Genomic DNA, 144,179 nt, shown 5'->3' on the forward strand with positions numbered 1-144,179 from the left:
GTGCAAGAGTCATGACTGCCACTTTTATTATAATTTTATGATAATTTTGCACCCTTTTTGAAACTTGAGAGCTGCAGTCTCCATTCATTGTAAACACACGGGAAAGAGTGACCTTTAATGTTCCATGGAAAAAAATGCCATGCAGATTTGTAACAACTGTTCCTTTAACATGCAGTGACTCCCTTAATAAAGAACACATTTATCAGTATGAATCTTACATTTTAATTATCATTAGAAATTGTGTTTATTTTTTAAACTGCATTTGTCTTGCTATAGAAGTAAATAAGTTGTCTGTGTTTGTTTTTGTGGTCAAGCTCAGGTGGCTGATCATTTAGAAGCAGGTAACTAAAGCAGACATGGGGCAGTCGGGGGCACCAGAGATGCACTAATGTTTTCAGACAGCTGGGTGAGGGCTGGCCAGCCAGACTACATCCCCAGGGTGGGCCAGGACAGAAAAAGTGCTGGACTGGGACAAATAAACCCACATTAAAACATATAAATTAGACAGATAAATCATTATTATTATTATGTAATCACTCATGCTCATGTAATTATATTTTCATCAGCCTGACTGTATGGTACTTCCCAAGCCACAGAAAAGCACAGTGGTGTGTGTGTGTGTGTGTGTGTGTGTGTGTGTGTGTGTGTGTGTGTATTTATCACTTTGTGGGGACCAAATGTCCCCATAAGGATAGTAAAACCCGAAATTTTTGACCTTGTGGGGACATTTTGTCGGTCCACATGAGGAAAACAGCTTATAAATCATACTAAATTATGTTTTTTGAAAATGTAAAAATGCAGAAAGTTTTCTGTGAGGGTTAGGTTTAGGGGTAGGGTTAGGTTTAGGGGATAGAATATAAAGTTTGTACAGTATAAAAACCATTATGTCTATGGAAAGTCCCCATAAAACATGGAAACACAACGTGTGTGTGTGTGTGTGTGCGTTTTCGCTCTTCCATGACAATAAGAATCTCTGTACTGATATCTATTCTCATTCTCCAGAGGTCATCCACATAGTAATATAATTTCTTCATCTGACATTTAATCCATGCAAACAAATAACCTGAGTGGTTGAATCTATCCCTACATGTCTTCATGTGCATGTCCCACTAAAACACACAGACACAAACACACATGACATATTACCCACATCTGAAATGAGTCCTGGGAGGCACTAATGAACCTTGATAAACACAAACCTTATTTATCATCTCCCTCACATTCTATCTGTGGGGAGAATTAATCCATGCACACATAGAGACACACACACAATGTCCACAAAGCTCACAAAGAATCTGCATTTATTCCAGGGCAGTATCATTAGAAGGTTGATGTTGTAGGATTTTATTACATGCTGGGTGGAATGGATGCCTGTAGCATGTGTTTATATCATATATGGACTATTCAGTCTATAGGGAGAGGATGATACATCTGTCACAAAGATAAATCTGTGTCCATTAATATGTGTGACTTGGGGATGTATGAATTGTTTGTTTTCTTTTTCTTCATAGATTGAGCACACCTAATGGTAGGCAATCACGTCTTCATAAGCCTTGAAAGATTCCCATTGCAAATATGAAGATGCAAACCCTGCGTAGGCTATCAAAACAAGAGCATTTTAATGAAGATTTATAGTGCTTTACTTTGCAGTCGACAGAAGGCAATGCACTACATAATCTTAAGAAACTGATCTCAAGAGGCCCATGTATAGTCGGAAATGGTTTCAAAGAACTTTACTTTTAATGCATCACTGAACTTCATTAGCTTGTAATGTGGAGCCGAAGTATACCCAGATATTTGATGATCTATGTTTTTAAACAGCCTTTGAAAACACATTGCCCCAAATACTAAATATGGAAAACAATTATTTGGATAAGCCGAGCTCCAGCTTTTAGATGTAAAGTGGGCTTTGAGTCCATCAGGGTGTACTAACAAATGTTGGCATTACTAAAAAGGAACTATGATATCACCCTGTTTTTTGGACATACCATGGCAATTCAATTGTATTGTTGTATTGTATTAAAATTACTTTGGATTACCATGTTACATAAATAGTTTAGAGAAACACCAGCTTTATGTAGATGATGCGGCTTGAACACATCATCAGTGATGAACCCAGGGTAGTCAGGTGTTTCGGGTCTAATCATCAGACACTCTCACCTGGGTGACCCAACCGGGGATGATCAGTACCCAGCATGTGTCCAAGCAGCACGCTACACCATGGATCCCCCCTCTTGATCCACAACCACCTTGAAGCTTTTTCCACAGCTTCAATTATGTTCCTGGTGTCTTTTCTTTCCTGAAACCCTCTGATGCCAAGGAGCCTGAGTACCCGGTGCAGAGACTGCCCTGGAAATCCCCTGCAGCCCACCTCGATAGGCTCACAGTGGGCCTTCCATCCATTCCCTCTACAGGCCTCTAGCAGCTCAAGGTATTTGGCCCTCTTCCGCTCATGGGCTCCCTCTATGCGGACTTCCCAGGGGACTGTAAGTTCCAAGATGACTACTTGCTTTGAGGAGTCAGATGTTAAGACCACATCTGGCCTTAGTCTTGTTTTCGCAATGTGCTCTGGGAACTTTAGCTGTCTCCCAAGGTCCACTTTCAGCTGCCAGAGGATCCTTAGACCTCTCAAGTTCTTACAGATCTTGCTTCATAAACAGGTCACGCTCGTCGTCGATAATCCATTGCTCATTATCTTTGCCATAAAATCTGTCTGTGTGGGGTGCTCATCCTCCCCCCCTCTCGGGCACCCTTGGGGGTATCTTTCCAAGGGATTTTCTGTAGCTTAGTATGGCTGCTCCCTCACGGGAACTGCAGTTCGGGGTGCTAACCCTCATTGCCCCGGTTGCCGTCTCTCCGCCTTGTCCACTGTCTCTCCCGTCATCACCACCCTCTTCACGGTTGTCATCCAGCCTTCACCGTTTACAACGCCGGAGCAGGAAAGACTTCACAGACTTTGTCCGGTCTGTGCCCTTCAGACTTATGTCCTCCGCACTAGCCAGTGGTGTAAGTCAGGGCAAAATTCTTTGCCATGGGGGCCGCAACAGGGGGGCGGCCGCCACCAAGCAGACTGTGTCGCATTGGGTGTGGGAAGCTTCTGCCCTGGCCTGCGAGGCGCACAGTCTCCCATGGCAAAGAATTGTTGCCCTGACTTACACCAAAAGCTAGTGTGGTGGAAATAAGTCTGAAGGGCACAGACCAGACAAAGTCTGTGAAGTATTTCCTGCTCCGGCGTTGTAAACGGCGGGGAGCAGCAGGCTTCAAGAGTGACCGGGTTTAAGGTCGAGAAAGGCACCTTAGGCAGGTACTCAGGATGAGGGTGAAACCTTTATCTGGTCATTCCTGGGGAAAACTCTAAACAGGCTGCCAAAACAGACAGAGCCTGTAGGTCCCCAATTCTCTCTAGAGAGGAAATCTCCATAAGAAATCATCTTGAGAGTCAGAAGTCTGCCAGACGCTGACTCTAGAGTTTAGAAGGTGGTCTCAACCAGACCCTCAAGGACTATTGCTAAGTCCCATGAAGAGGTCCTAATCCTAGCAGGAGGCCACAGTCGCTTGGCTCCACGAATGAAGCGAGCGAGTAGAGGATGCCTCCCGAAGGTCATCCTGTCCATCAAGGTGTGGCAAGCCAAAATGGCAGCCACATAGACCCTGAGAGTTGCGGGGCATATGCCTGCTGACAGTTTTTCCCTGCAGAAAGTCCAGAACTGAAATAACCTGGCAGTTAACTGGATCTGCATTACGTGCACTGCACCATCTTTCAAAGACACCCCATTTATTGGCGTAGCTCCTAGTAAAGGGAAACATATACAGGCGCATTCTGGGCCATGTATGCGCCAGGAGGGGGGTTGGGTGACTCAGAGAGGAGTAGGTGAGACATTGTGCTGTTTGTTGAGGTGAAGAGGTCCACTTCTGCCCTGAAAAATCTCACCCAGATTTGTTCCACTACCTCGGGGTGGAGTTTCCACTCCCCCATCGGTATTTCCTGTCTGGACAGTAAATCTGCTCCCACATTCAGGCATCCAGGGATATAAACTGCCCTGAGTGACAGGAGCTTGCCCTGGGCACCAAGGAGAGTCCGACGAGCCAGAAAATTCAGCTGACGTGAACGTGGACCTCCTTGACGGTTTATGTAAGAGACTACTGCTGTATTGTCCACCCGCACCAAGAGAAGGCAGCCTCTGGAGGAAGTATTTCAGGGCCAGAAAATCAGCCATCAGCTCGAGACATTTAATGTGACAATCGAGCTGACGACCCTCCTTCCCCTGAGCTGGACGACCACTTAAGACCGCTACCCAGCCCGTCAGGGAGGCGTCTGTCGTAAGCAAACTGCGATGACAAGACGCACCTAGTGTGGGACCCAAAGTGAGGAATCGGGGTCTGATCCACATAGAAAGGGAACGTAGCACATAGCGCGTAACCCTTATCAGCCAAGGGGATTGGCCCTTGGATGAAATCCCCTGGCTTTGAGCCACAACTGAAACGGTCTCATGTGCAAAAGGTCCAAAGGGATCACCGAGGACACAGTTGCAATGAGACCTAATAGTCGTTGATACTGACGAACAGTGCAACCTTGGCCTAACCTGACTTTGCTCAGGGTGTTCTGAATGGACTCGATTCGAGCTGGAGACAATTGTGCCTGCATTGTGATCGAATTCCATACGATCCCCAGATAGGTAGATTTCTGAGTGGGAGAGAGGACTCTTTTCTTGGTGTTGAGCCTCAACCTCAGAGAAACCAGATGAGCAAAGATGATATGTGCTGTAAAGCCAGTTCTTGTGACTGTGCTAGTATCAGCCAGTCGTCTATGTAATTCAGAATGAGGATGCCACGGAGTCGCAAAGGAGCCAGTGCTGCATCCATGCATTTCGTGAATGTGCAGGTTAATAGGGCTAGGCCGAATGGAAGAATACTGGAAGGCTTCGCCCCCGAAAGCGAACCTCAGGAACTTCCTGAGCTGTGGCAGAATTTCTATATGAAGATTTGCATCCATAAGATAAATCGTGACCAGCCAAACGTGATGTTGGGCTTGTGACATGATCGTCTTGATAGTTAGCATCTTGGACTTGAACACCCTAACTGAGCAGTTCAAGCCTTGAAGATCTAAGGTCGGAAGCAACCCCCCCCCCCCCAGGAAGTATTTGCTGTAATAACCTGACTCTTTGTCTGGAAGGGAAATACGTTCTATGGCCCCTTAGACCGAGAGTTCACAGTTTCTTTCCACAGTAGACATGCTTGCTCCGGATTACGGTAGTGGGGACCACACTGTTGAAAAATGGAGGGTGGTGAACGAATTTAATTCTGTAGCCCTTTTCTAATGTTCTTAGGACCCACATAGAAAGATCTGGCAGAAATTTCCACGCTGCCAGGTTCTCTGAGATGGGTATTAATTTTGACACTTCCTGTTGAGGGGATGTCGGGTGTTCCACTTCCTGGACTAAGTCAGGAAACAGCGGTACACCCAACTTTTCATTGGAAGCCTCTAACTCCCGAAATACCAGAGGCGGCTGGAATGGAGAGGTTTCATAGGGGTACCGGGAGGGGCGAAGTGGATGATACACACGCCCCATCCCGAGTGGAGCTACCCCCATAAGGCTGGGCGCAAGACCTTCAGGGTTTTTTCTCTTAGAAATTACTTCCCTGAGGTCTTGCTTTGGGGGCTTTTGAGGGCGACGAGCCTGTCCCCAGTCTTTACGAGGGGGAGCACGACTCGCCGCGCTTTGTTTCTGAGCCTCCTTTCTAGCAGGATCGGGACGGGTCTGGGAGGCAGACGGGCCCACCCCTGAGTGCGGCGAGGAAAAAACTTCCCAAATGCTTCCTCGTGGCTTTTCTCCTCCTGGAACCTGGAGATAACTCTATTCATAGCGTCCCCGAATAGGCCGGAGGGCGAAACTGGGGCATCAAGAAGGAAAACTTTGTCCTTATCTTTGATGCCCGATAGGCTGAGCCATAAGTGTCTTTCTGTGCTGACCAAAGCAGACATGGACCGGCCAATGGCACATTCAAACTTCTGCCAGGTATTTCTCTGTGGGTTCTAAGAACAGTAGAAAAAGGCTACAGAATTAAATTAGCTCGCCGCCCTCCGTATTTCAGCGGCGTGGTCCCCACTACTGTAAAACCGGAGCAGGCATGTCTACTGTGGGAAGAACTGGTCAAAGGAGCCATAGAATGTGTTCCCCTTCCAGAGAAAGAGTCAGGTTATTACAGAAAATACTTCCTGGTTCCCAAGAAGGGTGGGGGGTTGTGTAAGATCTTAAATCTTCGAGGCTTGAACCACTCAGTCAGAGTGTTTAAGCTCAAGAGACTAACTATCATGACGGTCATGTCACAAGCCCAACATCATGATTGGCTGGTCACGATCGATCACATGGAAGCCTATTATTATATAGAAATTTTGCCACAGCACAGGAAGTTCATGAGGTTCGCTTTTGTGGGTGAAGCTTTCCAATATCAGGTTCTTCCATTCGGTCTAGCCTTATCACCCCGCACATACACAAAATATATGGATGCGGCACTGGCTCCTTTTGCGACTCCGGGGCATCTGCATTCTGAATTACATAGGCGACTGGCTGATCCTAGTGCAGTTCCAAGAACTGGCAGTTCAGCACAGGGATATCATCTTAGCTCATCTGGTTTCTCTGGGATTGAGGCTCAACGCCAAGAAAAGTGTCCTCTTTCCCACTCAGAAAACTACCTATCTGGGGATCATATGGAATTCAATCACAATGCAGGGACAATTGTCTCCCGCTCGAATCGAGTCCATTCAGAACACCCTGAGCAAAGTCAGGCTAGGCCAAGGCTGCTTGGTCTCAGGGCAACTGCGTCCTCGGTGATCCCTTTGGACCTTCTGCACATGAGACCGTTTCAATTGTGGCTCAAAGCCAGGGGATTTCATCCAAGGGCCAATCCCCTAGGCTGATAAGGGTTATGTGCTACATACCCTTTCTATGTGGTTCAGACCCCGGTTCCTCACTTTGGGTCCCACTCTAGGTGCGTCTTGTCGTCTTAGTTTGTTAACGACAGACGCCTCCCTGACGGGCTGGGTAGCGGTCTTAAGTTGTTGTCCAGCTCAAGGGAAATGGGAGGGTCATCAGCTCGATTGTCACATTAACTTTCTCGAATTGATGGCTGTATTTCTGGCCCTGAAATACTTCCTCCACAGGCTGCCTTGTCTTGGTGCGGGTGTACAATACAGTGGTAGTCTCTTACATAACCATCAAGGAGGCCCACGTTCACGTCAGCTGAATTTTCTGGCACGTCGGGTTTTCCTTTGGGCCCAGGGCATGTTCCTGTCACTCAGGGTGGTTTATATCCCTGGATGCCTGAATGTGGGAGCAGATTTACTGTCCAGACAGAAGATAACTGGAACAAATCTGTGTGAGGTTTTACAGGGCAGAAGTGGACATCTTCACCTCTTAACAGACAGTGCAATGTCCCCCCTACTTCTCTCTGAGTCACCATGCCTTGAGTGCCCTTTTGGAAGCATCCTCTACTCGCTCGCTTCATTCGTGGAGCCATGCGACTTTGGCATCCTACTAGGACCAGGACCTCTCCATGGGACTTAGCAATAGCCCTTGAGGGTCTGGTTGAGACCCCCTTCGAACCTCTAGAGTCAGCATCTGGCAGACTTCTGAATCTCAAGATGGTTTCTTATGGCGATTACCTTTCTAAAGAGAATTGGGGACCTACAGGCTCTGTCTGTTTTGTCAGCCCATTTAGAGTTTGCCCCTGGAATGACCAAAAGCAATTTTGCACCCTCACCCTGACTACCTGCCTAAGGTACCTTTCTCGGCCTTACATCCGGTCTTTTAAATTATAATTTGGATCTTCTTGCCACTCTGGGCTCTTATGTCCTTGAGTCGACATCTCAAGCTCATGTCTGGGACCTCTCACGCTCTTGTGAGCACACTACACAACCATAGGGGGTCCGGACAGCCTCAGTGCGGTGGCGTGGGTATTCTCGTTCCCAAAGCACTCTCAGCACAGCATCAGAAGTGTAGCTTTTTGTAAATGAACATCTCGGGTTACTTAAGTGTAACCCTTGTTCCCTGAAAAAAGCGGAACGAGATGTTGCGTTTATTGCTGCACTGGGTTGCCCCAGGACTTCTCTTCAGACAAAATACCTGACGACGCACCCGTGACACGTCTATTTATAGCCACGCTGCATGTGCATCCAATTATTACACCGGCAGAGGTTATAAATTCACACATATTCACAGCTGCTCACACCTAAAGGGTGTTCCCAAAGCGCTCTCAGCGCAGCATCTCATTCCGCTTTTTTCAGGGAACAAGGGTTACACTTAAGTAACCCGAGACGTTTCCTGGAAAGAACTCAAAAGCATATTATTTACGAACTCATAATTTAGTGGGAGGTTTTTATTATTTAATTTGGGTAATGGATATATTTGTTCCTTTTGAAGAAAACATTTCTGGTAATAAGAAAATTAGTTAATGTCTCGAGGAACTTTATTTATTATCCTCCAGTGAACAGCAACGTTTGTTTGCACAATTCGTCAATCGCTGAATGACTATTAAACTTCGTCAAATTATATGATTAACTATATAAACATTAAGTAATTTGTTCACATGTCTATAGTCATTTATAATTGCTTTGGCAAAAAATGCATTGAGTAAGCCTTGCAGATCAAAATAGTTTGCATTCATTTGCTATTGAATGATATTACTCTCAAATGCATTTACACACATGTTCATTGTGTAAATACCTACATGCTAAATAGAATAACCAACAATCACAATAACCTGTCACACATATATTAGATACGTGATAGTAATTAGGTATTGTTGTAATAGTTGTCAGATGGACAGACTTAGGCTAGATGGGGAACAATTATATTTCATTACAATTTAGATTAACCAAACACAAATGCTGTCCAATTTAGCTGACAGGTGACACTCTTAACCTGTCAGTTCTCAAAAACATTTATACTGCAAGGATAAGACTCAATTTCACTGCATTGTAATATGGAGCTGGCAGGAGACAGACACAGACAATGGTCTGCTCGTGCAAGAGGAAAGGGCATTAGAGCGTGGGGTGATATGGTGAAGAAGAGGACCTTCTACAGCACCTTTGGGAGAGGAAGAGGGAGAGGGGGCACAGAGGACAAGGAAGATCCAGAGATAGGCAAAGGCACAGAGAAATCTCAAATGAGATCCGGGCAACAATTATAGACCATGTCATCAACCAAGGCCTAAGTATGACAAAGGCTGGTCGGAGAGTGCAGCCTAATCTGGGCCGGTTCACGTCAAGAGTCCAGACATTCAGGAGAGAAAACAGCAGTGTAATCAAATATTGTACGGAAATATTCCTTCACACTGTTATTCCTGTAAACTTAGCCAATGCATGTCTCAGAATTTATGTAGAATACATTGACATTACTGTGCTGTCCTGTCTAGGATTGCTCCATAATGATGGCAGAAGATTAGTTTTCACTGCTCAACAAGAGCTTGAAATTTGTACTATTGTCATAGCAAACAATGCTATTATACAAAAAATTATTAAAAGTGCAGTCATACAAGATGACGACATCTTTCAAAATGTCAACATCGTCAGCCACTCCACAACTGATAGAGTGCTGAAGAGAAATCAGATTGCAATGAAGCAACCCTACAAGGTTCCTTTTTAGAGGAATGGTGAGAGAGTGAATGAGCTGAGGTATCAGTATACAGGTAAGAATTCATCATCGTACACTACACAGTGTTGTAATCTCCTTGTCTTTCAGTATTAAATGTTTTCTCAGTCGATTTTATAAATTTCTCCAAACTATAATCAGTGATCTCAAAACAATTCACACAGCATAATGAAGCAATATTTTCTTTTCTGATAATGCAATAATTAAAACTAAATACTAACATCAAAACTATAGATGTGTTCTCTACTGAATTCATAACATGTCAGCTATAGATGCACAAGTCTATGATTGAAATAACACATTTATTATAAAAATCCTTAATAAAGACCTTTTTCCATCTGTTTTCATAAAATGCATCCAAATTTCTAGTTGTTCTTGCTCTTTCTCTGGAAAGATGAGGATGTTTACTGAATTTTCATACTTGACCCCTTTTATAGATCTCAAAGTCATGACAGTTGTGTGAAAAATTTAGTAAATTGCATTTTCTTTGCTGTGTGCATTACTAACAAAGCAGATATAAAATGTGAAGGCATTTGACAACCTGACGTGTATTTGAGAGTATGACTTTAATTTAGTTGTTTGTGTTAACTGTTTTAAAAGCATGAATTTTAGATCAGAGAAATTTGTATGTAGTGTTTCGAGAAAATGACGAAAATCAAGGACAATCTGTTTAGGACAATTACAAAGCTTTCATGTGGCTGTGTTAATTTTATTGAGAACAGTGACCTGAGTTTAGAGAAATGCGTAAAATCGATTGAGAAAAACTGTAACAAGTACAACATTTATATGCAGTATATGTTACACAATGTGGGATATGTGTAACTGTATGATTAACAATGTCTACTGTAAATTATTTGCTAAATTGCTTTACTATTGTGGCATGGGGGGCGTGGTCATGTGTCGGTCTGCGGCAGAGAGAGTTCGGTAAGGCTTGTCACCTGGTTAGTTATTACCTCTAACACCTGTGTCTTGTTATAGTGATACGGAGAGAGACATTTAAGGGACGCCAAATGTCGAGAGCGGGGGAGAGAATTGCCAGAAAGCACGACAGACAGGAGAGTGCTGCCTCATTGTCTCCTGACTCCTCCAAACCCGGGTTCTCGGCACCACTGTAAACTGGTCTGATTGGAGCGATGGAGGAGTCAGGAGACAACGAGGCAGGTTCAAGTTTAGACCTTTTATTGATCGTGCTTTCCCACACACAGAATCGATGTGACCGTCGATCACAATTACACCTCCCACAAAGACATATAAGTGTATATAAATTTATAGAGCACGATCGAGACACACTCTCCCGTCTGTCGTGCTTTCTGGCAATTCTCTCCCCCGCTCTCGACATTTGGCGTCCCTTAAATGTCTCTCTCCGTATCACTATAACAAGACACAGGTGTTAGAGGTAATTACAAACCAGGTGACAAGCCTTACCGCTCTCTCTCTCCCGCAGACTGACACATGACCACGCCCCCCATGCCACAACTATATTTTATAGATAGTGATTGAGCTCGAGGCAGATGAAACCCCACACATTTTGTGTATGTTGATGGCAGGATTCAACTTGACCAAGGTCAGGAGACATGGCCATAATATTATTGGACACCGAGCCACTGTTAATGTGCCAGGCCACTGTGGAGGGAACATTACAATGTGTGCTGCCATATGTGGGAATGGTGTACTCGGCCACATTCCCATCATTGGGCCCTATAACACACAACATCACCAGCAGCTTGTGAGGCAGGGAATGCAGGGAAAATTCACTTCCACCACCTGTACCATCAGCACTGGTGCCCCCCAGGGATCTGTGCTCTCCCCACTACTCTTCTCCCTCTACACAAATGACTGCACCACCAAGGATCCCTCTGTCAAGCTCCTGAAGTTTGCAAATGACACCACTGTCATCGGCCTCATAGAGATGATGATATGTCTGCATATAGAAAGGAGGTTGAACGGCTGGCTGTCTGGTGCAGTCAGAACAACCTGGAGCTGAACACGCTGAAAACGGTGGAGATGATTATGGACTTTAGGAGGAACACCCCAACATTGTCCCCCCTCACCATTCTAAACAGCACTGTGGCAGCAGTGGAGTCATTCTGGTTCCTGGGCACTACCATCTCACAGGACCTGAAGTGGGAGATACACATCGACTCCATTGTGAAAAAGGCCCAGCAGAGGTTGTACTTCCTTTGCCAGCTGAGGAAGTTCAACCTGCCACAGGTGCTGCTGAAACCGTTCTACTCGCAGTCATTGAGTCTGTCTGGTTTGGTGCAGCTATGAAATCAGACATAAGAAGACTACAAAGGGCAGTACGGTCTGCTGAGAGGATTATTGGTCTCATAAACTCCACAAGAGGTACACAACATCTCGTTCCCTCCATCAGGGAACAGAAGTTATGACAGTAACCGAGACGTTCCCCTTCAGTCACTCACTCTATGTTGTGTCGATGTAGTGACACTAAGGGTCCCTATAGAAAAATGCCACAACAGCTGAACCATGTTTCGTGAACTGCCGATGCAGGTGCAAGCAAGCTGCTGCGTGCGTATTAGCAGGTGCATCAGACTGCACGTAACAATGCCCAAAAAGATGTCATGTAGTTCTCCACATCCCTGAGGCAGGGTATGCAATGCAACTAGCATGGGAACATGCCGCACCAGCCGCGGCCTTTTCTCTCTATGTTTTCTCTCCACAGAGTATTAGATTCAGCTGGGCCCATCTAACACTATTATTTGCATTGGGGAAAGTGTTCTTTTCCTTTCCTATTCTTTCAGGGGAAAAAGAACCCAGGAGACCACATCCTGCCCAAAAGGGGAGGTCAACATGTGGCAATACAACACATGGGTTCAACAGCTGCACATGGAAAAGGTGCGGTGGTAGGTCCTGCCTCGAAGGGGAGGACCTCTACAAACACAGCGACCAGGGGCAGAGAGAGCTCTGCCCAAGGGAGATGCAGGTCTGCCGACAGGGAGACCGTACCATGGAAAATACATCACAGGGGCTTAACGGAGTAATCGGCAACTTTGAAGCACCTATCCCAGCACAGGGCATATTAGTACCCTTAGTGGGTCTGGCTGCGGACTCCTCTGCAGAATTTGCGAGCCACAGGGCTATGGAGGAAGGAAATCCAGGGTCCACGACTTTGTGAACTCGACTGGGTTAATAGCACATGTTTTCACCTCAGGGGAGGGTAAAGGCACTATACGCAAGTGATACACCTGGCCAGCTGTTCCGTATTACCAAACTCTACCTGTCCGTACCTGAAAGAACACGGGACGAAACCGGCTTAACCCGGAGATTGTAAAATCTCACAAAGGTGTTGGTGTTGCCCAGCCAACTGCTCTGCAGATGTCTGCTAGAGAGGTGCTATTGGCCAGTGCCCACGAGAATGCCACACACCTTGTAGTGTGTGCTTAAACCTGCAAGGGGCGCGCATGGCCTGGGTCTGTTAGGCCAATGCGATGGCGTCCACAATCCAGTGGGCAAGCCTCTGTTTGGAGATAGCATTCCCTTTCCACTGTCCATCAATGCAAATAAAGAGCTGCTCGGAGCATCTAAAGCTCTGCGTACAATCCAAGTAGATCTGCACTGGACACAACAACGAAAAGGCTGGGCCTGCGTCCTCCTGGGGCAGCGCTTGCAGGCTCAACACCTGATCCCTAAAAGGGATCGTGGGAACCTTGGGCACATAGCCCTGTCAGGGTCTCAGGATCAAGTGAGAGTCTTCCGGACCGAACTTCAGGCAAGTTTCGATGAGAGAGAACGCATGCAGGTCTCCGACCCTCTTGATGGAAATGAGCGCAGTCAGGAGGCCGGTCTTTAATGAGACGGCCTTTAACTAGTGGCACAAACGGTGTTCTCCAAAAGCCCAGCAGGACCACAGAGAGGTCCCACGAGGGAAAGAGGTGCGGCTTAGGAGGGTTCAGCCTCCTGGCACCTCTCAAGAACCTGATGATCAGGTCGTGCTTACCAAGGGACTTACCTTCAACTGCGTCATGGTGTGCTGCTATAGCAGCTACCAACACCTTCAGGGTGGAAGGGGACAGCCACCCTTCCAGCTACTCCTGCAGGAAGGAAAGCACTGACCTGACTGCACATCTCTGGGGGTCCTTGCAGAGATGGCGGGCGAGTTGCAACATGTAAGGAGAATGCCTTGGCCTGGTGTACTTGCAGGAGGGGCCATGGCGAGGGGGCCTGTCCAGTAGCACTGTAGGCTTTGGTCACCTGAGACGACATAGTCCTACAGGCCCTGGAAGGAAGTGTCAGACGATCCGGCCAGGTGGTGGCATTTTGCGGGCATAGGTGCACTGCAACCACCTTATCCACCTGAGGGATCTCTGTGTATCCGTGGGCTGCCCCGCAGTTGATGGTAGTGAGAGCGGACGAACCTGGAAGTTTGTTTCGGGCCGCAAAAGGTGACCTCCACGGCTTTGTCAGTTTGTCGTGCACTTCTGGGAAGAAAGGGACTGGGGCGGCGTAGCCGTGAGTGCCGCCCTGAACCGATGAACCAATCATCATTCTCGCAATGAGAACATGAACCATCCACAAATGCTACCACGTTATGATCGCTGTCCAGACACGTGAGGCAGCGCCCGTGGCAATCTGAGGCAGAGAGATATTGAACGCATACAGGAATCACAATAAAGATGCTTCTTTAAAAAGACGTTCACGTCAATGTGTTTGCTCTTAAAGAGGAAATATACTCTTTTAGCAGAAATATACTCTCTTAGTAACGCTGTCGAAACGCCCAGGGGCATAATCTGCACTAATCGTGCAGAAGGAGAGAATGCAGCTGGAATGTGCCGTATATCCAAAAGCATATGCTTCTTTCAGGGGTGAATGGAACCGCAGTAGTATTCAGCTCGCTGATACATAACCGCTCGGCTGCAAAGAAAAAATCTGAATGAGAGTGGACATTCCTTCTCCTTTAATACCTGTATGTCCGGGGAAGAGTCATGCAAATTCCACTCGCCAATTCCCATTGGCCTTTTCTCAAAGATTTGAAGATGTTTTGGGGCTTCAAAGAGCGACCCTTAGTGTCACTATATAAACACAACGTTGAGTGAGTGACAGAAGGGGAATCACAGTTGGTGAAGCATGGTGCATGAACACTGGAAATTATCTTTGAGGTCTCCTTACACATGGTAAAACCATACTGTAGATTCATAGGGAAGTATAGTTTTTGTTTATGCTATTGTTTATGCTATTTGAATGCACCACATCCCACAGCTGGGGCAGCTGTAGCTCAGGTGGTAGAGCGGGTTGGCCACTAATTGCAGGGTTGGCGGTTCAATTCCTGGCCCACATGACTCCACATGCCGACGTGTCCTTGGGCAAGACACTGAACCCCTAGTTGCTCCCAATGGCAGGCTAGCACCTTGCATGGCAGGTCTGCCGTCATTGGTGTGTGAGTGTGTGTGTGAATGGTGAATGAGTCACAGTGTAAAGCACTTTGAAAACCGCTAAGGTTAAGAAAGCACTATATAAGTGCAGACCATAATATTTTATTTAGCTATAAACAACCTGACAGGTGTAGCACTTTAACTGTTATCTTTAAATTGTAATGCTGCAATACATAAAACTCTTTAAGTGAGTGACATTCATTTTTATTTATTTATTTATTTTTGTTTATTGTCATCTGATTCTCACATGGACTGTGCATGTGTGTGTGTGTATACAGTATGTGTGGTATGACAAAAGAACACCACTATACACCATCAACAGCGATAAACAATAATGCCAAATAAATAATGCAATGGCTGCAGTATTTACTACTTCACTGGATACATGAGCTTGCAAATACACAAATCAAAACTGCCTTTGGCTTCAACATGATAAAGCATTTAATAAAGCAATAAACTTGAGGTCACTGTAGATGGACATTCATTTTGAACATTAACAGCTCTGGTGTGGCAGGGCGGAGGGCGGTGCTGGGTTGTGATCCTACACACGTATTAGGCTAATTAAGCCTCCGTGAGGGATAAAGGTCGACTGCAGAGGATCGTGCGGGAGAGAGAGGTCCTTTACAGACATGTCTGTCATATGTGTGTGTTTGCCTTTTGTTTCAGTTTATTATTAAAATATTATTTATGTTGAAAAGCCGGTTCTCGCCTCCTCCTTTCCATTGATCTCTTTACACTGGTGCCGAAACCCGGGAAGGAGGAGGGATACGCCGTAGTAGAGTTCTCGCCACTACCGTCCACCCAAACAGAGCAGCCGCGGCCATCTGCCAGGGGACGAGGAGCCCAGCCGCCTGAAAGAGGACTATGGCCGCCGACTGCGAGGGGAGAAGGGGCTCCTAACCGACCGCCTGGAGCAGTCAGGGCCGCTGCTAGGGGCGCAGGAGTAGCCTACCGGCCGCTGAAACACGGCGGGGTTTAAGACCGCCGACCGCGAGCGGGGAGGGGCTCACTGCCGACCGCCTGGAGCGGGGGAGACCCCTTCTGTTCCGCCAGGAGAGGCGCGGCTGTCGTCCGATAGAGGGTGGATGAGTGGCCGAGGAACAAGCTGCGGCGTAATGGAGAACTGGCGAGTAAGGGTTTTTTCTTTTCAAAATAAATAATAGTTTAATGATAAACTTAAAAGACAACATAAACACACACATGACGGACATGTCCGTAAACGATCTCTCTCTCTCGCACGATCCTCTGCAGTCGACCTTTATCCCTCTAGGGAGGCTTGATTAGCCTAATAGGGGACTGGGTGTGTATAATCACGACCCGGCCCCGCCCTCCACCCTGCCACATCTGGAAAAAGAGACCAATCAATTTTTTGACCACAGCAAAATTTCATATCAGTTTCAATTATCATGAGTGCAGGGAAATGTGTTTTAAATGCATGTGTTCTTTAAGGTTTTTTTTTTTTCAACTATTTGAATTAATTTTTTGCTTTTGTAGTTAACCTATAGCACTTCTTTTTGTCTGCTGAAGACAAAAGGAGATATTTTTTTCAAATGTCACAATTGCAATTTTCATAGAATGGAAGTTAAAGGTGACTCACTTTAAAGATCACAAACGCAACCAAAAACCACTTGTGTATCATATTCCAAGTCTTCTGAAGGCATACAATCACTCTGTATGTTGAACAGAATAATTAAGTAATTATTCACTCTCAAATTAAACCAAATAAAAATGTAAAAAACATCCAAACTACACAATGGCATGCATTTGAAACTACACTGAGGAAAATGAATAGTACAATTTATGTCATTTTTATTTCACAAGTTTCTGCACACAGTTTTTCTAAGTACAACTAAATTGTATAAAATTAAGTAGAATCTACTTGTCATTACATTGAACTTTTTAGTAAATACAGTAATTTTTGCTTATAAATATGATATACATGCTATTTAAATAAACATTGTAAAATTTAAATGAACATATTATTACAACATATCATATTTAAAATTTCCTTACAAACACATGCTTAATCATTTACCACATGACATATGGAAGCCTCCCACAGGGTTGCATAATGCATGCTATGTAGTCTATGAGACAATATAACCTTGCATTTCTGGCTTTACATGTGGCAAAACAATTGCAAAATATTTAGAAAAGGGTGTTTTAAATAGTTATTTTGGTAGCATTTCATACCGCAATACACTGCTGTCACTGAAATGACATGTCATGTCAACTACCCACACACATACAGAAAATGGACGACTATTTTGCAGGTGCTCGGTGAGTATGTGGGTTTTTCCAAATGGGTCTAAGACAACAAGATCAGAATGTGTTAATGTCAGAGCCGAGTGCAATGTGTGTGTATGAACTCCCATGAATTCAAGCATGACATATACATGTTCTTACTTAATGCTGGAATAATTGGGTGAATCGCATTCACATATATGCAGACACAAACACACACACACATTCATACACGTGCACACACACACACAAAAACACAAACCCTAAGGCTGATGAAATGTCAGGGTGATGTGAATCACTATGCGAGAGATGCGGTGTAAGATAGTAAGGAAATGGAACATAAAGGAGCAATTGATCATGGGTTAGTCACCCTGCTGCTCTTTGCATACTGACATGACACACACACACACACACACACAATACCAAAATATTCTTGTTTAAGAGTGCAGATTCTCTATCTACAACTTGGATTTATCTTTTCCCATTGACTTGCAAATTACATGAATAAAAAAAATGATGAACAACAAAATTTTGGAAAGATCTCTATTTTGAGGAACAGTACACAGTATGTTGTCAAATGGTTGAGACTGGACCTAATGTTCACAATTGACGAGATGGGACAACAAATTTTACAAATGTAATTACTTGCTAATAAATGCATTTACTGAAGCATGTTATGCACATAATATGATATAATGTCAGACTTTACAAATATCTAATTTGAAAAGTCCCATCTCGTCAGCTGATGTGATTTACATCCCATCTTCCAAAAAGAAACTCAACTATAGCAATTACTTTTTTCACAGTTCCAGTAAATGGGTGTCTGAATTTGGAAAGTCAGCTTCAGAGTGTCCTCAACTATTGTTGATTGACCAGTGGGGTAATTTGGATGGTTGGATGGATGGATGTAGTCTCAACCTCAAATGGCATTTCCATGGGCACACAAAACTGGAAAGCACTTTCTCAATCTGGAAACCTCTAATTGGCTTAGTGCAACTTCAGGGAGTGAGGGCACAGTGTAAGGTTGCCAACATTCTTGTTGGGTTTTTGCATGGTGTCGGGTCCCATTCTGTCTGTTGGTCACTGACTTGTGATTGTTTTTTCAGACTTGGTTTGTCAGAGCTTTCTGTTATTTTCCCCTAGTTTTTCTTTTGTCTTTGCCTTGCTTCCATTTGTTTTCTCTCTTGTTTTGCCCCACCACTGGTCGGTTAATTTGTTCCAGCATTTGCTGTTTTCCTGGGCATTTTGAGTTTTGTTTTAGCCCAGCTTTTGTATTTTTGTTTACGTTTTGGAGTCACACTGATCTACATTTGCATTCTGTTCGCAATAGCTGATACACAGGGGACAAAAATAGTGAAAGTATGTATAGTATGGATAAAATGGTTTTGCCAAAGTTTGTCTGGTTGGTGGCATAAAATCTTTAAAAGAAAATTAAGAGTTTCGTTTGAGGCATTTAGTTAGAAACCAGTGAGCAAAACTGTATATGTTGCTGTGTGTGTTCTGCTCACAAAGTCAATACACATTTTTCATAATTTTTCCTATGTATTCTGTACAACACTTTCCGTAGAGACTGCCATGCCATTATTATGTTGGCTTGACAAATATATTGAGAAACTGACCAACATATTGTCATTCTACAGATCAGTTTTTTGTTTTCACAATCCCATAGCCAAGACCAAAACGTATTACTGTAACTTGTCCTAGAGATTTTAATCTACATCCACCAGATTCTGCAAAAACATTTAGACAGTTTTGACTTGGGTTGATATGTCTTTACCAACTAATCTGACTTCCAATTAGTTATCTACAGTATCTATAACCTTCAAACAAACAACAAAATTGCAGTTGGTTGCTTTGCAGTACATGTCTGTACATTGTGCTGTAGGCTGTTAGTGGGCTGTTCCCTTTCATGGCAGTCACTCAAACGTTGGCTAGAATAAACTGGAATGTGGATCAGACTAGAGATGCAACTAAATATTCAAGATTGAGGGTGACCAATGATACATTTTCAGAATCGGTCATTGAAATTCCCATATTGACTGACGACTAATCCAAATATCTGTGGTATGTGGTACCTTGGATGGATGGATGAATTGATGGATGGATGATCAATTAGCTGTTAAAGCTTCCGAAATGTGAAGGCCACCAGTGGTCTTTAAAAATAGAGCAAAGGGTGAGAGAATTGTCAGGCAGAATCATGACCCTGTCTGCAGGGACTGAAGAAGTTGTTGCTCTTTGTAGTGAAGCAGAAGAGTGATCACGGAGATGAATGAGTGTGCAGATGCACGGATTAGAAAATGCATTACAGATCGCACAATTATTTGTTGTTGTGAGGAGCAGCTGCTGTTTCTAACTGATCAATGGTGATCTTGCAGTACACAATCCTCTTAGCTCATTCTCGTGTGGAGGCTTGACAGTAAGGCTTTACTCTATCGCCCCCGTGTGACAGCAGCCGGAACTGCATGGCTGACAGATTGGAGCAAGATAGGGTTAGAGAGAACAGGTAGTGGAAAATGATTATTATTATTTTTTTTTTAAATTAAAATAATAATATATATATTCTAAAAAGTAAAACTTTTTGGATCCAATGTGGTGAAACAAGTGATATGTACATGCATCAAAGGAGAATTAAGTGTTTTTTTGTCATTTTCTTTTCTGAAAGTCACCACATCTCAATTCTGGATTGTGTTTAATGGAATTTCATGGTGAATGGAAATACCATTTTAAAAGTTTTAAGATATTTTGAAATAAAATAACGGACTTCTTTGACTTACTAAGGCAAATTTGAGTGTATACAGCATTTTATATATTCTAAATGCACAGAAGGCAATAATATTTTCACACTTTTTGTGCATAAATTGGCAAAATTACAGCTGGATTAGAGAAGACCCCCAGTTAAAACAGTCTGCACTCAAGTGATATTTATATTGATTTTCTTCAAACATCAGTTTTCTCATATCTCAAGCATAATCTTCACTGACACATATGTATATATATATATTAGGGCCAAAATGGTTTGGTATATATGAGATATATTTTTTAGATATAAAAAAAAATTCACACAATAAGTATTGAAATGGATTGTTTATTTGGTCACACTTTATATTAGGTGGACTTAACTTCTATATACTAACATTAAATACAAGACTATGTATTTACTGTGTAAATACGTGTTGTTCTGCAAAATTCCCACATTTGCTGCTACTGAGGTTGAGGTTTGGGTAGGTTTAGGAGTAAAGGTAAGGTTAGTGTTAGGGTTTAGAATTAGGTTTTGGGGGTAAAAATTGGGTTAGGGTTAGGATTAGGGTTTAGAGTTAGGTAATGGTTAGGTAAAACTATTTGTATTTTTATAATATATTTTCATAGTTTAATATTTAAAGTATGTAGAAGTAAAGTATTTGAAAAGTAGGCTGCATATAATATTTAAGGGTCTATTGTTGATTTAAAAATTAGATAGCTCTGTCTTCTTGTTATGTATACCTTGTCTTGTCTTTCTGTTGCCCTTCGTTGTCATTTTTGTCACTTTTGTAGTTCCTTAGTTTTCACTTTTGTCACCCTTATAGCCCCATAGTAGTCTTGTTAGCCCTCGTGTTCGCTGTTCATTGTTTTCACCTGCCCTCGTTAGTTTCCCATTGGTTTCTGTTCATCACCTTGTCATCTTGTTTGAGTTCTGTTTGTTCATTGGCTCCCGTTTTCCCATGTTCATGTATTTTAACCCGGTTGTTTTCAGTCCCCTCTGTCAAAGGTTGAATGTTGTTAAGCCTGGTATGTGTTCCCTGCCCGAGTCCTCCATTTTGTTTCATCGTGTTTAAGTTTCCTGTTTTCCCATTGTGGTTGTTTCTTTTGTGTTTATTCGTTCGTTTGTTTATTTAATAAAGTTAAGTTGCATTTGGATCCACTCTCCTCGTCTGCCTTCGCTGCCTCATTCGTTACACTTCTATACTGTAAATCATGCTCACAGGACCCATATACATATCAGCAGAGACATATTTAAGTAAACATGAATATGTATTTACTATTGGCTTATCAATTTAGTATTCCCCAAAATGTCCTGATAGAAAAAAACATTTTACTTTCATTTTTTTATATTTAAAGTATGGGTCTGGGACAAGGCTAAACAGTAAAGTATTTCAAAATTAACAAACATAAAAGATGAAGGTCCGGTAAAATATTTCCATGTAAGTTTTACTGTGACCTTAATAAAGAACTTGATCTGTTCGATCTTAAAAAAAACAACAACAACAAAAAACAACCTTAGGACATGGAAGTCTATATTGTGATTTTTAGAGATGATCTTGACTATGACCATGTTAAAATTAACTACTACATATATATATATATATATATATACATACATACACACACACACACAGTATACTGTATGCACTGTATATATATAGTAGTTCCTTTTTAATATGGTCATAGTCAACATCATTACTAAACACCACTATATGTCTGTCAGCAGATGTTAAAATGGTTGATGTGATTTTTTTAGTGATGCATGGCAGTACTAACAAAGCTGTACACCTTTAGACTATGTGCATAAACTGGTTTGTACACCACCAATCCCCTGTTGTAATGGCATTTTGCCCATTTATTTGGTTGTACCAGGCAGTTGTCCAAAAATGGCTGGGATGTGTGTTCATTCAAGTGTGTGTGTGTGTGTGTGTGTGTGTGTGTGCAGTGTTGGCCTAGTGCCATGGTCTTGGCACTCGGTCCGGGTTCACCAGCTTCAACTTATTCACACACACACACACACACACGCGCGCACACACACATGCACACACACACACACACACACACGCACACACAAGTTATTTGAGCTGGGCTGCCTCTGATATGGGATCCCTGGCGGTGCCAACACAGGCAAACACACACACAAGTGTTGCTGACTGTAATACACAAACATAATTCAAAATGAAACTTGATATAATTGTGTGGGTGAAGCAACATTTCTTCCACAGCAATCTCTCTCCGACTCTCTCTCCTTCTTACTGTATTCTCATATTTTCAGGGAGGGCTCTGTATGCGGTTTGGGGTATTAACGGAGTAATACAATCATCCTTGTGGAATAGATCAATCACTCTGCCCCTAGATGCCTCCTTCAAATGCCAAAAACTTTCCCACTCTGGCATGCACACACACTCAAACACAAGCAGCACTCTGTGTGTTTGATTTTGAATGTCTACTGTTGTTTTATTGACTGGCTTCTTTGTTTAAAACAGCTCTGGATTGAGACCTGTTCATTGATCAAAATTCAACCTTTTTCAGGATGAGAAAGAGCAGGATCCCCCAGTTACAAATTGTATAAAATTGATTGTACTCCATTTTGAGCCTGGCCAGTAATACCATGTGTATAGTCACCCAAAAATGTAAGTTCTGTCATAATTTACATACCCATAGATTGTTCCAAACACTTATGATTTTTTTCATTTATTTATTTTTTTAACACAAAATTAGATGTTAGGGAGAATGGCAGCCTCTGTCACCATTCGTTTTCAGTGTTTAGAAATAAAGATTACATGAAAATGAATGGTGATTCTGACTAACATCGCCTTTAGTGTTTCACAGAAGAAAGTCATACAGGTTTGAAACAACATTAGGGAAAGTGCTTAAATTATCACAGGATTTAAGTGATCATTTTTGGGTAAACTACGCTTTGTATTTATTTATGGTACATACTTTGCTATGATGCTTATGAGGCATTCAAATAATAAGTATTTATATTTAAATTATTTATATTATTAGTAGTACATTACATTCAAATTTTTGTGAATTAATTTTAATGTGGCAGACAATGAAACTTTAAGATTAATTTTAGATTATTTTTAAAATCTGGCCTTGTTCATATTCATTTAAAATAGTATTTTTGTTTGATCTTAAAAAATACTTTGCAGAACCCATGTAGAACTGCCACGGATGCCCTAGAGACCACTTACCCCTGTTGAAAACTAACAGTGGGACACAAGAATGATTTTCCTGCTTTCAGTCTTAAATGTCATGTATTTATGGTCCATTATTCTACAAAACCATCTAAGCTACCAAATAGGGTTGTGCCAGAGCATGGTCCAGATTACAACGTAAATGAGTTCTTCTGACCCAGACTGAGAGTGGGATTGGAACATACTTTGTGGAGAAGAAATTAACTGCTCAGACATTCTGACTTTCATAGGAATTGAAAAAGACTTAGTGAAGGTCATTTGTGGATATGACTGTGATTAATCTGCAATTAATCTGTAATCACTGTGATACGGGTTGAGTTTTTTTATAACGTGGCCACATCCAGGGAATTAAATCAACTAATTATGTAAACTTGAAAAAGTCATAAAAAAAAAATTTCGAGATAAAGGCGAAGGAAAATCGTAATTGTAAGTAGGTTTAATAAATTTGGTAGATTTGGTCATACAAAGTTTACTCATATTTTTACAAAAGTTGTTTTCTAGTAGTCAATATAGTTTATAAAACTAATTGTACAAAAATAACTTTTTCTAAAACAGTCATAAAAATATAACACAATAATAATATAAATAATTATTATTGATAACTTTCTAAATGTCTCTAAATGAGTCATTTTACCATCAGCTTCATCAACATCAACATAATACTGATTTAATTAAACCCATACATTATAAAGTAGGCTGGTGTCCTATCAGCAAATGGGTGATTCAATATTATAACATGCCCACAATGTTGCTGTACAAAATCATTACTGACAATTCATGAAATATGTAAATGCTTCACGCTGCAACCCCCCTCCCCCTCCAATGTTCAAGCCAAATCTATGCCCTTGCAGACAGACACACACACACACACACACTGAGGGTCAGTGCTCAGCAGGTACCACCTCTAAAATGATCTGTAGTGATCTGTTCATAAATTCTGGAAAACAGAGGAGAAATAAATATAAAAAATTTGTTTTATTATTATTATTATTTCAATTATATGATATGACTATTATTTGTATTTCTTAAAACTTTAAGCTGTATATATTTAAAATTATTCCATTGGTCACATAATCAAAAATTGCTTGGTATATTGTCTCTTGCTGCACCATGATACTCATAAATGTGTTACTTCATACAAAGTAACACAAACATTTTGAAATGAATATTTAAAAGCTTTAAGGAGTCTGCTTTTGTTATTTTGATGTACTGCATATAATGACTGACCTGAGAATCTCTGGAAGAATTTGGGTTTTTTGTCAAAGTGGATGAAAATGTAGTATGCTGGGATGCCAGTGAGAGAGATGGCGAAGCCAATCCCTGTATTTACCGGATCCGAATAAAGAGAAAGGAAGACCATGAAAAAACAAGTGAAGGAGAAAACAGCAGGGATGAAAATAGGGACCTGAGAAAGAAAGAACATTTTTAGATAAAGAGGGGCTTTATTAAACAAAACAGGAATGTTTAGTGAAACTGAAAACACAATTTTTGCAATTCTTTTTGGTGACATAAACAGTGCTAAAATTACAGACTTAACTAATTACATTACATGAGAGATGTATTAGATATTAGATGTCAGCTGTCAGGACACCACAGTGGGTCACCTTAAAAGGTCGTGGCATATCAGGGCGTGTGTGGCGCATGTAGATGAGGCCGACCACAGCCACCCCGATGAAGAGCCAGCGTAGGAAGCTCATGAAGTTTAGCAGGCTGTAGATATCCCCTAAGAAGAGGATCAGCATTGTGACTGGATACTGACAGAGAACAAAGACAAGTTTTATATTAGCAGAAACACTGATTTTAATGTCTGTAGAAAATAAAAAGATCTGCAGACTGCACAAACAGTTCACTGAAATGCTCTGTAAATTTAAAGTTATAAATGCAGACTTCTCTACAATTTGCTTGATGGGTTTTATGAAACTAATCTAATCTACAAGCTCACATTGGCATATACACTGATGAGACAAAACATTATGACCACTGACAGGTGAAGCAAATAATGTTGATCATCTCCTAACAAGGCCACATGTCAATATCTGGGTAGATTAGATGGTAAGCAAACAGTCAGTTCTCGTAGTAAACATGTTGAATTCATGAGAAATGGGCAGGTGTAAAGACTTGAACAATTTTGACAAGGGCTAAATCGTTATGGTTAGAGGACTGGGTCAGAGAGTCAATGAAACAGCAAGGCTTGTAGGGTGCTCCCTGTCTGCAGTGGTGAGTACCTACGGACAGTGGTCCAAGGAGGGACAAACCACAAAACGGCAACAGGGTGTTGAGCACCCAAGTTTCATCAATAGGTGAGAAAGGCTATCCCGTCTGGTCCGAACTGACAGAAGGCACAAGTCATAGAACATTTTAACGATGGTTATGGGAGGAATGTGTCACAACACACAGTGCATCGCATGTGTATGGGGCTGAGTAGCTGCAGACCGGTCAGAGTGCCCATGATGACACCTGTCCACCATCTAAACACCTACAATGGGCACACTAGCATCAGAACTCAACCATGGAGCAGTGGAAGAAGCTCGCCTGGTTAGATGAGTCCCATTTTCTTTTTCATCATGTGGTCGGCCGTGTACTTGTGTACCATTTACCTGGAAAAGTGTTGGAACCAGGATGCACTGTGAGAAGATGACAAGACAGTGGAGGGAGTGTGATGTTCTGGGCAATGTTCTGCTCAGAAATCCATTCATGTGGACATCAATGTGACACTTGCCACCTACCTAAACATTGTTGCACACCAGTTACACTCCTTCATGGCAATGGTATTCCCTGATAGCAGTGGCCTCTTTCAGCTGGATAATGGGCCCTGCCACACTTCAAACAATTCGGGAATGATTTGAGGAACATGATGAAACGCTCAAGTTGTTGCTCTGGCCTTCAAATTCCCCAGATCTCAATCCAATTGAGCATCTGTGGGATGTGCTGGACCAACAAGTTCCTCCTTGCAATTTTCAGGACTTGAAGGATCTGCTGCTTTTTTGTTGGTGCGCAGAGGACCAATAGCATATTAGGCAGGTGGTTTTGACTCATCAGTGTATGAACTTTTTTACTAAATGGTATCTCTTCTTGTACACAAATACGTCAGAACAACAATGGTACTGTTAGAGCATAATAATTAAAAGCCATATTTGTCTGATTACTTAAGAATTTTGACATTTTGAATATAAGGTTATATTTAGAATAGTTGTTGAATATTTAAGATTGCATATTTTTGAATATTTGGAATGTGTAAATAAATATCTTATTTATTGGTATGAGAAATAATTTGACATATATTTCAGTTAGGGACATATTTCGATAGTCAACTCCTTATGTAATACAGTATGTACTAAATTACGTGAATGGCCGTTCATTTTAGAATCCTTTAGAAGTGGATGGTTCTAGATAAACTCATGAGCTCATGTTTGTTTTGAATCTTGAAGAGTAAAAACTGTTTCTTTGCAAGATTGTGGTTTCACATGTTGAATTCTAACATGGAAATTGTGGAGTTCGGAAAAATAAGCTTAGATTAACATTTCACGTACATACTGTACACATTTCTGAAAAGAATCATTGAGTGGGACGTTTGTGCATTTATGACTCACCAGGACAATCACTGCAGGTAATGGTGTGTGTCGGCGGATGTGAATCATGGAGAGGACTTCAGGAAGCTGACCTTCTCGAGAGGCCACATAGAACATTCTGTGCATGAGAAACCTCCACTGAGTCAATGCAGAAATAAAACACCAAGGACTACAATACTTATTTAATTGCAACCTCATTTGTTGGCTTGAAAACTTGAAAGGTATCCCTTCAATATAAATATTAAATTAATCTAGTATAATTGAATAACTAGAATAAAACTGTCACCCAATACCCAATGACTTATAATAGGCCTATATATATATATATATATATATATATATATAAAACGTCATATGGACCACTTTTAAGGTGCTTATTTGTGTATTTTTTAATCCTGATAGCTCCAGTCCCTTTTGATTGTAATTGCATAGGAAAGAGTAAGCAGTACGTTCTTCAAAATGTATCTTTTTGTGTTTCCACAGAAGAATATCATTGGTTTGGAACAACATAAGGTGTCATAAATGGTGACAGAATTTTCAATTTTCGTTAAACTATTCAATTAACAAAATTGAAAAACTTATGGTGAATGTAATTTTATGCAAAAGTTATCTAAAAAATATTTAATTGAAGTTGTACAAAATTGTGTTTGTGACCAGTAAAAAAAAAAAAAAAAAGAAAGAAAGGGGCAGTCTCTGGAGTCTCAATTTGCATACCTTGAGATAGCAAAGAGGCATCCGTTCATGGAACCAAAGCAAGACAGAGCCACAAAAATGGGAACTGCAAATGAGAAGTTTCCCATCAGCTTCTCTGCAAAAGTCTGTTGGGGAGGGGAAAAGAGATGGGTAGAGAGAAGGAAGAGATAGAGAGAAAAAGAGAGGAAAAAAGTAAAACTCATTTCTGAAATAGGTAAACAACATTGATTTTCCATTTTGCGGCTTGTTGGTGTTTATAAATAATCAGTGCAGTGAAAAGGCTTTATATTTTCCATAAGATTGAGTTTGTAGAGGGACACGCAATGTGAAACAGGCAATAAATGAATGCATTAAAGACGTCTAACAAGATGAGAAAGCTTTTAGGCTATTTCAGAGCCTAGCAGGAGACCTCTGCACACAGACTATGGTGCTGTCAGTTAGTTGTGAGAAATATATGATTGTTCCAGCAGAGAAACAGACAGACATTTAGAGCCAGCGGCTTTATGTAATCACATTTACTTTACTGTGGAGGAAGGTGTTGACTGTTACAGTCAATACTGCAGATTGCTAGATCTCATTTATTAAGCTGGTATCACTTTCTATTGTCTCTAGTTGTTTCAGTCTTAGTTTTGGTCTCTCTCTCTCTCTCTCTCTCTCTCTCTCTCTCTCTCTGTGTCTCTTTCAGTCTTTCTAGCTTACATGATCCAATTACTGCTGCTACACGGAAAACCATTAAAAAGTGTGAGAAGGAGATATCTTAATTTGTCATCTAGATAAGTGGTTCTCAACTGGTTCTGCTCCAGGACACCGGTTTTACATTGCACATAAATTGGCGACCCAAAAGTTGGTTCCAATCATACCGATGTATCCATCATAGAGTTCAAACATAATCGTCTCGGTTACTGACGTAAACTCCATTCCCTGATGGAGGGAACGAGACGTTGTGTCGCTGAGTTGACACTAGGGGTCGCTCCTGCAGAGCCCGGACATCTCTGATTTTGAGAAATGTCAATGAGAATTGGCGTGTGGAATTTGCATGCCACTCCCCCGGACATACGGGTATAAAAGGAGTGACGCTGCAAATACACATCAGGTATCGCACTGAGGAGCCGAGCCAAGCTTTCAGCGGATGGTTCAGTATTGTGGCTAGCGGGGACACAACGTCTCGTTCCCTCCATCAGGGAACGGAGGTTACGTACCGGGCGGCAGCGAGCCTCTCCGAAGACTCGATGGCCGCTAGGCTAGGGAGGAAGAACGTCCAGGGTTCACACTTCCTGCGAACACATCTGGGAAAAGAGCGCACGTCTTCACCTCAAGGGAGGGGAAAGGCGCTATGCACAAGCGATACACCCATCCAGCTGACCCGAACTTACCTGTTTGTGTCACCTGATAATACACGGGTCGAAACTGGCTCAACCCTGAGGTTATAGAACCTTGCAAAGGTGTTAGGTGTTGCCCAACCCGCGGCTCCACATATGTCTGCTAGAGAGGAACCATGGGACAAAGCCCATGAAGCCGCAACGCCCCTGGTAGAATGGGCTCGTAGGCCAGCAGGGGGCGGCATGTGTTGGGCGTGGTATGCCATCGTGATGGCATCGACGACCCAGTGGGCGATCCTCTGTTTGGAGACAGCGCTTCCCTTCCGCCGAAGCAAACAAAGAGCTTCTGGAGCTTCTAAAGCTCTGCGTGCAGTCCAAGTAGATGCGAAGAGCGTGCACCGGACACAGCGCTTGCAGGTTCACCACTTGATCCCTAAAAGGGGTCGTGGTAACCTTGGGCACGTAGCCCGGTCGGGGTCTCAGGATGACGTGAGAGTAAGCCAGACCGAACACTAGCCACAGTTCGCTAACAGAGAACGCCTGCAGGTCCCCTACCCTCTTGATGGAAGTGAGCGCCGTCAGGAGAGCGGTCTTCAGAGAGAGCGCCTTTAGCTCTGCTGACTCAAGGGGCTCGAAGGGAGCTCCCCGAAGGCCCCAAAGGACCACGGAGAGGTCCCACGAGGGAACGAGGCGCGGCCTGGGGGGGTTTAACCTCCTCACGTCTCTCAGGAACCTGATGATCAAATCGTGCTTCCCTAAATACTTACCTTCCACTGCATCGTGATGTGCCGATATAGTGGCTACATACACCTTTGACGCATCTATTTATAGCCCAGCCCTAGGTGCATCCAATGATTACACTGGCAGAGGCTATAAATTCTGGTCAATGTTCATTGACGTGTTTCACACATATTCACAGCTGGTCACACACATGAAGGTGTTCCCAAAGCGCTTCCAGCACAGCATCTCATCCGCTTTTATCTGGGAACAAGGGTTACATCCAAGTAACCCGAGATGTTTTGATTGCAATTTGTGAAATTAATATGATAGTAAACTGGCTAATTTTCATGAATTGTCTCAATACTCTCCCCATTTTAGGAAATAAATTTGGGACATCTGGGAGGTGAATTAGCGATAAACAAACATTTCTGAATGGAAACGGCTTCAGGGCAGATTTCTTTTGCGCTAAACCAAAACTTACGTAACAATGTGGTTTTTTTATCGATAAAAGGCCATTTGAATGGAAACGGGCAGAAGGCGGCAAATGTCGCAATTTTATTTTCCTTTTCCTTTTTTCAGCATTTTCACTTTGTTGATAACAAAACAGCATGAAAGGTGGATGAAAACTAGGCTAATGACTTTGTCTACAATGGATTTGTCCACATGGTGTTGTGACGCAACATCGCTCGTATCCATTGTACATCGTTTGTAAAATGGATTTATATGCACTGATGTATTGCAGAACTGATTAAAAAATGTATACTTAAAAACTGAGATCAACAGAGCGCTTAGGTACCGAATCACACTGAAATTATTATTATCGTAACAAACAAGCCTGCATTATCATTATCACCACAACTTACCGCAACGTGTTTTCTAATTTGAATCCGTAATTCTGTATGCTGAAATTCCCACTTGTTTTGGTGATGAATGAAGGCATCGTATAAACGTTACTCTTAATTTTTACTGAGTAAAATAATAAAAGTGTTTGTTTTGAGCATTTACTGCTATTACTGCAGTGATGAACTAGAGTGGAGTGACAGTAATGTTCCAGTGCCGTAAATGTCCCATTCAAAAATCTCTCAATAAATTGTGCATTTTCTTTTCTCCCTTTTTCTCCCCAATTTGGATTGCCCGAATCCCAATACGCTCTAAGTCCTCGTGGTAGCGTACTGACTTGCCTCAATCCTGGTGGTGGAGGACTAATCTCAGTTGCCTCTGTGTCTGAGACCATCAATCCGTGAATTTTATTCTGTGGCTTGTTGAGCGAATTTCCGCGGAGATGTAGCATGTGTGGAGGCCCACTATTCTCCATGGCAGCCAAGCACAACTCACCACGTGCCCCACTGAGAGTGAAAACCACACACTATAGTGACTACGAGAAGGTTACAACATGTGACTCTACCCTCCCGGACCAATTTGTTTGCTTAGGAGACCTGGCTGGAGTCACTCAGCACACCCTGGATTCAAACTTGTGACTCCAGGTGTGAATTATGTCCCCCATTGTAACAAAGTAAGAGTGTATTTTTTCATTCGAATTGTACCCAGAAAAAAATCTACTCTTAAAAGTACATTTTCTCCAAAAAGTTACTCAAGTAAATGTTACGGAGAAAATGTAGCACGTACCACCTCTGTTGAAATGTATTAACAATTAAACAATTAATTAATATGACACAAGACACATCTTTTGAATTTTTATGGTTTCATGCTCTCTGCAGCCCATTATTCACTGTGGTTATTCATTGTGGTTGGCACAAACCATGTTTATCCTTGTTGCCCTTGTTGTCTGGGTTGTATTTTATTTTAACTTATGTAGTTTTGTTCATGGTTTTCGAGATTGAGGGCATGTCACGCAGCCTGTCCATGTCCAACAGTCCAACCTGTCCAACCTGCCAAAAGCTAGCTTCAAGTGGAAAATATATTTGCACCAAAATAGCAAAGTTTGATTGAGTACATGGCCTTTGATATCAATAACAAAGGATATAAAAAGTATCTGCTTCCCTTTGATATCAATAACAAAGGATATGAAAAGTATCTGCTTCCCTTTGAAAAGTCAAAATCATATTTATTTTGCTATTCTAAATTTGCACAATTATATGGTTCGTTTTTATTTAAATTTAGCATTGTTTTTTCACCGCTGTCCATAACCCTTTCAAAACAGACATCAGACCCATTTTTGGGTTGCGACCCACCAATTAAGAACCACTTTTCTAGATTATGCAAGATTTACCATGACATAAATAATGGAAATTCTCTCAAATCTACTCATGTATGGACAATCCTAATGATTTTGACAGTACTGTTACAAAAATAAAATATTGGGATAGGTAGAAATAGAAGGACTCACCACAGCTACTGCACTGGAGGCTAAAAGCTCGTCTGCTGACATCACAGTGAAATATGCCACGTTTGTCAGTGTGTAACAGACCGTCACTATTGCCATAGAGATGCAGATGGCAAGGGGCACTGTCCTGGGGAAAACAAATTAACAACCAAGTCATCACTGCAGCTTCACCATGCTATAAATAGCAAAAGGACAGAGTCTTTGCAGAATAAGTATTTACAGGATTTGCCTACTGCACTGAGATTCCCTATTTTCATTGCAGAGTTGAAAAATGCCCATCCTGGTCTGGAAATTCCCACTGATAACTACATTGAGATTCCCTTCTTTCATTGGATAGTTAAAAAGTGCCCATTCCATGTTAAAAGCGGCCACAGATTGGGAAATACCCATTATTGTTCTACAGAGACATTTACGTTGAGTTAAACCATCAAACATCAATGCAGATTATATTTGTTGAGCTTCAATATTTTTCCTAATCTCTAATCACTAACCTCTCAGGATTCTCCACCTCCTCTGTCACGAAATTCAAGTAAAACCTGTAGAGACAAACAATGCATTTAGACATGAACCACAATACGTTATGAAAATGATTATTTAAAAAAAAATATATATATATATTAGAAGATGGGCTCACCAGCCAGCATATGCATACATCCCTGAGTAGAAGGCTAAAGGAAGCCCTGTCAGATGTATAGTGTTGACCTCAAATGCATTCTTAAAGTTTTTGGTTTCTCCTGCAGATGCAACCAGAGGCAAATGATTAGCATTATGCCTAATGACAATAATTAGCTTCATGTAGCAACATCTAAATGAACTGGTTTTATTGAAGTCAAAAATATTATTTTACATAAATTAATGAACCTGAACTTATCAGGTTACCTTTGAAGAGCAGGTATATCCCAGGAATAATGATAATGGCAATGGCGAGCAGCTTGGTAAAAGTGAGGAAGATCTGGAGTCTGGCAGTCCAGCTTACACTCATGCTGTTTATATACATTACTGTAGCTGTAATGGAGAGAAATATAGAATAACTCATAATTAATATTACACACACAGACCAGACCATACAGAAAAAGGAATATACACATTTTAATAAAGAAGTGTGTCTACTTAGAAGACATGCATTATTAATAGTACATATCTAGTTAAATTAGTTAAAGCTTACTGATCCCGATCGCTGTCGCCAGTTTGATGGCAGATTCAGGGACTCCACATGGCATGAAGATGGGCTCTAAAATATAGCGGCCAAATGCCAGAGCAATCACAGCCAAACCGGCAGGTCTTCAAGACAAAAGAAAAATACATTTCAGACTGTTGATGAGCATCATCGCACAACGTATATTGACAGCACAAAGAAATCATAAACACATTGTAATCATTTAAAATAGAAATGTCAGGTAGAAGCTTTTGAATATTTTTTCATAGATCATCATAATTGTATATTTTATTTTAAATGTTTCCAGTTAAAATTACTGTCCCACATATTCGAACATTATCATATAAGAATATTTCGACAAATTGCTACTGAATGTTCCAGTAACGTGACATCTTGACAGTTTTGGACATATTTGCATCAATTCAGATTTTTATTTTTTTTTCAGCGGTGCTACTGATAGTATGTTGCTTTAGCAGCTTCCATAACTCAGGTTCTGGTCCCATTGAAAAAATTAATTAATTACATTCACTTAATTACTGATAAGCATGATTCAAAGGTTGTATTCTTGCTCTAAAATTAAATTACTTCACTGATGTTTAGGATTATGTTAGCGTTTGGGTTAGGGTTTATAGTTCAAATGAAATATATTAATTAAATATAACATACTGTATATATATACTCTCAGCCAAAAGTTTGGAATAATGTACAGATTTTGCTCTTCTGAACCGAAATTGGTACTTTAATTCACCAGAGTTGCAATCAACTGACCACAATATATAGTCAGGACATTTATAACATGAAAAAATATAAATTCAATTATTTAAAAGAGTTCTCATCAAAAGGGTTTGCAGTTTTGCAGACCCATGGCATTCTAGCTGTCAGTATGTCCAGATGTTCAGGTGATATTTCACCCCACACTTCCTGTAGCCGTCTTGTTGGGCACTTCTCACGCACCTTACAGTCTAGCTGATCCGACAAACGATCAAAGGGTTTAAGACTTTTAGTTTTTCTGTTTCAAAGGTGGCTTTTTCTTTGTAATTCTTCCTAAGGCCTGCTCCCGGAGTCTTCTCTTTACTGTTGTACATGAAACTGGTGTTGAGCGAGTAGAATTCAATGAAGCTGTCAGCTGAGGACATGTGAGGCATCTATTTTTCAAACAAGAGACTCTGGTGTACTTATCCTCTTCTTTATTTGTACATCTGACATACCACATCTCTTCCAGTCCTTGTTAGAACCAGTTGCCCTTTGTCTTTGAATACAGTAGTGTATACCTTTGTATGAATCCTTACATTTTTTTTGACAATATCAACATATTATAACCTTTATTCCTCAAAACAATGATTGACTGAAAAGTGTCTATAGAAAGCTTTTTTATTTTTTGACATTTTTGACCTAATATTGACCTTAAGACATGCACATACAAAAACAAAATGTAATCTAGGGGCAGCTGTGGGTCAGGTGGTAGAGCGGGTTGTCCACTAATCAGAGGGTTGGTGGTTTGATTCCCGGCCCACATGACTCCACATGCCGAAGTATCCTTGGGCAAGACACTGAACCCCAAGTTCCCCTTCTGTTGCTCTCTCCACGTTGTGTCAGAGAAGCGACACTAGGGGTCTCTCTTGAGCACCGATATCCACCTCTGATCTATGAAAAAAGGCCAATGAGAAGTTGGCAGCCGGTATTTGCATATCCCGCCCCCGGACATACGGGTATTTAAGCGGCGCAAATACGGGAGTTCATTCAGAAAATTTCTTCTGAGCTGATGGTCATGTCTGCAGTTTTTGCATGTTACACACCGAGTTCCTGTCATTCCTCTGCTGCATGCTGTTGGATTCTACAGCGCACAACAGTGGCTTTCTCCTGTTTGCACGGCTGTGCATTCCTGCCCCTGGGCGCTTCAACAGTTGCAGATCATAAAAAGAACTCTCACGAGTCCTTTTTTCATAAAAGAGTGATTTTATTTAAATGAGTAATTTCCTCTAAAAGAGCAAAACACAGCGTCTTTATAAAGATGCCTTTCCGCCCCTGTGTTGTTCCTGGATGCGGTAGATTGCTCTCCGCTTCAGACTGCCACAGGCTTTGTCTCGTGTGTCTGGGTAGCGATCACACCGAGGCTGCGTTTGTGGATGGTTCATGTTCTCACTGCGGTCGCGGCTCGCTTACAACCGTAAGCAAGCCACTCCAGCTTTTTTCTGTACTCCCTTCCTGGACCTGTAGAGCAACATCCTTGCTGACCGCAAAGGCCTACAGCGCCACCGGACGCGCCGCTTCCGCCCTGCATGCCATGGCTGTCCTGCAGGTTCATCAAGCCAAGGCACTAAGAAACATGCACAGGGTGGCCCTGATCCCGACACGCTGCAGGAACTGCGCTCAGCGACCTACCTCGCCCTGAGAGCGACGAAGGTCACAGTGTAGGCGCTCGGTCAGGCAATGGCCACGCTTGTGGTCCAGGAGCGTCAACAATGGCTAAACATGGTCGAGATACGTGAAGCAGACAAGACTCGCTTCCTCAACGCTCCTGTCTCCCAGTTTGGCCTCTTCGGCGACACCATCGAGGACATTGCCCAGCAGTTGTCCATGGTGAAGAAACAGACGGAGGCCATCTCTCATATCATGCCTCGCCGCAAACCTGCCACTACGGCTCATGCCCCGTCTGCTCGCCGAGGGCGTCCTACCGCGGCCAGGAAACCTTCTTCTTCGCCTCAACCCGGGCCCAGCTCTCAGCCCCAGCGTCAAGCCAATCGCGGGAAGCGCACGCCCCCTGTCTCACAGACCCCCTCGAGGACCCGGAAGGCTCCCAGGCGCTCCTCAGACAGCCCACCCAGAGTCCAAGATGTTAGCTCCGGAGGTGGTAAGACCGCTCCGTCCCCCGGTGGAGGGCCGGGAGGAGAATTTTGTGTTTATTCATTTGCCCCCTAACAGGGGCTGCGGTACCCAAATTCTTAATAAAAGAGCTATTTCCTTTGTCTCTGGGTCACATGGCCCGCAAATGCTGTTCTCACAGCACTCTGCTTTCAGGCCTCAACAGTCCCGGCTTCCTGGATGTGGTGTCCCCGCCTTCAGCCCCACGACTGTTCCCCGGCCGGCCGGTTCAGACGAGTCCAGAGGACGCCAACATCAGACCTCCTCCTCAGTCACGAACCCACCCCCTGCTGGGTGTGCGGAGCAAAGTAAGTGCTAAATATATGTCCAAAATACTCATCCCCTTGGTGCCCCTAGCACGGAGTTTAGAGGTGTGGCTTTCACTGCCCAGCCCGTCACGCTGGCTGCACCGGACCATTCGACTCGGTTACGCAATTCAGTTTGCCAGACCTCCGCCCCCCTTCGTGGGCGTTCATTTTTCCACAGTACACGGTGAACATGCCCAGTCCCTGCGTGAAGAAATCGCCTCCCTTCTAATCAAGGACGCGATAGAGCCTGTCCCTCCAACCGAAACGAAGAAGGGTTTCTACAGCCCTTACTTCGTTGTACCCAAGAAAGGCGGCGGCTTACAACCGATCTTGGACCTGCGTGTTTTCAATCAGACCCTGTCCAAACTCCTGTTCAAAATGCTCACCCAGAAACAAATTCTATCTGGCGTCCGGCATCTAGACTGGTTTGCAGCGGTAGAACTGAAAGACGCGTACTTCCACGTCTCGATTCGCCCTCGACATCGACCCTTTCTACAGTTCGCGTTCGACGGCCAGGCATATCAGTACAAAGTCCTCTCCTTCGGCCTGTCTCTGTCCCCTCGCGTCTTCACGAAAGTCGCAGAGGCAGCTCTTGCCCCGCTCTGAGAAGCCGGCATACGCATACTCAATTACCTCGACGACTGGCTCTTCCAGGCCCCCTCGCGAGAGTTACTATGCCCGCACAGAGACCAGGTGCTCAGGCACCTCAGCCGTTTGGGGCTTCAGGTCAACTGGGAAAAGAGCAAGCTCACCCCAGTCCAGAGCATCTCTTTTCTCGGTTTGGAGTTAGACTCAGCCTCAATGACAGCACGTCTCTCCAACGAGCGTGCTCAGTCGGTGCTGAAATGCCTCGCTTTCCTCAAGCCAGGTACCGTGGTCACTCTAAAACGATTCCAACAGCTCCTGGGGCATATGGCATCCTCCGTGGCGGCCACGACGCTGGGGTTGATGCATATGAGACCACTTCAGCACTGGCTCCAGACTCGAGTCCCGAGACGAGCATGGCGCCGCGGCACGCACAATGTGAAAGTTACCACCGCCTGCCGCCAAACCCTCAAACCCTGGACAGACCTCTGCTTTTTACCAGGCAGGGTTACCCTTGCAGCAGGTGTCCCGACGCGTTCTGGTCACAACCGATGCCTCCAAATTGGGTTGGGGCGCCGTGTGCAATGGGCACGCAGCCGCAGGCCGTTGGAACCGGGCCCCGCTGCGTTGGCACATCAACTGCCTAGAGCTGCTGGCTGTTTTCTTTGCCCTGAGGAAGTTTCTCCCATTAATTCGAGACAAACACATCCTAGTCAGGACAGACAGCACCACAGTGGTAACCTACATAAATCGCCAAGGCGGAGTACGCTCCCTCCACATGTCACAGCTCGCCTGTCGTCTCCTCCTTTGGAGACAGCAGCGACTCAAGTCACTGCGCGCCACTCACATCCCCGGCAACCTCAATGTGATAGCGGACGTGCTGTCACAAGGACCAACCCCAGTCAGTCCAGCTGATCTGGGACCGGTTCGGCAAGGCCCAGGTAGACCTGTTTGCCTCCCAAGAAACCTCCCACTGCCCACTCTGGTATGCCCCGACAGAGGCTCCCCTCAGGGCAGATGCTTTGGCACACAGCTGGCCCGCGGGGCTGCGCAAGTACGCATTTCCCCCAGTGAGCCTTCTTGCACAGGTGCTATGTTAGGTCAGTGCTCGTGTTTCTACAGGAGAGGCTGGAGAGGAGGCTGTCCCCCTCCACCCTCAAGGTGTATGTCGCCGCCATCGCGGCTCACCATGACACGATAGACGGCAAGTCTCTTGGTAAGCACGACTTAATTGTCAGGTTCCTCAAAGGTGCCCGGAGGCTAACCGCCTCCCGGCCTAACCTATTCCCCTCCTGGGATCTCTCGATCGTCCTCACGGGCCTCCAGAGACCCCCCTTCGAGCCGCTAGATTCAGCTAGACTCAGGGCCCTCTCTCTCAAGACTGCCCTGCTGATCGCGCTTGCCTCCATCAAGAGGGTTGAGGACCTGCAAGCGTTCTCTGTTAGCGACACTTGCCTGGAGTACGGTCCTGCAGACACATATGTGATCTTAAGACCACGACCGGGCTATGTGTCCAAGGTTCCTACCACACCCTTCAGAGATCAGTTAGCGAACCTGCAAGCGCTGCCCCGGGAGGAGGCAGACCCAGCCCTTTCGTTGCTGTGTCCAGTACGTGGTTTGCGTATTTATCTGGACCGCACACAGAGCACTAGACGCTCTGACCAGCTCTTTGTCTGCTTTGGGGGACAGTGGAAAGGGAACGCTGTCTCCAAACAGAGGCTTTCCCACTGGGTTGTCGACGCCATTTCATTGGCTTATCACACCCAGGCCATGCCCCCCCCGGGTCCGATCTCACTCCACCAGGGGTGTTGCGTCCTCATGGGCACTGGCCAGGGGCACCTCCCTAGCAGACATCTGCAGAGCAGCAGAGTGGGCAACAGCTAACACTTTCTCAAGGTTTTACAATATCCAAGTTGAGTCAGTATCGTCCCGTGTTTTCTCAGGTCCAAGCCCGTAGAACTCGGTAACACGCTGACGATCTGGCCAGGTGAATCGCTTGCGCCTAGCGCCCTTTCCCTCAGCCGAGGTAAAATAGTGCGCCTCCGTTCCCAGGAGACTCCTGGTTGACTCCTCCCTAGCCCTTTTGGGTCCGCAGTTTTTTTTGGGTACGCAGAAAAGTACCTTTTCGGGTACCCAAACTACCCTGTACTGGAATAGTTGCTCCACAGGTAAGGCCTCCTGCTCGGACTTCCCCTGTGTGTAATTCCGTGGTACTGTCCCCTCACGAGCGGACCCCCGTGTCTCCCTTAGGCAGTTACAGCTGCCTCGGTCGCCGTGCTGTATGCTTCCCCCCTCTACGAGGCTTGATCTACCACCGCACCAACTTTTCCACATAGGTCCTAACAGGCCATGTGATGTATTTGCCACTCTTTGCCTCCCCTGCAGGGTGGGTGTAGCCTCCGCAGGGTCTTCTCCCCCTGATGGCTTTAATGGGGCATTGGGTAAGGGTACGTGCAGTCTGATACAGTTGGTCGCCTTTGCACGTAGGAATACCTGCTCACTCCTGTATCAGCAGTTCACGTATACGGCTCAGCGCATGGCACTTTTATAAGTGGACCCCTAGTGGCGCTTCTCTGACACAACGTGGAGAGAGCGACAGAAGGGGAACGTCTAGGTTATGTATGTAATCTCCGTTCCCCGATGGAGGGAACGAGACGTTGTGTCTTCCCCGCCACGTCGCTGAGCCGAGCCACTGTTGTGGCCGGACCATTTCCGTCTCCTCAGAAAAATCCTGAATGAACTCCCGTATTTGCGCCGCTTAAATACCCGTATGTCCGGGGGCAGGATATACAAATATATACCAACTGCCAACTTCTCATTGGCCTTTTTTCATAGATCAGAGGTGGATATCGGCGCTCAAGAGAGACCCCTAGTGTTGCTTCTCTGACACAACGTCTCATTCCCTCCATCAGGGAACGGAGGTTATACGTAACCTAGACGTTTCTCCCAATGGCAGGCTAGCTTCTTGCATAGCAGCTCTGCCCTGAATGCGTGTGTGAATAGGTGAATGAGAGGCATTGTAAAGCGCTTTGTATACTGCTAAGGTTAAAAAGGCGCCAAGTGCAGACCATAATTGTTACGTTGGCAGATGAGGGCAGACGAGGGCAGATGAGGAGTGGGGATCTAGATGCAGCTTTATTGAAAATGATCAAGACAAACGACTGGAACAAACAAAATATCCACGATGGGAGAACAAAACATAAACACGAAAACATCCAGAACACAGGCAGGAGAAACATCCACGGAGAGCAGGAGAACACAGGCAATCATAGAACATTAACATTAACATTAACATTAACATTAACATTTACATTTACATTTACATTAACATTTACATTTACATTTACATTTACATTTGACTACCGACAAAGACTGAACAAACAACAGGGCTTAAGTACACAGGGATAATGATGATCAAACGAGACACAGGTGAGAACAATGAATGACTGGCAATGATGAGGGCAGGGAATTATGGGAAGTGTAGTTTAAGACAGGTGACAAGTGAGATCACGGGGCAGACAACAGGGGATCGTGACAATAATCTTCATTTAACGAACCAAATAGCTTTCAACAGTGTTTGATATAATGGCAAGTGATTTTCTAGTACCAAATTAGCAATTTAGCATGATTACTCAAGGATAAGGTGTTGGAGTGATGGCTGCTGGAAATGGGACCTGTCTAGATTTGATAAAAAAAAAACTTTTTTCAAATAGTGATGGCGCTGCTTTTTACATCAGTAATGTCCTATAGTAATGATTATAATTTATGATCAGTTAAATGCCACTTTGGAGAATTAAAGTACCAATTTCCTAACAACAAAATCTGTTCATTATGCCAAACATTTGGTCATCAGACTTACAGACGCATTTTGCGGGACAGTCCCGAAATTGGAAGCTTTGTCCCACGTCCCGCAAGTCATAAGCAGTGTCCCGTCAGTATAACTTTTTATCTTTATTATTATTTCGGCATTATTTATTTAATCGTCCTTTAATTAAAAAATCACTATAAAAAAGTTAATAAGAAAACACTGAACAAGCTCCGCACAGCCCAGCAAAGCACAGTTAAATTAACATTTAACATCACTGCAAAAATACATATAATATAAAATCAATATTTATTCACCTAGTACAATAATAGTAAGTTACCCTCATGTCCCGCATTGTCCCGCAAAATCAGGTCTGCTGACCTGCAACAGAGCAATAGCCAGGTGGTCACCCTATCGTTTGGTCTTTACCTCACAAATATTTAATTACCGGCTAAGGAGGTGTCCTTTAAACTGTTACACTGTTTTTACCCAGTCAATCTTTATTTAAGAAGCATGCTCTCTGAAATAGATACACTTTGCTCCTTCTGTAATGCTGTAGATAAATCTGCCCCTCACTTTTTGGGGGAATGTGCCCACGCAGTAGTATTTTGGAGAATTTCTTTTTATATATTATTTAAATACTCTTTGTACCTCCAACAACTCAAAAGCATTGAAAACCATTGTACTATGTAATGAATATAATGTCTTGGCATTATTGTAAAATATATCTGTAGTATTTTGTATTATGTATACTCCAGGCTTGTTTCTAAAAAAAAATAAAACATATCTGACGCAGTTGTTCATTGACTGGTCCTTAAACAAGCCCTCATATTAAATCTCCAATTGATTGACAAATTCACTTGTGAAATGGATTGCTGTGAACTGTGTGCCAATGATTGGCTTACGTTCAATAATATGGTAGTAAACAATACTAAATATTCTAAAGCCACTTTTATATTGTTTTATCAATGATTAACTCTTATGCTGCAAGAATGTAATGCATTTTAATTATCTGAATATTTTTTTATTTTATATATATATAATTTTTTTAGATTTAAAGATAACTATGTATAATTATTTTATCATTATGTATTGAATTATTGTTATATGAGGGGCTTTCTCAGCAAATATTTGTATATGTGATTAATCGCGATTAATTAATCAGGACTGTAATTAATTCGATTAAAAATTTTTATCGATTGACAGCCCTAATATATATATATATATATATATATATATATATATATATATATATATATATATATATATATATATATGCATTCCTGTTGACTGTTATTCACTATTTACAACTAAAATACAACTCACTTTTGGTGCCACTCTGTAAACATTTAACCCCAAAACTGGAGCTCACACAAGCCCATATGTTCAACAACACTTCCAGTTTTGGACACTGGGTGCAGTAGTTCGAATTTTGGTAAGGACAGACAGATTTCAGCAGGAGGATTTTCATCCTACTGGTGCCAAACTGTATCACAGTGAGATCAGTCTGCGTATACAAAAGTTCTCTGAGTTTAGTTTTATGCTTTTGCTTGAAGATTTTCACAATAACATTGTTTTGTGGTCTAAAGCTTGCTTGCTTTCAACCTAAATCAAAGGATTCACATATGTTACTCTAGTACATATTACATATTGACGTAGGCTTAATCCAGTCCCTGATCCTTTGCGTGAGAGACTCAGACAAACAGGGATGACTTTGTCATAAGTCACTTTATCTGTGCATTTTATTCTCATGACTGCCAGAACCTGCCAACAATATTGAGTGCTAACCTTCATCTGAGAGGGTTTTCTTTTGTTTATTTGGGGTGGTGGAGGGATTGTGTATGTTTATTCTGGTTGCATCTCAGAGACCTGACGATGAAGACAGAGGATGAAGGACGCTTTACTGACCTTATGGCAATCATGTCTACCCACAACCGCACAAAAGCCATTTGTGGACCAAACGCCTCCATAATGTACGTGTAATGGCCGCCAGACTTCTTAATGCAGGTTCCCAGCTCAGCGTAGGACAGAGCACCTGTGAAAGAGGAACAATAATAAGAAGAACAAAAGAATAGAATGAAATATGAAGGCATACTAACTTTATGCTTTGGTAGGATTGAAGAGATAGTGACTGGACAAAGGCCATCAAGATCCAATCATCAAGTGGTCACAAGATCTACACATCTCTAAAGGAACATGGTTAAGTCAGGTCAATAGACCATCTGCTCACCTTCTGAAATGGCAGTTAGACAAGCTCTTCAACAGATCTGTATATTTTAATGCCGTAATGAATACTATGTTAAAATATGATGACTGCTTCACTCACAGCCCTTGACTTTTGAGCTTCAAAATGTAAATGTACAAAACGTTTTAAAATACAGGCATCTGCACAAGCAGAATAAGTGGCAAAAGAGTTAAGAATTAAGATTCATGGTCTCTCCGAGAGAAATTGTGGATGAATGGGCAGAGTTTTTTTAAATGGCGGCTCCACTCTTCCTCAAAGCCTGCAGGCAACAGCACACAAAAGAGAGCTGACAAGTGTGAAATGATTCCTGACATACACATGAATACACACACTATCAAACAATGCTCGTCTTATACACAAACTAATTCTTCCTCGACACATACACAAAGCCATCAGCCTCCACAGTGTCAGACCAAACACTCTGCGTAGACAAAGTACGGCATATGACAATATCAGGCACTATATTGCACAGACACATAACACACCTGCACACATTTATTGGCCCCTGTGCATTAGAGAGGCATTCATGTTCTTAGTTCATATCCTTAAATTCTTGCTAAATGAATATCCAGTAAAAACTGAACGTTTTACAGGTAGGAAGATCTTTATCAAAGTAACGTTTAATACTATACCAGCGCTTCAGAGGTTGCTGTGGGTCTTGTACAATTTAGCAATATTATATGTAGAAAAAAGTATTTAGAGACATAAATATATTCAGTATGCAGCCTGATCTCATTAAAATTCCGTGACTAGAAACATATTTGTAAAGTGGTATAATGTGGTTCACTACACATATCGCGTCAGTTCTAAGCCGAAATGTCCAATGTGTGGCACTAAAAGCAAGTTACATTTTTCTTCCAAACAGATGATGTTAGTAAGATAAATGCTCTATCGATTTTTAAACAGTCAAAATCTACCTCCCTATCCAGAGGTGGGTAGTAACATGTTACATTTACTCCGTTACATTTACTTGAGTAACATTTTGTGGAAAATTTCACTTTTAGAGTATGTTTAAAAGTGGGTACTTTTTACTCTCACTCAAGTAAATGTCTAATGTTTTACTTTTACTTCTTTACAATGTGTGACGTTACTGTTATTAAATTACTGGGTTTATTTGAATTAATGTGTAATTTATTGAGTGATTATTGAATGGGACTTTTACGAGAGCGGAAGATTACAGCTGCGCGCGATGAGATGCTCCCACTTGAGTGACGAGTGATTAGAGTTTTCAGGGTGATTCTGTAACTGGGCTCTTATGAGATCAGTTTTTAAAAGTACATCTTTAAATCAGTGCAGCAATATATCAGTGTGCTTTGTCCCGCATGTCATAAGCAGTATTTATGCATTTACTCCGCACCCTCGCGGGGGTACTGGAAACTATCGCAGCTACTTCAGGCGGATTAACTGTATAAATGCATGTAAAAATCCAAGTTCAGCATAAATTACTGGCATTCGCGTGATCGACAAATGGAGCGTGAACAGACAGCATTTCTGGGCGTGCACAGCGAGGTGAGACGTGCAGACGCAAGCAGTGTTGCCAACTATTTTCAATGGAAAGTAGCTAAAGCCTGCTCGAAAAGTAGCTAAATGTCGCCAGATGACGTCATGCCACATTAGCATATTAATGACGTCATCGCGTCGTATTTGCATTCTGCCTAATTTGTCGGTAGCCTACTTCAGTTTATCCGGTTATCTCCCCTAAACCGTGCTCATACTGTTTTTATATAAGTATATAGCCGAATGTCCAGTAAAACGGTTCTCAATTACATATTTTCTGTTAGACAACGGAACGGAACTTAGCTAACGTTACATGTTTATGAGTTTGAAGAAGGTTTATTGTTGTGTTTGGATAAGTAAAATGTATAGAGTCTGTAAATATACGATCTGAAGTCGGAGAGTTCAGAAACCGAACCGGAATGAACTAAAACTCTGATTAGTAGTGAATATAAGCGCATGCCAAGAAAAAACGGTCAAATTAAATGTTTTGAATTAAAACAAAGGAGAAGGCAGCTGCTATGTGATCACTGATTGGTTCCTGCTAACACAGCGTGCACATGCGCAGCTCATTCATGTCTATGTCCGCTGGCGTGCAGTCAACGGAATGTGCTGCTCCTCTCAGCCGCTCACTGAACAGAGCAGACGCAGCGGGGAAGTAAGACCTCACGCTTGCAGTACTGGCGATATTTGGAATTTGGAAAGTTGCTAAGGTTTGTCCAAAAAGTCGCTAGATTTGTCGCTAGTCGCTTTATTGAAAAAATGTCGCTAAAGAGGTCTGAAAAGTCGCTAAAAATAGCGACAAAGTCGCTAAGTTGGCAACAATGGACACAAGGCAGTAGTCGCAATGAGAGTGGCTGTGTTCGCAATCGTTCACTCATTCACTATTTCCTATTTAGTGAATGGCAGTTAGTGCACTATATCTCAGCAGTAAGTGAACGAAAGGAGTGAATTCGGATGAGAGTTTCAGAGCTCTGGGGTTGGTGCAGAAACGTCACATATGACATTTTAAAATACTTGGGCCTTATTTGTTATTCTTATTAAATAATATATTAATACAATAAATCTTCATTCTGTTTGTCATTTTTAATATAGACTGTGTGTTAATATAAAGAGTAAACACATTTGATCAAATAAAGAGTACATTTTAAAATGTATGTTTTGTCTCTCTGTTAGGAATTCCTTGTCTTGTTTCACTGTTGCCCTCTGTCTGCCATTATTGTCACCTTTGCATTCCATAGTTTTCACTTTTGTCCCTTGTTTAGCTCCACTGTCTCACTTGTCATTGTTTAGAACTACACTTCCCAGAATCCACCTGCCATCATCACTGCCATTTTGTTCATTATTTTCACCTGTGTCTCATTCTGTCATCACTCACTGTGTATTTAAGCCCTGCTTTTTGTTCACTCCTTGTCGTTCATTGAATGTTTTTAGCCTGGTGTGTGTTCCCTGCCTGTGTTTTCTAGTTTTATGTTTATTTCCCCATTGAGGGTTTTCCTTTGTGTTTTTTCTTGCTTGTTTACTTAATAAAGTTGAACTGCGATTGGATCCGCATCTCCTCGTCTGCTTCGCTGCCTCCATTCGTAACAGAACGAACGACCAAACATGGATCCAGCGGTTCGAAAAGCGAGCTGTCAGCTGCTCAGCCTTAGTCAGGGAAATCATCCGGTGGAGGACCACATCCGCGATTTCCTCGCGATTGCGAGTGCCACCGAATTCCCTGACTCCGACCTGGTGGGGTTTTTCCGGGCGAGCCTGAACAGTGCGCTCAAGGAGCGGTTGCCAAAGGCAACGCGCGGCTGGACGCTCCACGCGTTCGTGGAGGAGACTCTGCTGGCCTGCGGTTCACCGTTTACTGTGGGCGTCATCGAGGAGAACCCTGCCACTCCTAGCACAGTGGTAACTCTCCCTTCGCCCGTGGTTCGTCCCTTCACGCCTACCACGGCCAACGAGCCAGCGTTGCCAGCTTCGTCTGCCCGGCGGAGGAGGAGAAGAGGAAAGGCTTCTGCTCCCCAGTCTCCGCCTGCCACGGTCAGCGAGCCACAGCCCACGCCTGCCCCGGTCTGCGAGCCAGAGCCCTCGTCAGCTACGGTCAGCGAGCCAGAGCCCTCGCCTGCCCCGGTCTGCGAGCCAGAGCCCTCGTCAGCCACGGTCAGCGAACCCAAGCCAGCGCATACCACAGTCACCCAGCCAGTGCCTGTTGCCTCAGAGGTCAGTGAGCCAGTACCTGTCGCCTCAGAGGTCAGTGAGCCAGTACCTGTCGCCTCAGAGGTCAGTGAGCCAGTACCTGTCGCCTCAGAGGTCAGTGAGCCAGTGCCTGTCACCTCAGAGGTCAGTGAGCCAGTGCCTGTCACCTCAGAGGTCAGTGAGCCAGTGCCTGTAGCCTCGACCGTCCCTGAGCCAGCGCCTGTAGCCTCGACCGTCCCTGAGCCAGCGCCTGTAGCCTCGACCGTCCCTGAGCCAGCGCCTGTAGCCTCGACCGTCCCTGAGCCAGCGCCTGTAGCCTCGACCGTCCCTGAGCCAGCGCCTGTAGCCTCGACCGTTCCCGGGCTAATGCCAATAGCCTGGACTGACCAAAAGCCAGCGCCAATGGTCATGCCCGTCCTAGAGCCTGCGCCTTCCAAGCCTCCCGAGCTTTCCAGAGCTCCGCCTCCCGAGCTTTCCAGAGCTCCGCCTCCCGAGCTTTCCAGAGCTCCGCCTTCCGAGCCTCCCGAGCTTTCCAGAGCTCCGCCTTCCGAGCCTCCCAAGCTTTCCAGAGCTCCGCCTTCCGAGCCTCCCAAGCTTTCCAGAGCTCCGCCTCCCGAGCTTTCCAGAGCTCCGCCTCCCAGGGCTCCGCCTCTCGAGCCTCCCAGGGCTCCGCCTCTCAAGCCTCCCAGGGCTCCGCCTCTCAAGCCTCCCAGGACTCCGCCTCTCAAGCCTCTCGAGCCTCTCGAGCCTCCCAGGGCTCCGCCTCTCGAGTCTTCCAGGGCTCCTCTTGAGCCTTCCAGGGCTCCGCCTCAAGTCTCCCGAGCCTCCCAGGGCTCCTCTCGAACCTCCCAGTGCTCCGCCTCTCAAGCCTCTCGAGCCTCCCAGGGCTCCACCCCTCAAGTCTCTTGAGCCTCCCAGGGCTCCACCCCTCAAGTCTCTTGAGCCTTCCAGGGCTCCGCCTCTCAAGTCTCCCGAGCCACCCAGGGCTCCTCCTCCCAAGCCTCCTAGGGCTCCGCCTCCCAGGGCTCCATCTCTCTAGTCTCTCGAGTCTGCCAGGGCTCCTCCTCCCGAGATTCCCAGGGCTCCACCTCTCGAGCCTCCCTCTGCTCTGCCTCCTGAGCCTCCCACGGCTCTGCCCCCTGAGCCTCCCGAGCTTTCCATGGTTCCTCCTCCCTCGGCTCTGCCTCCTGAGGCCTCTCAGCCTCCCTCAGCTCCGCCTCCAGAGCCTCCTATGGCTCCGCCTCCCGAGCCTCCTGCGGCTCCGCCCCCTGAGCCTCCCAAGCTTTCCATGGTTCCTCCTCCCTCGGCTCTGCCTCCTGAGCCTCCCACGGCTCCGCCCCCTGAGGCCTCTGAGCCTCCAGAGCCTCCCTCAGCTGAGCCTCCCGAGCCTCCTGCTCCGCCTCCCGAGCCTCCTGCGGCTCCGCCTCCCGAGCCTCCTGCGGCTCCGTCTCCCGAGCCTCCTACGGCTTCACCGCCAGAGCCTTCCAGGTCACCACCTTTGTGGCCTCCTCCCAGGCCTCCTGACCCTGTTCCCGTCCTGTGGCCTTCCCCCAGGCCTCCTGACCCGGTCTCTGTCCTGTGGCCTCCTCCCAGGCCTCCTGACCCTGTTCCCGTCCTGTGGCCTCTTCCAAGGCCCCCTGACCCAGTCCCTGTCCTGTGGCCTCCTCCCAGACCTCCTGACCCAGTCCCTGTCCTGTGGCCTCTTCCCAGGCCCCCTGACCCAGTCCCTGTCCTGTGGCCTCCTCCCAGGCCTCCTGACCCTGTTCCCGTCCTGTGGCCTCCTCCCAGGCCCCCAGACCCAGTCCCTGTCCTGTGGCCTCCTCCCAGGCCTCCTGACCCAGTCCCTGTCCAGTGGCCTCCTCCCAGGTTCCCCAAACCTGTCCTTGCCCGGTGGCCAGCTCCCAGACCACCTGAACCTGTCCTTGCCCTTTGTGCCCCCTTGAACTTCCTGCCTGCCATCTGTGCCCCCTTGAACTTCCTGCCTGCCATCTGTGCCCCCTTGGACTTCCTGCCTGCCCTTTGTGCCCCCTTGGACTTCCTGCCTGCCCTTTGTGCCCCCTTGGACTTCCTGCCTTCCCTTTGTGCCCCCTTGGACTTCCTGTCTACCCTTCGTTGCCCCCTGGACTGCCTGTCTGCCCGTCGTTGCCCCCTTGGTCTGTCTGCCCACCACAAGCTCCCCCCCCAGTCAATGGACATTTTTTGTTTTATGTTGATCGTCTGGAATCCGATCCTTGAGGGGGGGCTATGTTAGGAATTCCTTGTCTTGTTTCACTGTTGCCCTCTGTCTGCCATTTTTGTCACCTTTGCATTCCATAGTTTTCACTTTTGTCCCTTGTTTAGCTCCACTGTCTCACTTGTCATTGTTTAGAACTACACTTCCCAGAATCCACCTGCCATCATCACTGCCATTTTGTTCATTGTTTTCACCTGTGTCTCATTCTGTCATCACTCACTGTGTATTTAAGCCCTGCTTTTTGTTCACTCCTTGTCGTTCGTTGAATGTTGTTAGCCTGGTGTGTGTTCCCTGCCTGTGTTTTCTAGTTTTATGTTTATTTCCCCATTGAGGGTTTTCCTTTGTTTTTTCTTGCTTGTTTACTTAAAGTTGAACTGCGATTGGATCCGCATCTCCTCGTCTGCTTCGCTACCTCCATTCGTAACACTCTCTATATGTTATTATGTTATTTTAATCTAGTAGTGATTTGTCAAAAAGTAATTTACTACATTCAGCATGAAATAAAACATTGCAGGAGTGAATGAAGCTGTAAACTCCTAGCTTGCATGTCTTACCCATGGTGGATTGTGGGAAATTAACCATCATCGAGTGTACTTGAAATGTACACTTGAAATTAGAGTGCATTTTGGGTAAGAATGAGTGAACAAAAGTAGGGAACGAGTGGCTCACTCAGAATTCAGACACTCCTACAAAATAGCGAAAACTCGAAATAGTGCACTATATAGTGGATAGGGGGTGGTTTCAGACACATTGAGTGTTCCACATTCAGGGATGGTGCCCTACGTATGCTGAGTTCTCTGCATTTAGAGAGCGGCAGTACTGCTGTATAGAACTAATGATCTTAATACTTACGACACTGAAAACTGTAACAATACTGAAATAAGATTTTTTAGAAGAATTTCTCAGCTCTGTAGGTCCATACAATGCAAGTTAATGGGTGGCAACATTTTAAAGTTAAACAAACAAACAAACACTATTCAGCATAAAAATAATCCATAAGTCTCTATTGGTTAAATCAGTATCTTCAGAAGTGATGTGATGTGATAGGTGTGGAAGAGAAACAGATCACTTTCACATACTTCTTGTGTTTTTGGTGATTCACATTCTTCTCTGCATATCGCCCCCTGCTGTCTAGAAAAAAATAATAAATATTTATCTGTGTCTCACCCACACCTATCATATCACTTCTGAAGATATGGATTTAACCACTGGAGTCTTATGGATTACTTTTATACTGCCTTTATGTGCTTTTTGGAGTTCATGTCAGTGTTGACTCATAAGAGTTGCCAAACTTGCCTAAATAATTTGGCAATGTCTATTATAATGTGCACAGTAAGCAACTTAAGCAAGACGGTTATTTCCAACAACTATTTGAACAAGTGGTTTAGTGCCCAACAGTAAAAATACTCTTTTAAACGTAATTACATGCATCCAGATCTCTCTCTTTCACTTTTTGTCTATGACTTAAACTAAAGTACTCTTCTAGTCCTTCATGAAAAAGGGTGGTTATTTAAATAAACAGAAGTGAAAGCAGGTGTGAGTGTGGATATCAGCCTGCCCCTTTAATAACACGTGCTTCTTACCATCAGAAGTGTAAAGCGGTGTGTCCTGAGCCTTATGAATGACTGAAATGTCAAAATAGCTGAGAGTTGATAAGCCATGTGAGTTTCGTCACCACCAACAAATGCTTAAGCCAGCTTCTGTAAAGTATTTTTCTTTCTTATTAAAATGCATTCTGTCACAAACTAGTTGATTGTTCCAAATGAGCAGGTGAAGTATGTAAGTTATTGAGACGTCTTTGACAGGAACTGAACAATGTGTGGTTCTATTTGCATCAGGAAATATAGGAAAAAGTGTGTGAGAGTATAAGCACATGTTAGCACATTCATGTTTGCATATGTTCAGGTACTGTATGTGTTGTGTTTTAAATTATGTGAAACTCACCGAAAAGAGAGAGAATCCCGCAGGCAACCCATACTACCAGTGACATTCCCACACTGCCAGAGTTTTGCAGAATTCCCTTTGGAGAGATGAATATTCCTGCTCCAATAATTGTCCCAATGATTATCGAGATTCCTCGGAGCAGGGTCACCTTCTTGCGCAGTTCCACCTTCTCCTTGGGGGCTCCATTGCTGTCTCCATTTGTGTTGAGAGGGTCTTTCTCTCCAAAATTACATTGAGTTGGACCCTCCTTGGCAAGGGGAACTGGCACTGTCCTCCTGGGCATCTTGTTAACTAACTCCTTCACAAACACACTCAAACTCACTCTTTTACACTCATCGGCACACAATTTGATAGAACTGATACTCTTCTAACACAATAGTGTGCCTCCCCTTGGCACATGTGAGGCCTGATCTAGGTGTTCTCAAAGCACAAAGTAAAGCAAACTTCTTATACGCTGTGACGAGTCTAAACTAATAAAATGTTAAATAGCCTCTCCCTCCACTTGCTCTCTCTCTCTCTCTCTCTCTCTCGCTCTCTCTCACCATTCTACTCTCTCAAACACTCCCCTTTTTCACTCCTTTACTGTTTGTCTTTCCCTTTTTTCCTCTTGTCCTGTAATCATGCGTTTATTGCATGTGTGAGTAAGGAGGTGTCATGTTGTAGAAACAATATTTAGTGGTGTCATTGTAGTCCTGAGTCATGATGTTTCAGCAGAAGTCTCCAATTCTCACCATTCTTCATGTGACATAAAAGGCATCTGTTGCTTCTTCCATTACACAAGTTGTTAGGTTTACTTTACACAACTCAGTCCTTCAGTGTATTCTCACTCCTTGCTTCCATGACCCATTTCACTGCACTTGTTGTAAACATGTTCTGATTACCAAGTGACTTGGCTTTAGACTGATGATAAACTCCTATTTCCCGCATCAGGTACTGAAGTTTGATCTTTTTGTCAATCAATGCTTATTATGTTGAAATAGGGAGTGAAAGTAAATCTAGGTCAAACCACACGTTTCTGTTTTTTTTTTTTATTGTATTTCTTTCATATGTGTGTTTAAGAAAGTGTGTGTGAGTGTGTGTAAAGCCTGATACAGTGTTCTGTAAATAAGAATGAAGACAGAGGGAGGCTGATGTAACATTACATCAGATCAGCCCAGACACACAGCAAGGACATTCACTTTTGTGAAATAATTTTGTGTGAAAGCATCTCGTGTGATTATGTGCAAGATTTTCATAGTAAATCTGAATAGTAAAGGAAGAAATATCACATAAATAGCACGTAAAACCCACAAAATTTCACATAAACGTGTATGGCTCTGTATTTACTCTTTGGATCACTTTTGACTATGAATAAATTCATATTAGTTGTGTGTACACTTGTAATTTTTCCTCTGTAATCTCACTTCCCTTATGTTCACATGCATGCTTCACTCTCTAAAAAGTATTTATTTTTCTTATTTATTATAAAAAAAAATGTAAAGCCTGGTGCCATAGGATAACTTTTTACATTCTACAAAAAACATTTTTTTTCTCAAGCATTAAGAAAAAAAAAAAAATAATAAAATAAAATAAAATCTACCCACCCATGTTGTTCCAAACCATTTGACTTTATTTCTTCTGTGGAACACACAAGAAGAAATTTTACAGAACATCACAATCGCTGATTCCCCTACATTAGCAGGTGATAGTGACTCACGTTAATGCACCCCAAAGTGTCAAAATTATTCCATTTGACTTTTAAGTCTTCTTAAGAAATACTATCTCTTTTTATGTCAAATAGACCACAATTTAAGTCACTCTAAAATCAAATCATTGATCAATTCCATGTATAGAGCACCCAAATAAAATATGGTTATACATTAATAACATCAAGCCTCATTGGTTCGTGCACGTCATATGGGTTTGGAACGACATGAGAGTGATTACATGATGATATAATTTAAATATTTTGGTGAAATTACTAAAGATCAGCCATGTAACTATATGTGGTGCAAGCTGATAGGTTCTTTGACTTGTTATCTTTTATCCAAAACGGTTATATTGGACTTTACTGTTACTGTTGACTGCGTAATCTGCGTATAGAGAGTGGTGGAACAGCAACTTTGTACATATCATTAATGGGTCATTCCTACAATTCTGTGACATAACGACTTTGAAAAGTTTGAAAAATAAAAGTTTCTTCATGTTTCATCATTACAGGGACATATTAAATATTGTATTAGTCATACTGGTCAAGCTATATTTCTAAAAACTTCAGATGTCCATCCAGTTCAATGGGCAGCATCAGGGTGGACAATAACAGGGTTGAAATTCAGTGGATAAATTAGCCAATACATGGTCTGTGATTGATATCTAGGAAACATATTTGTAAACCAATATTTACGATTCCCATATATCTTCTCATAACAGGGTGGACGTGTTATGCTTGACCACATATGACTAACGCCACAAAATAAAGGAAAACATAAATAAAACAACAGAGTTATAAACTTCATATAATTCAAAGTAATTTTGCTGAATGGGTAATGTACACCTCCTGAGTGTGTGATGTAATTTCCTAACATACAGTATATCTTCAATGAAAGATCATAATATCATGACATAACAGTGTGCACAAGAAATCAATGGACACACAAACAAACTGTAAGTGAGAGAATGTAACACTAAACTCTTAACTGTATTTGGGGGAAATATAGAAATCCAATGATTTAGCATTTATTTTTGTCATAGATGTTTGACGTGCAGTTTTGGGGACATGAGAAAATGACACAGTGCAATAGAAAAGGATTTCAGTTTGTAAGGAGGTTTAGATGGGCAAGGAGGAGGCGAGAACCGGCTTAACAATATAAATTATATTTGATTAAATAAAAAGACACTCACAAACAAATACAGGGCAATTCTCTCTCTCGAACTGTCATCACCGGCCGCCTTTATCCCTCACTTGCCCCATCAGGCTGATTGGGGACCGGGCGTGCATCATTCCAGCCCGGCCCTGCCCTCATCCGCTCTACACTCCTTCCGCTGTTGCCTCAGGCTGGGGAGTCCCCGGAAATTATGTATGCCCCCCCCCCAGCTCACTCACCGGTTCTCTGATGCACCGTCCCGTGGTCCCTGATCACTCCTCCACACTCTCAGGCGGACGACAGCTGCTCCTCCCCGGGCGGACCGGAGTCAAACCTCCGACCCCCAGTGGACAGAACGTCCGTCTGCTTTAATGTCACCATGTGGGGACACTCCTCCACCCATGGCAGCGGCTCCATCGCTCCAGACACTTGGGGAGTCCAGTCCCCACTCATCCCGCGGACAGTGGCCGTTCGCAGTTAGGCTAGTCCGTCACCCGGACGGATGGCAGCGGCGCTCCCTGGGTGGACGGCAGTGTCAAGGACTCTGCGACGGGCATCCCTCCTCCTTCCCGGGATTCGGCACCAGTGTAAGGGGGTTTAGATGGGCAAGGAGAAGGCGAGAACTGGCTTAACAATATAAATAATATTTAATTAAATAAAAAGAAACACAACACATTCAGGGCAGCTGCCCATAATTCTCTCTCTCACAAACTGTCGTCACCGGCCGCCTTTATCCCTCATGCACCCCATCAGGCTGATTGGGGACCGGGCGTGCATCATTCCAGCCTGGCCCTGCCCTCCTCCACTCTACACAGTTATTTAAATTTGTACTTTTATGCCCACAGAAGTGTGTAACATTATACAAAGTCTTTATGTTTTTTAACCAATCGGGTGAAATAAAACAAAATAAATACCACACACATTTGTAATTTGGTCTTAAATGACACAGAAGGAATGACCCATATTTACAGGAGTTTGTGTGCAAGACGCTGCTTTACATTGAAAAACAGCTCAGACGGATGCAAAAATGTGTTTAGTGCGAACGTCCCCTACTAAACTTCAAATGGAAATGCTTTAATATAATGACCAGGAAGAAGAAAGAAAGGGAGAGAAAAGGCTTAACATGAAAATAATGCATTTCTATGTTTTGGCAGTAAATAGTGTTTATCATAAGGGAAATGTAAGAAAATCACATTATGTTTTAACTATCCCTGTACTACTGTACTTTTATTTTGAATTATGCAGTAATGCAGTGTTTCTTACCTCTCTCACTCTCTCTCTCTCTCTCTCTCTCTCTCTCTCTCTGAGTTCTGACATGTGCAATAAAATGAAATGGCATGTCATGAATAGGTGTGTTTACTGGTGTTTTAAAATCCCAATGGTGGGAAACAATTAGAATGCACTTGAATCCTTAATCACTTTGTCAAAATTATCTTCTGACACAAAACTCTCACTGATTGTCACTGATCAACTGTGTAAACAACAGCCGATATCCCACACAACTCATGCGAAAGGTGTGAGCATTTCTGGTAAATTTCTCTTGATTTGTGAAACATTCCCAGCAGTTTGGGTGTATGACGCTAAAATACGGGACAAACGGCATTGTGTATGTATTTCATACGTAACACAATTTTTTACTTCAATTTTGGGACGATTCCTTATTTTACAGGACGTTTGGCATATTTTGTTAATTAATTTGACCTGATACTGCTTCAGCGTGAGGGTACTCTCTCTCTCCACATACTGTCATATATTCTCTCAGTCGATGATGACGGTGACATCAGTTGTCAGGGCTGGGGAATGGCAGAATTCAAGTGATAATGCACCAATTACAACAAAGAATCTCCAGTTTCACAAAACAACATCCAATACAATTAAATGGAAACTAACGACATTAGATTATGCACTTCTGAAGCAGCAAAACAAGTGGGTATACCAAGGGTATACACAAATACTGATCCTTAGAAGTCGTTATACACAAACAGCCCAGGGAAAAAAGTAAGCATATGGTACATGAGTATGGCCCAGACTACACCACTGGTATGTATGTGTATTTTATAGAAGTATAAAGAGTCTATAGTTGCACTTCAGCAACAGCAGCAGCAGCAGTAGCAGCAGCAGCAGCAGCGTAGCAGATCTAGTCCGCCATGACCAATATCCATCAATATGTCTGTGGCAGCGGGGGCGTGGTCAAGCGCCCGTCCGGGAGAGAAGAGCGGTAAGGGCGCTCACACCTGAGCTAAATTATGCCTAACACCTGTCTCTAATTGCAGTAGAGCGAGGAGAGCGGATTAAAAGCCAGCAGCCACAGAGCAGAGGGAAGCCCGACCTACAGCAACCCAGTGTTTCCTGTACGGATATATGTGTGTATACACAGTATAGAGTGTGAATAATAAAAAAGGCTTACCTTGTGCCAGAGACCTGTTCCCTGTCCTCTTTCAAGAAAGGTGTCACACTGGTGCCGAAACCCGGGACATTAACAATGGAACAATGTCGCCCCATAGAGTCCTCCCAGCTGGCGGAAGTCCTCCAATCCCTCGCGACACTCCATCAGAGCCACCAACAATCCCTGCTTGAGCTCCGGCAAGACCAGGATCGGCGGTTCTTCGAAATCATGCGGGCTCAAGCAGAGGACCGACACGCTATCCGGAGCCTACTCAGCCAGGAGGCCGCTCCAGCCGCAGCCGCGACCCCGACACCAGCGCCACGCTGTTCCCCACCCGCGCTGCAGAAGATGGGGCCGGCAGATGACCCTGAGGCGTTCGTCGACCTCTTCGAGCGGACAGCAGAAATTTGGGGTGGCCCCAAGACCAATGGGCGCCCGCCTAGTCCCTCTTCTGTCCGGGAAGCACAACTCGCGGCCCAACAACTGCCGGCAACAAGCCTCCTGGCCTACCACGACCTGAGGAAAGCCATCCTGCAACGGGTTGGTCGGAGCCCGGAGGAAAGTCGCCAGCTCTTCCGGCCCTGAAGCTCGAAAAGTCCGACCGCCCGCTTGCGCTCGGCCAGCTGCTCCGTGATGCCTGTCGGAGGTGGCTGCTCGCGGACCGCGGCGCCGAGGAATTAATCGACCAGGTGGTACTGGAGCAGTTTGTTCAGCGCCTGCCCCGAAGACGGCCGAGTGGGTCCAGTGCCACCGCCCGGCGCCGCTGGAGGAGGCCGCTCAACTCGCTGGAGGACCACATGGCGGCGATTCCCAGGGCGGATGAGCCCTCTCTGTCTGTCTCCCCTTCCCCTGTGTCTTCCCCTGTTTTTTTCCCTCCCCTCTTCCCTCTCGCTCTGCTCTCTCCCCAGGGTCCGCTCCTGCCCTCGCAGGCGCTGAGCGCTTGCGCCTCAACTCCCCGCCTTGGGAACACCCGCCAAGCCCTTCCCCATCTTTCAGCCGCCTCCTCCTCAGGTGGGGGCACCCGCCAGCACGGGTGCGGCCGCAGCGCCTGGGCCGGTCTGCTGGAGGTGCGGAGACCCGACCACTTCCGGATCAGTGTCCGCTGATGGAAGTAGGGGCAGTGGTGCGGTCTCCGATGTTCCACAGGCTGCCCCCGATCGGGTTGGAGCCGCACCGGATTCGGTAAGAATCTAGGGGTACATACCAAGCTTTGTTGGATACCGGCTGTAACCAGACCACCATCCACCAACGCTTGGTTCAACCCGGGCTTTGGGCTCAGCTAAACTGGTGAGGGTAAGGTGTGTGCACGGGATGTTCACAAATATCCCGTGGTGACTCTGGCGATCAAATTCAGGGGAGAAAAGCATAGTGTAGAGGCAGCGGTTAGCCTCGCCTCACCCATCCGCTAATTTTGGGTACGGATTGGCCGAATTTTAGAAAATTATTGGAGGGGGTTTGTGCGGATGGGTCCTGCATGAAAGTGAAGGGTGTGTGATGTGCGATGCTTTGGCGGGGAGGCGGAGCCGGGCCATCCTCGGCCGCTCGAATGACGGGAAGGGGCGAGGTGGACGCTCCTCCTCTCAGGGAATTCTCGGAGGGGACTTCCCTTGGAGCAGTCGCGAGATGAAACCCTTAAGCACGCTTTTGACCAAGTGAGAGTAATCGATGGTCAACAACTCCGCCGGTGTCGCCGTTTCATATCCGTGATTTTTCGCTTATTAAAGATCGCTATACAGGGTGACGAGGACGCCCAAACAAAGGAGGAAGTAACGCAATTATTGATTCCACGGAGCCGCCGGAAATGGTTTTCCAGGCGGCTCACTATAATCCTATGGCCGGTCACCTAGGGGAACGGAAAACACTTCTCCGCCTAATAGCCCGCTTCTATTGGCCGGGCATTGGCGGTGACGCCCGCAGGTGGTGTGCGGCGTGCCGTGAATGTCAGCTGGTAAACCCACCGCCACCCCAAAAGCGCCATTGCGCTCTCTACCATTAATCGAGGTCCCCTTCGAAAGAATTGGGATGGACCTCGCCGGGCCATTAGAACGGTCAGCACGCCGGACATCGCTTCGTGTTAGTCCTAGTGGATTACGCGACGCTGATATCCGAAGCAGTGCCTCTGAGCAACATCTCCGCGACGCAGTGTTGCAGGGGCACTCTTCAAGATAATCTCCCGGTGGGGATCCCGAGCGAAATCCTCACCGATCAAGGCACAACTTTTATGTCACGTAACACTTCGCTAACTTTACGAGCTCTTGGGCATCAAATCGACTCACGACTAGCTGCTACCATCCTCAGACAGATGGCCTAGTGGAACGGTTTAATAGAACGCTCAAGAACATGATTCGTGAATTGCATACACGATGACGCTTAGAAATTGGGATAAGTGGCTAGACCCCTGTTGTTTGCGGTACGAGAGGTCCCGCAAGCCTCCACCGGTTCTCCCCGCTTGAGCTGTTGTACGGGCGACGCCCGCGGTGTCCTTGACGCCATCCGCGAAGCATGGGAGGAGGGACCTTCTAACAGTAAAAATGAAATTCAATTCGCTCTTGATCTTAGAGCAAAACTCCACACACTGGGGCTTACTAACACAGGAGAATTTGCTCCAAGCTCAAGAACGCCAACGCCGGCTGTATGACAGGGGTGCTCGGCTACGGAATTTGCACCGGAGACAAGGTACTCAGATTACTCCCAACATCGAAGCTCTAAATTACTCGCCAAGTGGCAAGGACCCTTTGAGGTCACACGACGAGTGGGGGATCTCGATTATGAGGTTGTACGCACTCGACAGAGGGGCGCTGCCAAATTTATCACCTCAACCTCCTGAAATTATGGAGGGAGGAGGCGGCCTCTGTGACGCTGGCCACGGTAGTTCCGGAGGGGCGGAGCTCGGACCGGAGATAAACAAAGACTACAATCTCAACACTCCGGTCACTTGTGGAGACCAACTCTCACCGCTGCAGCTCACAGAGGTTTCTGAGTTACAAAAAGAGTTTGCGGACGTGTTTTCCCTCTCCGGCCGCATAAACCTCATACAGCACCACATCGAGACCGAGCCGGGCGCTGTGGTGCGTTGTCGCCTCTATCGCTACTCCGAACATAGAAAGAAAATCGCTCGGAAGAATTAGATGCAATGCTTGATATGGGCGTAATAGAGGAATCCCACAGTGATTGGTCCAGCCCGGTTGTTCTTGTTCCCAAGAGTGATGGGTCTGTTCGGTTCTGTGTGGATTACAGAAAAGTCAACGCGGTGTCTAAATTTGACGCTGCACTCCAATGCCCCGTGTTGATGAACTGCTCGATCGGTTAGGTACTGCTCGATTTTACTCGACCCTGGATTTAACAAAGGGTTATTGGCAGATCCCCTTGACACCAATGTCCCGCGAGAAAACAGCCTTCACCACGCCGCTTGGATTACACCAATTTGTAACACTTCCTTTCGGTTTGTTTGGGGCACCAGCCACGCTTCAGCTGCTCATGGATCGAATCCTCAGACCGCACACCGCGCACGCCGCTGCCTATTTAGATGACATCATCATTTATAGCAATGATTGGCAGCGGCACATGCAACATCTGAGGGCCGCCCTGAGATCGCTGCGGCGAGCGGGCTCACAGCAAACCCTAAGAAGTGCGCGGTTGGGCGCGTGGAGGTACGGTATCTGGGGTTCCACTTGGGTCATGGCCAGGTGCGCCCCCAAATTGATAAGACCGCGGGCGACATGCGACTTGCCCTAGACCCAAGACCAAAAAGGGGGTGAGGCAGTTCCTGGGGCTGGCTGGCTATTACAGAAGATTTGTACCTAATTATTCGGACGCCACCAGCCCGCTGACTGACCTCACTAAAAAGGGGGCTCCAGATCCGTCCAATGGTCGGAGCAGTGCCAACAGGCGCTTACGCAGATTAAAGCTGCACTTTGTGGGGGCCGCTTTTGCATGCACCTGACTTCTCTCTCCTTTCTATTACAGACGGACGCTTCAGACAGAGGGCTGGGGGCCGACTCTCACAGCTGGTGGAGGGGAGGAGCCTCGTGCTGTACATTAGCCGGAAGCTCTCCTTAAGGGAGACTAAGTACAGCACCGTGGAGAAGGAGTGTCTGGCCATCAAGTGGGCGGTCCTCACCCTCCGATACTACCTGCTGGGGCGGGCCTTCACCCTCTGCTCGGATCATGCCCCACTCCAGTGGCTCCATCGCGATGAAAGATACCAACGCCCGGATCACCCGCTGGTATCTAGCCCTCCAGCCTTTTAAGTTCAAGGTGGTCCACAGACCGGGGTGCAGATGGCTGCCGCCACTTCCTCTCCAGAAATGGGGAGTGGTAGGCAGGCCGGATGACGCCTCGCCTGAGTCGGGCGGTGGGGGTATGTGGCAGCGGGGCGTGGTCAAGCTCCCGTCCGGGAGAGAAGAGCTGTAAGGGCGCCACACCTGAGCTAAATTATGTCTAACACCTGTCTCTAATTGCAGTAGAGCGAGGAGAGCGGATTAAAAGCCAGCAGCCACAGAGCAGAGGGAAGCCCGACCTACAGCAACCCAGTGTTTCCTGTATGGATATATGTGTGTATACACAGTATAGAGTGTGAATAATAAAAAAGGCTTACCTTGTGCCAGAGACCTGTTCCCTGTCCTCTTTCAAGAAAGGTGTCACACTGTCATACCCACATTCACATTCTATATCTTTCCGAGAGTTGTCATGACTGAACTATACCTTTAAAGTGTCCAGAAATCAATATGCCATTCTGAGGAACCTATAATGAAAGCTCAAAAGAACCATTTTCAGCAGAACAAGATCCCTACAGCATAAAATGGTTCTACAAGATAAGAGAAGTGTTATTTGTTGAACATAAGGTGCTGCAAAAGAAAAAATATTGTGCACCTTATGGCACATTGTGTGAAGAGGATACAAGTATGCATTGAATGGAGGATAATGCCTAAATAGTGCCTAAATAGTTTTCACCTATCAATTAAAGGGGTCATGAAATGCTCTTATTTTATATATTTTTATTAACTCTCCTAAGGTCCAGTGATAATGTTAGTAATATTATTTTGTATTTGTATTTGTTTTTTTGTTTTTTTTGGCAAAAGCAATGTTTGGGAGTCTAACATGTTTAGTGTATTTCCTATTGACACACTAAAGATAAAGATATAAATAGCTTAATCTTAAGATAAATATCTTATAAGATAAAATGTTTTAAAATATCTTATTTGTCTAAGACTTTTGCACAGTAGTGTATGGATGTGTTTATAAGTGTGTGAGTGTGTATGTGCACATCTTTAGAGAGGATGAGACTATGGCCAAAGTCTTTTTAGCACGTCAGTCCACTCGGTGGCCATCTTTGTAATGCTCTCGGGCAGCAATTTTTCTATGTAAACAAGCTGCATACAAGTGCAGCTCCTGTCTACTTCAATGGGGAAAGACCAAAATCTCTAAAATGGTTGGTCAAGAATACGATCAAAGAACATTTAAAATCAACAGTAAAATCTGACAACACCTGTATCATAAATTGTGCTTCTTTAGCTGAAATGATGCCAAAACACACAATTTTCCCAGCTTGTATAACTAATGTGCATGCACATCTCGAGTTGATTGACAGGTGATGGCTGTATCTGAAAGGTGATTGGCTCTTGTACCTGTAAGGTAGGACTTCCTTTTCTACATCCGTTGACTGTTCCAATTTATCCTATTAATTTTAATAGAAGTGGCCCATCTCTACTAAATACGTTCTGCTATGGCTGAACACAGCTACACATTGAGGGAATTCAATGGTACACACTGTTCAGTTATTAAGAGTGTGGGAGAGAAAACCCCATTAAAGAAACAACAAATGTGTCTCATACACTCCCAGAACAATTTTACTGAACAGCTGACCCCAAAAATATGCCCTAGGTTTTTGCACTTGCTCCCTATGCTGAAAAAGAATATATTCTCAAGAAACAGCTCTCCTCCGCAGTCCAATAAAAAATAATACAATGAGGGACATGAGTGATCATCATGAGATGGAAAAAGAGTCAATGGAAAAGTACTGTACATGTATCAGTATTCTACAACAACCACATCACTCAACATATTCTCAAGACTGAACATTTCAGTATTAAACTACATTTTTCCTTTTATATAAATTTCTTTAGAGATCTTAAAAAAACATTAGCACAGCGAGGCACATAAACTCCTAACTTCCAAAGAAAGTTAAGTAAGTAAATAAAGATCCAGATTTCAGAGTATCCTTTATTTGATAGGGATTGTGTACTTCAGGCTAGCTTCATGGAATAAATGTGAAGGGGATTAAGTGGTCGTCTTGCTATAAAATGATTCAAAGAAGTGTGTGAGAGAGAGAGAGAGAGAGAGAGAGAGAGAGAGAGAGAGAGAGAGAGAGAGAGAAGTGAAGGCTCAAACCTACCCTCTTCCCCAGAATGGTGGATTCTCCCTATACAAAGGAGACCCCAGACATTTATCCAAACATCCTTTAATCTCTCTCTCTCTCTCTCTCTCTCTCTCTCTCTCTCTCTTTCTGTGTTTGTATGTGTTTTAAGTATGTCAGGCTGTGTTTTCAGCTTGAGTGGTGAGGCCTGAGGGAAGCCTGTGGGAAAATTAGCACCTCTCTATTTCACTCATCTACTCTACTAGAATCTAAGTCCAGACTAACTTAACTAAACTTAATGGATTATGAAAATGTGTCATTAATAAAAAAAAAATTAATTTCATATTGTCATTATTTACTCACTCCTCAGTTGTTCCAAAACTGCAAGAATTTCTTTCTTCTGTGGAACACCACAAGTGAATTTTTGGCCACTCTTTTACATGTAATGAAAGCAAGTGAGGACTGTGGCTGTCAAGCAAATGTAAAAAACAACAACATAAAACAACTTGTTCTCATTACATATAATTGAACTTGAGTCTCTGACGTCAAACCCGTGTCATCATGCTTGAGGCAGAATATTTTTTATGTATTGTAGCAAAACTTGTGAAGGATGTGTTACGGTGAATGCCAGGTGTCCTTGATCGATGATTAAAAACTTACATTTATGTTTGATCTTCACATAAAATGATTGTAAGACTCGGAACACTCCCGGAATGAAATGGGTTACTTCAGCATTGCAGGATGTGTACAGACAGATTAAATAGACAGATAAACAACAGATTAAATATTAACCACTGTGAATAAATGTGATCAAATTAAATGAGAATCATACCCCCAACATATATCACGATGACAAAATTGTACCCCAACATATAATTAAACAATGTTAAAATTCTAATGCCCATCGCGTCAGTCGGTTGATGTCAAAGTTTTCACGTTGAAAAGAACGCACTTGCCGGATGTGTCATAAAACTGATGCCAGAAGGTGCTTTTGGCATCTGTAGATTGACACGCAGGGCTATTGAACAAACGTCAGAGAATGTGTTGCATAAAAGTATATTAAAAGTCATCTATATAACTCATACACTAAATTCGTCATTCGTCAAAGTAATTCGATAGATTTGTTTGAGAAAAATACCTATATTACAGCCCCAGTCCACATTTATTTGATTATAAAGAAAAGAGTGGCCAAGATGTTCTTCAAAAATTCACCTTTGTGTTTGACAAAGGAAAGTCACACAGGTTTGGAATGACATTCAACATGAAAACTTGTCATTTTTGGGTGAGCTATTCCTTTAAAGATCAAGAAGATTCAGGGCCCCATTCCAACAAGTATGGAGTTCCACAAGTTCTATAATTATGAGTTCTTATTACAGTATAGCACATTATGCTAAAAACAGGAATGTTATGTACAATTAAACTGTATATACTTTTCTTAGGTGTAAAGTAGAGGTCAACCGATAGTGGGTTTTGCCGACACAATAACTAAGGTTGGAAAACAGGCCGAGAGACGACTAATCAGCCTCTGAAATAGTTTCAGTGGAACCGCAGTCTTCTGTCTGAACGCATTCATACAGGCCAACACCGACTGTGCATACTCGTTCGTGAGGCACACCGTCATCTAGACTGAGTCCAACTCCAGTTCTAGAAAAGAGATGCTCTGAACCGGGAGGAGCTTGCTCTTTTTTCCCAGTTAACCCTAGCCGGTTGAGGTGCATGAGCACCAGGTCCCTGTGTGCACACAACACGTGCCGAGAGTGAGCTAGAATTAGCCAGTCATCGACATAGTTGATAATGCGGAAGCCCACTTCCCTTACCGGGGCAAGGGCAGCCCCTGCGACCTTCGTGAAGACGCGAGGGGACAAGGACAGGGTCTGTATCGAGGCAGAATCGAGACGTGGGAGAACACGTCCTTCATGTCTACCGCCACGAACCAATCTTGATGCCGGACACTCGTTAGAATGCATCTTAACGTCAACGTCTTGAAGGTGAGTCTGTTTAAGGCCCAGATCAGAACTCGTAAGTCCAAGATTGGCCGCAACCCATCATCTTTTTTCGGTACAATGAAGTAGGGGCTGTAGAACCGACTCTTCATTTCGGCTGGAGGGACAGGCTCCCATATCGCACGCTTCCATACAAGGGTGGCAATTTCCGTGAACAAGGTGGCGGCATTCTCGTCCTTCACCCTTGTGAAGTAGACATTGGGAAACCTGGGCGGAGGCCTGGTGAACTGAATCACATAGCCGAGTCGGACGGTCCGGGTCAGCCATCGCGACGAGTTGGAAATCGTAAGCCACGCGTCCAAGCTCCGGGCGAGAGGGACCAGGGGAACAATTTTGTCGGACGTACTGGCGGGTGGAGCCTCGCGGCAGGGCGGAGCCAGGGAAGCCACATTCACGGGGTTTGAGCTGTGTGGTGGTGCTGAGTCGAGAGACATCAGAGCACTTACTTGACTCCTGATACTCACTGGTGGATTGGTCGAGGAGGGGGGAGGAGGTGTTTCGTACCTTCAGATCCTACATAAGTCCCACCTTTCAGATCCTACATAAGTCCCAGGGCAAAATTACCCTTGCAGTTCATTCAGCACCTTGGCTTGGTGGACTTGCAGGAGAGCCATGGCGTGCAGGGCAGAGGCGGCTTGTCCAACGACGCCATAGGCTCTAGCCGTCATGGATGACGTGAGCCTACAGGCCTTGGACGGGAGCTTCGGGCGCCCTCGCCAGGGACCGGCTCTTGGCAGGCACAGGTGCACCGCGAGTGCCTTATTCACAGGGGGCATTGGCGAGTAACCCCTGGCCGCTCCGCCATCGAGGGTAGTGAGAGTGGGGGGGGGTCGTGCTGAGAGATCGGGACCGGGCAGTGAAAGGTGCCTCCCACGAACTCGTCAGCTCCTCGTGCACTTCCGGGAAGAAAGGAACTGGGGCGGGGCTTTGCTGTGAGCAGCTCAGATACCAATCGTCGATTCCGCGTCTGGGTGATCTCATGCTATGCTCGAAAACTCAACACCATTGCGGGCACTGAACAAAAGGTCGAACTCGCCCTGAGACAAACCGGCGCACTCATCTGGAAGCCTAACTGGAGCAAACGAGCGTGCCGGGGAATGGGAGGTGGAGGTGGTCCCATTGTGGTCCCCAAATCGCCCCCAGTGCTCGCTGCACTGGCCTCATACCAGTAGGTAGAAGGGCCAAGGTAGGAAGCCGCTGAGGTGACTTGCTTTCTTACGAAAGCGAGCCGTGATCGCAACGTTGCCATGGTCATGCCCTTGCAGTGAGGCTTGGCGTAATGATTGATTTACATATAATCTTGGCTTTAATGATTGATTTACTGCTGATAATTAACTTGTAAATTCACTTAGATAACATCTTCAGGGTACTCATGTTTATAATCTGACTGGAACATATAGGATGCCCCTCAACCCAGGAAAAAACAATATGCACAAATTCATAAGCGATTTTTTTATATTCAAAACAGTATATTAAGAGTAAAGGTAAGCAGTTTCCAAACAGCTAATCTTAGCGTCCTCTCCACCTTGTCAGCAATGCCATTCTCCAGTGCAGTGATTCGTTATAAACAAATTAATTATCAAACCACCTTTGGTTGTCTTCAATTACTGATTTATTGTTCCATAACAATAACAACAACATATATTATATACATACTTTGCTTTTTCTCTGTCAATGTTTCTAATCCCACTTTTGAAGCGTCCATCTCTATAAACAGCCTAGTCTCGTTGCACAACAAACTCCACGCGGAGTCAGTAATTGTTTTTATTTAACCTCTAGAGGGTGCAGTTATGCTGTGGAATGTAGAACCCTCCAGCGCTAGCCACAGAGAAATTAAATCAAAAATAACTATTGGAAACTATCTGAGTTAATTTTTTTCTGATAGCTGATAGTTAAAAAACACAACTATAGACCCAGATTAATTGGTAAATCCGATATATCGGTCAACCATTGGAAAGTGTTTTGCTTTTGGTGATAGGCCATTTTAAACCCGGTCTTATTAAAAGTTGTAATAAACCCAGTCATATTAAAAGTTGTAAAAATAAGTACGAGATGGCAAAATCGTAAGACACTGTATGAGTTTGCTCATACAAAAACATCAAGAAATATAAACACATAAGCAGATAATGTTATTGCAATTTTTTCAAACTCAAACATAAACCTGTATTGGTGCCTGTATTGAATCCATTTAAAATTATGTTTGTTGATTGATTGGTCTCCATGGGATAAAAAATAGTACCTTTCCATATGAGTCAAGTTGTACAATATTTTCTGATTTTGCCATCTCATACAAATGATCACGATCGTACTGTCGAGTGGAATTGGAGGCCTGCAGAACTTTTGTGTACTGTTCACTAGTCACTGCTAGATATTGATCCTATCAGTCTACTTTCCAGAGCACTTTTTTCCATATCTGTGCTTTTTAGTTCCCTTTCCAATATCTAAAGCCCTGCTGGCTCTGTGGAGGGAGACCTGTTCAATGACTGAAGGCCTCAGGAACCAGTGTAACATCTAAATATACTCTTTTTGCTTTCGCTTACTGTTTTAATTCCCCAGTCATATTAAATTCTCTGTATATTGTAGCGATATTTAAAAACATGCTTCAGCTTCCCACATAAGGTCAGGATTTATGGCCTGTCTGGCCTTTTACTGCAAAAAAAAAATCTAGAAGATCTAGAAACTAGATCTAGAAGTTGCTTTATTTATGCAATGGCTCAATGTCAGTAAATGACAGTCTGTTAACACTCAGGATATGCTGTACTAATCTGTGATTATATTTTATATAGTATACATTATGTTACACTGACATTGTTTACATTTAATGAACTGTATATAACACCTTCGATTAGATTTAATCTATGTGACTGTGACAACATGTTGTGTTTACACTGATTGCAACCTCAATATGTCTAACTTGTCAGCGATCCAATCCATCTGTGACTTTCTTGGGAATTCTTACCCCTGCCCATGTCTCCTTATACATCAGGTGTTCGTACAAGATGGATGAGATGCAAATGAACGTTCTTTCCCCTACGGAAATAAAATAGACAACATTTAACTACAGTTCAGCTAGATCTTTTTATGAATAATCAGTGCAGTGAACAGGCTTTATATGTTCCATAAAAGTGAGATTATAGAGAGGCGAGTAAAGTGAAACAGGCTATACATGAATGCATTAAAGATGTCTAACAAGATGAGAAAGCTTTTAGACTATTTCAGAGCCTAGCAGGATATCCCTGCACACAGACTATGGCGCTGTCAGTTAGTGAAAACAGACAGGCATTTAGAGACAGCTGCTTTGTGTAATTACATTTATTTTAGTAAGGAGGAAGGTGTTTTCTGCTTTGATGGACATTTAACACAATTGTAAAGACTTTCCGGTCTACTTTTCCGAAGTGTGCATGTGAACATATCTACCTCTCAATCTTTATACATAGTTAAATGCATATTGTAATATTGCTTTCTGTTTTATGGAGAATTTTTTTTATTATAAATAATAATGAATCTGAATACCACAGCTTATTTGAGGATTAAACATTATTTGAATGTTTAATCCTGTAAAAAATGTATCAGGAGTATCCTGAAAGCTCGCGCTGATTGTAGCACAGTTCAGCAGTTCCACAAATTTCCTTAGAAATCTCTCATCATTTACTTACTCTCAAGCCATTCTAGATGGGTATGACTTTCTTTCTTCTGCTGAATACAAACAAAGATTTTTAGAAAATTATCTCATCTCTGAGGTCCTCACAATGCAAGTGAATGGTTGCCAAAATTCTAAAACTCTGAAATGCATAAACACGTCATAAAAGTAATCAATATGACTGCAGTGGTTAAATCTATAACTTCAGAAGCGTATATGTTAGATGTGGGTGAGAAACAGATCAATATTATATCCGTACCATAAATTCTCCTCCCTGCCCAGTAGGTGGCATTATGAATAAAGAATATGAATCATCATAAACAAAAGAAGAAGAATGTGAAAGTAAATCTGGAGACTGATAGTACATAAGGACAAATAAATGTATCTGTTTCTCACCCACACTTATCATATCACTTCTGAAGATATGTATTTCAGAACTGGAGTCATTTGGATTACATTTATGTTGCCTTTATGTGTGTTTAGAGCTTCATATTTTTGGTACCCATTCACTTATATTATATTTGACCTACAGTGCTGCAATATTCTTCTAAAAATCATTGTTTGTGTTCAGAAAGTCATGCACATCTGGGATGGCATGAGGGTAAGTAAATGATGAACTATCCCTTTAAAATAATCTTGGTTAGTGTTAATTTTTAACATATACTGATACATATTTTAAATGGAAAGTTTTATGTGTTAACATGACAATTAATAATTGTATTTTCATAAATGAACATTAACCATTTATTTTGTTTATTGTTAATTCATGATACCTAATGCATTTACTAATGTTAAGTACAACCTTATTGTAAAGTGTTACCAAATTCTGTAGGATACAATGTTCACATGTATCCACAATGTATTGTATCCACATTATGTGAACACAGGTAATGACAAATTATTACCTTAAAGATCTGTTTCTACTTGATTTAATCCTTAAAAAAAAAATTCATTTTGTGTAACCTAATGTTCCCCGTCTGTCGCTCACTTTGACGTTGTGTTGAAGAAGTGACACTTGGGGTCTCTCTTGAGCGTCGAATATACCACTGATCTATGAAAAAATGCCAATGAGAAGATGGCGGACAGAATTTGCATGTCCCGCCCCCAGACATACGGGTATAAAGGCGGGGGTGTATGCAGTGAGCTGCGAGTCACACACCTGTTCCTCTACCTCTGAGCGATACTGCTGTTGGATCTACGGCGCACTTCAGCGGCTTTCTCATTCTCTGCCCTGGCTGCTTCGACAGCGCAAATCTTATAAGAGTGTTACATAAAAGAGTGATTTTCTCTAAAAGAGTAATTCCCTCTTAAAGAGCAATACAAATTAGCGTTGAACGTCCTATTCAGGACACATCTTTGTAAAGATGCCTTTCCGTCCCTGTGTAGTTCCTGGATGCGGTAGAGTGCTCTCCGCTTCAGACGGCCACAGGTGCTGTCTCGTGTGTCTGGGCTGCGATCACACCAAGGCAGCGTTTGTGGATGGTTCATGTTCTCACTACATGACCATGGCAACGTTGCGGTCGCGGCTTTCCTTCAACCAATGGAGCGCCACTCCAGCTGCCCCCTGCGTCGCTCCTTCTTCCCACGGGATTGAGGACGACGAGGCTGGCAATGGAGGCAATCCGGGGATGGCAGCGGGTGTTGTTTCGCCAGGTATGTCCCTGCGAACCTCCCGCCCCCTGGCACGCTCGTTGACTTCCGTCCAGGCTCGAGGCAACAGCCGCTCGCCTCACAGCCAGCCTGCCTATCCTCTTGAGTCCCCCGAGCTGGATGAGCTCGCCGCTGCATCTGAGAGCGGTCTGGCATCCCTGCAGTCCCTTTTTTTCCGGAGGTGCATTATGAGTTGACGACTGCATGGAGAGCACCCCTCTCTGCTTGTCACAAAGATCCTCGCTCATCCGCTCTCACTACCCTCAACGGCGGAGCAGCCCACGGGTACACGGTGATTCGGTACCACTGATGGATAGGATGGATAGGTGGATAGGGCGGTTGAGATCCACCTATGCCCCGAGAACGCCGCCACCTGGCGGATTCACCCTGTGCTCCCCTCCAAGGCCTGTAGGACGATGTCATCAATGACCGCCAAAGTCTACAGCGCCACCGGATAGGCCGCTTCTGCCCTGCATGCCATGGCCTTCCTGCAAGTCCACCAGGCCAAGGCACTTAAAGATCTGCACGAGGGTAGCCCTGATCCCGAAGTGCTGCAGGAACTGCGCTCAGTGACAAACCTCGCCCTCAGGGCCACGAAGATCACAATGCTGTCACTCGGGCAGGCGCTGGCCAAACTTGTGGTTCAGGAACTTCATCTGTGGCTGAACTTGATCGTGATACACGAGACGGACAAGACACTCTTCCTTGGCCTCTTCGGCGACACGTCGAGGACTTCGCCCAGCAGTTCTCTACACCGAAGAAGCAGACGGAGGCCATTTCAAACATCCTGCCCTGCCACAACCCTGTCGCCACGGGCCAAGCCCCATCTGCTCGCCGAGGGCGTCCTCCTGCTCCGCGAATTTTCAACCGGGCTTTGCACAAACTCCCGTTCAAAATGCTTACTCAAAGACACATCTTAACTTGCGTCCGGCATCTAGATTGGTTCACAGCGGTAGACCTGAAGGACGCGTACTTCCACGTCTCAATATTGCCTCGACATCGACCCTTTCTAAGGTTCGTGTTCGACGGCCAGGCGTATCAGTAAAAAGTCCTCCCCTTCGGCATGTCCCTGTCTCCTCACATCTTTACGAAGGTCGCAGAGGCAGCCCTTACCACGCTCCGAGAAGCCGGCATCCGCATACTCAACTACATCGATGCCTGGTTCATCCTGGCCCACTCCTGAGAGTTACTATGCGCCCATTGGGACCAGGTGCTCAGGCACCTCAGCCGCTTAGGGCTTCAGGTCAACTGGGAAAAGAGCAAGCTCGCCCCGGTTCAGAGCATCTCTTTTCTTGGCATGGAGTTAGACTCAGTCTCAATGTCAGCGTGCCTCACCAACGAGCACACGCAGTCAGTGCTGGAATGCCTCACCGCCTTCAGGCCAGGCACTGCGGTCCCGTTAAAACTCTTCCAGAGGCTCCTGGGGCATATGGCGTCCTCCGCGGCGGTCGTGCCACTGGGTTTGATGCATATGAGACCGCTGCAGCACTGGCTCCAGACTCGACTCCCGAGATGAGCATGGCGCCGCGGCACGCACCGTGTGATGGCCACCCCCACCTGCCGCCAAACTTTCAAACCCTGGACAGACCTCTGCTTTCTGCGGGCAGGAGTTCCCTTGCAGCAGGTGTCCTGACGCGTCCTGGTCACGACCGACGTCTCCAAATTGGGTTGGGGCGCCATGTGCAACGGGCACGCAATGCGGGCCATTGGAAAGGGGCCCCGCTACGCAATTCCCTATAGTTGTTGACAGTATTTTTTGCCCTGCGGAGGTTTCTCTCACTGGTTCAGGACAAACACGTCTTGATCAGATCAGACAGCACCACCGCGGTAGCGTACATAAATCGCCAAGGCGGCGTACGCTCCTGTCACAACTCACCAGTCGTCTCCTCCTTTGGAGCAAGCAGTGACTCAAGTCACATCCCGGCAACCTCAATGTGGTGGTGGACGTGCTATCACGACAACGCTTGCCCAATGGAGAGTGGAGGCTTCACCCCCAGTCAGTCCAGCTGATTTGGGAACGGTTCGGCAAGGCTCAGGTAGACCTGTTCACCTCCAGAGAGACCTCCCACTGCCCACTCTGGTATGCCTGAACAGAGGCTCCCCTCGGGGCAGAGGCACTGGCACACAGCTGGCCCATGGGGCTGCGCAAGTAGGCATTTCCCCCAGTGAGCCTTCTTGCACAGGTGCTGTGCAAGGTCAGGGAGGACGAGGAACATGTCACTCTAGTGGCTCCCTATTGGCCCAACCGGGCTTGGTTCTTGGACCTCATATTCCTTGTGACAGCCCCTCCCTGAAAATTCCCCTGTGGAAAGACCTTCTTTCTCATGTACGCGGCACACTCTGGCATCCGCACCCAGATCTCTGGAACCCCCACGTCTGGCCCCTGGATGGGACACGGAAGATCTAGCTGATCTACCACCTGCTGTCCAGAGGCCCTTCTACCAGGCAACTTTACGCCCTAAAGTGGTGCTTGTTTGCGAATTAGTGTCCTTCTCAGGGCGAAGACCCACAAAGGTGCGCAGTCAGGTCAGTGCTCTCATTTCTGCAGGAGAGGTTGGAGGGGAGGCTGTCCCCGTCCACCTTGAAGGTGTATGTAGCTGCTGTCTTAGCCCACCACGACGCAGTAGACGGCAAGTCTTTGTGTAAGCACGACTTGATTATCAGGTTCTTAAGAGGCGCCCGGAGGTTAAATCCCTCCCGGCCAAGCCTGTTCCCCTCCTGGGATCTCTCAGTGGTCCAGTCAGGCCTTCAAAGACCCCCCTTCGAGCCGCTAGAATCTGTTGGACTCAGGGCCCTCTCCTTAAAAAGGCCCTGCTGATCACGCGCACCTCCATCAAGAGGGTCGGGGACCTGCAAGCGTACTCTGTCAGCGACACTTGCCTGGAGTTCGGTCCGGCAGACACACATGTGATCCTAAGACCGTGGCCGAGCTACGTGCCCAAGGTTCCTACCATGCCCTTCAGAGACCAGGTAGTGAACCTGCAAGCACTGCCCCGGGAGTAGGCAGACCCAGCCCCTTCGTTGCTGTGTCTGGAATGTGCTTTGCGTACCTACTTGGACCGCACGCAGAGCTTTAGATGCTCTAAGCAGCTTTTTGTCTGCTTTGGTGGACAGCGGAAAGGGAACGTTGTCTCCAAACAGAGGCTCTCCCATTGGGTGCTGGATGCCATTTCATTGGCCTATCACACCTGGCCAGAGGCATCTCCCTGGCAGACAAATGCAGAATAGCGGGTTCGGCAAAACCTAATACATTTGCGAGATTCTACAATCTCAGGGTATAGTCAGTCTCATCCCGTGTTTTCTCAGATCCGAGCTGGTAGAACTCGGTAACATGCTGACAGATTGACCGGGTGAATCACTTACACCTAGCGCGCTTTCCCTCGACTGAGGTAATACCGTGCGCTTTTTCTCCCAGGAAAGCCCACTCACTCGGCCCCCTGGATAACTCCTCCCTAGCCCTGTGGGTCGGCAATTCAGCGGAGGAATTCGCCGACCCAGTCCACTGCGGGTACTCAAATCTACCCTGTATTGGAATAGGTGCTCCACAGGTTAAGGCTCCTATGTGGACGTTCCGCCTGTGTGTATTTTCCACAGTACGGTCTCCTTACAAGCGGACCCGCGTCTCCCTTGGGCAGTTCCCGCTGCCCCACGGTCGCCTTGTCTGTAGCAACTCCTCCCTCCAAAGAGGCGGGATCTACCACCGCGCCACTTCCCACATGTGACCTAAAAGCCCATGTGGTGTATTTCGCCACTTTTACCTCCCACTCTCTGGGCGGATGTAGTCTCCGCAGGGTCTTTTCCCACTGAAAGTATAGGAAACTGGGTAAGACCCCCTTCCTACGATGCGTGTAAGGGCCCCAGCCGTTTTGCTTTATGCGAGAAACATAGAGAGAAAAGAGGCCCGGCTAGGCTTGGCCCATTCCCAGGTTGGCAAGCATCACCTTGTTCCCCTGTCTAGGGTAACTATAAGGGTTCTGACGAATTTATGGGGCATTGGGGAAGGGTACGTGCAGTCTGATACAGCTGGTCGTTTTGACTCGTCAAGGTCCTGCCCGCTCCTGTGTCAGCAGTACACGTACACGGCTCAACACATGGCGTGATTTAAATTGGACCCCTAATGTCGCTTCTTCGACACAACGTCGAAGTGAGCGACAGACAGGAAACGTCTAGGTTACGGATGTAACCTCCGTTCCCTGATGGAGGGAACGAGACTTTGTGTCCTCCCGGCCACGTCGTTGAGTGGCCGGACCATTTCTGGCTCCTCAGAAAAATCCTGAATGAAACAGGTGCATTTCCCCGCCTTTATAGCCGTATTTCCGGGGCGGGACATGCAAATTCTGTCCGTTAACTTCTCATTGGCCTTTTTTCATAGATCAGAGGTATATTCGGCACTCAAGAGAGACCCATAGTGTCGCTTCTTCGACACAACGTCTCGTTCCCTCCATCAGGGAACGGCGGCTACATCCATTTTCAGGTTGATGTAGAAATAAAGTTTTTGTCTAGCATTAAATCAGTAACAGATGTAACATCTTTTAGGTTACCTGACATTTCAGTTGCTATTATTAGCAGACACATTGTTTAATATATTACAGTTGTATATACATATGCAAGGCTGAAATCTATGTTGTAAAATCAGTTTGTGCTTACATCGTTTCCTGCAGTATGGTTTGGTAGGTTGTCAAAATTATCCTCCAAATTTGACTGATTTGAAAATACACATCAATAAATCACAGGCATATATCTTGTGCAGCCGTGAAAGCTGTGCATGAAATATGAACTCAGGAGAAGGTAAAAATATATAAAAATTCCAGAAGTGAATGATGATCAGTGGTCTTCCATTTTTGTCTCAATCATAACCCTGGCCCAATTTCCACATCAGTTTTTCAGAAATTATATTGATTGTGATTTTTCTCTCCAAGACAAATGATTGATCATGGTCTCACCTATTGTAATGACATCTGAGAGTGTGTGCTGTAGAAGCTGGGAAAGGTTTAAACTCCTCTTTATGACTTGAAAAGTGCAGAGGTCTGCTAATAATGATTTTTCTTTTTTGCTTACAAAATAGCATTGCTTTCCATAATAGAGATTGTTGTATACTGTCATGACTGCCTGGGGCAATTGAAACACAGGCAATTCACTAAAGTACAATGAGATGGTAACCTAGCTTTACAAATAGGTCAAAATATCTCTCCTATATATATATATATATATATATATATATATATATATGCCATGACATCTGTTGCAGGGCTCCCTGTACTTCTAGTCTAATCTTTTCTATTTGCAAAAGTAATGTTTGGGAGTCTAACATTTATATGCTTTATTATGTTTTGTAAACATCTCATGCGCCTAAGACATTTACACTGTACTGTATATACATATATATATATATATATATATACATACACACACACTGAATATCTCATGGTAGGTCTTTATCATGAATGAATGCACAGCATAGCTTAGCGTGGAGAAGGTGTATATGAAATTAGGCTGGTTGAGTGTATTTCAACGAGAAAGTAGATTTAAAGTACCCAAAGACACGCAAGCATTACATGTTTCAAGGTTTAATTATGTACCAGTAATGTAGCCTTAATTGCTGGTATTTAGTACGTGGTGGGTGTACTTTTCACCACTCTTTCTGTCGCCTTTTCTAGCACTGCAGGTGAACTTTAATCCTGTCTAGTTTTGTGTCTCTGAGCTGATTAAACCATTAGACAATCTTGCACACAACATGCTCTTGCCTCCTGCATATATAAGATGTTAATCCTTTTGACTCCACCATTTTGATTTATTTGCAGGGTACATAAGAAATTAAATCCTTATACAAAATGCATAAACCTATAGCTAAATACATGCACGTGGCTCCCACTGTGGGTCTAGATGAGAGATAAGTGTGCAGGAGAAAAAAAAGCCTGTATCACTGACTATATTAACACAGTCACTCTTATGTGCTCTGCACAAGTTTCCTGTAACACCAAATTTCAGAGAAGAGGGGGAATCAATGCAAACAGATGGTGTCAATCAACAGCATCACCTCAAATGTTCAACAAAATTATCCTTGAGCATTTTAGCCTCATAATCCAGCATGTGATTTTGCCATAAAGCAAAAGCATGAGGCGAGGAATTGCTGCAGATATGTATGCTGCTCACATAATGCCATTGCCCTCACCAGAGTGAGAAAGGAGCGCTGCGGCTCTAGTCTAATCCACCCCAAACCTGACAGAAAACACCAAACTGATTCCACATTAATTGAAGACATTTTATTAGATTTCTTTCTCTTCGCTTCTTTTTTCTTCTTTGTTTCATATGTTGGGAATAAAAGCAGAGGCTTATAGCAATTGCTCTCTTATTTTCTCTGCTGTACCGATTTATCTGCCTCGACATATTAAAGGAGTCCAGGGAAAAATGAATTTTGGAGAAAACCCAGAGTGATAAAGCGAGAAAACAATGAAACATTCAGGGCTTGTATATGTTGAAGCTGGGAGACTGAGATACTTATCAGACCCTTTGTACCCTCACTGCTTTATAGATGAAGCAAAAATGGGAAAACTCAAATAATTTGTCTGTTTATTTATAAGAGCAAAGTGCACCACAATATGAGCGCAGCCCAGTCTAATTCTGGGAACTCTCAGAGGACAGGGCTGAGTGAGCATGAATTAGAATGCTGGGTGTTAACTTTGTGTTCACACATTTATTGCAAAATCCTTTTGAAGGATCTAGACATTTTATGGCTTGAATACTAATCAGACCTGGCTGGATGACATACAAAAATACAAAAAAGAGCAAACACAAATGACCAGCCAATGTTGTTATAGATAAACAATTAAGCAATATCACACAAGCAAAAGTGCTGTTGTACCAATATTACACTTAATAACCTGCAACTTACAGCAACATGATTTTGGATTGTAATATTGCAAGAAGGTTAATATCAAGTAACTAACATTTTTTTAAAAATTTGGAAAGTAAATTCAGCTATTTTGTCCTATTTTTGCTTGCTTTTTCTAGCTGCTAAAGTGGGTATGGAGATAAATTATGCCGATCAACTTAAGGAGACAGAGAGAGAAAGAGGAAGTCAGAAAGACTGTGAGATTTTAAAGTTAAGTGATATTTCCCCTCAATTAAACTTCAGAGGATCTGACATAGCAGAGGGAAAAAATGAGGATGTCTCAACCAATGGTGCACAGTTGGCAGATTGAGAGATGTGCACCTCCGTGAAGTTGGCACCCCATATCATTAAATAATCACCAAAACTATTCCATTTGTTTGTGCTGTGTTTGTGCTGATTTGTGCCGTAAAAATGAACGTTTGTGCTGGTCTGGTGTTTGAGATATTTGGGCTGTGTCATCGCTCTCCACCCCATCTCACTCGAATCGATCCAAAGCTGGTCATTTGTGCTGTTAAAACAAACATTTGAACTATTTCCCTTCCTTAGATATAGCAACAAAAAACAATTGGGGAGTGGTGACGTCATTCTGCACCCATGTTGTCTAAATCACTCAAAACTGGTGTCATTCATTTGAGCTCGATTTGTGCCATTAAAATGAACACTATATCTATTTTCATTCCTTAGAAAATAACAAATATGATTCACAGCTGTGTCGTTAGGTAAGAAACCTGCAACGAATGATCACAAACGAACGAGTCAGAAAATGAGTTCATTGGACGAGATGAGGTAAATGCATGACTGACGTCACAGATCCGGGAGATAATTTTGTTATTTCTATGTAAGGGAATTAGTTACATTGTTTCTTTCAACAGCACAAAACAGCACAAACTGAGCACAAATGAATTCCACTGGTTTTGGAGCGATTTAGACAACATGGGGTGGAGAATGACGTCACCGCTCACTAATACATTTTTGCTATATCTAAGGAAGTGAAATAGTTACAACGTTTGTTTTAATGGCCCAAACCCAGCGAAAACGACCAGCACTGGTTTGGATCGATTTGAGCAAAATGGGGTGGAGAGTGACGTCACACAACCCAAAAAAGAATGCTTAATATCTCAAACACCAAACCAGAACAAATGTTCATTTTTACGGCACAAATCAGCACAAACACAGCACAAACAAGCGGTTCAGTTAATAGATAGTACACACAAAAGTTAACAAGGTTATTCACGTCTTAATGAATGAACAAGGCTAGAGTAAAGAATCTATGTCCTTGGATGTGATTGGGCCAAATTGAATGGAAAATATGTGAGTTGCTCCGTGGCACAGAAGAAATTTTAACAGCCTCCGGAGACCTAGCTGGGCACCGCTAACAGACAATCCACGGCAGCGGGTACATACATTAAAAGAAAACAATTGTGACCTCCTTAAATCTTTTGATGCCCCCTGGACCAATGCTGAAACATGATCAAGGGGGACCAACCCAAGCAAAATTATCAAGAAGGATCAGCCCCCAGTCTGACAAAGAGATAAACAGTTGCCCCACCATAAAGGTCAAAATACCCCCCAAAGATCACATCCTATTACCACCCCTGGTCAGTACACTTACGATTTTTACCTAACTTAAGATTTTTATTAGGATTTGTGGAACTTAAAAGTACATATTTTTTTTTTTTTTTTTTATAGAATGGAATGCAGAAAATGTTCCTTATGTGGCAGCATTGGCAGGCCACGGACATATTCTTTGTTCAGCCAATCAGAAAACTTTGTTGTGCATTCTGCCTATCAATCATTTTGCACAAGTGTAGCAGTTGAAACAGTTCATTCAGGTTTAATGTCAAATTCAGATTCATAATAGTTGTTATCTGATGGCACTATTTCGTTTCTGTTGTGTTTAACAACCTTGAGATGGCGACGGTCTCAAGGCTATCTATGGAGGGCCATAGGTGTTTTGGAAAGAGGGGGTGTGTCTAATCCAATGGCTCAGTCTCGTGGAAGTTGGCTAAAATCTCTTACAGCACATTTAAAGGGTTATGAATCCCCCTGTTTCAGCACAGTTGAGCTCTCACCACAGTTTAAAAAAATGCCAGGGAAAGCGGCCGTGGTCAGCAGTGGAGTGGAGTGGAGAAGATGTGAGAGAACAGAACAACTGTCTGATCCAGTTATCAACAACAAAGATTCTCACAGGAAAAATATTCACAAACTCTTCTTTTGTTTTGATTTGTTAGTACAACTTGCTCTAGTACAAAAGAGATGCATGTTCTTTCACAATTATCACAACAGGGGTTGTCCCTGTCCTTTTCTGCATATCGCGGCACAGTTTTGCTTCCGTTTCAGCTTATCGCTACGTGTTCGGACCCGTTCCGTGGCTGGCACACCTGTGCAACACACACATCTCACATCTGTTAACATCTCAGAAAACTGTAGTTTAGTGTTTCATGACCCTTTAAAAGAAAGCACATGGTCTACATCCCAATTTGTATACTACTTTAAAGTACAGAAGGTTGTAAAATGTTAAATGGTTAGTTCACCAAATAAATGAAAATTCTCTCATCATTTACACACCCTCATGCCATTCCAGATGTCTATGACTTTCTTCTGCAAAACACAAACAAAGATTTTTAGAAGCATACCTCAGCTCTGTATGTCCTTTCAATGCAAGTGAATGGTGATCAGGCCTTTGATGCCACTAAAAGGAGTTTATAAGTTAGTATAAACATAATCCATAAGACTCCATTGGTTTAATCAATGTCTTCTAAATCAATCCAGTTGGTTTTGGGTAAGAACAGACCAAAACGTAGCTCCTTTTCACCATACATCTTACAGCAGTTTCCTTGGAGATCATGATTTCGAGCTCAATTACACTTCCTATAGTGCCATCTAGTGCTCTGCGCATGCATCAAGCACTTTGAAGTGTAATCAAGCTTGAAATCATGATTGTACCTAGAGACTGCATTGGCATGATATACAGTGAAAAATGTGTTATATTTTGGTCTGTTCTCATCTAAAACCAACTGGATGGCTTCAGAAGAAACTGATTTAAATCACTGGAGTCTTATGGATTACTTTTATACTGACTTTTCTCCTTTTTGGAGCTTCAAAGGCCTGATCGCCCTTCACTTGCATTGTATGGACCTACAGAGCTGAGAAATTCTTCTAAAATTGCAGTTTATGTTCTACAGAAGAAAGTCATACACATCGTAGATGGCTTGAGGGTGAGTAAATGATGATATAGTTTTTATTCTTGGGTGAACTATCCCTTTAAGCAAAATAAATTCTGTCTACTTTCATGTACAAAAAGCTGCATCATTCAGTATGTTATTGTGTGTTTAAGGGAGGTATAGAGAGAGAGAGCGAGGGGGGGCTGAATGGACTCTCAGACACCATGTCTGTGTTAAAGCCATTGGGCTTTGTCTTTCACAAGCTTCATTACACACCTATTGTAAACACAGACGTCATATTATGCCCATGCCTAAATTCTACATGTTTCTCTGCAAGCCAGGGTCAGAATTGTATTTTTTTACATTGTATCAGACATTGAAGAAACAATCATGTTTTGTCTGCCAAAATGTATTGCCTTGCTTATCAGGACTCGACAGCTGTCCTGTCACATGTTCATTTGAGCAGCTTCAGTCGCTGACTCCAATACTATGAACCTTATTCTCGCCAGCTAGTTTTTTTTGTTTTTTTTCTCTCTCTCTGTCTCTCAGTCTCTCAGCAGTGGGCAAGCAGGTGGGCGTACAGACAGATACTTTTTCCCCACTCTTGTAATTACTCATTCTGCTCTGACAGTGCATCTTTGCTGTTCATTTTCACAAGCAGCTTGAGTTTGCATTGAATTATGTGTGTGTAATGCTATGTTCCAAAACCTAGTGAGCTGCCCACAGAGTCATACATAGGCACAAAGGCTTTTCCAAAAGGTAGCCATTTTAATTTTAATACCTTATCAGTGTTTCAAATGATCTACTATGCTCTGTGAAATCACACTATATACACTACCCAATTGAAAAATACTACAGTGTATGAATTTTCAAAGAATATTATTTTTGTATTTTTTTTTATTTTACCACACAGAAGTATTTGCAGTTTTTCAGCTGAAGGAAGTGATGTTTGAAACGCATGTGACATGTTGATGCTAGTTTTAGCACATTAGTCAACCTCAACACTTAAATCTCAAATTATGTACACATTTACAAAATGTAAATTCACTTCTGTTGACAGAAATGCCTTGTTGATGAGAGAGGTAATCAGAGAATGGCCAGGCTGTTTCGAACTAACAACAGTCTGTGGTAACTCAGAGAACTGATCTGTACAATTGTGGTGAGAAGACTAGCATCTGACTCCAAACGCTGACTCTAGAGGTTTTTAAAAAGGGGGGTCTTACCCTATGAAGAGGTCCTAGCAAGGATGCCTCTTAGAGGGCACCCCGCCCACCAAGGCGTGGCAAGCCGAAGTGGAAGCCACATAGAACCTGGCAGTGGCGAGGCAAGTGCCCGCTGACAGTTCTTTCCACAGAAAATCCAGAACTGAAGCAAACTGGCAGTTAGCTGGTTCTGTAATTTGAACTTATTAGAAGGAATTTGTGCCATGTATGCGCCACCACGATCAGCATCCCCGAGGGGGGACTGGGTGACACGGGGAGAAGTAGAGGAGACATTGCGCTATCAACAGAGGCGAAGAGGTCCTCTTCTGCCCTGTAAAATCTACCCAGATCAGTTCCAAGGGAGGGAGCCCTAGCACTTGCAATGGTCTCGATAACTTCAGGAGAAAGCCCTGTGAACCTCAGTTGGTACCCTACAGGGGCCAAGCATGAAAGGTTTCACAATTCGGGCCGGGATGAATATGCCCCTGAGCCTGAGAAAGAAGGTCCTACCTGATCAGAATCGCCCAAGGCGAACCGTCGAGGAGAGATATTAACTCCGAGAACCATATCCTGTTCAGCCAGCGCAGCCCATTAATAGGAGGCAAGACCCTTGCTGGTGAACATTGCCAAGACTCCCGGAGCAGAGAAACCGGGAAAGAAACGCATACAGACGCATTCTGGGTCATGTATGTGTTTTAACGTCCAGACCCAAGGGGCTGGGTGATTTCAGGGAGAAGTCGAGGAGACATTGCGCTATTCATAGAGGCTGAAGAGGTCCTCTTCTGCCCTAAGATCTCACCCAAACTTGTTCCAAGTGGAAAAAGCCCGGCATTTAAAAAGGTCTCGATAACCTCAGGAGAGAGCCCTGTGTCCCTCAGTTGGTACCCTTAGGGGCCAAACATGAAAGATTCCACAATTTGGGGCAGGGATGAAATATTGCCCTGTGCCTGAGACAGAAGATCCTTCCTGTTCGGCACCGCCAAAGGCGAGCCGTCGAGGGAAGAGATTAGCTCCGAGAACCAAGCCCTGTTCGGCCAGCTGCGGTGCTATCAGTAAGAGGCAAAAACCCTTGCTGGCTGAACTCTGGGCAACTACTACCTTAGGGTGGAGTTCTTAACTCCCCGTTGGTATTTTCTGTCTGGACGACTGTCAGAATCTGCTCCTACATATATGCATGGGCATCCAGGGATATAACTGACCTGAGTGACAGGAGCTTGCCCTGGGCCCTAAGGAGAACCCAACGTGTCAGAAATACAGCTGACAAGAACGTGGGTCTCCTTGATTATTTATGTAAGAGGCTACCGCTGCATTGTCCACCAGCACCAAGACATGGCAGCCTCAGGAGGAGGTATTTCAGGGCCAGAAATACAGCCATCAACCCGAGACAGTGACTGTGACAACCGAGCTGACGACCCTCCTATCCCCTTAAGCTGGACGACCACTTAAGGCCGCTACCCCACCCATCAGGGAGGCGTCTGTCGTTAGCAGCCTGCGACAACAAGACGCACCTAGAGTGGGACCCAAGGGAGAGAACCAGGGTCTGAACCACATAGAAAGGGAACGAAGCCTGAGGCGCGTAACCCTATTTAGCCTAGGGGTTTTGGCCCTTGGAAGAAATCCCCTGGCTTTTGGCCACAACAAAAACGGTCTCATGAGCAGAAGGTCCAGAGGGATCACTGTGGACGCCTTCGCCCTGAGACCTGGAAATCATTGATACTGATAACAGTGCAACCTTGACCTAGCCTGACTTTGCTCAGGGTGATCTAAATGGACTCAATACTAGCGGGAGACAGTTGTGCCCGCATTGAGATTGAACTCCATACGATGCCCCGATAGACAGTGTTCTGAGTGGGAGAGAGGACACTTTTCTTGGCGTTGAGCCTCAACCCCAGAGAAACAGATGAGCTAAGACGATGTCCCTGTGCTGAACTGCCAGTTCCTGGAACTGCGCTAGGATCAGCCAGTCGTCTACATAATTCAGAATGCAGATGCCCTGGAGTCGCAAGGAGCCAGCGCTACATCATGCATTGTGAATGTGCGGGTAAAAATGGCTAGGCTGAGTGAAAGAACCTGACCCTGGAAGACTTCGCCCCCGGAAGTGAACCTCAGGAACTTTCCATGTTGTGGCAGAACTTCTAAATGAAGTATAGAAGTGCGTCATAAGATCGATGGTGACCAGCCAAACGAATTGTAGGGCTTGAGACACGACCGTCTTGACAGGCATCATCTTGGACTTGAACACCCACGGGTAGTTCAAGCTTTAAGATCTAAGCCAGACGCCACCCCTCACCCTCCATGGGTAACGGGAAGTATTTAGTGTAATAACCTAACTCTCTCTCTGGAAGGGGAACACATACCGTGGCCCCTTTAACCAGGAGAATGAGTTTTTGTTTTTACAAAAAAAGAAATCCGGTTTACGGTAGTGAGAACACGCCGTTGAAACACGGAAAACGGCGAGTGAATTAAATCCTGACGCCCTTATAAGACCCACAAAAAGAATATATCCGGCAGGAGTTTCCACGCTGCCAGGATCTCTGAGATGGGTATTATATTTTAACACTTCCTGTTGAGGGGTTGTCGAGTGTTTTGCGTCCTGAATAAGATGCAGGAACAGCGAAAACACCCAATTTTGGTGGAAGCCTCTGCAACCCGAAACACCAAGAGGTGGGAATGGGGGGCTTCGAGGGGGTACCGGGAGGGGTGAAGTGAAACACGCGCCCCGTCCCGAGGGGAGCTACCCCCTAATCTAGGTGCAAGACCATCAGGGTTTTCTCTTGGGTCTTGCTTCGGGGCTGGCGAGGGCGGCGAGACTGTCCCCAATCCCTGGGAGGAGGAGCACGACTCGCCACGCTTTGTTTTTGAGCCTCCCTTCAGTCAGGACCGAGGCGGGTCTGCGGCTTGCTCGTCAAGCGCAGAACCCACACTCAGGTCGCCCAGGGGGTCAGCCTGGTACGCCTGTAAAACAGCATAGTGTGCAGAGCAGCACCAGCCTGACCTGCTGCTTGATAAGTCCTTCCCACTAAAGTGGAGGTTGTCCTACAAGGCTTTGAGGGGAGAGAGGGCTACTTAAGTGATGATGCCGAGCCCGGCGAGAGATAGCCCGCAAGCGTCTCTTCGACCAGTGGCATCACTGAAAACCGCCGTGCCTCAGCACCCACGACAGTCGAATATAATGACGTCGAGGGTATGTGAACACGGGAAGAAAATATATATATTTTTTTTTATTTTATTTTTTTAGGGGTTCTCCATGAGCGAAAAAGCTCTTAATGGAGGTTTATCAAAGAAGGGAAGGAACCCATGAGGCGTTCCTTGTCTTAGACTGGAAGATAAAATCTATCCCCTAATTTGGAGCGTTTGGGGGTCTCTTTTTCGCGTGGCCAGACCAATCTGGCAACCGCACAAGTAACAACATCGAGCAATTCCTCCGTAGATTTTTTATCGCGGACGGAAAGCTCGAGGCGGGAAGAGAATAGCGATCCACCTCATGATCCGAGAAGCGTCGAGATCATGTGAAGAAACAGCTGGGTTTGGGGAGAGAGTGAGAGAAGGGATCAACCCGTCTCTTGCTCCTCAGCCAAAACCATGCATGAGCCCCACGAACGATCTTCTTTTCGAGAGTGCTGACTCCCGGAAGCAAGCGAGGCGAGCACGACGCACTCTGCCTGTTAAAGCAAATCGCAGTGCTCGCACCCGCCCTGCTGCAACGCGAGAGCAGCGTGCTCCAAAACAAACAGCAAAAACTGATGTGTGTCGTCTTCAGCTATAGAGCGAGAAGAGGGGAACACGCACCGTTTGCGGCTTTCAGTCATTCTCTCTTTTTTAGAAATATATATATATAATATTTTCTAAACAGAAGAGAAAAGAGAACAAAGAACAAAGTTCACTGCACACTGTTTAACTGAATCTAACTCCTAACAGAGGAAAGAAAGTTTTGACAGGGTGTGTGAAACACACAGAAACAGAATCGCTCTGAAAAAAGAGTTTCTGATGACACCTGGTGACGTATCCATTTATAGCCTGGCCTCAGGTGCATCTAATGATTACATCAGCTGAGGCTATCAATTCCGGTCAATGTCCATTGACGTGTTCCACACATTATTCAGCTCGGCTCACAGCGAAAGCTGTTCCCCGTAGCACTTAGCAGCGCAACGTCATAGTGAAGCCTTTTGTAAAGGGAACTTGTAGTACTCTTTATTGCATTTTTAAATGTGAAAACATTACTTACACTACTAACACTACAAAATGAAGTATAATAGTGTAGATGAATGTGAATTGGGACACAGCTCTTGTTTAAGCCAAATGCAAAGTCAGCATCAGAGGTAACCTTTGTCATGAAGGTAATCCCAGAATGCAAGCTCAATGTGGCAGACAAAGTGAGAGAAATGTTGATTATAAATACATAAACATATTTCAATCAATACTGAAAAAGTATTAAAATACTTTGAAAATTACTTAATTGTAATAAAAAATGTACTATTTTACCCAATATGTGTATGTATTTAATTATTTTCAGAATATTGTACAGTTAGCTTAGCAACATGGTAACATCACTCTCTACTGAAGAAGAGTATGCTGTAGGCAGCTAGAAAACTCAATACGTTTTAGAACAAAGCTTTAGTGTTTACTATGTGTGAACATATATTACAGAATTCTTTCACCATGTATGACAGGTATTTTGATGATGCATTGTAAAGAGTACAGTAAGACCTCGAGACTGCTGTTGTCACAACAGGTTCATTGCTAGAATTAACCTTTTTTGTATTCATCAACTCATAACTGAATGCCTGACTATGGTCACACACCTTTACTTCTGTACCATTTTATACACGTCCAACTAGCTTAAATATCTGACAGCTAGAAACTGCTTTGGTTTATGATGTTTCAAATATTTCTCCATGATCCTAATTTATCATCGTCTGACATAATAAAAGCTGCTCTGCTGTCATATTAATGCTTTAGCATATATCACAGGCTGGGATCTGCTTTTTACACTCTGACATTTATGTGAGGTTAACAGATAAAGCAGGGCTAGGCAAAGCTGCCTCTGTGTATTCCAGTCGTCACACTCTGCAAAAAAACATCTTATTACGCACACACCTACACACACTCTCAAGAAATGTTTTTCATCATAGATATAATGTATGCACACTGACCTCATTGTTATTCAGAGTGGATTTGTATTATTGTGTGGACTCTTCTAGTTCAACAGAAAGGCTGCGCAGAATGCTAGCCCTGGGCCACTGGAGTGCATTTCTGAGGAGAGGAAATGGAAATGATAATAATGCACAAGAAAGATGGAGCCACAAAAACATGGCACGGCTAAACTAATTGGTGGAGTAGGGATTTGTTATGCGAATACCATGCATAATTCTATTATTCCACATTAGGAAAGGAGCATCGCATTATTACAAAAAGCAAGGTCTGAGTTCTCTCACACAGACATGAACAAAACAGAGAGAAATCTTCTGAACATTTCTCTAATAAATGAACCAGAGTAATTATATGATGTAATAGTAATTAATATTACATTAAGGAGGTTTAAAATATCTGGAGATTAATCCTTTAGCATTACCATTCATCACAATGGGAGTTGCTTGGCTGGCCATGCACCGCTAGAAATATGCAACCAACATGCTCAGTTCTGGCACATTTGTTTTAAGCCAATTGCCTTGATTGGCTGATGGCACCACAAGGGCATTCCCGAGCACTTCACTAGCAAATATATGAAGTATATGAAATATGCTAGATATTGCTTGCAAAGAAATTATCTCTTCAGAATACATGACTACTTTTGAATGGGTGCCGATTAAGAAAAAGGCTTTTTTTTGGTAGTTATGGCATCTACCAGCAGTGGCTAACTGCTAATGCTAACCAGCTGAACCTTGGCTTGGATCCATAATGTACATTTAAAGGGGATCTTCTGAAATACTAATATCATAGAACCTGAAAGTTTTTTTTTACTCCTGCTTCTTTCCTCAACTGGTTAAATACCAAAGCACTGAAACCCTTGTGTTGCAGAAACAATCTCTGAAACACAGCAAACAGAACATGATGTATTTGCAAAATGGTTTAGCAATCCCCCTTTCTTTCCCTCACAAACACTTCATAAAAGCCATAAAATCTTAACAAGGGAGCCTTTTGAAATCATGCACTGTGGTGAAGAACTATTTCCCACAATGTGCCACACAATACCTTGACAGCATAATGTTAGTAATACAGTGTTCATGACCACTGTGTGCATTATGTTTAATCTCTTAAGAGTGTTTGAGATGTTTTTGGTTCTATAGTGCTACACTGTGATTTAAAATCATCCACTCTGAATGTGCTTACTAGAGGTGTGCAGCTAAACCGTTATCTTTATCTGTGTCTGTATCTGTTACAATTGCAAAATGGTCTGTGTCTGAATTTGGATATAACCAGATGTGGGCGGGGCCTAAACCAGAAGTGTGTCAAAGCTGAAGGGGCGGGTTTGAGTAGAATACCTTCACTAGCAATTGTTATAAACTAAATGAAAAGCCAATTTAAATGTGACTCATTTAAAGTTTCCCTATAACAAATATGCCTTTTATAATTCATAAAATGTCTTCTTCTTCATCTTCTTCTTCTTCATGATTATATTACAATATAAAGCTGATTATATGTTGTCAACTGTGGATTGCTCTCTCTCATCATTCAATAACAAACAAAAAGATAATAAAAAAATACTTTGAATCAGAAATAAATAACAACAGCATGACTTCTTAAAGGCACAAGAGTAGGGTTTGGCCATTTGGCTACAAACATTTTCAGCCTATTCAATATCTTTCTCGATAATTTTGGATTTGCTCTGAAATGACTTCAGTGATTTGTTTTTTAATCAGAGGCACTCATCACTACAACCAAACAGACATTCTAAACAAGTGTATTAAAATTTTTTAGTTTGAGTAAAAATCTAGTTAAAAATAATTATGGCATTTTTCCAGTTTTTCACTGAATGAACACAAGAAATAATATTATTTGATCATTTCCAATAATATATAACACTACAGTAATAAAATGCATTATTTCCCTACATATATTTTTACTAAAATGTGTTTTCTGTGAATAAACAAGGTTTTTTAACACAGTAGAATATTATTATAATGCTAAATTATTAATGTGGATTATTTTATTATTTTGAGGATTAGATTTGTTTTTGCCTATGAAAAAGAAATTTGTAGCACGCTGTAACGCTGATGGAACAAAGACGACAGGAAGCAAGACTTCAAGGCAAGGTGCGTCTTTTAATTCCCCTTTTTTAGTGCCCACAATATTCACACAATCTTTAGTATCCACAATTTCCATCTAGTCGAACGCTGAGTTCGTTGTCAGTTTCTCTCTCTCCTCCTGTGGCTGCTGGCATTTTTAACCGCTCTCCTCACTCTACTGCAATTAGAGACAGGTGTTAGACATAATTTGGCCCAGGTGTGAGCTCTTACCGCTTTTCTCCCGGACGGGCGCTTGACCACGCTCGCTGCCACATACCCCCACCGCCCGACTCAGGCCGGGCGTCATCCGCCTGCCTACCACTCCCCATTTCTGGAGAGGAAGTCGGCGGCAGCCATCTGCACCCCGGTCTGTGGACCACCTTGAACTTAAAAGGCTGGAGGGCCAGATACCAACGGGTGATCCGGGCGCTAGTATCCTTCATGCGGTGGAGCCACTGGAGTGGGGCATGATCCTAACAGAGGGTGAAGGCCCGCCCCAGCAGGTAGTATCGAGGGTGAGGACCGCCCACTTGATGGCCAGACACTCCTTCTCCACGGTGCTGTACTTAGTCTCCCTTAAGGAGAGCTTCCGGCTAATGTACAGCACCGGCGCCTCCCTCCACCAGCTGCGAGAGTACGCCCCCAGCCCTCTGTCTGAAGCGCCCGCCTGCAATACAAAAGGGAGAGAGAAGTCAGGTGCATGCAAAAGCTGCCCCCACAAAGTGCAGCTTTAATCTGCGTGAACGCTTGTTGGCATTGTTCCACCATTGGACCGGATCTGAGCCCCTTTTTAGTGAGGTCAGTCAGCTGGCTGGTGACGTCCGAATAATTAGGTACAAATCTTCTGTAATAGCCAGCCAGCCCCAGGAACTGCCTCACCCCCTTTTTGGTCTTAGGTCTAGGGCAAGTCGCAATCGCCATGTCTTATCAATTTGGGGACGACCTGGCCATGACCCAAGTGGAACCCCAGATACCGCACCTCCACACGCCCAACCGCAAGATTCTTAGGGTTTGCTGTGAGCCCTGCCGCCGCAGCGCATCTCAGGATCGCCCTCAGATGTTGCATGTGCCGCTGCCAATCATTGCTATAAATGATAATGTCGTCTAAATAGGCAGCGGCGACGCTGTATGCGGTCTGAGGATCCGATCCATGAGTCGCTGGAACGCGGCTGGTGCCCCAAACAAACCGAAAGGAAGCGCCACAAATTGGTGTAATCCAAACGGCGCGGTGAAGGCTGTCTTTCACGGGATATTGGTGTCAAGGGATCTGCCAATAGCCCTTTGTTAAATCCAGGGTCGAGTAAAATCGAAGCAGTACCTAACCGATCGAAAGCAGTTCATCAACACGGGCATTGGGTACGCGCCAAATTTAGACACCGCGTGACTTTTCTGTAATCCACACAGAACCTAACCGACCCATCACTCTTGGGAACAAGAACAACCGGCTGGACCAATCACTGTGGGATTCCTCTATTACGCTCATATCAAGCATTGCATCTAATTCTTCCCTAACCATTTTCTTTCTATGTTCGGGTAAGCTTATAGGGGTAACGCACCACCGCCACCGCTCGGTCTCGATGTGGTGCTGTATGAGGTTTGTACGGCCCGGAGAGGGAAAACACGCCCAAGAAACTCCTTTTGCAACTCAGAAACCTCTGTGAGCTGTCAGCGGTGAGAGTTGGTCTCCACAAGTGACCGGAGTGTTGAGATTGTAGTCTTTGTTTACCTCCGTCCGAGCTCCGCCTCTGTCCGAACTACCGTGGCCAACGCCACAGAGGCCGCCTCCCTCCATAATTTCAGGAGGTTGAGGTGATAAATTTGACGCCGCCTCTATCGGTACGTGATAACCTCATAATCGAGATCCCCACTGGCCGTGGTGACCTCAAAGGGTCCTTGCCACTTGGCGTAGTAATTTAGAGCTCGATGTTGGGAGTAATACGAGTACTTTGTCTCCCGTGCAAATTCTCAGAGCCGAGCACCCCTGTCATACAGCCGGCGTTGGCATTCTTGAGCTTGGAGCAAATTCTCCTGTGTTAGTCAGCCCCAGTGTGTGGAGGTTTGCTCTAAGATCAAGAACTAATTGAATTTCATTTTTACTGTTAGAAGGTCCTCCTCCCACGCTTCATGGATGACATCGAGGACACCGCTGGGCGCCGCCTGCACAGCAGCTCAAACGGGAGAACCCGGTGGAGGCTTGCGGACCTCTCGCATCACGAAACAACAGGGGTCTAGCCACTTATCCCAATTTCTAGCGCCATCGCGCACCTAATTTACTTAATCATGTTCTTGAGCTGCTTTATTAAACCGCTCCACTAGGCCATCTGTCTGAGGATGGTAAACGCTAGTGCTGAATCGATTTGATGCCCAAGAGCTCGTGAAGTTCGCGCGGCGTCCGTGACATAAAAGTTGTGCCTTGATCGGTGAGGATTTCTTTCGAATCCCCACCCGGAGATTATCTTGAAGAGTGCCCCTGCAACACTACGCGCGGAGATGTTGCTCAGAGGCACTGCTTCCGGATATCGCCGCCGTAATCCACTAGGACTAACACGGCTGACGTCCGCGTGCTGACCGCTCTAATGGCCCGACGAGGTCCATCCCAATTCTTTCGAAGGGGACCTCGACACGGTAGAGGGCGTAAAGGCGCTTTTGGGGTGGCCGTGGGTTTACCAGCTGACATTCGCGCACGCCGCGACACCACCTGCGGACGCCACCGCCAATGCCCGCCAATAGAAGCGGGCTATTAGACGGAGAAGTGTTTTTCGCTCCCCTAGGTGACCGCCATAGATATAGTGAGCGCCTGGAAAACCATTTCCGACGGCCCGCGGAATCAATAATTGTGTTACTTCTCTTTTGTTTGGGCGCCCTGCGCCACCCTGTATGTTTATCCTTGATCAGCTTAAAAATACGGATATGAGACGGCGACACCGGCCGGAGTTGTTGACCATCGACTACTCTCACTTGGTCAAAGGCGTGCTTAAGGGTATCATCCCGCGACTGCTCCAAGGGAAGTCCTCCGGAATTCCCGAGAGGAGGAGCGCCCACCTCGCCTCTTCCCACGCCACTGAGCAGTCGAGGACGGCCCTGGCTCCGCCTCCCGCCAAAGCATCGCGACATCACACACCCCTTCACTTTCACGCAGGACCCATCCGCGACAAACTCCCTCCAATAACTTTCTAAAATTCGCCAATCTGCACTCCAAAATTAGCGGATGGGTGAGGCGGGACTAACCGCTGCCTCTACACTATGTTTTTCTCCCTGAATTTGATCGCCAGAGTCACCACGGATATTTGTGAATATCCCCTGTACACACCTTACTCTCACCAGTTTAGCTGAGCCCAAAGCCTCGGGTTGAACCAAGCGCTGGTGGATGGTGGTCTGGTTACAGCCGGTATCCAACAAAGCTTGGTATGTACCCCCTGATTCTTACCGAACTGCACGCCCAGCCCGATCGGGGCAGCCTGTGGAACATCGGAGACCCGCACTCACCGCCTCTATTTCCATCAGCGGCACTGATCCCGAAGTGGTCCGGTCTCCGCGACCTCCAGCAGACCGCCCAGGCGCTGCGGCCGCACCTGCAGCTGGCGGGTGCCCCCACCTGAGGAGGAGAGCGGCTGAAGGATGGGGAAGGGCTTGGCGGTGTTCCCAAGGCCGGGAGCTGGGCGCTAGAACGCCCGCGCTCGCGGGGGCAGGAACGGACCCTGGGGAGAGAGCAGAGCGAGAGGGAAGAGGGGAGGGAAAAAACAGGGAAGACACAGGGAAGGGGAGACAGACAGAGAGGGCTCATCCGCCCTAGGGATCGCCGCCATGTGGTCCTCCTCGAAGTCGGATCGGCTTCCTCCAGCGACGCCGGCGGTGGCACTGGACCCACTCGCCGCCTTCCGGGCAAACGCTGAACAAACTGCTCCAGTACCACCTGGTCGATTAGTTCCTCGACGCCGTGTCCTCGAGAGCAGCCACCTCCGACAAGCATCACGGAGCCGCTGGGCTTAATGCAAACGGGCGGTCGGACTTATCAGCTTCAAGGCCCGGAAGAGCTGGCGACTTTCTTCCGGCTCCGACCAACCCGCTGCAGGATGGCTTTCCTCAGGTCGGGTAAGCCAGGAGGCTTGATGCCGGCAGTTGTTGTGCCGCGAAGCTGCGCTTCCCGACAGGAGAGGGACTAGGCGGGCTGCCCACTGGTCTTGGGGCCACCCCCAAATCTCCGCCGTTCTTTCAAACAGGTCGATAAACGCTTCTGGATCATCTGCCGCCCCATCTTCTGTAACGCTGGTGGGGGCAAGGTGGCGCTGGTGTCCGTGGTCGCTGCTGCGGCTGGAGCTGCCTCCTGGCTGAGGAGGCTCCGGATGGCGTGCGGTCCTCTGCTTGAGCCCGCGATGATCTCGAAGAAGCCGATCCTGGTCTTGCCGGAGCTCAAGCAGGGATTGTTGGTGGCTTTGATGGAGTGTCGCGAGGGACTGGAGGACTTCCGCCAGCTGGGAGGACTCTACGGGCTTATTCTGTTCCATCCTTTGGAAGGCAGGTGTTCCAAATAATATCCCGGTTTCAGCACCAGTGTAACGCTGATGGAACAAAGACGACAGGAAGCAAGACTTCAAGGCAAGGTGCGCCTTTTAATTCCCCTTTTTAGTGCCCACAATATTCACACAATCTTTAGTATCCACAATTTCCATCTAGTCAACGCTGAGTTCGTTGTCAGCTTTCTCTCTCCTCCTGTGGCTGCTGGCATTTTTAACCGCTCTCCTCACTCTACTGCAATTAGAGACAGGTGTTAGACATAATTTGGCTCAGGTGTGAGCTCTTACCGCTTTCTCTCCCGGACGGGCGCTTGACCACGCCCCCGCTGCCACACACGCAAACCGCTTTGATTGTACCCATGAGCCTCGCGTGTCACCTGTTCACTCGGAAGTGCAAAAAAACTATGTTGGCTATTAATAAACATTATATAATTTAATTGCAAATTTTTATGGTTTAATAATCACATATAATATGACCACATCAGTATTTTTATGTTATTTTGATTAATTGTGCAGCCCTGAAAAAGCCACCAAAATTGAATAAATAAATAAAAACACATTTGTGCATGGAACTACTTTCTTATACCACTGATCAAGATCTGCCGTTGCTAGTTCAAATGATGCGCCCAATACACCGTTAATAATTCAAAAACATCATTGTAGAACTTGTAACGAAGACTTGGGCTTTTTTTAACAAGTTATTGGAGAAACAAAGATGAGTGTGTGTATGTGTGTGTGGGTGGGTTTAGGTAGTTTATGAGGACTTTTTACGTTACAAACTGGTAATTACAAGGGTATTATGCTATAAATGTGTTTTATGAGGAAATTTCTAGTGTCCCATAATTCAAATCACTTAAAAAAACATACTATAGATAGAATCTAAAGTTGGAACATCTGAAGTTGTTACCCCTCCTACCAACCACCAGAGGGAGCCGTCTCCCGAACTCTGTACCATTTCTTCACTGGTTACTTCCTGTTTGAACTATATAAATACCATGCTGTTTCCACTGTCATGTTGCGAAGTATTGCCAGCTTACCCTGCTTTACCAAGCGTTATTCTTTTTGGATACCCCTTTGTTGTGTTTGCCTTGTTGGACTGTTTTTTGTTTATTGGATTATACCGCCTGCATAATGGCTACTTCTATTTACCTGCTGATTTGGATTGTTTGCTTGTGTTGTAATAAACTTCCAGCACATGGATCCTAACACCGTCTCCATGGCCAGTTCATTACAATAGTTCATACAGTATAAAAATCATTATGTCTATGTAGAGTCCTCATATGGATAGCAACAAGTGTGCGTGTGTGTGTTTGAGAGATTGAGCATGTGCGATTACCTACGTCTGTTGCGACTCCCAAGCAGAGATGATCAATGAAGATATAGCTGTTTAAGTATATTCCTCAACTGTAGTCAGCTTGTTGAAGATAATTTAATTTTGTTCAAATACGTCCTATTTTCTCTGTGTAAAACTGTTTCACAGTGACAGTGCACAAGAGTCATTCACTATAGAAACCGTACTCCCCTCTGCCATGTTGAACGTTTGTTTACATCTCCTACCAAAGCGGACACTTTGCTATCCAATAGTACCAGTAACTGTATTTCCCAGCTGTAGTGTAGTAGTAATCCCAGCCATCATGGAGTGAGAGGCAATTGCTGATGACTTCAAAGAAACCGATGAGAAGTATCACTGATTGACAGTGCTGATTCTAATGAATGTCAGCTCAACTTGTTCATAACCAATGGTGCAGGCATGAATTTTTGGCAAGGGGTGGGGCAGTTTAGGCGGACAATATGCACATCATATATGCTAACGAGGACATCAAAGAAACGCGTGTCTCCCTTGGGATCATGTCTATCACAACGCACAGACACACACAAAACGCAATGGAACGTTTTCACCCGCAATTTCATTAAGTCATTCAATAAGCCATCCAATGCATTAGTTACAGTCTACCATGTTTTAATCTATTCTCATTTCAGTGTGAATGAGGAATAATATAATAGGTAAATAATCATAAAAGGTAACACTTTTGAATACTGTATAATACTTAATGCATAACTAATAAGGAATTACTGCAGAACTAATAGATAATTCTTAATTAACACTTAAGTCACTACTATTAACTACTAAGGAAGATGTGTTAACTAATCAGTATGTAATAGCATTTTATAGTTGTGTTAAGTAACAATTAGCTAATCAATAACTATTGATTTCAGTCATGCCTCCTGATGAACTACTTTTAATTATCTACTAATTCAGCTTCAGGAGAAATAACTATTGAGTAACTACTAATGAACAGCCAATTAATTACAATTACAATAATATCATAACAATTAGCCATTACAATATTCAGGTTCTGGCCCTTTCTTCTTCCTTACTTCTAATGTTATTATTACTATGGAAATGCAATACGCATTTCGTGGACTTACTACACTTCCAAAATGAGTCATTACAGCGAATTGAGTAGTTTTGGCCTGTATGGTCAATTGCTTTGTGAGTGTGGTCTGTAACCAGAAATCAACAACGGAATGGAACCCCATCCCCACTATAGGTGACTAGCCAACTTACCTCAGGTAGGTTTATGATTTATATACAGTATAGTGTGTGTGTCTCTTGTTTTCCTCAGCACATATCACATTACATGTATTCCTGTATGTAAGGCAATGACTGAGGGGAAGGGAACATACAGGGAACCCCTGAGTAATTAATAAAGAATTACCACATAATTATGAGGGAATTACTTACAACCTGGGACAGTATTCTAAAGTGAAAATACAGGGAACCCATGATTATTTAATACAGAATTACCAGATAATCATCATTAATGGGGTTCCCTGTATTTTCACTTTAGACTGTGCAAATCAGACTATGCACATTTTCATTCATAAAGTTAGTCAAACTGACTTCACAGACTCACTATTGTGTTGTCATTTTAGATATGTTTATTTAAAATATAGCTTCATCCCTGTGCTCGTTGGATAATCAATTTCCGAATATTTGTTTCTAATACTAGAATTCGTTATTTGTTTTAAACTCATTTTTTGTGCCTTTCCGAATAAGGGATTCAGCTGCGGGCACATCCCTAGAGCTGACCTAACTTTACCTGTAGACCTTGGTGTATCGGTGCAAGAGAATGCATGTGTGATTATGACAGGGAGAGAGAGAGATTGAAAGAGAGAGAGAACGAGAGAAGCAAAGATCACTCAGCTCAGAGCTCTGATTGCATTTAAACTGATTGGATTGGATCTGTTGAAAAGGCCCATAATTAGTACCACCTGCCAGGACTATGACCACCATTTGGTTACAGAAAGAGTAGGAGGGGTAAGATAGTCATCTTCTCTCCCAGACCACCTCATCACTTTATCTCTCACTGTATATCAATGTATCTATCAGTCTGTATCTGTTTCTACTATATCTCATCCTGCTATGTTCAGAATGTAATTAGAATTTGCTAATTACAAATACAATCTATACTGTATACTGTCTTCAATAAAACAATAAATAAATATTGAGTTAAACTCTCTACAAGTTTAATTTGGCAAGTGGCATCCAGTTATCATCTTGGAAATACCAGCGGTTATTTTGCATTTTTTATCTTATTTTGTGTAATAATGTCATAACTTTTGGCAGTTTGGATGAATAATGAGTTACTTCTGGTTCATCCATCACACTGTAAATGGAGGGTCAAAGCGAGGGCATTACATTGTGGGATACAATATTCCACAGAGTAAGTGTGGTGGTTACAAAAATATATAAAGAAAAAGAGAAAAGAATAGAAATAATAATTAGTGTCATCAAAAAATAGATAAAGAAAAAGAGAAAAGAAAATACATAATAATTAGTGTCATCAGAATATTTTGTTGTCATTGAGAAAGAAATTGAATGTCATTAATGCATACTGTATGATTTTGGATGATGGCGATTGTTATTCCTTGCCTATGGACAATCAGTCATTTGATTGCTTTTGCCTTGTGACTTGTTCACCTGCTGGGGGGGAGGAGGGGTCTTTGTTTACTGTTCTATCTCCCCTTACCAGGTATAACATGAATAAATTGTCATGTAAATACACTTTGTATAAGTCAAGGCTGTGAAAAATGGCAAATGTCATTCTGTGAAGTGTATTAATTGTTTGTTAAAGATGTCTAAAAGTTCGGTTCAAGTTAACCATGAGTGTATCACGTGTGCAACTGGTGAATGCTAAACTGATGGCAGAGACCATGCGTTTACAGAAATTGTGAAAATTTAGTAAATGTATACAATAGTATTTGTACTTTTGATAACTAATGTAACAGTTAAGAGTTAGAAGTTAGTGCTTTAAAAAAGGAATGTGTTGGTTCATCAGAATATGTACATAGTATTATTAACGTGCATTGTAATCCTAGTGTTTATTGAAATTATTTGTTTAATTTGTGGAAACAGTACCTGATGAGAAGCTGTATGTGAGTAAATCTGTATTTTTCTGTATATTGTGACTTTATCTCTTTAGACAATCTGTTATTATACGTTTATTGATAAATGAGAATGCAGAAATATTTGCATTAAGCTCAGATCTTACAGAGACTCAGATGATGTTGCTGTAGCTCCGTGTCTTGTGTCTTTGTTTACTGTTCTATCTCCCTAACCAGACGGTGAGGGTACTACATAAGCTGTTGTATACTGCTCATTTTGGTGAATGGTCATCCAGAAATACTATGCATACCATTGGGTGCCAGATGCTGACTAATAACTGTTGCCTTTGAGAAACAACTAGGTCTTTATGGGACGTTAACTGGCCTGAAAATTTGAATCGTCGATTGGGCTGCATTCCAATCATGAGACATTTTTTGTCTTACTGGGGACATCTGTACACAAAAAAATATGCCTGCTAAAATATATTAATTCCAAAAACTGGTACTTGAGATACACACTGACACCCATCATTCTCTATAAAATGTTTTTTAAAAATGCCCAATCCTCTAATCACAAATGACTATGACTTGTACATCCAATCCATTGCTGCCAGTGCTGAGAAAAGTAAAATAAATACAACATGACCACACACTAACATGTTCGCCTCTACAGTGGTCTGCAGGACATTGGTTTGCACTGAGAAAGTTTAATAGGCATTACATTAACACATAGCAGAAAGATAATATATATGGGGTATTGTTTGTAGAATTTTGAGGAAAATAATGAATTTAATCCATTTTGGAATAAGGCTGTAACATAACAAAATATGGGAAAAGTGAAGCTCTGTGAATGCTTTCCGGATGCACTGAAATAAAACAAGATAATATAATATGCGCTTTCCAACCACTAACGTCCACAAGAACTTAATCATCATCACAACTGCCCAATCAGAAAAATCATCAAGACGCTTGTGTTGTATGCTAACTGCCATTCCACAGCTGCATTTCTATGATGCTTACAGAAAATGAGCGTAATGTGCACAGTATAAATGTTAAATACTGCAGCAACAGTATGCATATGATTGTAGTGGGCTATTCTAAACAAACCTAACGTCACTTTCCTCTTCCAGCATTCTCTCTCTCTTGCTCATTCCAGCTGTAGCAGAACCATCAAAGAACAATGTAAGACTCCGGTTGCATGATTGCTAAAGCAATATTCAGCCTTACTGTGAAAGACACAGCAGACTGAAGGCAAGAGTCTGAAGACATGGTGACCAATTGATGTAATTATTTTGGAAAGATTGGAAAAACCCTATTTCAAAACTCAGGCTGTGACATGCAGCAATACAGAAAGTGAGAAAGAGATATAAAATGAATGCTAAGATGAGGGCGACAGAGAGAGGAATATCAACGACTCTTTTTAAAAAAAGAAAATTGTTCGATGCCTCACTGCCTCATGAATAGATGGCGGCAGACAAAGATAAGACTACCTAAAATAAAAATTGAAATGAAAATGTTCGAATTGGAGTGTTTCTTCTCAAAGCCTCATCTTGTTCATCCATTTGAGAAGCCAAATGTAGGGGTAAAGAGAGAGAAAGACAGAAAACTTCCTGATAACATGAATAAAATATCCCCACATTCTTCTTATCTGGTAAGAGAACTGTGGGCATAGAGCCAAATGGAGATTCACGTTGCAAGATGTCTCTCTGAAATCTGCATCCATTTATTTCCTCATTTATGTTTTTTGTGATGTGACACATAACTTTCATTTAGACAACATGTTTAAAAGCAGACCAAGTCGATTTGTGCATTTAAAATTGTGAAAAATTTGGAGCTTGTGTACAGGCTGTCATCTTGTTTTACAGATGATGTAGACAAGATGCTTTATAATTAACACATAAACTAGTGCTCAGCATTTATCAGTGCTCAGTGTAAATTACCATTAATTGGGTTTAATGGAATGTACATATATATTGTTTATATTTGACTTTTTACAGTCTATATTTTCTGTATTCGAGTAATTAATTATTTCATTTCTGTTTATTGAGATTGGAGTCTCAGGACTTTTATTTTGAAAGGCACGATACATCATGTGTCTGTCTTTACCGCGCATCTTAAGTTAGTGCTTGATACTGGATTGATGTAGAAAGACGCTAAAAATGCACTCTGTGAATGTTTAGAAAGGTTTCACTTATTAAACACGGATTTTTCTTAAGTTTATTTAGTTTTTAGTCCTGGTTTGCAGTGGAGAACAAGGTGTGTGTTATATTGAGTGAATTTACCTTTTTGTAAATTATAAAAGTTTGTACATGCATTGTGCTGACTCATTGCATTGTTTACATGGTAAGGTCTCTGTCACCGCCTTGTGGTGATGTGTAGAAATACTTCGTTATAAAATTGTGAAACTGTTTAATGTAAATGGTTTATTAATTGTTATACTTTGTATGTTTTATTTCATTCTTTATTGTATGTTTCTGTTTTCATACAGCTCTTATGGTGATTCACAATGATTCATAACTACTCACGGTGATTCATGGTTACTGAAAGTGATTGAATATACTTAATCTGTGAAAATAAAAAAGGAATATGTGAACTATCAGTAAAAGAGTCGACCATAGGTAAACCAGAGAGCTATACAACATTATCAGAGAGCTATTAAGAAGCCTATAATTGTATTATTAACAGGTTATTATTTAATTTGTTGATTCATTAATTTATTATTTAATTAATTCGTTAATCCACACAATAAATACACTCACTAAGCACTTTATTAGGAACAATATGGTCCTACCGACTTCTGCTGTTGTAGCTCATCCACCTCAAGGTTCGACATGTTATGCATTCTGAGATGCTGTTCTGGTCACTACAATTATACAGAGTGGTTATCTGAGTTACCGTATCCTTTGTCAGCTCAAACCAGTCTGGCCATTCTCTGTTGACCTCTCTCATCAACATGGCGTTTCCGTCTGCAGGACTGATGCTCACTGGATATTTTATGTTATTGGCACCATTCAGAGTAAACTCTAAAGTCTGTTGTGTGTGAATATCCCAGGAGATAAGCAGTTACAGAAATACTCACACCTGCCCATCTGGCACCTCAAATCATGCCATTGTTGAAATCACTGAGATCACATTTTTCCCCATTCTGATTGTTGTTGTGAATATTAACTGAAGATCCTGCCCATATTTGCTTGATTATGTATTGCACTGCTGCCATAAGATTGGCAGATTAGATAATCACGTGAATAAGTGTACAGATGTTCCTAATAAAGTGCCTATTCTGCCAAACGTTTCCTTTTGTGCTCCCTGAAGAAAGTCATTTGGGTTTGGCACAACATGAGGATGAGTAAATTATCAATTTTAATTTTGAAAATAACTCTGTTACTTGTAAAATATAGTTTGCTACATGAAATCTGTGGAGTGGTACAAAATTAGTTTTGATGACTTTGTAAACTTCTGCCTTCAACTGTATATATATATATATATATATATATATATATATATATATATATATATGAAAGGTAATGAGTTTAATCAATCTAACATTTGTACTCAATGGTATTATTACTATGGAAGTTGTTGTTAATGGTTTATAAATGTTTTAGGCTATTAGTCTTTTCAAATAATATAGTTTATTTTTTAAGACAGGCTTTCTATATTAGCCTAACCACAGTTATGTGAAACCATTCATGGTCTGACCGTTGCTTTATTACAAATGCCACTGTTAAACAATGGTAGACCCAATGGTAAACTTTCATGGAGGTAAGTACAATTTAGAATGGTTAAAGTTGTTACCATCTGGACTTGCATGGAAAATTGGACAAATTATTGACAGTATTCCTCCTGTTCTGTACTACTACTGTTCTAACTTGACATGTATGCCATCAGATATAGAGGTGAGTTAAATCATTAGGCCTGCATCCTGCTAAACTCATGTCATTCTAGTCCAAATAAAATGTCAAAAGTTATGAATGCAGTTACAGTCTCCAATTACCTTTATCACTTTTTGTGGGGCTGGGATTTTGGCTAGTGAAAACACAGAGTGGCTAGTGACTTTTTAATACCACAAGCTACAGTGACCAGTGAGCCAAAAAGTCCTGAATCTATATGATGGATATTTTCAGACTTAATACAAATTGAGCTTTGTCTTTTAATGGTGGATCCTACTTGAGCACATTGGGGTGCACTCTTTCTGTTCCAGGCGTGACCCAGTGCTGACTAATGTCCCAAAATACACTATAGAACTTAACAAAACGTTCTGAAGAAAATGTCCAGAGTGGTGATGTCAGACATATAGTGTAGACATACTGGTGCCTTGTATATAATAAATATACTCTTTATGGGCTTAACATGTCTCTGGTTAGGTATGAAACCTACTTATTTGTCAATGATCTTCAAAACTCAAGTGTAAAGAAGAGATATGTTCTGTACACCTATCTTGTCTGAGTGTGGCTACTGATTTTGCCCCAGGTGCAACTAATAACTGTAATCTACATTCTGTGTGTATGTGTGTTTGTGAGATTATGTGTGTGTGTAAGTGTGGTCTTCACCCCATCTTAATTTGTTACAATCACCTATCAGGTAAATCCTTTATCCACCTGTAGGGAAATCAATATCACAATGCCAGCTCTGATTTTCATTTGACACAGACAAGATAAGAAGACACAACAACAGAAACAATTCAAAGGAAACTGCATCACATTGACTGAAGGCTATCCCATATTCTATTCCATTCTAAGAGGAATGTAGACATGTTCAAACACAATCATACATACTCAAACACACTGAGACACACATATATGCAAATGTAGGATTCAGACAGTTTGCAATGCAGCTCTTCCACTTTGTGCTCTGCTTACGGCAGCAAGAAGCCCTGGGGCACACTGCGTAAAGCTCACCCAACCTTGCCTGCCCAAAGATTTTTGCATGCTGTCACCCAAGTCAATGGTTAAAATGACCCTTTGAACAACAGATCTGAGGCCAGTCTAGATGTGTAAAGGTTATGGTTCAACTCTGAAAGCGCAGGGCTTCATCCAGTAAAACATATGCAGGTGAAAGAATCCATGGAATGAAAATAAGGCACATGTCATGCTAGAGAAATGCAACTCATAAACAATTACAAGCTCCATCAACTGTTGAAAGTGAATAAAAAACGGCTATCCTAAAGCGCGCCCCTATAGGTTTGCCATAGAGATGTCCTCTTGTGTACAACACTTCAGAAAATAAGGCTAAATTCGAGCCTGGTCTAATGAAATTTATCTGAACATGACTACATTTTTGCAATAAAAAATGTGCGTGCTGTATACCATGTTAGGCTGGAGGTTTCTAGTGAAATGTCCAGATGGGGCGCCAAAAGCATGTAAAATGGTGTCATATTCAGATGTGGTTTTAAAGTGATCTATGTATATATATCCCTAACCTAACACTTTTGCCTGAACCTAACCAATAGGGTTTAAAAATCTAAATGAGACGTTTAAAAAATATATCCATACCAAATCAATGCCTATATCTAACCATTAGTGTTTTAAAATGCAGAAGCAAAATGAAAAAGCAAATTTTCTGAAGCAACAACCCCATTTTGTGCTGCATTTATGACTCTGTAATGTCACGTGTCAGCTTGAGTTCATGGCTGGACTTGAAACACAGTCCAACGCCAGTCAGTTGGGCTACCATGCAAGCTATCCGTGGTGGAAAAAGTGTATTTAATGTATGTAGGTGAGTCTGTAATAAAAGCATTAAATTGTGTTGTTTTACAAAATATGTGTTTGAGTAAAGATGTGTCGATATCATAAAATAGCATGGTCTGAGTAATAGAGAGAAATTTTTTTATTCATAAAGTCATTATCAGCCATTTAAGTCATGATTTGAGTGAAAGTGAATAAAACGCACACTTGTTGTAGCACCTCTAGTGTTCATTTATCCTGGAAACTGCAGGGTATTGTACATGGAGACACGTTTAACAAGTTTTGCAAAAAATTATATCGAGACACGTTTTAATATGAGACTCACCATCGTGTCGTTCCAAACCTGTATGACTTTCTTTCTCTTGCAAAGCACATCTTTGCGGTAATGCACTCAACAAGCTACGTGATAAAATACACGGAATGACTGAGATTCATCCTCCACCACCCAGATTGAGGTGAGTCACTATGCCACCATGAGGACTTGGAGCAAATTGGGAATTGGATAATATTGTGGAGAAATTTTAATGTAGACATTTAGACAACGGTCTAAATCTTCATTTCAAAAGCAGTTACAAATTTTTAATCTGTAGACTAAAACCACTGAAAATACTCATTTTAATTGAATATAATTAAATCAAAACAATTAAATGTATTGAAAATTCCATTTTTAACTGTACAAATTAGCTTATTAACTGTAAATATTATGTTAAACAATTATCAAGAGGCATTAGGATAAGCTGTCAAATATTTTGCTGCAGGGCTAACGTAGCGAACAAATAACAAACGTAATCATCAGCCATTTATTATCTATTAATTTTCTGGACTTTCTATAAAACGTTACGGGTATTAGTGTTGCTCAGACACTGCAGCCTCTCATTTCAGAACTTATTTGTGGGAGGGTCATAATAAAAATCCATAATGTGAATGGATTGTCCATTTTTTTAATTCAAGAGTGTAATTTATAGGCTCACTATAGGTGTTGTATTTAGGTAGGTATTCCAATCAATTTTCTCAATTAATCCCAGATAGGATACAGCATATGTTTATATATGTTTATATTTCTTAATAATTCATCAGCACAGCTTTACATTTTCTGATGGGTTTTTTACGTGTGTAAATATCATAATATCAGTTTGTAAATGTTTATGCACCCATCTCTGGGATCTCTACAGACGTCCCTTATCCTGTGCGAATTGAAAGTTACATTACAGTAACTTTCAACTGTTGAATAGAAACTGATAAATGTATCCCCTCTGGAGATCAAAAATGAAATACCAGAAAGTGGGACATCAAAAGCAAAGCTAGGGAAATCCCCTATGGCAAATCACACCCTGCATTTTACTATATATGGCGTTGTGGTGGCGTTGTCATGTTCACTGTTGTCTTTTGTTTTTGTGCTTTTATGTTGAAGTTTAGTTTAGTTCCTGTTTCCTGTTTAGTTTTTGTAGTCCTTTGTAGTTTCTTTTTATGATTGTTTTCCCCTGATTGTTCCTCCTTCCCTGATTGTTTCCCCAGGTGTCCCTCATTCCCTTGTTTGTTCCTTTCTGTATTTAAACCCTGGTTGTTTGTTCAGTCTCTGTCGGTCGTTGTTTGTGAATGTTGTTGAATGTTTATGTTATGGTTGCTCTTCATGTTTCGCCGTTGTTATCCCACCTTGCTCATCAAGTTCCGTGTACCCTCGATGTGTTCTTGTTTTAGTTTCAGTTTTGTCCCCCCGTGGATGTTTTATTTTGTTCCTGTGTATTTTGTCTTCACTTTGATTTAAATAAAGAACCGCACGTGGATCCCACCTCCTCGTCTGCCTCTGTCTTCGTCCACATCGTAACAGAATGACCGACCGCAATGGATCCAGCGGTTCTTCTGGCAAGCTGCCGCCTCCTGAACCTGAGGCAAGGAAGCCGCCCGGTGGAGGACCACATTAGAGACTTCCTGGACCTAGCGTGGGCTACCGACTTCCCAGACTCCTCCCTGGTGGTGTTCTTCCGGGCTAATCTGACCGATTCGCTCAAGGAGCTGTTGCCACCGGTGACGCGCGGCTGGATGCTCCGCGATTTTGTGGAAGAGACTTTGCTGGTCAGCGGCTCGCCACTCACTATGGGCGTGGCAGAGGAGGACCCAACCTCACCTCCTGCAGTGGTGACCTTCCACTCGCCCATGGCTCTTCCCATCACGCCTGCCCCACCTGTCAGCGAGCCAACCCCCATGCCTGTTGCCGTCAATAAGCCTGCACGGTCCACTTCTTCTGCCTGGAGGAGGAAGAGAAGACGGGCTTCCGCCTCCCGGCCCACGCCTACATGTCCGGAGCATGGTGTCTGGATTCAACCCTGGTGTCTGGTTCAGTTTTGGTTTTGGGATCCGGACCCTCATGTTACATGTCTTCTCATGTATTGGCGTGAGTGCATTGTGCTTGTCACCTTGGCGGGAAACACTTGTGTTAATAATCTGTTCTGTCTCTCGCGACCGCTGCGTTCCCTGGTTGCGAGCTGTCTTCGAGTTGTGCTTAGGTTCAGTCACTTCAGTCTGAGGTGCGGCCGAACTCTCGCTCAGGTGTCCTGTCTTGTTTTATCGCATGTTGCGTGCATTGCTTGGCATTTGCCTTGTGTTGTACGCTCAGGTTTTGTTTAGTGTGGGAATGAGTGTTTGCCGTTGCTACACATTCTCTTGTCTTGTCTTGTCTGTTGGTTGGCATAAACGTATATTGCCGCATTGTCTTGGTGATGTGTGCTCATGCCATTCGGGTGTTTTGTTGTCTTGTGATAGTACGTGGCTTTGTTTTGTTTCTCTATCGCTGTGTGTCTCTCTCTCTCTCTCTTGCGACATAGCCTGCCTCCATTATTAGTTTATTAGTCACACCTGCTCTGTCTTGATAAACTGCTGATTTTTCAGTCTTGACTGTTGGTTGGTTCATGTTGGTCCTGTCGTTGCCCAACTCGGTCCGGTCGGCCTTGATTCCCTTATTACCTCAGCCCTGAAACCTGGATTTACGTTTATGTTTATTGTTTTTCCCCCTTGTGGGAGTTTGTGTTTGTTTATTGTTTTAATAAATCCCATGTTTTTTTTTTTTTAACTCTGCGCTTTGGACCTGAGCCTCTTTCATTCTCTACACCTGACACCGAAGAATGCACAAGTCCACATGTGAGCCAAATGTCATAGAAGCGCCACAAAATGATGTGGTTGCTCCAGAAATTGTGATTTTCAGCTCAAACTTGCTTTTAAGACACTATTAGTTTTTAGTTTAAGTTTTATGGTAGGGATGTTTTTAACGTTAAAAATTTGTTTGGGAGAAAATGTAACTCCCTTTTAGCCCCACAAATTGGACATTTGTGGACATCCGCTCAGAGCTGCCATGATGTAAGAAGCCAGGTAATATAATTTAGCAAAACATTTTCATGAGATCAGGCTGCCAAATCTAATATGGCGATATGTCAATAACATCTAATATCACTGGTTCTTGTTGTCTCATGACCAAACATCACGACGTAATGACACTATCACTATGGTTACAGGCAATATTTATGGCTATCATGACAATTAAAAGGGCCTTGACTTTGTTTATTCATCCTTATAGACAGTGTTTGAGTCACTCTTGTAAGGTAATGAAGTAAGATATGAACGGGACAATTCGAGAGACACATCTATTAATAAATATGGTTGTCAATCCCAAACACTGTGTAAATGTAGCCAGAGATGTCGCACAGAATTTTTTAATTTTATTTACGGAAACATTGCCTGCTTTTTTTCTGTTAGGAGACATGATGTGGAATTTCTCACACTGATTGACTTGTGGGCTGAGCTGTCTCTCCTCAGCTCACCCAATGTTAAATGCATACCTGATCTCTACATTGCTGCAGGGGGGATCAATATTAGCACTAGGCCTCCAGGATGGGCTCTGAACCATCTTTAACCCCAGTCTCGGGTTTAGGCCTCTCTGAGTCCCCCTTGACTGTCTCTAAAGCCCTGGAGGTCAGTCTGGAAACGCAGAGACCTCAGGGCACAGTCAATAACAGACAGATGTATTATTTAGTCATGAGAGAGAGAATAAGAGAGAGAGAGAGAAACTACTCAGCTACTAAATGTGAACTGACTTCAGATCATTTGAAGGGATTGAAGATTATAAAAATGGTGGTGTCATAGCAATGCACTCTGAGTGGACAGACTGTTATTGGTTTCGTACTCTGTAGAGGCCTTTGCTGACTTGAAGTGCAAATTACACACAAACAAACACAATTACACAATTTAATTCATAAATGAGAGAGGTGGGGTCGCTTTAGGACTAAGGATATTTCTCACAAAGCAGTAATAGGCTATTTCTGCATTAGCTGAGTTTTAATTTGTGAAAAAGAAGGTAGTTCACAGTAAATTAACACATACATGCATGCTAAAATAGTTAGATAAAACAAAATTAAAATCTCATCAATATTGTAATCTCACAATAACAGTAATAATGTGTTATGATGTGATTTTTTTTAAATTGCAGGTATATTAATGAAAATGAAGTGAAGTTGCCTTTAAGAGCATGCACTACAGCAGATCTGGGGGCAGATTACAATCACAAGTGATCCTCCCTATGCCCTATACTTACTCCGAAACAAAACTGTAGAAATGTACCCTTCGCTAACAGTCTTGTGGAAGGGCCCTCTGAGAAAAGATACATTTTCTCACTTTCATTTTGAACGAGCTTTTGAAGGCATCCCCTCTCGCAGCAGTGCCCTTCAAGGAAGCAAAAAACCACAATTTTGAATTCACCCCAGAACATCAAAGTGCCGTTACCTCAGGCAAGTAATAGGTCAGATAAAAAGTCCACTCCATGGTGTTGTAAGTTTATAAAAAGAATAATACTCGATTGCTACTGCATTTCTGTCATCGTGTACCACTAGTGTAGACAGATTAATAAATTATAATTGGAGCGGTCACGTCGCTTTCAGTGATATAAATTAAATTAGACTTTTATAGACTATTGACAGTAACTGAAGGAGCTGTCTGGTTTAGCCAAAGCCAGTTTGGGTTTGTTGAAAATAATAAGCCATTAGACAAATCACTTTCATAAAAATACCATTAGGCTACCACAGTACCATTGCTCCCTATACGTCTTTTAAGCAGTCTGCGTGGGGCACCAACTCCTTAGGGGGGGGCACCATCATACCCTAGGGGTATACCCTTGCATATTATACATTATTCAAGGACCCAGTAGCATTTGCAGAACACAGTCGATCACTTCGCGCTTTCTCATCGGGCCTTCGCACCATGCCCCACACTACCAGGGTAGTGCCATGGTACAGAATGGTTGATCATATTCATATTTCATGATACTGTCATGGTACTCCAATGTACTTGTGGCAGGGTGGAGGGCGGGGCCGGGTCGTGATCCTACACACCCGGTCCCGTATTAGGCTAATCAAGCCTCTGAGGTATAAAGGTCGACTGCAGAGGATCGTGTGGGAGAGAGAGATCGTTAATGGACATGTCCGTCATGTGTGTGTTTATGTTGTCTTTTAAGTTTATCATTAAAACTATTATTTATATTGAAAAGCCGGTTCTCGCCTCCTCCTTTCCATTGAATACTTTACAGTAATTTCAAATATACCATGGTTTTACTATGACACATGACATAAACATGGGGTTATCACAGACCATGCCTGAGAATAAATAAACAAGTGTATTACCATGGTGCTTTTTCTTAGAAATATAACAGAATATGGTATTATTTGTTATAAAGAAGGTAAGAGTGGTGGTGGCGTAGTGGGCTAAAGCGCTGAGCTGGTAATCAGGAGGTCACTGGTCGGATCCCCACAAATTCCAAAAAAGTGACTTGAGTTCATGTACATCAGCATATTTTTTATTTACTGTCAAAATCAATTACATCCAATTTATTTATTGTGATGCAGCATTTAAAAAAAAATTATAGAGAAATTCATGCATAACAAATAAAAGAAGAGATCATGACAATAAGCAAAAATAAAAATGCAAGTATTATAAAAATACACTAACAGTTCTCAGCTAAAACAAGAGAAAACTAAATCAAAAGGAAATGGCACCCACCTCTCTACTAATCTCAAAGAAACAACAATATACATTTGTATGGTAAAGAACAATACAACAAAAGTTTACTGATCTGAGGAATGCTGCTGCTTTTGCCCACAAAGCTTCCTCTCCTCCAATCACAGCAGATTTACAACCGATCATTGGCGTCAGGTGGCAGCAATTCCTTCCTGGTTATGGGAAGTAGAGAGAGAAACAGGGAGAAAGGGGAAAATAAAGAAAGAAACCAAAACAAATACATCCTTGGACGTTACACACTCACACAGCAAGTTCTACAGATTGTAGCACCAGCACCAGATTTGGTAGCACCGCACATGTAATATGAATAATATTACATGTTTTGTCTCTAAGAAATGCACAGGTCCCATTGACTTCCATAGTATTTATTTTTTCATACTATGGAAGTCAAAGCACTGTTTGGTTACCAACATTGTTCAAAATATCATCTTTTATGTTCAACAGAATAAAGAAATTAATTCAGGTTTGAAACAACATAAGAGTGAGTAAATGACAGAATTTTTATTTCTGGTCAAATCTCTTTAAAGCTTTCTCTTCTTTTTGGCAAAGTAATTACACGATTATCATAAAAAATTTGGGAAGATTGTCGAGTTTTCAAATGCACATATAGACAATAAGTAAGTGTACACATGCAACTATTGCTTTACATTTTCCTATATTAAAAATAGCGGAACTGTGATCCTTTCACATAATTATCATTCTCACCTTTCTCCCTCTGTCTCCACCTTTCTCTTTTAATCAATCAATCAATCAATCAAATTTTATTTGTAGAGCGCCTTACAACAGCCAAAAGGTGCACAAGGCGCTTTCCAGTAAAAACATCAATAGACAACAGTATATAAAAAACATAAGTGTACATAAAAATAGCAATCGAGTCAAGTCGGAGGCTACGTGTTAAAAGCTTGTCTAAATAGATGTGTTTTCAACTGCAATTTAAAAACACTCAACAAAAACACATACTTCGTATGTGTGGTTGAAGTGCGTTCCACAGTTTTGGGCCTTGGACGGCAAATGACCGACCTCCAAACTTTATATATTTCAACTTTGGAATCACCAGAGAGGTGTGTTCAGAGGAGCGCAAGGTTCTGGCTGGTTGGTGGACCGTTAGTAATTCTGTGAGATAGGCCAGGGCCAAACCATTAATGGCCTTGAACGCAAACAGCAGGACCTTATACTCCACCCTAAACCGCACCGGGAGCCAGTGGAGCGAGCGGAGGATCGGGGTGATATGTGAGCGTTTGGTGGCATTGCAGAGGAGACGTGCTGCTGCGTTTTGTACCAGTTGAAGCCTATTGAGAAGTGATTGATTAAATCCAATGTAGAGGGCATTGCAGTAGTCTATCCTCAAACTGATGAAGGCATGAATGGCTTTTTCAAGGTCAGCTCTGGACAGAAATGGTTTGACCTTACTCAGGAGCCTTAACTGGTAAAAGCTCGCCTTCACAACTGCACTAATCTGTTTATCGTACTGCATACCTTTGTCAAAAATAACACCCAGGTTACGCACACTGGGTGCAAACTGAGGTGTTAGAGGACCAAAACTGAGAGACCTATTGGATGAGTCCGGAGCTTCTTCTTTAAATAGAGCTTTTTCTTTAAATATTACTTGTACTTCTACTTATGGAGATTTAGTAGTCCACTGCCACCTATGATCCCAAGAGTGCCAGTCGAATCAACGAGCCCACTTGGACTCAAGATGGCGCCGAGTATGGCTGCTGCGTTGCGAGCTCCGTTACAACACTGCGGTTTATTGTTTGTTTTGTTTACAGTTCTTTGTTTTTTTGTCTTGGATGTTGTCTGCCTTATTGTTTACGACAGACAAACGCGGACAGAGCGAAAGACCTCTCCGGTAAAAGCAGAGGTGGTGGTGTGTGTTTTATGATCAACAAATCATGGTGTGATCAGAGGAACGTACATTTCATCAAGTCTTTCTGCTATCCTGATCTGGAATATCTCATGCTTCTGTGTCGACCATTCTGGCTGCCGAGGGAATTCACAGCGGTCATCATCATAGCTGTGTACATCCCCCCACAAGCCGACACAGACCGGGCCCTCAGGGAACTGTATGGGAGTATAAGTGAGCAGGAAACCGCGCACCCTGAGGCTGCGTTCATTGTTGCCGGGGACTTTAACAAAGCCAACTTCAAAACAATCGCCCCAAAATACCACCAACACATAAAGTTCAACACACGAGGGGACCGGGTTTTAGACCATTGTTACTCTCCTTTCCGGGATGGCTACAAATCCCTCCCCCGCCGCCCCCCCATTTGGCAAATCGGACCATTCTTCCATTCTACTTCTACCTGCTTACAGGCAGAAACTAAAACGGGAAGCACCCACCCTCAGAACGATCCAGTGCTGGTCGGACCAATCAGACTCTGCGCTACAAGACTGTTTTGATCACGCGGACTGGGAGATGTTCCGGTCCGCCTCTGATGACGACATCGAGGTTTACGCTGACAGCGTAACGTGTTTCATCAGGAAGTGCGTAGAGGACGTTGTTCCGACCAAAACTATACGGATATACCCCAACCAGAAACCATGGGTTAACGGCGAGGTTCGCGCGGCACTCACTGCGCGGACCTCCGCTTTTAATTCTTCTAACATGGAGGAGCGTAAACAAGCCAGTTATGCCCTCCGTAACACCATCAGTGAAGCCAAACGCCAGTACAGGCACAAACTTGAAGGTCAGTTCAACACCACTGACTCCAGAAGTATGTGGCAGGGAATTAACACAATCACGGACTACAAACGGAATAAAGTCTCCGCCATGAACACCGCTGCATCTCTCCCGGATGAACTTAATTCATTTTATGCTCATTTCGAGGACTACACCACCGCCCTCGCGGAGAGAACACTCGCGGCTGACGCTACAGAGGCTGATTCACTCTCCGTCTCTGTTGTGGATGTAACCCGATCCTTCCGACGGGTGAACATCCGTAAAGCTGCGGGTCCAGACGGCATTCCGGGCCGCGTCATCAGAGCGTGCGCGAATCAACTGGCTGGTGTTTTTACGGACATTTTCAATCTGTCCCTCTCCCTGTCTGTAGTCCCCACATGCTTTAAAACATCAACCATTGTGCCTGTACCAAAGCAAGCCACAATCACTTGCTTAAATGATTGGCGTCCTGTTGCTCTGACCCCCATCATCAGCAAATGCTTCGAGAGGTTAATCAGAGATCACATCTGCTCTGTTCTGCCCCCCTCTTTGGACCCATTGCAGTTTGCCTACCGCAACAACCGCTCCACCGATGATGCCATTGCATCTACAATACACACTGCTCTCTCCCATCTGGAAAAAAGGAACACATATGTGAGAATGCTGTTTGTAGACTACAGCTCAGCATTCAACATCATAGTGCCCTCCAAGCTTGATGAGAAACTCCGGGCTCTGGGCTTAAACAGCTCGCTGTGCAGCTGGATCCTGGATTTCCTGTCAGGCAGACGTCAGGTGGTTAGAATGGGCAGCAACACCTCGTCATCACTGACCCTCAACACTGGAGCCCCACAGGGCTGTGTTCTCAGCCCACTCCTGTATTCCCTGTACACACATGACTGTGTGGCAACACATAGCTCCAATGTCATCATTAAGTTTGCTGACGATACGACGGTGGTAGGTCTGATCACTGACAATGATGAAAAAGCCTACAGAGAGGAGGTGCACACTCTGACACACTGGTGTCAAGAGCACAACCTCTCCCTCAACGTCAGTAAAACCAAGGAGCTTGTTGTGGACTTCAGGAAGAAAGACGGAGAACACAGCCCCATCACCATCAATGGAGTACCGGTTGAGAGAGTCAGCAGCTTCAAGTTCCTCTGTGTCCACATCACTGAAGAACTCACATGGTCCATCCACACTGAGGCCGTTGTGAAGAAGGCTCACTAGTGCCTCTTTTTCCTGAGACGGCTGAGGAAGTTTGGAATGAACCAACACATCCTCACACGGTTCTACACCAGCACTGTAGAGATCATCAACGCCTGGTATGGCAATAGCACCACGCACAACTGCAAAGCCCTGCAAAAGGTGGTGCGAACTGCCAGGAACATCATCGCAGGTGAGCTTCCCTCCCTCCAGGACATATATACCAGGCGGTGTGTGAAAAAAGCTCGGAGGATCATCAGAGACTCCAGTCACCCGAGTCATGGCCTGTTCTCACTGCTACCATCAGGCAGGCGGTATCGCAGCATCAGGACCCACACCAGCCGACTACATGATAGCTTTTCCCCCCAAGCAATCAGACTGTTGAACACTTGATCTATCAGGATCAGTAATTAGCACTGCACTTTATTCAACTGTTATCTCACACTGGACTGTCAACATATTCTCCTCAATATACTACTTCATATATATATATATATATATATATATATATATATATATATATATCATATACTCCTTACTTATTGTATTGCATATTGTGTATTCTATATTGTATTCTATATTGTGTGTATTGTATATAATTATCGTGTTGTGTAAGTATGTGTACATTTGATATGTAAATTGTGTTGTGTAAGTATGTTGTTTATTGTAATTGGTATATGTCTCGTCACTGTCATGACTGCTATGTTGCTCGGAACTGCACACAAGAATTTCACCTACTGTTGCACTTGTGTACATGGTAGTGTGACAATAAAGTGATTTGATTTGTCTACTCAGCTTTGTAGAGGTATGGGGGAATAGTAAAGCTATCGGGTCAAGAGCAGTGAGTGATTCTCTTTGTCTTTAGTTGTTTGATTGCAATGGCAAACAGCAGCACACCTGTGTATAGGCTACTGTCACTTTAAGACCAAATGCACAGATCTAATATAATGACCAGTGATGGGAATAACGGCGTTATAAATAGCATTGTTACTAACGACGTTACTTTTTTCAGTAACGAGTAATCTAATTGAGTACTCTTCCCATCTTAATAACGCCGTTACCTTTACTGCCAAAAAATGAGGCTCGTTACAATAATTGAAGCTGTTTTTTTCATCAGACCAACTAGATCTCTGATGCTGGTTTCGCTAACGTGTGCATTGGGAAACCAGCGAAACCGGCGTAAGCCGAGAGGCAAATACTTTTTAGACTGTTCTTCCTTGGCTAGTGGGCAGTGCACGAGACAAGCGCATGAATGCTGACGATTGGCTGAGGTTGAGAGTTTTTTTTTTTTTGTGGAGATGTAGGCTATGTTTATTTTGTATGTATTACCTGTTTATATTTGGATTCCTTAGCTTTGCTATACATTGCACTTTTCAGTTACATTGAAAGCACCTCATGTTGTTACATTGTTCTACTTTTTCGAGGAAGAAAATACTTGAAGTACAGTATACCAATTGTCTGAAGATTTTTTTTGTTTTATTTGCACTACAAAGAGTGTATATATTTGTTATTTATTTTTGGTATAGTGCTTAACAAGCATAATTAAATTTTGCCCAGTTGTGGCCTGTTGAGGGGCAATAAATATCAAAAGTTCCAAAACATCTTTTGTGTTATTTGTATCAATCCACTATATAAACATAATATCTACATACATGGCACTTGATTGGAGGCTAGTCTCACTTTGTCCCACAGCAACATTAACATAGTTTAGATTTGTGTACATTGTTTCTGTTAATAATGTATTGTATTAAGTGTCCATTTCATTATAATATTCAGATTTATCATAAATAATTGAACATGCACATGTATTCAAAGTTCAGTTAAAGAGGGATGGAGGTGGGGTCACTTTTGAGCACTTAAACATTTTCTTGAAAGTAACACAATAGTTACTTTCTGAAGTAACTAGTTACTTTTATAATTTGTAATGGAGTAACTAATTTAGTTACTTTTTGGAAGACGTAACTAGTAACTGTAATTAATTACTTTTTAAAAGTAACTTGCCCAACACTGATAATGACTGACATGCATCCAATTTTTTCCCTATTGTTTAAGTTCACTTAAGACATGACCTACTGTGGACTATTCAATTTCTGGGCCTACGTGAATATGAGTCAAGTCATGCATTTTGACAAATAAGTGTGTATATTTGATCAGTAAAAGCACAGAACTGAAATGGGTGCTCGAGCGCTGACAGGCTGTGCTCACTCTTCGAGTGTGTGTGCACGAAGGGCTGCCTGTCAGCATGCGAGTGCTAAATTCCGATCTCTTGCATGGTTTATTGCAATTTTAATAACTTATTAAAACACATTTTGCCATTTATTTTCTCATTTACCCATGTTTCTTTATCGCTCAAATGTATCAGTAACTTTAAGCAGTCATTACACACATAACACATAACATTTCAGAAAGCAACAAGTGAAAATAAAATGTTAATCTTCTCTGCTGTTTTTTCATTAACAAATTTAAGACATTAAGACTTTTAAAGGATACACGGACACCCTGAGTACAGTAGGGACAAATATTTAATGGAACTGCAAATATTGTGTACTGGTGTTGGTGTCTGACTGATTGTGGTGGCCTGTTTGGGCCAATGTTTTGTCCCAGTCCAGCCCTGCATAAGAAACGTTCCTAATTTGACGTTCTCCACTCAAATTCGGTGAGCCTCTGCAGAAACGTTGCTACCCGGGAGTTGATGGCAGTCACCTTTCTCTTCACAACACCTCCTGTCTTTTGACTTGTGCCAACTTTGGCTGTGCACTTGCTGCCCTCTTCAGGGTTGATCCTTAAAAAGAATCTTAAAACAAACACAGGTCTTACATTTTCATATTAACACATACAGTAGTCATCTTTAAAAGTGGCCCTTTGTTTTTCTCAATATAAATAATGTAAGAAACAAGATATAATTTTTTCCCCATGAAAACAAGCACTGACTTTTTTTATAAAGTAACTCAAACACCCACCCACACACGCAGGGGATAATCCATGGCTAGCTGTGCATTAATCGATTTTAAAGCATGAGGGTTGGTTGACTCTGCAAAGTGCATTAAAATCATTTAATGCACAGCTAGCCGTGGATAATCCCGCTTATACCATGGTCATTTCCCAGCACTGACAACTTAAAACTGTTGTTGATGTTTGCAGCGCAATATTTGACCGGAAGGGACAGGCTTGCGGAAAGCCTGAAGGCTTCTCAAGAGAGGAAATGGATCTGCTTGTGCGCGAGGTTAAAGCGAGCAGACCATCTACGGGACAAGGTGGATTCCACCATATCTTTATGTACACAATAATAATCTTTTACATTGTAATCCTTTTATTTTTAATATTTGGCATGTTTGTCTGCATGTGTAATAAGCAGAGCGTTGTGCATCCGCCCATAGGCGCATATTACTAACGTGCCCTTTAAATAAAAACAAAAAACACTGCCATTGACTTTAGACCAGGTTATAGACCAGGTTTTAGTTGGTCAATGGCGCAGTCGGTTTCAGTTTAAAAGAAAGTCATACAGGTTTGGAATGACATGGGTTGTGAATACATTAAATCATTTTCATTTTGGGTTAACTAATCCTTTAAGGTTTTTGTGGTGAAATACTCACCTCTGTACCATAATCCTCCTGCCCTTGGTGAGGAAAGCTTCATGGAGGCGTGTGTCAATATCAATATCAGTGAGCATATGGAAATGACTGCAGAGACCTCTTTTAGTGAAGAGAAACGGCCATTGCTCCTCAACTTCACACAGACCGGGAGCAGGCTAAGTATTTATCATGTGCCTCTGATAAATATAGGTCAATTCCATTTTCCTCTCTACATCCATTGTCTCAACAGCTGTAGGTCCTTCTGACTTGAAGATGGTTACCAAGATCTTTCTCTTGTCTTCCAATGAAAAAAGAGAGAAGAGAATATATAGCCTGCAATAACATGTACAAATGAATTAAAATGAAATAAGAAAATAACAAATAATAAGCCATAATAAATTAACAAATAAGACGCTTAATTCTTGCTTATAATTAATTAATTCTTGCAAACTTTGACTTGATTTTTTTCTTTCATTTTCCCTTATGTATACGCAGTTTTACCAATAATTAGCATAGAATTTCTAAAATATTTTTCAATTAAAATTTATCAGTTAATCTATTAGTCTGCCTTTACATTGCTTTAAAAGCGTTACAATTTTAAACATGTCTGTCCTGTGCAGAGTGAATACATCACGTATATGATACTATACACTCACCTAAAGGATTATTAGGAACACCATACTAATACTGTGTTTGACCCCCTTTCGCCTTCAGAACTGCCTTAATTCTACATGGCATTGATTCAACAAGGTGCTGAAAGCATTCTTTAGAAATGTTGGCCCATATTGATAGGATAGGATCTTGCAGTTGATGGAGATTTGTGGGATGCACATCCAGGGCACGAAGCTCCCGTTCCACCACATCCCAAAGATGCTCTATTGGGTTGAGATCTGGTGACTGTGGGGGCCATTTTAGTACAGTGAACTCATTGTCATGTTCAAGAAACCAATTTGAAATGATTGGAGCTTTGTGACATGGTGCATTATCCTGCTGGAAGTAGCCATCAGAGGATGGGTACATGGTGGCCATAAAGGGATGGACATGGTCAGAAACAATGCTCAGGTAGGCCGTGGCATTTAAACGATGCCCAATTGGCACTAAGGGGCCTAAAGTGTGCCAAGAAAACATCCCCCACACCATTACACCACCACCACCAGCCTGCACAGTGGTAACAAGGCATGATGGATCCATGTTCTCATTCTGTTTACGCCAAATTCTGACTCTACCATCTGAATGTCTCAACAGAAATCGAGACTCATCAGACCAGGCAACATTTTTCCAGTCTTCAACTGTCCAATTTTGGTGAGCTCTTGCAAATTGTATCCTCTTTTTCCTATTTGTAGTGGAGATGAGTGGTACCCGGTGGGGTCTTCTGCTGTTGTAGCCCATTCGCCTCAAGGTTGTGCGTGTTGTGGCTTCACAAATGCTTTGCTGCATACCTCGGTTGTAACGAGTGGTTATTTCAGGCAAAGTTGCTCTTCTATCAGCTTGAATCAGTCGGCCCATTCTCCTCTGACCTCTAGCATCAACAAGGCATTTTCAGCCCACAGGACTGCTGCATACTGGATGTTTTTCCTTTTCACACCATTCTTTGTAAACCCTAGAAATGGTTGTGCGTGAAAATCCCAGTAACTGAGCAGATTGTGAAATACTCAGACCGGCCCGTCTGGCAGCAACAACCATGCCACGCTCAAAATTGCTTAAATCACCTTTCTTTCGCATTCTGACATTCAGTTTGGAGTTCAGGAGATTGTCTTGACCAGGACCACACCCCTAAATGCATTGAAGCAACTGCCATGTGATTGGTTGATTAGATAATTGCATTAATGAGAAATTGAACAGGTGTTCCTAATAATCCTTTAGGTTAGTGTATGGAACTTTAGCTGTCACTTCAGAAACAGTTTGCAGCATGCAATTGGCTGTCGGTCCAATACATCTCTTACATCGTGTCTACACTTTGTTAATGAGAGGATTCGCGAGCCTGCATAATTCGGCACTGAATTAAAATGCCGCTATGAGCGGTGAGTAGATTCTGACTAACTTGAACACCTTTGTTTGGCCATTGCTTTCAAGAGAACAACAACTACCGGTATGTCTGTGATTGGCTACATTGCTGCTCACCGCTGCAAAACGCGTTGTAAATAGGTTAATTTTCCGTTCTCCAGAGCGTGAACACAAATAAGCACAAATATACACTGGAGCGTTTGGCAAATCTGTTGCGACAATATATTTTTACAGTATCAATTGAGGGTGCTCTTGCTTGCGTTTGAAGGTACATAGCACCACCATAGAACCGGGCTTAGGCGGGAGCGAGAGCGAGTGCCTTTGAGAAAACGCGCTAGGCCTACTTCAAATAGCCTAACATCACACACATTTAACAGTATTTATTTAAATGATAAAATATGCCTTAATTGGCCGTAAAAATTACGAAAAACCATTGTTTGTGTAAATACTAGATTGGGTCCATCGACTGGAAAAGACAGCCAGACATAATGGGATATGAAAGCGGCAGTTTTTGAAGAAAACTAAGTTCCTTCAGACTGTCCTGTTAGTAATAATAGCCTATTAGATTGCATTACTTTCTTCATACATTTAGCTATATTTAATTGGTATTGGTGATAGTTTACGCTGTAAAAGTAACTTTTAAAAGAAATTTGTTCAGTTAAAGTACTTACCTCAGAAAAACTCACTGCTGGCGTCTATCTATGGCGATCCACTCTCAGGGACGTGTTATGCGCGCACTTGACACACAAACCTCTGTTTACATTCTGCGAGGCTGTTGCGCGGGCTTTGCACGCGAGCAACAATTAAAATTAAAATTAAAATAACAACAGCCAACGCGCGTGTGTGTGTGTGTGTGTGTGTGTGTGTGTGTGTGTGTGTGTGTGTGTGTGTGTGTGTGTGTGTGTGTGTGTGTGTGTGTGTACGCACGCATATGTGCAAGTGGAACTGTGTGTGAGTGGAAGTATCTTAACAGAGGAACATCTTATATGTACAACAGATGCAATAAAAATGTATAAATATATAATAATAAATAAAAAACATTGATGACAATAATAATGATGATGATAATAATAGTAAAAAATAAAAACTGGAGGATGAGGAAGATATGATAATATAGTCTTTTATAATAATACAATAATTGTAAGAATAGTAATACAAATAGCAATAATAGCAACTAGACTTTTCATCAGGAATGAGGGGGAGGCTGGAGGATAAGGAAGAGGACAAATAATAATAATAATAGTAATAATAACAATAACAAGACAATTACTAATATGGTATTAAAAGGCTGCCTATGATTCCTCCTTGGACAGGGCATAAGTTAGACCCCCGCCCACACCACACTACAATGGGCCACCAAGAAGAGGCGCAGCGAGGCCAAGGGCCCATGTCCCCCATCCCCAAGAACATTATCCACCTCCGGCTGCCCCCTCTACCATGCTTACCCTGTTTGTTTGTTTGCTATGTTTATTTTTATTTATTTTTTAATTGTATTTATTTTATTATTATTATTATTTAAAAATTTTTCCTGTATAGTGCTTGGCATATATGCCGATTCGTATATACTGCAGAGACGCAGTCCTTGTCAACAGAAGCCTACACACTTCAAGAAATCTGTCTTCTTCATTTACAGTAGCACTACTGCTTTTGCGTAAACAGTAAAGTACTGCAAATTACCATATACAGTAAGTTACTGTAAATTTCATACAAAATACCCACAATGCAGTGCATATTACAGTAGTATATACCGTAAATAATATAAATGGTATTTTACTGGGCTTTTTTGCGGTAAGTAACTGTAAAATTACAGCAAAGTCTAACAGTGTAGGGGTGTTCTGATATCCAGGTTCAGCGCGATAATCCAGAGCTTCAATCGCTAATGATCATGTATAGGCAATCGATGAAAAGTTTATAGTTTTCTCTGCATGCATTTTCTTTGGGGTTTTTGAAGGTTGAATCATCCAGAATACACACACCAAATTATATTTGAACAATACACTTATACATAAACAAATCTATAGCATAGACAATTAAACATTTATACAGTGCTCCTTTTGTAAACAATGACGCTCTTCCTGCCTCTTCCTCCATGTGAGGCGTGATCTTACCAACGAGCTTACGTCATCCCTCTCATGAGCGCGTCACAGAGTTGTACGGAAGCAAACATTTGTAGTTAAAAAGGAGAGTATTGTTTTGTTTCCAAAAATAATCAATCATTTGGGTTCAGAAGCAATTTATTTGTCAACTGGAGTCGTGTGGATTATTTTGATTCACGCTAAATGTGCATTTTGGACTGTCAAAGAGTACATTCACTGGCATTGTTTAAAGGAGGAGGCCTGAAATGAAATCCTAAAAATCTTAAAATGTCTTTTGATGAAGAAAGAAATTATATATAAATAAACCTATCTATGGATACATCTTGGATGGCCTAAGGGTGAGTAAATTATCAGCAAATTAAAATTTTTGGGTGAATTATTCCTTTAAAGCTGGATGTTACTTTGGGCTCTCTAGCAACATCATGTTTCTGCAATGCACATGCATGGATGAATGTTATGGTTTGAGGTTACCTGCAATTCAGATATTGAACTGCAGAGCTGAAGTCATGATGTGCTATTTTCACATTGATTATGAGATTTATTTAAACATTTTAAACATTTAAACTTGCTTTAAGGAAGATAAACAAAACTCTTTTTTACTTATTTTAAAATGATTATTAAAATGTTGTATCCACTGCACATTAATGTTTGTATTCTACACATATCAATTTAAGAGGTGAATCTTGTGAGATGGGTGATTCTTCAATGGAAGTATTATTTTTATTTTACAATCTACAGCCTCAGTGGACAATGCAAGTAAACTAAAAACACAAAAAGAGAATGATGGTGATTACATTTACTTTAATAAACAACAAATATATGTAGAAATATAAAAAAAATAAAAAGTTATAATTATATTAGAGAGATGGTGACATGCAAACAAATTACTATGTACATTACTGTGCTATGAAATCATTACACATTAAACAACTTGGCATGAGTATACTGTACATTCATGGGCAACTACCTTGTGCATACAGTAAAGTGGCATCTAGGTACAGTTTTACAATTGTCAACTCTGTTTAAACAGACTATAAAAGGGCAATGGATTTGGATTGATTCTCAAAAGGATGAAAGTTGTAAGCCTGTGATACCTGCCAAATCTGACTCAGCAACTCAAAACAAAAGTCTGTGTTGTATAGGCTTACCATAGTGAATCAGGGTAAAGCAAGGACAGGGTTTTGAACACATTTTGTTCACTCAATAATAGACTTTTATTTATAAAAAAAGAAAGAAAAATCTTTTGTAGTGCACCTTTATAAACCTGACTTGTCAAACTTTTTTGAACTTTTTGAAATTGAACTTGCTTTTGCTTTTTGAACTTGCCCACGCAGTGGACATTTCACTTTGGAACTGTTGTGACGTGTAAGGTGCTACAAAATATAATTTTGCAAAAATATTGCCACATTACAGTAATTTTCATGAGGTCAAGATGAGATTGGCTCAACTAATTGTGTGAGTTTGCATGTCAGAATCCTGTCTGGCAACACTCATTAGTTTAACAATTTGCTTTACAGAAATTAAAGACTTCATCTTTAAAGAATTCAAGCTCCAAGCAGGGGCAGACTGGGAAGAGAAATCGAGCCTGGATTTTACATCCAGAAGTTGTTGATCAGAGGGGATGGGTACGGGGGGGGTCGCAAGTTGTTGAGTGGGGTGGGGTGCATGTCACTGTCCTTTTCTGCATATTGCAGCCCTCTTCAGCATATCAAAGCACCGTTTTGTGGCCCTCTTCTGCCTGTCACGGCACGTTCAGCATAACGTGGAGGCCAGTCAGGGCCTGGCTTGAACCAGATGAATGTTCTTGCTAATTTATGGTGGTTATTGCTTGTTTTGTGTGGTATGAGTTGGAACAACCTCTTTTGTGACCCAGTGCAAAGATTTCAAAAGCTCCATCACACACACACACACACACACACACACACACACACACACACACACACACACACACACACACACATACAGTAGACCCACTCATAAATTGAGTGATCCCTGATGTGGGCTGGTGAAAGAGATCTTTGTCAATATTTTGGTAGAGGAGTTCAGGGGGAGGCAGGTCAACCAAGAGTCCCAAAGTTTTCTCCAGAAAGAGAACGAGAGAGACTAAAACTTTAACAGAGGTTAAAACTCAGCATTGTCCTTCACCTCACACACATTTTCACTCACACTCACATGTCAAACAACCAAACTGAAGGCACAAGGTCCTGACAAGATCGGCAAACTGATTTTAGACACGCCAATATCCTTCAATTGAGTATTTGCAGACTCACTCTGTCATTTAGAGGTTATTTTCACTTGGTCACTTCTTGCTCTTTACTGATCGAATAGCTAGAATCTGACAATGAACAGACCAAACATAAATCTAATGCAAGATGCATTTGAGACGGATAACTATACAATCCTGAGGTGGTTTGAGACACATAATAGTCACAAACAGGTACCGCCTTTCAACAACACACATGGTCTCAAAGCAGCTTTACAGAAGATCAGGCATTAACAGAAGATAAAACTGTAATATCTATAATGTCTATGAGTCTATGAACTGAGATCAATTACTGTTCCACTCACCTCTACAGAGCTTATACTGTTGGATATATGACGAATATCAGCTGCTTCTCTGCACGGTAGTGCAGCTTTGCCCCTGGGCGCTTCGACAGCGCTGATAAAAGAGAGTATTTTCTTCTAAAAGAGTTTATTTTCTCTAAAAGAGCAATACACAGCTGGTGTTGAACATTCTTTTCAGGATGCGTCTTTATTAAGATGTCCTTCTGCCCCTTTGTAGTTCCTGGATGCGGCCGATTTCTCTCTGCTCCTGACAGTAACAGGCGCTGCCTCGTGTGTCTGGCAGCGACCACACTGAGGCAGCATTTGTGGATGGTTTGTGTGCTCAATACGAGAACCTTACCATGGCAACGTTTTGGTAGCGGCTGTAATTCTTAAAGAGGAATGCCACTCCAGCCCCCTGCATCGCTCCTTCTTCCCACAGGATTTAGGACGACCCGGCTGGCGATGGAGGCGATTTGGGGATGGCAGCGGATCTCCATGAACCACCCACCCCCGGCACGCTCATTGACTTCTGTCCGAGCTCGAGGTGAGAGCGGCCAGTCTGTTTACTCCTTCGAGCCCACCGAGCTGGATGATGAGTTCGCCACTGCATCAGAGAGCATTCTGGCATCTGACGCAGAAGATGCCGGAATGAAGGCCCCTGACGAGTCCAGAGAACGCCTACACGAGACCTCCTCCTCAGTCACTAACCCACCCCCTGCCGGGTGTGCGGAGCAAGGTAAGTGCTTTGAGTCTTATCTCAGCACCAAAGCCTTGGGAAATGCCTTCGCCTCCCGACGCCACACTACCTGGTCCGCCCTGCTGCAAAGCCTTGCCAGGTATGTCAAAAACGTTCGTCCCCTTAGTGCCATGGAGCATGGACGCGTGGCTTTCACTTCACAACCAGTCGCGCTGGTTGGCCAGGACCATTCGACTCGGCTACATGATTCAGTTCGCCAGGCCCCCGCCCCCTTTCGCCGGTGTCCTCTTTACCTCGGTGTATGGCAAAATTGCCAACATCCTGCCTGTTTCTCAAGCCAAGATGAAGAAGGGTTTCTACAGCCCTTACTTCATCGTACCCAAGAAAGGTGGTAGCTTACGACAGCTCTTACATTACTCTGTACTGGAATAGGTGCTCCACAGGATGGGCCATTGTGGATTAAACCCCCTGTGTGTGTTTTCCGTGGTACGGTCGCCCTACAGGTGGAACTGCGTCTCCCTTGGGCAGTCCCCGCTGCCCTTCGGTCGCCTTGTTTGTAGCAACTCCTCCCTCGCAGCAGGTAGGATCTACCATGGCACCATTCCACATGTGGTCTGAAACCCATGTGACGTATTTCGCCACTCTTTACCTCCCCCCAGGTGGTGGTCTCCGCGGGGTCTTTTCCCCCTGAAAGAATAGGAGTTCAAAAAGAACGCCTTCCCCCGATGGGTGTGATAGCGTTAAGATGGCCCCCTCTATGCGAGAAACATAGATAGAGAAAAGGGGTGGCTGGAGCGGTCTGCTCCAATGCTTGGCATGTCGTTTTGTTCCCCCCTTTGGGGTACCAGGAACCTAAAAAGTTTATGACGATTTTCTGGGCCGTTGGGGATGGGTACATTCATCAGCAGCGCACATACACGGTTCAGCGCATGGCATGATTGAATAGGCACCCCTAGTGCCACTTCACTCGACACAACGTCGAGCGACAAATGGGAACGTCTAGTTTACTGTTGTTACCTCCGTTCCCTGATGGAGAGAAAGAGACATTGTGTACCCCTGGCCACGATGCTGAACCGTGCCACTGCTATGGCCGAATACCTTTTATACCCGTATGTCCGGAGGAGGGACATGCAAATTCTGTCTGCCAATTTCTCATTGGCCTTTTCTCAAGTTCAGAGGTAACCGAGGCCTTCAAAGAAGTCCCCTAGTGTTTCTTCACTCGACACAACATCTCATTCCCTCCATCAGGGAACAGAGTAACCTAGATGTTTTGTGGGAGACCAGAAACATTTATGTGTTAAGTCGCAAATGGAATGTCCATACACAATCATATAGCAATTCGGTTCATCAAAATAAAGTGACTAAGGGTGTGTTCACACTTGTAGTTCGGTTCTCTTGGTTGGACCAAAAAAGAAAATTATACATTTAGTCCTGGTTCACTTAGCGTTCACACTGACATTTTTAACACCGAACCTAAAGATACAAAACAGAAGGCATAAAGATAAGGTCACAAACTGATTGGACAGCTTTTATGACGTATATTTTTAACGGAACTTGCCAATCATACAAAACAATGCTGTCTGCTGTGCTAAATGCACTCGTTGGACTCACTTTCCCTTAACCTATCACTGAATATTTTGAACACTTGAGCATTTTTGTGCATTTTTTCCAGTTTACTGGAAATATGCTCTTCGGACCAGACGTCAGGAAATGTACCTCCTCATTGCTCCATGATTTCCCTCTGCTCATTTTGTTTTGCGTACACCGCTCTTACCACTCTTTCTATGTTATCAAATCATGTGTTTTTTTTGGGTTGCATCTTTTGACATCACATTCTGTTATTTGTCCATTTGGACGTCATTGGTTCATGCTGCGTTCATATATCAATCGAACCACACCAGAGTTCTTTGGAAGCGGACTGAGACCCACAATTCAGGCACCAAGGTTCGGATGGCAGCATTAACACTTGAAATGAACCGCACTAACAGAGCAATCGCACCAGAGTTCGTTTTAATCTAACCAAACCTGCCAAGTGTGGACACACCCTAAATGTCCAGACTGTTTCTGATCTCCATCAAGACAGAGGGTTTCCATAGTCAGAAACTGTTTCATAGTACTCCGTAGAAGAGGTGGGTAGTAATGCACTACATATACTCCGTTACATTTACTTTAATATACGAGTATATTTAAAGGTGAGTACTGTTCACTGTTAAGTACATTTCTAATGAAAACATTTACTATTACTTTGTTACAATGGGCGACGTTCTTGCCATTACACCACTGGTTTTAATTTTATAAGTGTAAATAAATGCATAATTTATTGAGAGATTTTTGAAAGGGACTTTCACTGCTGCAGCAGCAAGCACACCAAATAAACACTTTCTTTGCTCCACACCATGAAAAAAGTAGTTTTGTCATGCAGTGTCTTCATTTTACACCAAGACAACCAGATATTTCAAGATTAAAATTGCATTGCGCTAAGATTTGGCGATTATGATAACGTGGGCTTGTCTGTGTCATTGTCATTTTCAGGGTGATTCTGTAACTATGGGCTCTTATGACCTCAGTTTATAAGTCTATATTTTTATATCAGTGTTGCAATACAGTATATCAGTTCCTAAAAAAAGTGTATATGTCTTGTGCTTTGCGGATCACTTGCTTGACTTCTGGAACATGAGCTGACAGTATGTCTGCGCCTGCTCTGCATTTCTGCATTTGACAGATGTGGCCAATTGTTCTCATGGAAAACAAAAAACAAGCTCTGAACTTAAATAAGCCCAACACACTTCCAAATACAGTTGCAATTTATCCTTAGTCTACAGAACTAATGATCAAAATTCTTTTGACACTGAAAATACTGTAACTACACTGATCTAAGAATCCATACAGGACTTTAAAAAGCAACAGGACTTTGGACTCATGACAGTAGACATTAATAAAGCATGATTTTGTTTAATTTTATTCTGCATTACATGTAATTGGGCCTGTGGGACATTTCCCCATAATAATTACTAGAAACTGGTTTCCTAACTTCTATTCTAATTGACAGATTCGTCCAAATCTACAAGTGTCCTTAAAGTGATAATTCAACTACAAATGAATGTTCTGTCAAAATTTCCCGCCCCCATTTGTTCCAAACCTGTGTGAATTTGTGTATATTTGTGGAACCCAAAAAAGATATTAGATATAATGTTAGAGACTGACAGTCTCAGTCACCATTACCTTTTAAAATATGGAGCAAAAAAAAAATGCAGTGACAGTAAATGGTGACTATAAGACTAACATTCTGTCTGACATCTCTTTAATTGTGTTTCATTGAAGAAAGTAATGTTATCTGAATCAACATGAGGGTGTATGATGAAAATGTTTATTAATAATAATAATTATTATTATTATTAAAATAATTGTTATTCTATAAAACTTGTTAAATATGTATTATGTAATGGAATATTGGGGCATAATCATCCAATATATTTTATGTGGAAGTAACTAGTTACTCGCTACTTGAGTATTCTTTTAATTGGATACATTCTTACTCTTACTCAAGTAGTTTTTTACATTACTACATTTACTTCTACCTGAGTAATATTTAATTTTTAAAGTAATTGTACTTGAGTAAAGATTGTGGGCACTCTACCCATCTGTTCTCAGTAGCGTGCTATGCCTTGCAGGCTTGGATTATTTGTCTTATGTAATATTTTTGCAACTGAATATGCCTTTGGTTAAGCCTACACCCCTTACTCCAATTCTCCAATTGTATCTAACCCCTCTTCCTCATATCCATCACTACACTCCTCCACCTTTTGCTGTTGTATTTAAATGGAATAGTTGGAGATGTTGCTGTCACTCTGATACCACAGTGCCATCTATTGGTGAAAAATAAAAGCTTCCTCAACATGAAACGAGTGAGAAAGCAAGACAAAACAGGGAAATAGGGAATTAGCAAAGATAAATATTGAATCAGAAGTGAATAGGAAGGCGGGCCAGATATAAAGTTGTCTTGTATTAATACAACAATCCTCATCAGCTGTAAGTAGCCAAAAAAGGCATAATTGATTTGTTTTGAGTCATACATACATTTCAGTTTGTAGCTAATTCATAGATATCTCCAAATGTCTGGAACTCTACCTGTCTTTTTCCCTCCTTCTCTTGCTTCTCCTATCTTATACTGATCTGTATATCTTTCATAGTAAACGTAAATAATGCTTGTGTGATGGACGACACTGTCAGACATTTTCAAAGCCCCCTCACCCATGAGAGCCCAGCTCCCGGTTGGTTAGAGCATAAACGGATAAAAGGAGAGAGGAAGGAGCACAGAGATTCACGTTCAGACTTAGTCATCCTCATTGCACCATCATTCAAGTGAAAAGTAAACATATTGAGAATGAGCAACATGAAAGAGAGGGGTAAAGATCTAAGGCATATACTGACAACTGCTAAGTCTGCATCTAATCCCCACCCATGTTAATCAAACTCTGCATTCATCACTGCTGTCTGGAGGAAGTCTATGGTGGTAATAAAATAACTCTATAAAATATCAAATAAAAGATAAGTATTCTTTACATGTCTTATCACATTATAAATCGGAAGCATTTGGAAATGGAAATGGTACTCTTATATTACTGGGAATTTGTAGTCTCTTTATCACACACATAACAACACAATTGTTTCATTGAACATTTAGTTGTAATGTTGTGATTGTAACATATTGTGGCTGGGTTTCCCAAAGAACTACATAGAATGTTAGCAGCATTTAAGTTGTAGCCTACTTAATCTCTAAGGCGCGTTTCCCAAAAGCATTGTTATCTAAGTAGTTTGTAAAAACGTTTGTAAATTAACAAGAGCTTTGAGCCGCTTTTATGTCGAAAAAGTGCAACTTGAACATATCTTTCTGGCATCTATCACAGTTTATCAAAGACCATGGAACATTTAATAAATTGTATTAATATATGTTGATCATTGGAAGCCATTGTAAACTATTTCAGAGGATAAAAACTTGTTGAAAAAATTTGCTATGAAATCAATAGGCAGTCTCCGCAGTCTTCACATGCGATGAGGGGACGTAGGTCTAAATTTACTAGATAGGTAATTCAGTATAACATTATAGTAGCCTTCATTGGTAAGCATAATTGTAATGGCAATAGAAAGACAACATGTTCTTATTAAACAGATTATTTAAGAAGACATATGTGAAGTTTAAAACTGAAATAAATATGCCTTAGTAAATAATTAAAATATGGTTAACTGAGGAGACTAGAGCAAAAGTGTGGAATCGCTCTTTCCTTCTCTCTCTCTCTCTCTCTCTCTCTCTCTCTCTCTCTCTCTCTCTCTCTGTTCATCCTCCTCCTCTTCTTTCTTCTTCCAATGGCTAGTTCAAATCGGGTTGCCTATAGCCTTTCCTATAGACTTTTTACAAGGCAGTAACAAATTGCATGAAGCATAATGGCAGTAAGGCTACAATACACTGTACCTTGGACTCTAACAAGATTATCTATTATTAATATTCAGGCAGGTCTATGAGTAGTTCAGTACTGATGCCATTGTAAATTACTGATGTCATTTTAATCATGTTCTGTGTGCATTTGTTAATAATCTCTATGATTGAGCATCAATACATCTGAAACTCTGTTTTATAAAGCCCAGGGGTGGAAAGAGTACTGAAAGCTCATACTCAAGTAGAAGTACTGTTACTTCCCAAAATATGTAGTGTGAGTAGAGTAAAAGTAGCTGTCCAAAAAACTACTACAAGTAAGAGTAAAAGAGTAGCTCATTTAAAAGTACTCATGAGTAGTGTGTATCGAGTACTAAGTTGCAAAACATATGCCCAATTATAATAAACACTGAATGCCAATTTTTAAAATACTTCATGAATCTGATTCCAAAAAAATGAAAGGGAGACATGATATCAGAAATTAACAGTTTAAAATGTTTTTTTCAATACATTGATCACCATTTTAAACTGTAATGTGTGAAACAATTACATTAAAATCAGTTTATGCATAGCGTATACATTTCCCTTAATGCCGACAGAGTGTTATTTTTGTGCATAAAACATGTTCAAACAATGCAAAGAATGCAAACATTTTTTAACTAAGCAGGATCACTTGGCCCGTCATGTCCTGCACAATAGAGGAGGTAGAGTAGGCATGGGAAAAGTTGTTTGGAACAAGGGGTACATCACACTTAAAAAGGAATAATTCACCCAAAAATGTAAATTCTCTCACCATTTACTCATCTTCATGCCATCCTGGATGTGAACACAAATTAAGATTTTTAGAATATCTCCTTGGTCCATACAATGAAACTGAATCGGTGCTAAAATATTGAAGCTCCACAAATCACATAAATCAGCATAAAAGTAGTCTAATCCATGTGCTTCTGGTGGTTTAATGCATATCTTCAGAAGCAATATGATAGATGTGGTGAGAAACAGATCAATATTTAATTCCTTTTTTACTATTAATTCTCCTCCCTGCACAGTCAATCTTCACTTTAACTTTCTTCTTGTGTTTTGGTGATTCATATTAATCATGCATATCGCCAACTTCTGGGCAGAGAGAAGAATTTCTAGCAAAAATGTACTTAAATATTGATCTGTTTCTCACCCATACCTGTCATATCAATTCTGGAGTCATGGATTAAACCATTGGAGTTGTATGTATTACTATAATGCTGCTTTTATGTGGTTTTTGGAGCATCAAAATGTTGGCACCCCTTCACTTACATGGAATGGACCTACAGAGCTGAAATACTCTTCTAAAAATCTTAATTTGTGTTGTGAAGAAAGAAAGTCATATACAGATGGCATAAGGGTGAGTAAATGATAAGAACATTTTCATTTTTGTGTGAATTATTTCTTTAAGTAGCACATGGGGGCCACATTGTCCTCCTGTTGAGATATAATGTTCAACACTGATTTAGTTCCTATATCTTTTAAGCCCAGAAATAGTTGTGTTCTCATTCTCATGCATGTTCACAATTTTCAGAAGTTTGTGACTGGTTAAATATTCTGCTGAAGTATTGCTCTTCAAATGTTGATACTTTTCTATCTTTATAAAGGCTAAGCATAATTGTAAATTATTTTATCATCTCTCTTTTCCTGGTAATTTATTATATCGATTAACACACTCTCTACATCAGGGGTCAATATTATTGTTGAAAAATATTATTATTAAAAATGTCACTGTTTTATTCTATTACATTAAAAGTTTTAAAGCTATAGTTATTCGGCCAAAAGTACTGAGTGGTTTTCTCATTTCCTTGTTATTGTTGTTTGATTAATAGCCTTTATATGACATAACCTACTAGACAGTGCTCAATTCGGTTACATGTACACTTCAAGTCCAACTTTTTGATGCAAATATGCTTTTTGTTCCTCTGTTTAAATTCACCTTAGACATAAACAACTGCGTTTACATTAAATCCTCTCCAAGACTGGCATTGGCGGAATTATAAAGTGTATTTGATTATTTAGACGTGAAGCGGGAATCAGGAAATAAAAAGTAAATCTTTTATATTTCATCTAGATCAACCAACCAGTGGTGCTCTTGCTATTGTGATATATGTAATGAACACCCCTGTTCTAGATGTAGAACATAGTCTAAATATAGAAAACTACTCAAAATCTGATCGAGGACATCTCTCTTTTTCCGATAAACATCTAGATCCTTTTATTGCCCAGCCCTATTGATAACATTTCCCTAATCTCTCACATCAACCCAATAATCTCAGTGATAGATAGTTAAATTACAGGCTAAGTTATAGACACACAGAATCTAATCTTGATATGTTTCTTAAAATTAGAGGCAGGATTAATACTGATATATGGCTTGAGCAGGTTAAACTCACATGACATGATCAAGCAATTGGCAGGTGCCAATTTTTCAGGTGTGGCCGGTTATGTTCAGCTGTAAACTGTGTTTGAGGCATTCTCCACAGTTGGCGCCAGATCTGCAGCTGCCTTTCAAGTTTTTTTACGTGTGGTTTGATTTGAAGGGACTCACTAGACTCTCCCTAGTCAATCGTGTTGATAGATAAAAAATAAAATCAGGACAGGGAAGCAGCATACACAGACTGTGGGAAAATAGCACCGTAAAAGTACAGTTACAGCACTTAAAATGTACTCAAGTAAAAGTATTAAAAAAAATTACTACTTAAAAAAAGTACAATTCTTGGTAAAAAGTAGTTAATTACAGTAACATGAGTATTTGTAATTTGTTACTTTACATCCCTGCTAAAGCCATCATTATTTCTTTAATTAAATTATGTAATAGTTAGGAAATGAATGTCGGCACCTCGACAGATTTACAAACAACTTCCATGTTTGTCAGTATTTCCACCATATTTTCATTTTGAGAAAACAAACACCTGTACCTACTGGCCAAAGTGATCAGCACCTTTGGACTGGACAACTCTCATAATGAAGCAATTAAGTTCTACTTTATAATGAGTGATCTACATGCTGGATTGGGAAACAGGTGTTACTCCATCATAAAATAACGAGTGACGTTAGTTAAGATGATCATTAAAGTTTATGTTGCAACGTTATCGGGAAACCCAGCCTGTGTCATAATCAGTGTTGTATTTAATCCAATAAAAAAGTAATTATTAACTGTAATCTAATTACTTTGTAGTCAAAAAATTGTATAATGCATTACATTTTAAATTCTTGTAATCAGATTTCAATTACTGAATTTCTTTGAATTTAATTACTTTTAAGTACATTATACATTAAGTACATTATAGGGTTATTCTTATTAATACATCAATTATGGCCCCGTAATGAGTCATTGTGAAGGAAAAATGTGAGGTGCTGAGGGTATGACTTGTGTGTGATTATAAACAAGAAAGAAATATAGACATTATTTTGAATTTATAGAGCAGAGAAGTTTTAGAAAGTAACTTAAAAGTAAAGTATTTTTGTGAATAATTTTTCAATGAAGTAATTTGTAAAGTAATGTGATTACAAGAAAGAAAGAAAGAAAGAAAGATAGAAAGAAAGAAAGAAAAGACCAATTTTAACAGACATAAATTGTACATCAGGAAATATGACAAGACAACGGGTGACAGATCTACAAGAACAATTCTGAAATAAAACATACTTCCTGGTTTGCATTTGATATGATCAGGAATTATGGGGGTTATGTTATTAAAATACTTATAGCCCTTCGAAAAAACTTTTCTCATCTCTTTCTAATCATTGCTATATTGCAATACAGCCCTCGAAAACCATCACCACAGTTCCCAAGTGATTTCTTTTGTATTGCACTGGTCTATGATACTCTGTGCGAGTGTCAGCAGTAATATGTTTTGCCTCAGTCAGACATATGGAGGGGAAGATAAAGTCTGCTGTAGAGATGTCGCTAAGACTGAATGAAATGCATTTTTCATTGTGTCCCTGTGTGTGTGTGTGTGTGTGTGTGTGTGTGTGTGTGTGTGTGTGTGTGTGTGTGTGTGTGTGTGTGTGTGTGTGTGTGCTTAGTGAGAGAGCAAGAAACTCTAAAAGAGATAAAGTGCAATGATACATTACAATATATACAACCTGTTCCGTTCAGTCTCTATGTGGTTCTACGAGTTCGCACATATTCTGAATAGTGATACATTTAATTTCTGTAATTGTTGTCGTCATTTTTTTCGGCATATAATTAACTTCAGTTCTATTATCCAGTTTTAAAAAAGCAATGTCTCTCTGTGTGTTTGTGTATGGCTTGTGTATGTGTCCAGTGTTAGCAAGTGCCAAGGCAAGTATACTCAAGGCACTAGTAACTTGTTTTTGGAAGTTCTTTTGTTTATTTTTATTTATTGCGTCTCGCTGTGAGACCCTGTTGAGGAGTACTGAACACTTGTGGGTTTATAACTTGTTTTACACTTCCATTATCTTCCATATCTATCGTATAGGAGGAAAGATTACAACTGAACAACAGAGGTGTTAATTACTTAAAAGTTTCAAGGATGCTGCTAAAGCTGAGAGAGACTAAGGTCAGATGCTCAAGGAAAGTTTCCCTTAGTTCGTTATTCATATCGAGTCCAGTCACAGAAAGCTAACCAGCATGTATGCTAATTTGATTTGGGAAATGTTGCCCCGCCAATTCCAATGCATTGAATTGCAGTGTAGCACCATTATAAGAAATCAAAAAGAAATCACATTAAAAACTCTGTAATAGAAAAAGAAAATGCATTGCACACCCACAAGCAAAATCAGAATATTTTGTATGTTATATTTTCTTATTTATTTTCTTTAATCAAGAGCTTTTGTTGGGTAAAATGACTTCCAGTGCTGCCCACTGTTTGACTTTCTCAACCCACTGCTGCTATTTAATATGACGCTATCTCAATTTGTTATATTAATTTCTGCATTTAAACCATGCAAAACATTCACAGACAAATGAATAATTAACATATTGTGTAAAGATTAATTCCAGTAATTTGTGAAAGCAGGAATGTGTCTCTTTTCAAAAGTAGCCTATCCCTTCTTGATAAATGTGTTATTGTTGTTAGTGGTGCTATACACTGAAATGTACACTTAATTCTTTCATGTTAACGCTGTCTTTTGCACATGTTGAAAGATCATTGTTACACTTCCAAACTGAAGTAAGAAAGGTCAAATGTTGAAAACATAACCTACTTCTCCAAGTGATTCTCTAAATCTAGAGCTTTTTGGTTGTGTTCATGTTTATCAGTGAATGTGTCTTGGTGACTATGTGTGTTGATAGAATAGGCCTTGGGCAAAAGTATAAAGCTGAAGAAATGTACTTTAACTCATCAGAATTTGTTTCAGAAGTTTTGCTGCCCTTTGAGCACAAATCCCCAAAACCATACCCCTAACTTTATAATTTACCTCAGGCACTCGGCTCCACTGCAGGCTATAGACACATCACACAGAGCACGGCTACCTCACCAGAAACAAAGGGAGAGTGAGAGGTGGAGAACGGTATCTGGAATAAGAGAATAAGAAAAGAACACTAAAATGAATTAAAACGTTTTATTCCCTTTTGGCAAAATGAAAAGCTGAAAAATGTGCATTGTTCCTTGTCCTTAGGAGCTCTGTTAATATTAGCTACAAAATATATATATATATATATATATATATATATATATATATATATATATATATAATTAAAAAAAATAAACTTATGTAACCTTTCCTGGATTTAACATACTGTAAAAAACTATGAATGCGTGCTCAGTTGACTCTTTGTGCCCACTTCCCTAATAACTTAGGTTCCCCTTCTGTCGCTCTCTCCACGTTGTGTCGGAGAAGCGACACTAGGGGTCTCTCTTGAGCGCCGATATTCACCTCTGACCTATTGAAAAGGGCCAATGAGAGTTGGCAGTCAGTATTTGCATACCCCGCCCCCGCATACGGGTATTTAAGCAGGGCAAATACGGAAGTTTAGTCAGAAAATTTCTTCGGAGCCGATGGTCTGTCTGCAGTTTGCTGCGAGTTACACACCACTAACGTTCCTGTTTCCTCTGACGATCTGCATGCTGTTGGATCTTGACGGCGCACAACAGCGGCTTTCTCCTTCACATTGCACGGCGTGCATTGTTGCCCCTGAGCGCTTCGACAGCGCAGACACACACACACACATTGTGTATATTAAAAGAGTAAATTCCTATTAAAAGAGTAATTTCTCTAAAAGAGCAAAACACAGCGGTGTTGAATGTCCTTTTCAGGACGCGTCTTTTTCAAGATGCCCTTCCGCCCCTGTGTTGTTCCTGGATGCGGTAGAGTGCTCTCCGCTTCAGATGGCCACAGGCGCTGTCTCGTGTGTTTGGGCCGCGATCACACCGAGGCGGCGTATGTGGATGGCTCATGTTCTCACTGCGAGAACATGACCATGACCACGTTGAGTTCGCGGCTTGCTTTCAACAGAGACCAAGCCACCCCAGCTGCACCCCGCATTGCTCCTTCTTCCCACGGGATTGAGGACGATGTGGTTGGCGCTGGGGGCGATTTGGGGTGGCAGTGGGTGCAGCCCGTTCCCCGACACGCTCGCTGGTGATAGCGGCTCGCCTCATGGCCCGGCTGTCTTTCCTCCTGAGCCCGAAGCAGATGAGCTTGCCGCTGCATCGGAGAGTGTGATGTCTGATGCCGAGGACTCCCCTGGACTGTCGCCTTCGGGCCAGCAGGCCCAGGCTGAGGCCGACGCTCAGATGTCTGACATGCTTTCCCGGGCCGCCGTGAGCGTGGGGTTGGATTGGAACCCTCCATCCTCCCCACAGCCTTCAAGTTTGGATGACTGGTTCATGGGGGCAGCGCGCCGTTCGCGGCCTCGCATCCCCCCGGTCCCGTTTTTCCCGGAGGTGCATGACGAGATGACGTCTACGTGGAGAGCCCCGCTCTCTGCTCGTCTAGGTGCCACCCGCTCCACTCTCACCACCCTCGACGGCGGAGAGCGCCACGGGTACGGGGCGATTCCCCAGGTCGATAGGGCAGTTGCGTACCATCTATGCCCCGGTAGCCCTACCTCCTGGCGTGGTCGCCCCGTACTCCCATCCAAGCCCTGTAGGACAACATCCTCACTCAACGCGAGAGCCTACAGCGCGGCTGGACGCGCTGCCTCTGCCCTGCATGCGATGGCCCTCCTGCAAGTCCACCAGGCCAAAGCTCTCAGAAGCATGCACGGGGTGGACCTAATCCTGATGTGCTGCAGGAACTGTGCTCAGCGACCGACCTCGCCCTGAGAGCGACGAAGGCCACAGCGCAGGCACTCGGACAGACGATAGCCACCCTAGTGGTCCAGGAACGGCATCTTTGGCTCAGTCTGGTCGAGTTCCTCCCGTTAGTTCGGGACAAACACGTCCTCGTGAGATCGGACAGCACCACGGTGGTGGCGTACATAAATCGCCAAGGTGGCGTACGCTCCCGCCACATGTCACAAATCGCACGCCGTCTCCTCCTATGGAGCCAGCAGCGACTCAAGTCGCTGCATGCCACTCACATCCCCGGCAAGCTCAACGTCATAGCGGACGTGCTATCACGACAACGCCTGCCCGGCGGGGAGTGGAGGCTTCACCCCCAGTTGGTCCAGCTGATTTGGGAACTGTTTGGCAAGGCCCAGGTAGACCTGTTCACCTCCCAGGAAACCTCCCACTGCCCGCTCTGGTACGCCCTAACAGAGGCTCCCCTCGGGACAGACGCGCTGGCACACAGCTGGCTTTGGGGCTGTGCAAGTACGTATTTCCCCCAGTGAGCCTTCTTGCACCGGTGCTGTGCAAGGTCAGGGAGGACGAGGAGCAAGTCACGCTAGTGGCCCCCTACTGGCCCACTAGGACTTGGTTCTCGGAACTCAGGCTTCTCGCGACAGCTCCTCCCTGGCGAATTCCCCTGAGAAAGGACCTCCTCTCTCAGGGATGGGGCACGCTCTGGCACCCGCGCCCAGACCTCTGGAACCTCCACGTCTGGTCCCTGGACGGGATGCGGAAGAGCTAGCCGGCTTACTGGCGACCGTTGTGAATACAATCAACCAAGCCTGAGCCCCCTCTACCAGGCACCTTTACGCCCTAAAGTGGCACTTGTTCGCAGATTGGTGTTCTTCCCGAACTGAAGACCCGCAGAGATGCGCGATCAAGTCAGTGCTCCTGTTCCTACAGGAGAGGCTGGACAAGAGGCTGTCCCTGTCCACCCTCAAGGTGTATGTTGCCACCATTGCCGCCCACCACGACCCTGTAGACGGCAAGTCTTTGGGTAAGCACGACCTGATCCTCAGGTTCCTGAGAGGCGCCCGGAGGTTGAATCCCTCCCGGCCAGGCCTAGTTCCCTCCTGGGATCTCTCGGTAGTCTTGGCAGGACTCCAGAGACCTCCCTTCGAGCCGCTTGAATCAATTGGACTCAGGGCCCTCTCTCTTAAGACGGCCCTGCTGATCACGCTCGCCTCTATCAAGAGGGTCGGGGACCTGCAAGCGTTCTCTGTCAGCGACACTTGCCTGGAGTTCGGTCCGGCGGATACGTCTGTGATCCTAATACCGCGACCGGGCTATGTGCCCAAGGTTCCTACCACACCATTCCGAGATCAGGTAGTGAACCTGCAAGCGCTGCCCCGGGAGGAGGCAGACCCAGCCCTTTCGTTGCTATGTCCAGTGCGCGCCCTGCGCATTTACCTGGACCGCACACAGAGCACCAGACGCTCTGAGCAGCTCTTTGTCTGCTTTGGGGGACGGCAGAAAGGGAATGCCGTCTCCAAACAGAGGCTCGCCCACTGGGTTGTTGACGCCATCACACTGGCTTATCACAACCAGGCCGTGCCCCTACCCTTGCGGGTCCGAGCTCACTCAACAAGGGGTGTTGCGTCCTCGTGGGCACTGGCCAAGGGCACCTCCCTAGCAGACATCTGTAGAGCCGTGGGTTGGGCAACACCCAACACCTTTGCGATGTTTTACAACCTCCGCGTTGAGTCGGTTGTGTCTCGTGTTTTGTCAGGTCCGAGCCCGTAGAACTTGGTAACACGTAGACTGACCGGCCGGGTGGATCGCTTGTGCCCAGCGCTTTTTTCCTGACATCAAGGTTAAGTAGTGCACCTTTTTTCCCAGGGCGCCCCACTCCGAGTCGGACCCTGGTCGATTCCTCCCCAGCCCTCCGGGTCCGCGGTTCAGTGGAGGAACTCGCCGACCCAAGCCACTGCGGGTACCCTGATGGCTACCCTGTACTGGTATAGGTGCTCCACAGGTAAGGCCTCCTGCTTGGACTCCCCCTGTGTGTAATTCCACGGTTCTGTCCCCTTACGAGCGGACCCCCGTGTCTCCCTTAGGCAGTTACAGCTGCCCCGGTCGCCGTGCTGTAGCAACTCCTCCCTTGCGAGGCTGGATCTACCACCGCACCATACTTTCCACACGAGCCCTAAGACGGCCGTGTGACGTGTCTACCACTTTTACTCCCCAAGAAAAAGGGCAGGTGTGGTCTCCGCAGGGTCTGGGTAAGACCCCCTTCCCTATATGCATGTAAGGGCCCCGGCCGTGATTGCTCTATGCGAGAAACATAGAGAGAAAAGAGGTCCAGCAAGGCTGGCCCGTTCCCATGTTGGCAAACATTGCCTTGTTCCCTTCTCAGGGTAACTAGAAGGATCCCGATGTTCGTATGGGGCATTGGGGAAGGGTACGTGCAGCCAGGTACTGACGATGCGCCACACTGGATGAATCCCTGCCCGCCTCTGTATCGGCAGTTCACGTACACGGTTCAGCACATGGCAAGATTGGAATGGGTCCCCTAGTGTCGCTTCTCCGACACAACGTGGAGAGAGCGACAGAAGGGGAACGTTTGGTTACGTATGTAACCTCCGTTCCCCGAGGGAGGGAACGACATGTTGTGTCTTTCCTCCGCCATGTCGCTGAACCGAGCCACTGTTGTGGCCGGACCATTTCCGGCTCCTCAGAAAAATCCTGACCAAACTTCCGTATTTTCCCCGCTTAAATACCCGTATGCGGGGGCGGGGTATGCAAATACTGACTGCCAACTCTCATTGGCCCTTTTCAATAGGTCAGAGGTGAATATCGGCGCTCAAGAGAGACCCCTAGTGTCGCTTCTCCGACACAACGTGTCGTTCCCTCCCTCGGGGAACGGAGGTTACATACGTAACCAAACGTATGGCTTAATAAGCGTCCTTTGAAAAGGGATTGCACTTTAGAGATTTTTCCTAAGGACACTCAAACACAGTCTCTTGACCCCAGCAAAACATCCTTGAATTTTGGAGCATGGATGAGGTGTATAAATGAAAGTGAGGGGGATCAGGCCCTAAGGTGGTGATGATAAGAAAAACACAAACACTTCTGTAATTGTTTTTATGATGCTTTTTCTTGTCCTAAAGGCCTGACGAAGGAAATCAGCATAAAAGATAATTAAAAAGTTACACTGAAACAGACCAATGTCTGTCTGCCTCTCTATAACTTTGCCCTCCAGTCACAGAAATGGAAATGGGGTGCTAGCATCTAGATGTTGAAACCTGAATGCAACCATTTAGTCTTTGATAAACGACATTGTGAAATACTTTCAAGCAAACCGCTTATGCTTTTAAAATGCAATAAATTATGGCTGGTTGCTGCCTTGTTGCTAATGAAGAATCTGAGCAATGCATTATTACCTGAGCTCCGTAGGGTATAATTTTATATCCTGAAATAGGTTGCTTTTGTATGTTAGAGACCTTAATGCATTCTAATGAAAACCAGGGTCTAACATAAGTGTTCAAATATCTGAGCACACAAAACACTGCTTCATCTTTTCCCTGTGGGATTTTTCCACCGCATCTGAAAGAGCTTCTTATTCACCTAAACCAAGAATAAACCATGAAAAATTACGAATGCCTCAGCAATGGTGGAGTTTTTCTTAAAGCCAAATCAATATTGTTTCTAAACTTTTAATAGGAGATATTTCCTGAATATGAACAAAACATTTGAGTCATCTGAACACACAGGAAATCGCTATGTTAGTTACAAATATATTCCAACCAAATTTGGACCTGATGTGCTAAATTGAACAATGTGCTAAATGTTAATACCCCGAAAATTTTAGCTTTAGCTCTCCAGCTACTGTTGCAAGGTACTAAGTGAAAGTGAAAGAATTATGTTTTGGTCTCAGTAGTGCTATGGTTATGTTTAGGGTTTCGGTTAAGAATATACACTTACTGAGCACTTTATAAAGAACACCATTGTCCTAACAAAATGCCTGACATGCTCTTCAGCTGTTGTAGCCCATTCGCCTCAAGGTTCGACATGTACATTCTGAGATGCTATTCTGCTCACTACAATTGTACAAAGTTTTTATCTTAGTTACTGTAGCATTTCCATCTGTAGAACTGCCACTCACTGGTTTTTTTTGGCACTATAAGGGGGAGGCCAATGGCCCAATGACGGTATCCAATGGCATGGCTGAAGGTCTCCTGCGCATTCTGTCTTATTGTGCGCATTATGTTTAAGTTATTTAGTTCCAATTAAATAACTATACTATTCGTTTTATGATTCCCGTTTATTTTATCTGACACCAATTATAAAATTTTCCTAGGATATATTAATGCTTCAATCTTAATTATTATTATTAAATTTGCTTTTAAATTTGATCATCGTATTACTTTGTTTTATATTGTTCTCATTGATTCAGATTTCTGTCGCTTAGAGAGTATCACGCCGGCCGTGTACATGGATCTAATGGTCACAAATACGCCTGTATTTGTCATTAAAGCAGTAATTGACTAAAAACTAATTAGATGGCTGCTCATGCTTGCCCTTTTATCTAAAAGTATTTTGATTAGTCCTCTTAGATAGTTGATACTTAATTAGAGTATCATTATTTCTACTCAGAGGTCATGGCCACTAAATTTACAAAGATAGACCAACAATAAAATACCTAAGTTAAAATAGCTTTATATAATCATGCCATAGATTCCTATGTTCCTATGTACACCAGATTTTAAGACTTCACCCTATTTAAGCTTGGTCAACAACTTCATGTTCCCTGTCAAAATGCTACACTTTGATGCTGCCCTGACTTAGCGCTTTGGGAACAACTTTAGCTGTGGCCAATTGAGGAATCTTCACCGGTGTTCGTGACAAGCAGGGCTATAAATAGATGCATCACAGGTGTATCGTCAGATCTTTTGTCTTCAGATCAATCTGTGTGTGTGTGCTTCATGAGCCTGTCAGAAACATTCTACTTTCCTCTGTTAGGAGTTAGATTTTGTTAGGCAGTGCGCAGAAACCAGCAGAGGCTATAAATTCTGGTCAATTTTATTGACATTTTGCACACATATTCACAGCTGGTCACACCTAAAGTTGTTCCCAAAGCGCTAAGTCAGTGCAGCATCTCGTTCTGCTTTTATCAGAGAACAGGGGTTACAGTTAAGTAACCTGAGACGTTTTCCTAAAAGAAAATTCCATATCAAGCCTGTACACTATTTAAGTACACTTGAACTAATGCAAATCTGTTATTCTGAGCTCTAAAATCTCAGTCGGTGTGCCCCATGCTCCACTCAGAACTGAGCTTTAGTCCGCTACTAACCTGGTCATAGATTTGCGGAAACATGAAGTAATTTCAGAGCAAATCAGAATAAACTCAAATGTAACAGTTTATTTACCAGGTAAAATAATACATTCATCAATTCCAGTTAGACAATAATAAGTCAAATTTAAACATTTATCAAATCATAAGGAATAAGAATTGCATAGCTGGTAGAGAAAAGATACACACAGCAATTGTGTGGGATATCTGACTACAGTCTCCCCATTTCCTTTGTCATTTCTCCGTAAGAACCAAACGATTCTATAGTTATTTCAGATGTGTGTGTTTGATGTTATTCAGGATTTGGATTACAATTTAGGAGGTTGTAAGTAGACCTTAGAAACTTGTGATTGAGTTGGTAATTTGATGTTTACAAAGAATGCACCTAATCTGCATACAGCATCAGGTCCCTGATAGAATAAAGTATTTTACTAAGTTCTTAAATCTTACTTGTGATTTGACTTTGCTGAAAGGGAATGAGACCGTTTTAGCAGTTGATCTGAAACAGATATCAAACATGATATTGAATGATACCAAACATGTATGATCAGAAAACTTTTTACATTACAGAACAGGATAGGTCCTAACTTAAGAACCTAAGATTAGACCCTAAATTGACTTGAGGTGAGGTATGGAAGAGAGAGGGCAGATGTGAGTGAGATTTGCATTTTATGACCCTTATTCCATAGGGTGTTGTCTCAGGAGGAGATGTATATTTGTGTGAGAGTTTTATGATGCTGGCTCTCAGAGTTTTTTTACTTTTACTGGAAATAGCGCCTTTTGGGCATAGACATTCTGGTGCCAGCCTTACAGCACCATTCTGAGTAAACTCTAGAGACTGCTGAGTGTGAAAATTCCTGGAGATCAGCAGTTACACAAATATTCAAACCAGCCCGTCTGGCACCAACAATCATGTCACTGACGTAATCACTGTGATCAAATTTATTCCCCATTCTGATGGTTGATGTGAACATTAATTGAAACTCCTGACCCATATCTGCATGATTTTATGAACTTCACTGCTGCTACATGATATAATAATCGCATGAATAATTAGGTGTTTAGGTGTACCTAATAAAGTGCTCAATATAATATAATTAATTAATATAATATAATCAATATAATTAATAATATAATTTAATTCTCAAAAGTTTAAAAAAATCAGACATACTATGCATTTCTCACCACGCTAATTAAAAGAAGATGGTGAAAGAACGCAGTTGCGAATGTGTGCTTGCACATGCCTGTAGTTCCAGATTCGGCCACTAGAGACAGTTCGGAAATGTTTAATGTTTTGACCATTTTTAGCAGAGATTTCCTCATGCTGATTTTCCTATGAGATCAGTCTGGTTGAGCTCAGCTTCTGCATGTTGCTCTGTGCTGACTACACAAAGCTATTTATAAAGAAGTTAGGACGTTTAATAATTTTGTAGGGTTTAGAGGCTATATGTAATTTGAGAAATGTGTGTGGCAAAGGCTACATTGAAGTATGCTGCAGCATCATGTGGTGTAGTTTTACCAGCAAGTACTGAGCATCTTTTAAAACAAAAGAAAGTAATTGCGCAATGGTACAAAATAAAGGGACATACTGCACTACTCTAAAAGAGAATTTCTTTCAGGAGTAAGTTCATCTTATAAAAAACAAGATAAAACATTTGAGTGGCTCAAAAACAAGGTGAATGTCCAGCAATGGCCTTAATCTCAATCCATTACAAAGTCTGTGATAATAAATTGCAGAGCACAAGCATCACCCAATTGACCTCAACAACCTGGAGCAAATCTGGCAGTACAAATGAGACAAAATTACACCTGAATAGTTTGTGAGGCTGGTAAAGACTTACCCCAAAGGTTAACACTTTAAAATAATAGTACATGAATAATCATGAATTAATAGCTGAATGAATGCTTATTTAAGCATGAATTAATGATGAGTTAAGGCATGGACTAATCAAGAACTAACAAAGAGCTAACCTTAACTCTGGAGTCATATGGATTCATGCATGAATAATGACTACCTTAATTACATGTATGACATGTTAAATCAAACATGCATTATTTAATATTTCATAATTTTATAAAGATGTCATATCTTTAGTTGCACTACAAACATAATTAGATGACACAGGGTTATTCTGTCATTATTTACATGGATCGTCCTTATCAAATTTATTAATAAAATAAATATATTAATAATTCTCACAGATAATTTTATCTTAACCCATTTTGTATGATTCTCCATCCCTTTCCCTTCATACTCACCCTACCACTGTTGATCCTACAACTTAGTTACTCATCATACACACACAATACATGACCACATCTCACTCTTTCACTTCATTCAAAATTACAAAACAACACTGAAAGACAAGAGTTCACCTTTATCAAGATGTATTTGAAATGCTTCACATTTTTTGCGATATCATTCCAAACATATATTTATACTTTATTGCTTCTGTGGAAAACAAATGACTGAAGAATGTACTTGTCATTGTTTCCATGCAAAAATAGGGTCAGGAAGTGTTGCAGTTAAACTCCAGTTGTTTTTGATGGAACTTTAATGATGAATGAATGACAGACACCGGGAATTAAGATCTGTTCTTTTTTTAATTCCCTGGAAAAAAATCTGAAAACCAGATTTTTACCAGATAATTATGAAAAATAATAAAACCAAATATTGATCCAGTAACAAGGGCACACTTTCCTATATGGTCTGGATGATG

The 144,179-nt window shown here is 43.0% G+C and overlaps 1 protein-coding gene across 2 annotated transcripts; it reads right to left on the reverse strand.

Annotated features, from left to right (window-relative positions):
• Positions 1-23,656: 23,656 nt before the first annotated feature.
• LOC127659709 (cystine/glutamate transporter-like) lies at positions 23,657-86,061 on the reverse strand. 2 transcript variants are annotated; one of them, XM_052149653.1, is made up of 13 exons: positions 85,979-86,061; positions 67,237-67,307; positions 42,496-42,622; positions 33,037-33,152; positions 32,751-32,876; positions 32,506-32,605; positions 32,363-32,407; positions 31,875-31,998; positions 27,510-27,613; positions 26,817-26,913; positions 24,831-24,980; positions 24,454-24,631; positions 23,657-24,163 (listed from the first exon to the last, which is right to left on the reverse strand). In XM_052149653.1, the coding sequence occupies exons 2-13, from the start codon at positions 67,244-67,246 to the stop codon at positions 24,108-24,110; spliced, it is 1,233 nt and encodes a 410-aa protein (XP_052005613.1). In that variant the 5' UTR covers positions 67,247-67,307; positions 85,979-86,061; the 3' UTR covers positions 23,657-24,107. The 2 variants fall into 2 exon arrangements, with proteins under 2 accessions (XP_052005613.1, XP_052005612.1); XM_052149652.1 differs by lacking the exons at positions 67,237-67,307; positions 85,979-86,061 and adding an exon at positions 50,691-51,173.
• Between the last annotated feature and the right edge of the window lie 58,118 nt (positions 86,062-144,179).

The sequence above is a fragment of the Xyrauchen texanus genome, chromosome 19 (genome assembly GCF_025860055.1).
Source record: "Xyrauchen texanus isolate HMW12.3.18 chromosome 19, RBS_HiC_50CHRs, whole genome shotgun sequence".
NCBI classification, from domain to species: Eukaryota; Metazoa; Chordata; class Actinopteri; order Cypriniformes; family Catostomidae; genus Xyrauchen; species Xyrauchen texanus.

What these genes read in the sequence shown, in the direction of transcription:
- LOC127659709 (XM_052149652.1), bottom strand. Translation starts at nt 50,973, where the DNA reads ATGCCCAGGAGGACAGTGCCAGTTCCCCTTGCCAAGGAGGGTCCAACT. An exon ending in TACCTGCAGTGATTGTCCTG is followed by an intron (nt 24,981 to 26,816) that starts GTGAGTCATAAA and finishes GTTCTCTGTCAG; the next exon opens with TATCCAGTCACAATGCTGAT. An exon ending in ATTCTTCCAGAGATTCTCAG is followed by an intron (nt 24,164 to 24,453) that starts GTCAGTCATTAT and finishes TCTGTTTTCCAG; the next exon opens with AATTTATGAACAGATCACTA.